At 33.7% G+C, this 144,179-nt stretch overlaps 1 long non-coding RNA gene across 1 annotated transcript; it reads left to right on the top strand.

Annotated features, from left to right (window-relative positions):
- The first annotated feature begins 60,767 nt into the window (after positions 1-60,767).
- On the top strand, positions 60,768-129,689 carry LOC129532114 (uncharacterized). The gene is made up of 4 exons (XR_008677735.1): positions 60,768-61,124; positions 64,962-65,028; positions 94,724-94,783; positions 129,632-129,689. It is a non-coding gene; the product is annotated as an uncharacterized lncRNA (long non-coding RNA).
- The last annotated feature ends 14,490 nt before the right edge of the window (positions 129,690-144,179 follow it).

The following is a 144,179-nucleotide window of genomic DNA, read 5'->3' as shown; positions in this document are numbered from 1 at the left end:
TGGGTTCTCTGAGAAATCACCGAACTGCTTTCCACAATGGCTGAACTATTTTATGACATCCCCGCCAGCAGTGTATAAGCATTTTCTTTCCTCCACAACCTCACCAACATCTGTTATATTTTGACTTTTTAATGATAGCCATTCTGACTGGTGTGAGATGGTAGCTCACTGTGGTTTTGATTTGCATTTCTCTAACGATTAGTGATGTTGAGCATTTGTTTTCATATGATTTTTGGCTGCATGTATGTCTTCTTTTAAAAGGTGTATGTTTATGTCCTTTCCCTACTTTTTAATGGGGTTATTTGTTTTGTTTTGTATGTTTTTTTGTGTGTGTGTGCTTGTTGATTTGTTTAAGTTCCTTATGGATTCTGGATGTTAGACTTTTGTCAGATGCATAATTTACAAATATTTTCTCCCATTCTGCATGTTGTCTGTTTACTCTGTTGATTGTTTCTTTTGCATCCAGAAGCTCTTTAGTTTAATTACATTTCCATTTGTCAAGCTTTGGTTTTGTTGCAATTGCTTTTGGTGCCTTCATCATGAAATATTTGACATGTACTATGTCTAGAATGGTATTTCTTATTCAATAAATGATGCAAGGAAACTGGATAGCCATATGGAGAAGATTGATACTGGGTCCATTCCTTATACTATATACACAAATTAGTTCAAGATCATTTAAGTACTTAAATGTAAAACCAAAAATCTTCTAATTCTTTTAAATTTTCAAGACTATATGAATGGACATTCGTAAATGCATATAAAATGTATCCATCTGCAAACATTTTATCCTAAAAATCCCCCAAATTCTTCACCTTAAAGATGAATAAAATGAGATCCAGAGAGTTTAAGTAATTTACAGTTGTAAATGTAAAACGTATTTCCTAATAGCCCATGTAGAATAAGGAAGATGTCTTATTCACCTTACATAAAAGATGTGAATGTATTACTATTTTTAAAAAATTTCTGCTGATTTCATAACAAGCTACCATTAGAGGCTTAAGCAACACAAATATACTATCTTGGAGTTCTATAAGTTGGAATTCTGACACGGGTCTCAGTGAGTTTAAAGTATGAAGTCAGCATGGCTGCATCCCTCACTGAGGAATCTGGAGAAATCCCGCTTCCAGGCTCACTCAGGTTGCTGAGAGGATTCACTTCTATGGGGCTGTGGGAATGAGGTCTCGGTTTCCTACGCCCATTGATGGGGGATTGCCCTCAGTTTCTATAGGCCTCCCACATTTTTTGCTCCATGGTACCCTTCCTCCAAATTTAATACCAGCAGTGGTGATTGGAATCTCTTTCCTACCCCCAATCTCTCTGCTCTCCCTCTCTACCCCATCTCTCCTCTCCTTTCCTCCTTTGCTGCATCTCTCCAACTGTGGCATTTATTTTAATGTCTAAAGAAGATATTTTGAGAGAGATGCACATTTTATTACAACTATTCTCTTTTTATTAGAATTATCTCAAAGTATAAGGCAATTTATGATTTAATTCCACCAAATATTTTGGTTTTAAATTTTTCCTTCATTTTGTTGTCCTAAACTAAGTAACACTAAAGTCAATCAAGTAGAATATCTACAAGAACACAGGCTTTTAAACATTGTGTTTCAATTTTCAAGTGTATGAATTCTTGATTTTGTTGTCAAATGCCTCCTAGCATGTACTGTTATTCAAGTATATGGTTTGAAGATTGGTGCTACTTAACATATGTGTATGGAGAAAAGCTTTGTCTTGGCTTGTTGTGGTGATTTTGGAAAACATAAAAGTTACCTGTTGTAGTGGCTCACATCTGAATACCAGCAACTTGGAAGGCCGAGGCAGGAGGATCGCTTAAGCTCAGGAGTTCAAGACTAGCCTGGGCAACATAGGGAGGCCTTGTCTCTACAAAAAATTTAAAAAATTACCTTGCCGTGCTAGCACACGCCTGTAGTCCCAGTTACTTGGGTGGCAGAGGTGGGAGGATCGCCTGAGCCCAGGAGGTCTAGGCTACAGTGAGCTGTGCTCATGCCACCGCACTCTAGCCTGGGTGACAGAAAAACCCTGTCTCAAAAAGAAAAAATGAAAAAAAGAAAACAAAAGAGAAAATTTGATTAAAGTAAAGGCATTACAATATTGATGTTGTTTATAATACTGTCTTTTTACTCTACACAAAATCCCTAGCAGTCTCATATGTATCCATGACTTCAATGATAGCATATAGGCCTTAGACATACAAAAATCATAGATTTCTATTTTGTATTCAAAATTCAGCAATAAGCTTTCTAATAGACAATGTCACCTGGGTGCTTCACAGGCACATCATACATCACCCTCTTGCATCCAACTTTATTAAGAGCTCTGTCATCTGTCTGGTTGCCTAATCCAGGAATTCAGAATTCTTCCTAGAAGTTTGCTTCAAATATCTTTTATTTTTCTGTTTATCATGTACATTTCCACACTTAAATTTGACTCTGGAAGGGCTATGAATAAACAGATCCTGTCTTGCCATCATGAGAAGAGTTTGTGGTTAGACCAGGAGTGGGAAAATGTCTCTACTTAATAGAGATATCATAGGATAGAGAATCATAACTTTTACTCTAGAATCACTAGCTGTAAAGTTGGCATAAATGCTTGATAATAAAACCTAGATTTTAAAAATTGAGCTGAGGAATCTAGAAAGAGAGTCCTACTGATGTGAATTTCACCCTGGCATAAAGTCAAATCCAGCTTTTGGAATTCCCAGTTAGAAGAGTCCGTTAATATATGTTATTTATTAAGCTGGTAGGAATTGGGTTAATGGAACTTGCAACTAAATAATATTTAAATATAGACCTTGTCCAATTAATTATGAATTCTAAATCTTAAATAGCTCTCAAATCCTGGATCTCTTCTCTGATGGTTTAGCCTCCTTAACCTGCTTATTCCTGTGCCATCCTGTCCTTCCACAGGTACCTCTGCGCACTATCCTCTACATTGCACATGTCTCTATTGTCTGTAGTGTAAAATCTAAACACTGATGCATGAGACTTACTGTTCTCATAACATTGCCTGCCCATTTGTCAAGACTTTTCCTTTTACTCAGTCTTCATGTTAAATCATAGTGAAACTAAACTCTTTTCCTTGGCTTTCCATTCATTCATGCTTTTGGAAAAGTGTTTATGCTCTGTTTGTGATGTCTTATGCTCCTGCACATTCATCTAGTGAACAGCTCCCCATCACGTAAAAGTCCTCTGGAGAAGATTCTCCTTAATGCCCAGGCAGTCTTACATGCTGTGCAGCTCTGCATGCTCCCACCATACTTTGCATATCTTTCCTTTATAGTAATTGTTTCTATGCCTGTATGATGATTACAAACATGGATTGGGTATGTTTACCCTTTGTATCCTCTGGATCTAATGCCTGTTTTAAAATAAGCTGAATAAATTAATCAACTATATAAAGATCTAACTCTCTAATAAAATAACTAGATTCTGAATGAATCATGAAATTAAATTTGAATGCTTATTCGGATAAAGGGGATTTCTGCAAGATTAGGATAGGAGGCAGATTTGGCCTTACAATATTTAATAAAAAAACAGCCTGTGATAACAGATGAAATCCCTGGATTCAAAAGAAAAAAAAGTGGATTCAAGGTTGAGATTCCCACATTACTCCCTGCTCGACCTTAGGCAATCTTTTAATCTCTCTGAGTATTAATTTTCTAAATGGCAAAAGGAAAAGATTTTTTCCTACTTACAGTAGGACTATTGTGATGAAAAGAGATAAATGTGGTGAAGTCACTGAGCACTCTGAAGAGAATTATACAAATATAAGATACTGATCAATTATGAAGATGGAAATTTAACATATCATGAATATATCATACAAAGAAATAGCCTGATGACTTGGATTCCTTAAGAAAAAAAATGTGAAAAATATACTTCAAATGCATGAAGACAGGAAAGGATAGATGTATTCTAACTCCATAGTAATAAAATGGATTTTCCTCAGCATTACATTGGGAAATACAATTAATGTTTTATAAGTCATTTTCTGGAATTCTTACTTGTTAGAAAATTTTTATTTATTATTTCTGCATACATAAGCTATTTGAAATACTAGAAAGACCTCTTCCAATGTTCAGCATTCATCATCTGGTGGGAAACACAAATCTCTAATATAATAATAATACCCATTGGTTAAAAGTCATTTGGATTCTTAGAAACGTCAAGTGTCTTCAATACATAATAGTATTGCCAAGGAACAATGAAGCCTCCATAAATATTTATTTGTAAGACTTAATCATTATACATTTTATATAAACATTTAATAGGCACTTTCATTGCAATGGAGTTGAAATAATTTAGGATGACATAGTAACTACAGAAAAGCTAAAGGAATCGGCTACATAATAGGATATCCACATATGTAAATAAGCATGATACTAAACCTTAGCTAGCAGACATCAAAACTTTATTTTTACTTATTATTTGTCTCTAGAATCTGATATTTTACAATATTTTTTTGTTTTAAGTCAGAGAACATAAATTAATTGTTAAAGAATATGATCTGATTTTAATAATAATGTGAATCAGTACTGGTGATACTTATTGCACTAGCACCTTATTAACATGAAGTCTAGCTGGCAACAAGTATAACATGCTTTTATAAACATGGTAATAAATGGATTTAAAAATCATTTCAGTATTTCTGCACTTCCATTTTGGAGCCAAAGTAAAAATATCATGTTTACTTCTGGTAGGGTTAAGGGGATGAAATCAAGTTCAATTTAAGTAACAAATCCCCATTAAAAATTCCACATAACAATAAACTCTTAAAAAATTGTATGAGCTAAATGATTACTGCCACTCTGATATCTAGCAAGTTTTACATATATTTAGAAGATGTGGGCTTCAGTTTCTGCTGAGTCAATATTAATTTTGATTTGGTGTATAAATCTTGATATTTCTGACCAGAAATTCCTTATCTAACAGAGAAGTAAAATATATACCTTAAAAGGGTTATACTAAAAAAGGTAATCCACACACATACAATGAAGTTTGAAAGTATTTTGATAATGAAAAATGGTTTCCTTTTCATCAATTTTAAGGGCTTTTTTCTCTGTTTCTGGGTGACGTTTTTAACAGTTGTGTCCTGAAAAAATAAAAATACCCTGGGCACAATAGGAATCATCTGAAAAACTAGACAGAATTACCTTAGCAGCCATTTTCTTAACTGTTTATGCATTATCAGCTCTTATTTATATATCCACATATAGCATCCCCCACTACTTTTTGTTCAATAAACCATTAATTAGGATGTACTGTGTGCCAGGAAATGTCCTAGGTCCAAGGGGACTTTAAGAAAGTAGACAGAAAAACAAAAACAGGAATAAAGCTCAACATCCAGGCACCCATTAATTTAAGTATCATACAAATTAATGTTAAATTGCAACTAGAGTCAGTATATGAAAATAATTATTAAGTAAAATCTTATTTCTAATAAAATCTTACCTGGTTAAGAAGATTAGGAAAGAATTCCTAAGGCTGGAATATTAGAGCAGAGATGTAAAGGATGTATAGCAATTACCAAGGTGAAAAGGTGTGGGTGGTAAAGGGAAGAAAAGTGTTCCAAATAGAAGGAACAGTATGTGCAGGATTCCTGAGCCAGAGAAAGCTGTATTACATTTGATAAACTGAAGATCATTCTGACTGGATCATGGCAAACAAAAACGAAAGAACAGTACAAAAGGAGAATGTTTCAATCTATTATCAGTATTTTATGTTATTCCAACTCAGCAATACCTCTAAGTCCAGACCATCAATTTCTGCCAGTTGTTCACTTTGCATCAGTAGCTTGACTTAATTTCTTGCACATAATGGTCAAATTATATTCTATACACGTTGTATTCCTGTGACAGCCCAATATTAGTCCCCAGTATCTTCCATAACTTTTGGGTCAAGAAAGAAAACAAAGGCCTATCCAGAGTTTCTTCTCCCCTTCTTCACTCCAATGCCAGTGCACATTCTCAATTTAGGATGTTTTGGCCCTACGTTGTGCTAGTAAAGACCATTTTGTCAGACAAAATTTTTTTCTTACATGTAATAAAGATTTCTCTTCTGGTGTCCCCAAAAAGTAAATGGCAAAGACGGCAAACTTTCCACTCTAATAAAATAATGCAAACTTTTGCTTATACTTGAGGCAGGTGTTCAGCCTAAGCTTCGTTTTCATGTAAGGACAGTCTACACAACTACAAGAAATCCTCCTATGTTGTATACACTGCCAGTTTTAGTAAATTTAATTAGATCCTTGAAACCAACTAGTTCTGAGTGAAGGCCTATAGGTCCTGTTATCCATAGAGGCAGTTTTCTTTTTCTTATTATAGGGATGAAGTGAAAGTTGGATAATCCTACACTTCCATACTTCTATATTTAGCTTCACCATCTGTAGAAATATGCCAATGTTTCTAAGTTCTAGTAGGTTTTTTAGATCTTGCTAACTGGAAAACAGCCAACTACATCATCTTTGATGACTTCCCATTGAAGTTCATTCTCTGCCTTGTTGGTTATGACTCTGCATACTTTTAAGTTTACATCTTAGTTTATTTCAAAACATACCAGGAATAACATTCCCAGTTATATCTGTACCCAATTCAAAGTTAATTTTGGACAAAATTGTGAACTATGCAAAATTATTCTTTGTGACTGTATAAACCAAGATTTGCAAAATTCAGATCCTTGATGATACTCTCTTCTTTTCTCTAAAGCCCTAATGCTGATGCTGCTCCTTAATAAAATTCATTTCATACAGTGATTTTTGAATCTCATCATTCTTTGTATATTTATTGATTTAACATCTTCTGTAAGAAAAAGCTTTCTCTTAATTAATTCCCTTCTGAATAGGTCATTGATTCTAATTTTATTCAATGAATTATAACTTTTACTAGCATTCCCTATTTTCATGGTCATATTGTTCTAGATCTGGCCAGTAGAGCACTTTTAAGTGGGCTCTGTGTTCTCTAACACAGCTTCATTAATCTTTGAGTCCTACCTTACTGTCAGGCACTACAAATAATATTTCTGGCATAACTTTTATTTTTCCAGTCTCTGGTCTGGAAACAACTGGTTCTCATGATAATAACTGATTTAGGGAAAAGCCATAAATGAATATTGAAACTGAGTTTAGAAGTTTGAGAAGTAAGGAGATATTGGCATAGTCTCCAAGCTCTACTTCAAGTATCTTCCCACAAGATGTTTATTGTTTGCAATGGGAAAATTGTAACTTTAAAATGAAGTTACAATTATTACACTACCTTAATAAAGTGATCAAAGTTGGTCCATCACCAGTAATGGACAAATCAAAATCATGTGCCTTCTGATATAAAGCATCATGAAAGTGGTGCTTTTCAAAAACATGTAGAAGCACAATCTAATCATTAGGAAACATCACATAAACCATGCCCAAAGGATAATCTACAAAATAACTGCTTACTCTGAAAATGCCAATCTCATGGTACACAAAAGAAACAGAGAAGATGTTGTAGATTAAGTAGACTAAAATGACACAATATAATTCATAATCTGGACATTTCTTTTGCTATCAAGAACATTATTTGAACAATTGTTAAATCTGATTAAATGCTGATGATTATATATTATTTCATCATTGTTATTTTTCTGATTATGATAAGTGGACTAAAATTATGTTCAAAAGCATCTTGATTTTTAAAAGCAGGCAATAAAGTTTTAGAGTTAAATAGGTACCTTATCTACAATTTTCCTTCTGATGATTAAAAAAATTATCTATTTTGAGAGTATGGTAAAATATTAAAATTTGGTAAATTTAGGTAAAGAACAAATGGAAATTCTTTGTATTACTTGTAACTTTTTGTAAGTCTAAAATTGAATATTACACAGTTATAATTAAAGATAAAATACAAAGGAAAATATTTAAAGTCAGTACCTTTTATTAAAAAATATAATTGCTACTCAGAATGACATATGCAATGAAGCTGAACGTCACAGAAATGCTGCGGGGTTTTTTTATGTAACTTTAAATAATTAATAATCCCCACAGGCAGCTAATCATTAATTCATTTAATTTTTTTTGTAATTCTATTGATCACAAGAAATTCTTCTCAATTTTATGTGGTTGGCTTTAATTGGAACTATATTGGAATTTCTGAGGGATTAAAAAAAGTTTTGGGAACTCAGAAAATAAGGTAATTGGACCAGGTGATGAATTAAAATATGAAGGAAACAGAGAAGAAATCAGTGCCTACTAACCAATTTTAGCATCTTACTGACATTAGCATAAGGGAGCTCAGAGGAAGTTTTGCTATTAATTACTTACAGTCCAAGGTGGCAAAACTAAAAAAAAAGAAAGAGCTTAAAACCAACTTAAATCAGGTTATATTTCTTATTAGACTTTCTTCTCCCACAAATGATGGCACATATTTTTCTTCCTACTTATCTTCTATCTACATTTGTAGGGCCCTAATGGGCATTGATGTTTCTCTCCAGAGCAATCTGTTAAAAACAACTATTGCTAAACTTTAGCAAATGATTTAGGGTTTTTAAAAATACATGCAGTAAGATATTTATTTTTTCTTTACAGATATGAATGTTTTCTCTAAGCATTGCTAAACATGAAATAAAGATGGCAAATCATATATCCTGGTAGTTTGCAACTTGGTAAATAATTGCAGGAGTTTTGTAGCTACCATTTGGTATAGCAAAATACGTGAGAGAAAGTTTATTTTTGAAGGAATGCTTAGGAAACTTAAGCATTTTTTTGAGAAAAGAAAATCAGCCAAAATGATACCAAAATTCGTTACAATAGTACACGTATTACTAAAGGTAAATTATATGTATATGTATAATTTATATAATTTTATGTATATATATTATCTATATAGCTCAAATTATATTTTGAAGGATTTTTCCTTTGGTTGCTATGTGTGTAACAAATATGCTGTGTTTACTGTAACTGGTAATTTGTCCTTGCCTATTTTCCCCATGTACAAACTAAATATCTATTAATTAATCACTATTTCCTTAAAATACAATTGATGAGTATGTTTTGCTCTAAAATTATATTAACATGACTTTTTTAAAGATTTATGAATTACTGCACATTCTATGATGTAAAAAATGATTTATGTAAACTGAAAACACTTTCTAGAACTTTGGCTCTATTTGTTTAGTTTTATATTATTTTGTTTCATTTAAATCTTTAAACATATGTCAGTTATTGAGATAATTAAAAACACACTGCATCCTTATGGAATTTAGTGTTCAAATTCAAATATGTTTATTTATATGCATTTTATATGCTACTCTATAAATTAAGTAAATACAATTTTTTCTCAGGTGTTTTTCTTAAGTCATTTGTTAGTTCCCTTCTTATTTAATTAGATTGGGCCAAACCATTTCATAATACACCCAGTGAGGGTATAATAGCCTGTTTTTTCCTAGTGTTCTTTGTCTTCACCATATTGACAGAATTTCATCTCCCTTCATCTTCACAGTCATGCTTTGTTTAGGCTTTAGTTCCTGGAGAATTCCACAGTCATCTGAGAGTAGTTTTCATAGGTCAATCAGGCCAATGTTGACTTATAATTCAGAAATACACTGATGAGGCTACTGACCTCCTACTCGGGATAAATTAGTGCTTCTGATAATACTGCTCTGGAAATAGCAACAAATAATGGACCATGAAGCTTAAGGTGGACAAAGTACAATATAAAGTATAATGGACAGAGATAAAATTACAAACCAGTGGAATCAATGCTTTGGCTGTTTCCAAAAGGTCTGTATATTGTTTAAGATAATTAATAACGTGATTGACAAGAAAAGAGGCTGGAGAACAAGGTCAGAAAAGTGAAATTTCATAATTGTTGCATCAATTTTAGTAGCAGTAAATTTCTGGGTGTGGCAATAGGAGAGGTAACTGAGAGTAGTGGACAAGTTATAAGGAAACAAATGAGGTAGTCATAGATAACAAGTTAAAGATGTCATATGGGGAATGGAAATCCAATGTCCTTGTATAGTAAGAGAAAAGTGACACTGAAACAATAACTGTGAGTCAAGAATAGGATGGCCAACTCATAATTTCACAACTGAAAATCCCTTTTCCTGAAAACCCCTGCAGTTTTGGGCAAACCGGAACAATTAGCCACTGTATTAGATCATTTTCATGCTGCTGATAAAGACATACCCAAGACTGAGCAATTTACAAAAGAAAGAGGTTTATTAGACTTACAAGTCCACATGGCTAGGGAGGCCTCACAATCATGGCGAAAGGCAAGGAGGAGCAAGTCACATCTTATGTGGATGGAAGCGGGCAAAGAGAGGGCTTGTGCAAAGAAACTCCCGTTTTTAAAACCATCAGATCTTGTGAGACCCATTCACTATCAAAAGAACAGCACTAGAAAGACCCACCCTCATGATTCAGTCATCTCCCACTGGGTCCCTCCCATAACACATGGGAATCATGGGAACTGCAAGATGAGATTTGGGTGGGGACACAGAGCCAAACTGTATCCGTTACCTTAAGTGAAGTATCACCTTAAGTGAGGTATGAGACCAGCAGTGAAGAAGTTAGCAGCTTCGTAAGGAGCAAATATTTTGTAGGAAAAAGGTGTGATTGTCAAGAAATGGCAATGAAAGTGAAAAGGAAAACTTCTCTCTCCTTATATGTTTGACTTGGGATAGAAAAAACACAAACCTACCTTGAAAAGGCCAGTGAAGCAATTTTTGCAGAGTGTAATGAGGGTTAGTTAAGTCAAGGCTATATAGGAGTGCTCTGACAGTGTTAAGGAAAAAGCAAATGTGCTGGGAAAACAAAAAGCAGAAGTCAATGAGTGCATAGAGTTCAAGGGTTTTGGAGAGAGAAGAAAGGATGGAGAAAAAGAAGAGAGAATCAACGGATTTATGAAAAGTGATAAAGTTTAATTGCAGGTGACATATAATAAACAAAATGACAAATGTTGACTTTGATGGTGACTGGGATAAACATGGAGCAGCCCTAGAATAAATTGTGAAGTCTCTTTATAACAATAGAGCCATAAAACTATGGTCTGGAATGTTTTTATTTGATAGTATGTTGGCTTCTGAGTCTCTACTCTTTGGGCTGTACAAGGTCTTTTTTCAGCGATATTGACAGAGTTCCCTCCAACTTCCTGAGGTTGGTGTGAGCAGAATCAGAGGGGCTGCTTCCTGAGGCTACAGCTCTAGGGAGGGTAGAAGTGGCTGTTGCCTTGGTTTTGCTGCAGGAGTTCTCCCTTGCTCTGACCTATGTCTATTACGTGGGCTAAAGTTTACCTATTAACCTATTAAAAGGTAGACAGCTTACCTGGAATTCATCAGTGTGCTAATAGTGAATACCTGGTGCTAAATTCTGCATGTTTTTTTTGGTCTCTGGGGTCTATTCCACAGGAAGTTGCTGTTTACAGACACTTTTATTTTTCTTTACCTTTCTGGTTGATGTTGTACACAAAAACAAAAACAAGCAACCCATATTATGACATGCTCTTTAAAATAACAATTTTACATTGTAAAGATCTCAAACAATTTTAATTTGCATGAAAAAAATGAGAAAGTCTTGACCTTCACACACTTAAAGTGACTTTTGCATGTGCATTTCTACAATTCATCTAGATGTCATAAGGAAAACTGTTGTTATTTTATGATTTGCTTAGAATTTTACAGTTTTGGAATTTTGTTTGGAAAACGAATGCTAGGGAAATCATATTTGTTAGCTACCGAATATTTAAAGATGTTGCTTTTCATCATGCTGACATAATAGGTAAAACATTGCTTGTTGATTAAGGGGCTTCTGGATCATTATTATAAGTTATTTTTCACAGTTTCTTGAATACTTGATATCCACACTTAAAATAGCTTGGAAATTTATATGCCATCTTCTTATTATTAGATCTTTCAGATGTGGTCAGAAACTATAACATTATTTACTAAAAAGAAAATAAGTAGATAGATTTTTCTACTAGCCATAGATAAGTTTAAAGCACAAGTGTTCAATAACAGAAAATAAAACTTACCTGAGCCACCATCATTTTATTTTTATTTTCCCCAAACAAACAACTCCTTGGTAGACACTAGATTGAGAGAGAGCTTAATATAATTATGTACCTGTGAAATTATTACCAGCTTTGACAGAAATGCCTCTGAGAAATTTAACATCTTAATTAACATCAAGGAATCTTATTTGCCTTTATAAGGAGAAAAAAAAAGTCCAGAAGGGAAAATCTGTGCACATTAATATTTTTACATTTCAAACTTCCCAACATATTGATTTTTCTCTGGAAGCCATTATAAAATACATGTTCTATATGTCTGATAGAACAGACATATAGGCAGAATATGAATAAAGCACAGATTTTTAAAGAACTAGTTGTGAAAATTTAAGGGAAATAATCAGTTAAGACACAGTTAAATCAAAGAACAATTGACTATCTTCCAAAATATTGACATGTATTTTCTGGGTGAATTTTGTGTTGCCTAGAGTTTGGATGTTAGCATTAAAGATTCAGAAGTATAACAATTTCAGCTTTTCTGAAGTTGACGTAGATTTCAAAAATGGATTCCACTTAATCAATGCAAAATAGTAGTGTGGATTACTAGAATAACATTTTAAAAACAACACAAAATACAGACACTAATACTTGTATCAACATGGCCAAAATATTTTCTGCTTAGGGAACCTGTGTGGGAACATAGATTATAATACAAATAACAATTTGTGTGAATAATAAAAGTAACTGTTACCAGAACCCGGATACCTGTGCATGCATGATGAATATATTTTCTTCCTATGGCAAGCAATCCTCCATGGGAAGTGAATTGGTAATCTGAAAGTAAAGTGAGGGCAAGGAAATCAGAACAGTGGAAGTCTGTTAGATAAACTGAATGTTTCCAGAATAACAGAGTCTTTGGATTCCTTTCTAGAGGGGTGACCTTACCAGTAGCAGATAAGTCTGTGCTTAAGGTCGGCTCCCTTCTGGACCTTGTTTGTAGTCATTGCTGATGTTGGTTTTTGAAGAATTACTGTTTTCATGGGCCTGGGAGTCACCACCCTTTTTTCTGAGGGACACAGTTTCTTTTCTGATAGACATTCAATCTGGCTGAAGTCTAATCTTACAAACTTTGATGTCATTGTAACTCCTTACATTGAATTTCCATATATTAAGTTCCAATGTATTTCCAACGTGGCACTACTGACAATTGAGGCTGGATAATTCTTTGTTATGAGTGCCTGTTTTGTGCAAGGTAGGATGTTTAGCACTTCCCTGGGCTCTCCTCTACTAAATGGCAGTAGCAACTGCCAAACCCCTTCAGTTGTAACAACCAAAACTGTCTTCAGACATTGCCAAATGAGGCCTGGGGAGAGTGGCAAATATATCCCTAATTGAAGACCTTGATTTAGTCTGATGAATTATATATTTGCTTCTTAGATTAGAAAGCAAAAGGACACCAAACTTCCATATATGTTTTTGACTTCTTATAATTCTGTAGTTGCCATATACTAACAGCATGTGCTAATGGCCTTTTCTTTTTTTTATTTATTTTTATTTATTTATTTATTTATTTATTTATTTATTTATTTATTTATTGGAGACAGAGTCTCACTCTGTCGCCCAGGCTGGAGTGCAGTGTCATGACTTCAGCTAACTATGACCTCCACCTCCCCAGTTGAAGGCATTCTCCTGCCTCAGCATCCTGAGTAGCTGGGATTATAGGTGCACACCACCGCACCCTGCTAATGTTTGTATTTTTAGTAGAGATGGGGTTTCACCATGTTGGCTGGGCTGGTCTCAAACTCCTGACCTCAAGTGATCCACCCGCCTCAGCCTCTCACCTCCCAAAGTGCTAGGATTGCAGTCATGAGCCACCATGCCTGGTGGCTAATGGCCTTTTCTAAACCTTGTGGCTTTTAGTACTGAATTTGGTTTATACTTCTATAAAAGATAGATTTTTGCCTGGAGCATTGGCTCATGGAAAGCCACAATGGGAGAACTGCTTGACCCAAGAAGGAGTCTGAGAGTTCGAGGACAGCCTAGACAACATGTCTCTTAAAAAAAAAAAAATTAATTGGCCAAGATGTCTTCTTTAAAATAACCAGTTCCATGTTGAATACCAAAAAGAGACCAAAGGGAATAAAGCACAAGCTACATTTTCTTTTGGAATTAGCAAGGAAAAAATACTAAAGATATCGGTTAACACTATAGGCAATTTGGGAGGAAAAATCTTCAGAATGTAGATGGAAATTTCAAGAAGAGAGCAACTCAGGTTATATCCTCTCACAAGCCAGAAGCAAGGGAGATAAGGAAATGTACAGAGGCAGGCAGTTGTAGTAATAAAAAGTTTGTACAAGTCCTCGCTTTCTCTTACAAAGTAAAAACACAGTGCTGGAGTTCATATATGAAGACCTGTTCCTGAGCCACAAACAACAGGGTCACTTTTTCTTTTTTCTTCTTATTCTTTACAGACTTTTTTTGAGTCATTTATTTTCTTTTGCCTATTTCTTTTAATAAAATGTTTAAGATCTTTAGTTATTCTAAATTAGGCCAGCAATATGTGAGTAGAAAAACTGGGAAGATTTAACATTTCCCTAAATCTACTAAAGTAAAACTTAATATTTTCTTAGCCTGAATGTATATATAGAATTTGAAATATTCACTTAATAATATTAACTCTATTCCTTAGAACTTAATTAATATACATTTGCTACATTCTCTTCCCTTTCCTCTCTCCCTTCCTTTTTTCCTCTGCCTTCCTTTTCCCCTTATTCCTTACTTTCTAAATGTTTTTTCAGAATTATACTTTGAAGTAAGTCTTCAATTTTATTGCAATTTGCCTTAACTAGTGTATGTTCTTAATGACTTTTTCCATCCATCTTCTGCGTCAATACTACTACTCAGCTGTGATAGTATGTCTCCTAATGATTAGAATCCTTATTTCTTCTTTCCTATTCCAAGATCCCATTTCGATTTTCTCAGCATATTGTGTTTTGATTAAGTCAGTATTACACTTTGTTACCTATTAGTGATAAATCAACAAATATTTACTGCATTTGAACTTTATGTTAGATTCTCAGCTAGATGGAATTGGACAGCCTTCATGGGTTACCTGTTAAGAAGAGAAACATTATTACCCAAATAATTGCATACACAATTCACTGTGATTGAATTAAATGAAACTATTTAATAGAAGGAGCTGTCATGTGAGGTATAGTAGATTCTGTTAACTACTGTTACCAATTTTTCTCTTTTCCTATGCTCATAGCTTTTGTCACGAGAGTTGTTTTGGCCAAAGTAATATGAAAGTGTGTCAGTTCCAAGTCAATGCAAAGTATGATTCTCCTCATTAGTTTCCCCAGCTTCTACCAGAATAAGGACTTTGTTCCAGGTAGCCCCCTGGTCAAGAGTAATAAGAAATTTAATAGGCAGAGGTATCTTATCTGACCCCAGTGTGGGAAACTGAGATTGAATCACCTGAAGAGAACCAGTCTTGTAAGCATGATAACAAATGCTTATTGTTTTAAGCTTCAAAGAATTTATGTAATGTATTTTTTGAAAAAAAAAAAAAGGAGAGGGATTATAAATTTAGTTTTTTAGAAAAAATGGGGAAAATGTAGGAGATTATTATACAAGTGTTGCCACATGAAAATGTACTTTAATATAACTGAATGTAAAGATGACAAACATTTCTTTTATTATATCTATAGTAATTGTTTATGCTTTTCCATTTAACTATTTTCAAAATTCTACATATCATTATTTCTTCTGTTCCAGTTATAATGCAATGAGAGGAGCAAAAGGATTTGTTAAAGCAAGTCTTTAAGCAGAAGCAGTGTTATGCTGTTTCTTCTTTCAATCAGGGATTTGCAGATGTGAGAGATCACATCATATCAGTTATAAATATTATATTCAACATACTTTTTTAAAGAGATACGTAAAAGTAGATATTAGAAAGGGGTTGAATGGTATAGTGGTCTAGGCAGAGTGAGAAACTCAGATTTAAAGGAAATATAATTTAGATTATGTTTATGGCTCTTCTTACTGCCCAGAAATTATACAATGTTTTATCAATCAACTTTTTTTCTATCATTATTCTAGTTGCCATTTTATATATTCTCCTCTTTCTTTTAAACTCCAAAACATCTTCATACTCAGCTTATCACTTGCTTCCTATTTCAGTGAGAAAATAGAAGCGATTTAAAGAGAACTCCTCAAACTTTCACTTCCACACATGCCTCCTACTTGTGTCTGTGTCCACTGTCTGCATTGTCTCCAGTTTTATGGACAAATTGTCCACACTCTCAGTTAGAGTCAGACCCACTATCAGGTTTTTCCCTCCAATAAAACCCAGATTCTGAAACGATGCTTCACTTTCTGGCAGTCTATTTGAGAAGTGATCTTAGGAAAGAAAGTAAAGGAATGGGGAAAGTGGGAGAAGAAAAGGAGTAAAGTCAATGAAAAGATTTTAAGGAGCTGGTTACCACACTGAGTATGTGGGATCAATCTGCTGGGGATCCTTTGAATGATGCCTGGGAATTGTCTCACTAGAACATTGGGAAACTGGAGCATTGACCATGAGATCCACTCTCCTAAGTTGCCGGGAGTGTTATCCCTATACTTTCCCCTCCTCCCACAACTACCTGCATACCTCCAGGTTGTGTCTAGTTTTAGCAGAAGATCTTCTGCAGTGCCAGAAAATAGTTTGAGGAAGGAAGCTATCTACTGCAGCTGTGGATGAACCCAGCAGTTGAAAGGATATATGGCGGGTAGTCAGTATCTCTGCTCCAGCATCCACTCTTCAATTGTTCCTGCTCGTCTACTCAAAAACACTGCTCCACAAACTCCCTTCCTCTCTTTTTCCATCAATTTTTCCTTCTTCACTGAATCCATTTTTAATCAATTTAAAATAAGCTATTAAATCTCTCTCTTTTTTTTTTTTCTTGTTCTCATTTGTCTTTCTAGCTACTGGCCTATTCCTTTCCAGCCTGTTGAGAGAAATTCCCTGAAGCAGTTTACACATTTGCTGTCTCCAATTTTTTTTTATTCTCATTTTTTCTAACCAGAATTTTGCTTCCACTGTTTCATTAAAAATGTTCTAAATAATCAATCATTAATCGCCATCAATATCAGTCCTCTGTGCTCACCTTATTTAACTACACAGTTTTCTTAGTTATCTCACTTTTATTAGCATGGTATCAAAATTAAAAGGACTCCCTAACATAAATATTCAACCTGGCCTCTCTTCTAACCCCCAGACTTAGTTCTTTAAATGCTTACTTGATCACTTTAACTGGATATCTTAAAAGTATCACAAACTATACCTAGCCAAAATTAAATTTCTGAAGAATTCCCACTTCCCAACCCTCCTCTTTCTCTCACTGTTCAAATCAATAAACAAAAACTCAAGGTGTCCATTTGCTCAGGAAAAAAGAAAGAGCCAAATTTGATTCTTCTCTTCCTTTTCATCCCTCACATCTGAGATTTTAGCAGAATGAGTGAGATTTAAATTCAGTATATATTAAGATATCACTACTTATCAAAATATTCACTGCCATCAATTTGCCACAGTCCACCGTAACCTCTTTTTGATTACTGAAATAGCCTCTGAACTGGTTTCCCTGCTTTTTAGTTTCTAGTCCTATGTAGTCTAGTTTCAACACAGAAACTATACCTATCCTGCTAAGTAAAGATCATGGGATATTGCTTATTTATTTTTCCAAAATTATCCCAGGACCTATAAGACCCAAATGACCTTACTCTCTGGCCTAAGCTCCTATAGCACTCACTCTTCCCCAGTTTTCTCTGGTGAGGACATTGACTTCCTTGATTTTACTCAAACATATTAGACATACTTCTGCCCAAGGCTTTTGGCATTTTACGGTTCTCTCTGCCTTAAATACACTTTCGTTGATAAAGTAATATATTTACAGGGCCCATTTCTTCTTTACTTGAGGCCATTACTTAAATGTAACCTTTTGAATAAGTCCTTCCAGGCCACTTTATCTGAAATTTTCATAGCCTCTTACCCACTCATCAACACATTTGTTCCCTTCCCTGCTTTATTTTACTTATTTGAACTTATCACTACCTATCATGCAGAATAATATACTTATTCCTTGTATTTATTGACTATTTCCCTCACTACAACATAAAATCCAGGAGGCCAGGATTTTTTTTGTCTATTTTGTTTTGTCTGTTTCATTTACTGCTGCCAACCTTTTCACACAATAGGTCACATATATACATATGTGTGTATATGTATTATATGTGTGTGTATATATACACACGTGTGTGTATGTGTGTAAATTTACATATATACACACTTATGTGTGTATGCGTGTATATATGTGTGTATACGCACATACACACATATACACACATATGTGTACATACATACACATATATGTACATACACACATATACACATATGTGTACATATATACATACACATATATACACATATGTATATCTTAAATAAATGCATATATAAATGAATTAAGAATGTACCAAGAATATTAATAGATTATGAATAATTCATAATTAATTATTAACCATATAATTATTATATACTATATATTATACATTTATATATTCTTATATTTATTAATTATATGAATATGTAAAATTATAATAATGAATACATAATAGCAATTAATAATTGATATTATATTGATATTATTAATATATTCATTGATTCATCACCGTTAAATGATTAAATTATATTAAATAATTAATATCTCAATTAATATATTAATATTAAAAACTCAATTAATACTTGAGTACATTAATTTTCAAATTGTTTGTTATAAAATTGTTTCTATCCTTATATTTAATTCCCTTAGTGTTGGTAGGTAGTCTTTTGTGTTACAAATCTTGTCAATGCTATTTTTTTTTTTTTTTACCCTAAGCTAGAATTGTCAAATATGGGTTTATTATATTGGTCCTTTCAAATTTTGTTTGTTTGTTTGTTTATTGCCTCACATGACTGAAAAAGTGTTATTTGTGTTAGTTGGAATTCTCTGAGAAGATGACTCCAAAACAGGATTAGCAGTGGGAGAGTTTTATTAGGAGCAATGCCTGTTAGGGGAAATGAGGGGAAGTGTAGAGTCTGGCCGAGATATCAGACCACGCTGTAGTTTTAATTTCAACAGAAAGGGTTTTAGTTTCAACTGAAAAGAAGGTTAGATGGAAGTGTATTTGACTCTAGTGCAATTCCAAGGAAGGTTTGGCAAGACTATCAGGGAATTCTTGAACTAATGGCACCCCTCAGGGGAATGCCACCTCTCACAGAAAGAGACCTGGCTTAGTATCCCAGCTGCATTCAGCCACTGGTTAGGAGCAAGCCATGCAAGGTGTGGCTTCAGCAGGAATGCAGTTATGGACTTTAAAGAGCAACCATTGGGGACATCAGCAATTACACTCCTGGCAGGGCAGTCAGAGATCACTGAGGCACATTTTTATGACCACATCATATTTGTTTTCTATTATATGATATTTTCTTTTAAAAACCAGTAAGTTCCTTCAAATTCCCATAATTTAATTTTATTTCTTTTTTCGAATCTAGTTAACAATTTGAATAGAAGATGAAAACTTGCCACATCACATTATTTGAGGTCCCTGAAATGCTCCTATTTTGAATAAAAAAAGCTATGAAAATTTGCCGTACCACCCAACACACCGAACAACCAAACACCTCTCCACTGCCTTCCTGCTCTTTGGCCTCTCCTCTGTATTTTGTCAAGTGTCGAGTCACCAATTATAACTGCCCGCATCTGCTGTGTGCTGGTTGGGTTTCTAGTCTTGGCAGTGCAACTCCACATTCTGACCACAGGACCCCACTGCCCAGATGGATGGTTCAGTTCCTGTATTGTCCCTTTGCCCAGCCTTCACTGGGAACATTTCATGATGAAAAAGTCATTCTTCCCTTCATCCTCCTCCTTCTTACTGCTTGGAATATGGGTATGATATCTGGATTTGGATTATGCGTACAATGTTTGGATTTGGCAGCACTCATGTTGTGACTATGATGTGATAAGCATGAATACAAAAGCCAGAACTCCAAGAAAGATATGGAAGAAAGAATCCAGGTCTATAGTAACATCTTTGAATAATAATATCAGGCCTAGGTCAACAAACTTGGGACTTTCTATCAAATGAGAAAAATAAACCCTCATTAGTTTAAACATTTTGATTTCCTTTCAAAAAGCTGAAGGTATTTCTAATTTATGTACTAGCGAAAGAATAGATTGTATTATTTAGGTTATAAGAAAATGGCTGTAGCATTTTCATAATTTAGGATTTATATCACAGTATAAATGTAAATATATATTACATATATATATAATTTCCATCTCTAATTGTACAGTAGCATAGAAGGTATAATCTAAATATCTACATATTATGTATTAATAAAACTGAAGTTAAGAAAATTGGGCTGTTTTTTCTTCTAAGTGTGGAAGTTGGGTCAAGTGTCTGGAACTCCATGTTCCTTCTTACCTTTTTTTAAAAAAAATAAATTATATTTATTTTGGAATAAACATATAGCAAATTTAATCTACTTTAAATGCAGAGTTTGGTGAGTTTTGCAAATGTGTAGTCATGTAACAAAGACCACAACAAATAGAATATTCGATCACCCCAAAATTTCTTATGTTCCCATTTGCAAACATTAACCACTGACTGTCTTAATTATGGAATCTCTAGAGTGTTGTATAAAGGAAATCATAGTCTATAGTCTTTTGTATCTGCCTTCTTTCACTAGCATAATTATTTTGAGATTCCTCATGTTCCAGTATGCACTAATTGTCTATTTGTTTTCATCGCCAAGTAGGAGTCCACTGTAGTCCATGTTGTTTTATGTATTTAAGAATATATTCCATGTTGTTCAATGCATTCCCAAGTTAATGCATATCTAGTTGTTTCCAGTTTGGAGCTACTATAGTAACACTACTGTGAACATTTGTACGCAGCTTAAAAAACTAAAAACAAACAAAGAAATGACAAAACACTGATTTCTTTGCCATTACCCAGGCAACTGCTAATCATCAAATTAAACAATTTAATGTGTACACCTAGTGTCATATCTCAAACACTGATATTATTCCCCACAAAAGAAATTAGATATTGAATTTTTACGCTCATGAAATTATGAGGAGAAAGCAACACATGAGTAGTATGAAAAAATTTTCATGTATACTGGCTTAAGAAGTGTATAAATTAAAAGGATTCTAAAAATGTAAAAGTAAAATGGATGATAGAAAAACATAGTTGAAATGCATGTGGATGTTTGCTAGTTTAGAGTAAATATTGCATGTTCATAAATCAAATTCAGGACACTGTGCTCTCACATTTTTGTCAATACCAATCACAAGATACGGCAGGAATAGGAAAGCTGTTTAAATTTTGACACTACAAAATTGAATGTGGCCTTTGAATGCAATATTAAATATTATAGCACTTTCAGAAAATCTTTAAGAAAATATAAATATGAACTCTAAGAACATTAGTTTAAACATTTTGGTTTTCTATAAGAAGGCCGATATGTACATAAGATATAAGCAACAATAAAATGAGAAGATAAATATACACCCTTCTTTTCTTGGCTATTACAATTTTACTTTTTTTAATTGATATATAATAGTTGTGCAAATTTCTGGGGTACTTGTGAATTTTAATACATGTATACAATGTGCAATGATCAAATCAGGGCAAAAAGAGTAGCTGTCATCTCATACATGTGTCTTTTCTTCGTGTAGGAAGTATTCCAATTATTCTCTTTTGGCTATTTTGGAATATACAATCAATTACCATTAACTATAGTCTCCCTACTGTGCTATAGAATACTAGAGCTTATTCCATCTACCTAAGTGTATTTTTGTACCCATTAACCAACTTCTCTTCATCTCTCCCTCCCCATTACCCTTCCTAGCTTCTGGTAGCCACCACTCTACTCTACCTCCATGAGATCCACATTTTTAGCTTCCCCATGTGAGTGAGAGCATGTGATGTTTTTCTTTCTGTGTCTGGCTTATTTCACTTAACATAATGACCTGCAGTTCCATCCATGTTGTTGCAAATGACAGTATTTCATTATTTTTATAGCTGAATAATATTTTATTATGCATACAGACTACATTTTCTTTATCCTTTCATCCACTGATGTTTCTTTAAAGTGTTGCAAACAGAAAAGAGTGCTAACACAGGAGGATGTGTTTGAGTTTTGTACTTTTTAAAAATAATCAAATCTGGCTCCAGTTTCAATTGCTGTGTTTCCAACTGTATAATATGCCAAGGTCTTTTGAAGGTTCAGAAATGAAAAAAGCTGTTAAAGAAAATTTATGATATTGCAGATGAATTGATAACTCCACTTTGTTGAAAGTATTTGTCTAGATTCATTAGCAATACAATATTAACTAACCTTGTATGAAAAGTACATCAGACTTCATATACACAAAAACTGATGATTCGCTCCTTTTTCTGAGATGTGATCATATCCATCCAAAGATGCTAGGATTTCAAGTTCCCATGTTGTTATATGTCTATCTTCTAATAAATGCGGCATTGAAGGCTGCATTTTTCTTCTGTTCACTATTTTGGGCTGTCTCCCAGATATTTAAATATTTGCTACTCTCAGTTTTGCCTTTTCCACACACTTTAACAAATTTTAGTGGAGGAATAATGCCTAAAAGCTTTTACTTGTAATTTTGGTTATTACATAATACTATTGTCAGATAATATGGATATTATTATTCCTGCTTTTTATTTTTTAAATACTTTTTTTCCATGAATGTTCATATCAGCCTTATTAAAAATAGCCTAAACTGTAACCAAGCCAAACGGTCTTCAAAGGCTAAATGGTTAAATAACTATGGTACATCCATACCATATAATACTGTAGTTTGAACTATAGTACAAAGGATGTTCATGCAAAGGATAGCTTGAATAAACTTTAAGGCAATTATGCTGAGTGGAGAAAAAAAGCCAATTTCAAAAAGATACAACCTGCGACCTTCCATTTACATTAGATTCATGAAATGACATAATTATAGAGATGGCAGAAAGGTTAGTAGTTGCCAGTAGTTAAAGATGTAGAGGAAAGAGAGAGTGTGTATATGAAAGGGCAAATGAGGGAGTTCAAGGTGATGATAAAGTCAGTCTCTTAATGGTGGTGGTAATTACACAAAGCTACATGTGCAATAAAATTTCACAGATCTATACACACACACAAATGAGTACAATAAATAACTGGAGAAATCTGAATAAGCTCAATGGATTGCACCAATTTCGAATTACTGATTTTAATATCTTTCTACAGTTACGCAAGATGTTAACATTGGAGTAGGCTGGGTGAAAGTGTACATTTCTTTGTATATCGTGAATCTACATTTGCTTGGAAATTGGAAGTAGAGAAAATACATGCAGCAACAGACTGAAATAGAATGCAGAAACTGATATGAGAATCTAGCAAAACATTAACGTGATCTGCGAAACTTGAAAAAATAAATTAATTACAAAGTATTAGAGGCGGTATTACATGTGGAAATAATTCAAAACTTCAAAATAAAACCCTTACTTTTTTAAATTCAGTGCTCTATCTTGCACTTTTATTTATCCATGATTTTGTGGCATCACAAATTGGTCATTTTGAAAATATTGGTTCATAGAGTTACATGGATCTTACAAACGTTGACACATTTCCTTACACAATAGACAAATATCACATTCATTAACACCACCACAAATCTCATGAGGAAATTAATTCAGTATTGGGAAGCTGTGAAGCTTATAGTATAATCAACAACAGAAACAGCATAAGTCTTTCAAAATTGTAATTTTTGCTTAAAAGTTCACATTTTATCTGACAATTAATACTGCATTAGTTTTCTATTGTTGTATAGTGACTTACAATAAATCCAGCATCTTAAAGCAACACATACTATTTTCATAGTTTCCATGGGTCAGAGTTTCCAGAGTCTCACAAGGCTAGAATGCAGATGTCAACCAGGCTGCATTCTCATCTGAAGCCTTCATTGGAGAAGAATTGCTTCCAAGCTCATTCAGGCTGTTGGCTGAATTCATTTCCTTGCAGCTCAATGACTGAGGGCTCTGTCTTTATGTAGGCTGTCTACTGGAGTCCTCCCTCTAGTTCCAGTAATTTCTGCTTTTTAAAAAGTAATACCGCCGGGCGCGGTGGCTCACCCCTGTAATCCCAGCACTTTGAGAGGCTGAGGTGGGCGGATCACCTGAGGTCGGGAGCTTCAGACCAGCCTGACCAACATGGAGAAACCCTGTCTCTACTAAAAATACAAAATTAGCTGGGCATGGTGGTGCATGCCTGTAATCCCCGGTACTCGGAAGGCTGAGGCAGGAAAATCACTTGAACCTGGGAGGTGGAGGTTGCATGAGCCGAGATTGCACCACTGCACTCCAGCCTGGGAGACAGGAGCAAAACACCGTCTCCAAAATAAATAAATAAATAAATAAATAAATAAATAAATAACACTTGGTTATGGCATATTATACAGGCAATTTATGTATGTATCCCATACATTTTTAGAGACAATATGGTCTCATGTGTTGCCCACTGGGCACACAATTCAAAATACATGTATGTAGTGGATATGAATCTCAAGGCTACAAAAGTGAAGTGTGCAAGAAATGGCACGTTATTTGTTAACAGTGCCAATTGGGCTGTGAATTTAAACCCCTGTTCTGCTAGGCTAGAGGAAACAACGAACTCCTTTTTCATTTTCCCACCTTTAGTTCTTAGGGACCTTAGCCAGTGCCGAGATACTGGTGATTTATAGTGGTAACAAGGGGTCCTCTGTTCATCAGCGGTTCACGTAAATACTGGAGACACCTATCATTGCATTTTAGGACTGAGCTCCCTACCTGTTCCATGTCACTCACAGGAAAGGAGAATATTGTGAGGGTGACTGTGCTCCAGTGTAGCCATTTCTCTGGAAATTTGTTGGCTCAGTCTCCTCTACTTCAGAACCTAGAGATGTGTCTCTTTTCTCCTTCCCTCTTCCCTTCTTTTTCTGGGTAACTTTCTGGATTGTTTGCTTGAAGAAGTTGAGTATCTGCCTGAGCAAGGGATGCAGGGAAGTAGGTACAGATAAAAAAGAAAATATGTAGAGTAACATCTCAGAATATTATACCACATTACCCTTACTAAGTCTTTGCATTCCTGCAAATAATATTGACATGTTTTCCAGATGCTGTTAACCTTCAAATTGTCTTACTCATATTATCAGCTTTCTTGTACTTTCCCTCAAGGAGTAAGAAATAAAATTGACTTGGTATTTACAATCATTATGTGACCCTTGTGTCTTAGCCTTTGATGGTGATTAATTTCTACCCCCTCAAGACTCTCTTTTGTAGCACTGACCCTCTAATAGAACTTTATCCATGATAGAGTGATAAAAATTTCACTGAGGCAGATTGAGCCGAAAATAACTAGTTCCTAAACTGGGAAAGAACTGATGCCTGATTTCAAAACAGCTAGATGTAGTCAATTTTGTAGGAAACATGGTCTGATTATCTTCTCATTGTCCCTGACTCTATATGCCTAGACTTTGGACTTCACAGTTCAGGTGCTGTGCCCGGTTTAGATGATTGATGGGTAGCGTGGTTACTAGACTGCATAGGTGACAGCCCTCACATTCAACCCTGTGATTGGAGCAGACATGTCAGAAGAAATGGATACCTATGGAGCTTTGTGGATCTGGAAGAATTTCATTCCTCATTGCTCTCCAATTCTACAAGGCTCTTCAAACTTGCTCTAATCTGTGCAATACAAACCATAGATTATTTCCCAGTGGAGGCAGTTCATTATGACATATACATTTTTCATAATAACATGTGATTTTCAAAATTTCTACCGGGGAAGAAATATTTCACTCTGATGCTGGGCAATTTACTTTCCAGTGTTGTTTATAAAGTTTGTTTGTTTTCCAAGAAGCAATTTCTATATATGGCCCAAGGAGGGCATATTAGAGACATATTGGGAGAAGTTCTCATGTTTGGCACATTGGCGGAGTTTCTTCATCTTTTTTTAAGGGTTACTTCATTTTAACAGCTGTTTCTTGAAATACTAAAACAAACGGTTGCCATTAGCTTCCCCAATGTCTATAAAGAGTTGATCAGGGCTTTTAATTCTTGAAACAAAGCTCTGTCTGCCTCAGCCAGTGCTGCTAAATACCTCTATCTAGAATGCCTGGCTTCTCTTGTTAAACCTTATGTTTCTTTATTCAGTCAGTAGGACGTTCTGTGTATGTTGCACTTATTTAAGTTAAGCTTGAAGCAGAACTCGCCCAAGTCAGCTCCAAATAGTTCAGATCCACCCATCATGAGTCTGAAGTTCCTCAGACCAGTATCCTTCCTACTCCATACAATAATTCAGTTCTTTTGAAAATCATAGTCAGAGGAAGAGACTTTTCAATCCACCTTCTACACCAATGTCTTTCCAGATATTTTGCCAGGAATAAGAAAAACAAAATATCAGCATACTCTAACAAGTCTGGTTTTCCTCTTCTTTTTATTCTGCAAAATCCTGCTTCCTCTACTAGGTAGTTTTAAAATACTTACCAATACTCAGCCACAGTCATTCTCTTAACAATCCTCTAGAGTCACCAAAAGCAGCAGCAACTTCTGAAATTAAACCTTAGTGTTGGGTGCTATTTTTGTTCATCTTCTCCAATAATCTCTATTTAATTTTTTAAAGAGCTGAATTCACATTTGATGCAACAACTAATAAACTTATTTTATTTTTATTTTTCTCTTTTATGGCTTACTTTTTGCACTTTTTTTTTTCTTTTCCTCCTACTAGCTTGTTTGGTCTACGTTGTATTTATCACCTTCCACCTTCTTTTCAAAAATTTTTTCAAGGTGAGTGTTCTACTGTACCTTTTCATTTCTATCCTGCTAACATCTTAAATAATGAAAGATTTTAAGTACTTTTACTGCATCATTCTTAAGCCATATTTACAATAGCAAAGGAAACTTATTTTCATTTCCTTTCAAGTGTCATTTTTATCTCTTCACTTACACTTTCTAATTCATACTATTGTAATCTATTTAAAGTTAACTAAAACTAGCTATAAACTTTGCATCCTTTTGTTTTTGTCAGTTTAGACAGATTTCTTTCTTATGACCCTTTCTCAGAATACAAGAGAAATATATTCTTAGAATCCTCATATTTACCTAAATAAATAACTTTCTTTTGTCTAGATGGATGGATAATGACTTAGCTGGGTGTGAAATTCTTTCTGATTCTTTTTTTTTTTTTTTTTTTTTGAGACACATAGTCTCACTCTGTTACCCAGGCTGGAGTGTAGTGTGCAGTGGTGCGATCTCTGCTGACTTCAACCTCCGCCTCCTGGGTTCAAGTAACTGTCCCATCTCAGCCTCCCTAGTAGCTGGGACTACAGGCACGTGCCACTATGCCCACCTAAATTTTATATTTTTTGATAGAGACAGCTTTCACCATGTTGGCCAAACTGGCCTCAAACTCCAGACCTCAAGTGATCCATCTGCCTTAGCCTCCCAAAACGTTGGGATTACAGGCTGAGCCACTGCACCTGGCTCAGTCTGATTATTTTTAAGTAACTTGGTATGACGTCTTAAATGATTGTTTAAAAAACATTCTTTTTGTTCTTAGAATTTATGAATTATACCACCATATGCATAGCTCAAGTTCAGGTATAAGCATATATTTTCCCTTTAATTTGGTAAAAATGTGCTCTCTACAAATTCAGATCTTTTTTTTTTTTTTTGAGTACAGGAAAAATTTTTGTAATATGTCTTAGGAATATATTTTATTCTCTAATTGAAAACTTAATTAGTATTACATACTTCAATTTATTTCCTCTTTTTGAAACTATTATCTCAATATTAGTTGTTCTAGATCTGTTTTAAAGACAAGAATTTTTCCCTTACACTGTATTTTGAGTAAAAGTTCACTTCGACTGCTAGTTTGCTAATTTGAGTTAATTATTACCTTCTTTCATACAAGAAATGCTAAATACTAAATGCTAAGTAATATAAAATGCTAAGTACTAAATTTTTATAGATTATAAATTTAAGGTCCAGGAAGTCTTTTGTGTCTGTGATTGCTTTACTTTAGTCTCCTAAATTCCCATGTTATATCTGATAAAGGTATCATTGTCTTTTCTAGTAGTGTATTTCTTATTAACCACCTCTCCCATGTGGTCCACTTGATCCTTCTCTCAGTGGTTGCGGAATCTCATAGATAAGTTTTATTTTCCTAAATGTTTGCTCACTGGAAACCAGATTTCACTGTTATTGTACCTTACTTCTGGGCCGTTTGGCAAACAGTGTCTCTGCCCATGTATGTTAACAGTGCTCCAGGTGGTTAGTTGTCTCTTTCATTTACGCACCTGGAGGAAGGCTCTCTCTCTTTCCCCAACTTCTCCTCTGCAAGTGCTTCACAGGCTATGTATCAAAGTCCACCTAGAGAAATAGAAATCATACTAGCTATTTCAAAATAAGAGATGCAAAACACAGAACGTATTCACTGCTCTTAGAAGGCTGAAAGACCGGAGAGAGAGTGATATAGTTCAGAGTCGGAACTTTGGAAATGTATGGAGCTGCCACAGCTGGGATGGGGGAATAAGGAGACTTTAGCTAGTACTGAATCCTTTGGTGTTTGCTGCTAGCATGGAAACGAATCTGAAATAGGATAAGTGTCGCTCTCTTCTTCAAACTTCTCAGTTCTGATCAGTGCCTGATATTGGCTGAACACAACTGAAAGCAAGCTCGTAAGGAAGTCTATAGTTTAAACATTCTCAGCTTCAATATTTGAAATAGGAATACAAGAGTAGGTCTGGGACCAAGAGCTGAGAAATTGAAATAAAATAATAAGAAAAAGCTACAAAGACTGCAAAGGTTATAAAAGTTGAAAAGTAAGCATACTTCTACTGTGAGGGGCAAAGTGGATATCACAAAGATATTTGCCTCTTGTAACTTCCTAGAGTTCAGAAAGCCTTGCCAGCTATGCACACTAATTTTAGGCTATTGAAGAGACAGAGAATATGGACGTTCATCCACTATATCAAGACAAATATGTATTAGATCCCTAATAGTAGGCAAACTATTTGAAAATATTGACATTTTATAAATGCAAAGAAAGATGGAAATACATTAATGTCCTGAAATAAATTCATAATAATTCTGTTTCTATTTTTGTGTCCTTGTGATGGAAAATGTCTTATTAATCATCTTCATTTGAAATGTAATTTGCCAAATACAATTATCTTGTGTGATCTTTTCTACATTGGTAATCTGCTAATTTCTTAACAGAACAGAAAATGCTTTAAAGTATATCCTAAACACTAAAATGAAAATGATTTTTTATAATTTTTGAACTAAATATTCAGAGAAATAGTTTTGAAATCATTTTTGATTCTTAATCACAATGGCTTATTAAGGTGTTTGATTACTTGGTGTACTCAGTTAAATTATCCTCCTGTGCTTTTCATATTTTTCATTCTTCCTTTCAGATAACCAAGAAAATAAATAGGTTCTTTGTGATTTTTTTCTTAGGAAAAGATAAAGAAAGGTGATAAGTCATTTTGTAATATGCCTATCTGGAACCTCTTTTAATTTGTAAAGAATGGCTCTATTAGAGTTTATGAAAAATTTAAAAATAAACAGTGACTACTCTTTGCATTTGCTAGTTTGCTGATCACTCACATTTCATTTTATTGTTTGTATAGTTCAGCAATAGTTCCAATAATGTATTTTTTCATTGTTTTATACATGAATTGTCAGTGAAAACCAATATCAAGTGCTCCTCGGGGTGAATAAATAAATAGGACATTATAAAACACATATAAAATAAGTGCATTTTGCAGGTAGCTAAAATTCCATTCTTGGGAAATTTAAAGAGTAAAGGGGCATTACAACCTAAAAAGAGTTTCTACATACTTTAATTTGACATCTTTTAAAACTGACTTTAGAATAATTTTGCTTGAAATATTAGTCTAACCTTGAGCAGAAACTGTTGATGAAAAAGGACCACATTGGCCGGGCGCGGCGGCTCACGCCTGTAATCCTAGCACTTGGGAAGCCCAGGCGGGCAGATCACGAGGTCAGGAGATCAAGACCATCCTGGCTAACACAGTGAAACTCCGTCTCTACAAAAAAATACAAAAAATTAGCTGGGCGCGGTGGCGGGCGCCTGTAGTCCCGGCCACTCGCAGGAGAATTGCGTGAACCCGGAAGGCGGAGCTTGCAGTGAGCCGAGATCACGCCGCTGCACTCCAGCCTGGGTGACAGATCGAGACTCCGTCTCAAAAAAAAAAAAAAAATGAACTACATTAATCATTTATACTATGCAAATAATATATATTCATTGGTAGTTTCTATTTTGTGAACATAAAGATAACACCTATTTTCACATAAAATTAATATAGTACAACAACATAAAGGTTTAAAAAATGCTCTACTTCATGACCGTGTGTTAAATATTGCTCTCAATTTGGCAAACATGTATATACATATCTATACGCAAAAATAATATGGAAAATGCATATCTTTATACTATATGTCCATTTACAATAAGTTAACTCATGATGTACCTGTTATTTTAAAGCTTTTTTAAATTCTGTAAATTGTCATGACTTAATTTCCATACCTGATGGGGGTATATGTTATTTTCTAATGTTTACGTAGTACTCTGTTGTATGTACTTATCATCATTTAAATACAGATTCCCATATCAGATAGTTTTCAGTTTTTAGCAGTTTAACATTCAATGTTGGGATGAACAAAGCCACACATGCATTTTTTCAGCTCTTGTTCAATTATATTCTTATAATAATTTCTAGAAGTAGAATTAGCAAATCAAATCATGTACAGTAGTCACCCTTTATTGGTGGGGAATACATTCCAATACCCCAGTGGATGTCTGAAACCATGAACAGTACTAAAGCCTATATATGCTATGTTTTTCCCTGTACAGATGTACCTATGATAAATTATAATATGTAAATTAGGCACAGTAAGAGATTAGCAATAGTTAATAATTTCATAAAACAATTATAAAAATATACTCTAATAAATGTTATGCAAATGTGGCCTTCCTGTTTCTCTCTCTGAAAATATTTCATTCTGCTGTATACCTATTTTCTGACTGCTGTTGACTGCTGTTAACTGCAACTGTGGAGAAGGCAAAAAGGGGATCTACTCTATACAGCCATGTGATGTGTAACAACAGAGATAGGTTCTGAGAAAGGTGTCTTTGGGCCATTTCCTTGTGTGAACATCATAGAGTGTACTTACACGAACCTAGATGGTATAGCCTGCTACACACGTAGGCTATGCGATATAGCCTATTGCTCCTAGGCTACAAATCTGCACAGCGTGTTACTGTTCTGAATACTGTAGGCAACTATAACACTATGATAAGTAGTTTTGTATCTAAACATAGAGAAGAGACAATAAAAATACAACACAAAAAATAAAAAATGGTACACTTGTATAGGGCACTTACTATGACTGCAGCTTGCAGACTGGAAATTGCTCTCCGTGAGTCAGTGAGTGAGTGGTGAGTGAATGCAAAGGCCTAGGACATTACTGTATATTACTGTGGACTTTCTAAATCCTGCACACTATTTTTATATACATTTAGACTACGCTAAATTTATTAAAAAAAAATTTCCTTTAATAACAAACTCATCTTAGTTTACTATAACGTTTTAACTGCATAAACTTATAATTGTTTTTAACTTTTGACTTTTTATAGTAACACTTCACTTAAAACATAACCGCTTTTTACAGTCATACTAAAATATTTTCTTTATATCCTTATTCTATGAGTTCTTTTCTACTTTTAAAATTTTAAATTTTTCAAAACTTTTTAAACTTTTTTTTGTTGAGAACTAAGACACACCATGCATATTAGTGTGGGCCCACACAGGGTCAGAATCAACAATATCACTGTCTTCCACCTTCACATCTTGTCCCACTGGAAGGTCTTCAGAGGCAATTACTGTATAACTGTCATTTCTGGTGATAATAATGTCTTCTTCTGGGATACCTCACGAACGACTTGCCTGAGGCTATTTTACAGTTAACTTTTGTTTTCATATGTAGATAAAAAGTATAGTAAATACATAAACCAGTAATATAGTCATTTATTATTATTATCGAGTATTATGTACAGTGCATAGTTAAATGTGCTATGCTTCTATACAAGTGGCTGCACAGTAAATGTGTTTACCCAGTATCACAACAAACACATGAGAAATGTGTTATGCTGTGTTATAAGGATGCCTATGATTTCACTGGGCACCAGGAATTTTTCAAATCCATTATAATAATATGGGATCACTGTTGTCTACAAAGTCTGTGTTGACAGAAACATTATTATGCCTCATGTGATTGTATTTAAATATTGACAGTGCATCATTAAACTCTATCACTAAACTCTCTTTACAGAAGAGATTTACAATTTTAATAATCAGAAGGGATGCCTGTAGTGCCCATTTCACTCCATCCTAATTGATATTCCTAATAGTTAATTATTAAAATCAGTTTCTCAATCTTGCCACTATTGAGATTTTGGGCCAGATAATTATTTGTTGTAATTTTGATAAAAAATAAACAAATATTTCAATCTGGTCTGTAGTAACTTTAATCAGACTTTTTCTATCTTTTTCTTTTCTATCATTTTCTTTTCTGACATATATATGTAATGTAATAATGATAAATACAGATATAATTAGTATTATGAAATATAGCATATATTTAATATTTTTATTTGTTTAATTAACATTGGCACATTTAGATTTATTTTGTAAGGACAAGATAAGGATCCTGATAGATATAAAGGAACAGCAAATATCTAGGTAATTTTACCAATACCATTTATCAAAGAAGTGAGATTAGACGGAAGCACTATGTTCTTGTTGAAAGACCAGAAACAAGAATATCTTCTAGACAATGAGAAAAGGATCAGGATCGCCTAGAAAAGGAAGAAAATAAAAGAAACCTGGCTTAAATGCCATTTTGTAGACAGGGGTTCAGGATTTATACAGTTATTGAACAGCTTGATGAATGAGGAAGATAGAAGCATGGAAATTCAATTATCACAAATGAAGAATGTGGGAAATGGCGATGATATAGATGCAAAACAATAAATTCAGATTTTGATATACCTAGTACTCTGTCATCAGGCATTTGTTAGATTTGGAATTGTATATATGTATTGTGTAGCATCACTGATTTAATTAGTGAGAATAGATGCCCTATTTATATGGGATAATGTTTATAATTACTTTTAAGATTTCTAAGCAGTCAAATTGGTACATAGCAAACAGCTGATAGCATGAAATTTTTTTCTCAAGTTTTAGAACTAAATACACATCCACATTCTAATTGCCTTGAAATATACAAAAGTAATATCATATTTAAGAAAAACACGTAAAATAGTTATGGTAATTATTTATAATTGTATACGTACAAAACATATAAAATAAATATATTGTTTATAAATAAAAACTTTATTTGATTGACAAGAGCAGCATGTAATTTACTATTCCCACTTATCTAATAAGCATTTATTTTCCAGAACGTGTTTCTTCTTCAGAAAAATACAGACACTGTAAACTATTAACAATAATCTTAAAATTACTTGTTCTACATGAGACTCCTTATGGGTTTTTTTGGACAACTATATTACTTTGCATCTTACATTCACAGAAATAAAGAAATGTACCTATATCTGTAACTATGAAGTTTTCATACAGATTATAAAAACAGGTTTTTTATAAAGTGAAAAATGTTCCTCAATTTTAAACTTAAGACTGTAGATCTCTTTTTACTTTCATAATTTTTCTCTTTGTCTTCGGTTTCAGCAGTTTAAGTATTATATTCCTAGGATATGTGCATTTGTGTGTGTGTGTGTGTGTGTGTGTGTGTCTGTGTGTTTCAATATTTATCCTGGTTGGTGTTCTCTGAGCTTCCTAAATCTGTGATTTGCTAATCTGTCATTAATTATGAAAAGTCTCCGGTCATTATTACTTCAATTTTTTATTCTGCCACATTCAATCTTTCTTCTCCTGCTGGTATTCCAATTACACATGTTAGCCCTTTGAATATTGTCACACGTTTATTGAATATTGCCTTCTGTTATTTTTCATTCTTTTTAGTCTTTGTGTTTCAGTTTGGGAAGGCTTTATTGATATATCTTCAAGTTTGCTGATTCATTTCTCAGCTGTGTTGAATCCACTGATGAGGGGATCAAAGACATTCTTCCTTTCTGTTACTGTTTTTTTTTCATTTCTAGCATTTCACTTTGATTTTTTCTTAGAGTTTTTACCTCACTGTTTACATTACCCATCTGTTCTTATTTGTTGTCTGCTTTTTCCATTAGACCCTTAAACACACTAATCATAGTTATTTTAAATTATGTGTTGGATAATGCTAGCATTTGTGTGATATTTGAGTTTGGTTCCAGTGATTGCTTTGCCTCTTCAGAATGTGTTTTTTCTTGCCTTTTGAAATGTCTTGTATTTGTTGTTGTTGTTGTTGAAAGCTGGATGCTGTATTGGGTAATAGAAACTGAGTTAAACAGGACTTTGCTGTGGAGAATGATGTTAATCTGGCTGGGAATCAGGCTATGTTTAAGGTTTGTTGTAGCTATAGGTTCCAGAGGTTTCTAATCTTTATTTTTCTCTCCTTTCTTTACTTTGGATTCCCATGTGGATGCCCCCTCAGAGAGATTCTGTGTCTTGAAACTCTGTCATCTATATTCTGTTGCTATTATATGTATGGTGGGAAGGGTAGGGAGATAGAGCATTCTATAATTTTCCAATTAAATCTTTCTTTTAATGGGTCTGTACCTCTGGGTTGTGGCCTTCACGAATATTTCTTTAGTTGTATAGTTTATTTTCTCCTGATCCCTACTCCTTTTCCTGATTACAGAGTTTCTACTATGATTATTCCCTTTAATGTCTGACCTCTGTTGACTGTGCCACACTCACCTTATGTAAGACAGAAAGAAATAAGCGGGTTGAACTAGGATGAATTCCCTTTCCTCAGCTGGGATAAAGATAAAAATGCACCTCTGGAACAGTCCTTTTGTCTGAAGGCAGGCTTATTTATTTATTTATTTATTTATTTATTTATTTATTTTGAGACAGACTCTACCTCTGTCTCCAGGCTGGAGTGCAGTGGCCCAATCTTGGCTCACTGCAACCTCTGCCTCCCGAGTTCAAGCGATTTTCCTGCCCCAACCTCCCAAGTAGCTGGGATTACAGGCACGCGCCGCCACGACCAGCTAATTTTATTTTTAGTAGAGACGGGGTTCACCATATTGGGCAGGATGGTCTTGATCCCCTGACCTCATTATCCGCCCACCTCGGCCTCCCAAAGTGCTGGGATTACAGGCGTGAGCCACCGCGCCCAGCCTGAATGCAGGCCTTTTTTATGAGACGGTTCTGGGCATCAATCATTATAATTTGTGGTCCGCTTCCTATGACAAAACCACAAGGGATTTTGTCTCAGTTCCCCATGGGGTTGATAAGAGGAAAGCCCATGAAAATGTTTGAGGGTCCCACTAAGATCGTAGCTAGCCCCTACGGGGTTTTCGCTAGCAGGGGAATCCACATTCAGCCTCCAGCAACTTATCAAAGTTAACACCTAAGTGTTTCCACCAGTTCGTAACCGCAGCAGCCTCTGCTCCAGGTACGCAGATTATAGCTTTAGCTGGATTTTCTTGTCTCTCTAGATTTCTGGTTGTAGGTAATTTCTCCTACAAAATGTATGAAAACCCATAGTAGAATGGTAGAAAAAGAATAAGAGAGAAGAGACTGATCAGAGAAGTAAAAAAAGTGAATCAGGATGCTGAAAGAGAAGACAGGGTTTATTAATTACTTTGTAACATTTTATGTTACTTTAGAAAATTTAGATCATACTTATTTCTATAAATAGAAAGTTTTAATTTTCTAGTACAAAATGTTTTCTTTGACACAGAAAGACAAGCATTGTATGTCCTTACACATTTAATTATATTCCAAAGAGCTTATCTCAGAAGTTGAGATGAAAACATTTGAAGCATAAATTTTGAATACAGATGCAGAGCTACGGAGTTAGACATGTGTAATTCTAATATAATCTGTAGAAACATACTTTGAATATTTGCATATAAATGTTTGAATGACGAGTCAGCATAGTTATACTATTCACAAATTACTATTTATTTCATACGGTATACAGTATGTATTAGAAAGCTATAGAAAGGGATTTATTAAACATATTTAATGTATGTTGTGATTAAATGGGTTACCTATTTGTACCAAACTGTTTTACTTGTTTAAAGCTTAAGACTAATGTCTATTAGAAAGTCACATATAGCTACTTCATGTGGTTATAAATCTGATTGTTTGTATGTGATCTTAACATAAATCTGAACATTTTGAAAATTATAAAGTGATATATTCTTGTACTTTTAATGATTTAAAACAGAAGCCCAAAAAGTAGGAGTGTACACCAAGGCATCTGTGTCACTTTTGCCTTAAGGCAAATGTTAGAATATCTAAATAAAATATATATAAGATATAAGCTCATAAAAGAAGTCATCTTATGTATGTGTGTCACTGTTAGGATATATTCAGTATTAAAAGCATAATAATAGGTACATATTGAGACAGACAAAATTAAAATGATTGATAAAGCCCAACAATATTTATAATAATATTTATAGAGTGTGGAATAATGACATTATTTATTTATTTTTTTGAGACAGAGTCTTGCTCTGTCGCCCAGTCTGGAGTGTAGTGGTGCAGATGTTGCCTCAATGCAACCTCTGCCTCCAGGGTTGAAGTCATTCTCCAGCCTCCGCCACCGAGTAGCTGGGATTACAGGTGTGTACCACCAGTCCCAGCTAATTTTTGTATCTTTGGTAGAGAAGGGGTTTCGCCATGATGGCCAGGATGATCTTGAACTCCTGGCTTCAAGTGATCTGTCCGCCTTGGCCTCCCAAAGTGCTAGGATTACGGGGATGAGCCACCATACCTGGCCCTAATTACATTATTTATTGAAGTACAAAGAAATATAATCTTTCAGGTTATCAATTATGAATTTTGTATCAAATGTTAAGTATTTATTTCTTTTGACTTTAGTAATTTTATTTTCCTAAATTTACCGTGCATAGGTAAGTCCATATGTTCCAAAATAATAAGGGCTAAAATTGTTTGCTGGAGAAATATTTGTAATAATTAAAAGCTAAAACCAATTTATTTAAACATAGTGTACCCTTCAGTATGTTTTCACAAAAATACTTTTAGTCATTGAAAAAGATTATCTAGAATTAAATTTGTTCAGTGAAAATATGTCTGTCAATACTATTGTACAACATAAAAACTTTCTGAAAACTATGGATAGTAAGAGATAATTTGAGTAAATTAAAACACATATACTCATGGAGACACTTGGTTTGCTATGCATCATATATTGATAATATTTATGTATTGCAGATGAGTTGTAAGCTGTTTTTATTCTATCCTTTGTACTTTAATTACAGCTTTATTAGGATATAATTCACATACTATAAAATTCACCCATTTAAAGTGTACACTGTTTTTTGTATATTCATAGAGTTGTGGAACTATCTAATTTTTCAATATTTTCATCACCTCAAAAAGAAACCTCATCTACATTAGCAGTCACTTCCCACTCCTCCATACCCAATGTGCCTGGAAACCACTAATCTGCTCTCTGCCTTTATGAGAATTCTCTGTACTTTCTGCTAAATGTTTCTATAAACCTAAAGCTGTTTGAAAAATAAAGGATATTGATATGAAAAAATAAAATTGCAAGTATACATATCACATGTTTTTAATAAGGATTGAAATGTTACTTCCATAGTTTATTTAACAGAGTTCATTACAAAGGAAAACATATTGCATGTGATACACCTAGTGATATAATTACATGGCACTTTTAGGTATTGTATGAAGGTTAAAAAAAAGAATGTTAAGATTTAGAGTGATTAATCTCTCTTACTTATACTTACATCCATATAGTAGACTCTAGCAATTCACTGATGTTCTAATTTATTTCCTTTTCTTTAATTGGCTGCCTGCCATCCATTTTTTATTTCCTAGGTTTCTACATGAATAGCAGTAAACTACTAAGTAGCTAATGATGGTTACCTAAGTGCCTGGTTGTTAGTATGATAATATAATTAAAGAAATTGGAATTCTGCCATAATTACACATCAGGAAGACAGGGATAATCTTCTTGGTTACATGTATATCCTAGACTATATTATCCGAGCTTTTACCCATCCATGCATTAGTTAACAGAGCTTTGATAATTAAACAAGAGACTCAACATTAAGGGCTCTTATCAAATTGAATAAAAACAATCCATGCTTTAGAGTCTTTCATTGTAAATATATAATTTATATTACATTATCTGGAAAATATACATGTTTACTCATATTTGGATAACTTGGCCATCCTGACTATATATAACATTTATAAGTAGATGTTATTAACCTATTTTTTTGAGTGAATAGCAGAATTTCTCTTTCCAATAAATGCAGAAAAATATTTAGTTTAGTGGGAAGAGATTGGAGGTAAATAATTAAGTATTTAACTATAAATCCTTGAGAACACCACATCCACTATATTAATATTTGTTAATATTGAGACCTGATCAGCAACGAGTGCCAAGTAACAAGTGCTTGTGATGCTTTAAGGCATTTGTGCACAAGTGATTATAGCATCATTATTCACAACAGACAAAAAGAGGAAACAACCCAAATTTTTGAGGAACTGCCACACTGTTCCCAAAGTGACTTTCTCATTTACATACAATGTATGAGGGTTTCAGTCTTTCCACATTCTTGCCAACTCTTGTTACTTTCTGTCTTTTTGATTACAGTCATCTTGGTATCTCATGTGGTATAACATGGTATATTTTGTTTCACAAATTTTGTATTCATTCAGAAAAAGTTGAAAAGTGAGTAAATTCTGTGTAATTATAGTTATTAAATGACTTGTAAACTGTATTTCCTGTTCACATTTTTCTACATTTAATCTTCTAGATTTTTAGATCTCATTGGAGGCTGGAGGTAGCAATAATGCTAAGGTAGCTAACTTTTCAACATTCTTGGGTGAGGTGATCTTTTGGTGAAAACGATTCCTGCATTTCTCAAACAACTGGGGCTGAGGCAGAAATAAGTTTCAATGAGCAAGTGTCCAACTGGGCTGTTTAACAAACTCTAATCATTTGAAGCAAAGGAAAGAAACAAATAGACAAATGTGCTCCAGCTTGTGGGAGAATAACCCAAAAGAAACTCACAACCTGCCACATTGGTGAAGATTTTAAGCTCCAGTGGTCTGTGACATGCTAGAAAAAGACCCATAAGGTAGGCAGCAACTAATTGCACCTTTTGCATCCTAGAAAATAAAAAAAAGAAGCATGACAGTCTAAGTATTAATGGCTGTATATTCTGCTCTTGGGAATAATGCTGTGATATATTTATTTGGAGAGAGGTAGCTTCTAAGGCAAGTACTGGAGTAGGTATAGGTTGGGACACAAGAAACTCTCAGGTTTATTGTATATGACTCAACAGATTCTAAGTTACTAGAGGTGTTTGGGGGAGAAGAAGAGGCTGTGTGGAATTTTTGGCAAGTGCCAATAGGAAAGTCGCAGTGCAGACCCATGAAGTTAGGTAGCAAAGCCATGATCCCCACGACAAAGAAGTTTACATCATTCACAAAACAGCTCTTAGCATATAAAGGTTCTCAGTACATACTGAGTTTCTAATCAAGGAACATCATGACCTGGGTACTGCCAGACCAACCCAATCATAAGATAAAGTGGGTCTAAATGCAATCCATCCTAAAATGTATATGTCGCTTTCACAATTAGGTTCAAGCATAGGAAGATGTACTAAACATTGACACAAAGTACATGTCACTATCATTGTTACGTTGATGTATTTACATTGTCAGACAAAAGTCCTCATGGGTGATTTTCTATGACTAGCTAACAGAGAATGAAACACGTCATGAACGTGCCAGCCTTGTATGTAAGCGTAAGCTGAAAATGATTGATTGCTGCATTAGAGACACAGTCAGTGGTGACCCTAAAAGACAGTGGGGGAAGGAAATACTCCTCCACTGATTATAGCTGCAGGAAATGCACTTAGTTATCTACTTTCTGTGGAGAGAAGATAACTCGAAGTAAGGATATACATGAATTCAGAGGCAGTAACAAAAGGATCTGCTCGTTGGCCAGCAGATGGAAAGGACTAAGCTTGGAAGATTCAGAAAAGTAGACCTCAGAGAGGAGCATGTGGATGATCAGCAGCGATAGATATTTCTTCCTGACATATTAAACATACAATAAAGAAACTGCTGAAATGCAATTAGAAGACATTGATGTTCATTTCTATGATATAGATTAAACTATTAAAATAGAAGATAACTTTATTAACATGGTAAAGAAAATGAAGTGAAAATAGGTCTGTAATTTTTTGATATTTCTTCTTCAAAAGGTGTGAATACTTTCTCTTCCCTTGAATGTGGGTCAGGCTTAATGACCCACTATTTATGAATAGAACATTGCAGAAGTGATGCTATGTCCCTTTTGAAGCTAAGTTGCAAGTAGGGTATAACTTCCGCCTGGCTTTCCAAATGAGTATATGATATATTCATGCAGAAAGTACATACAGTTTTTAATGTTTAAGAAAAAATTAAATGCTATCACTATTTGATAATGCAACAATAATATGACATGATGGATATAGAGAGGTTGAAAGAATAGAAAAATGCAGATAAGGACAAAGGCACACATATCCTTATCTTATAAAGTGGGCAATCACAACCATCAATACCTAAAAGTATAAGCATATTGCTTTAACTGCAAGTAAAAACAAAAAGGACCTAAAATTATTTTTGGGGAGAGATCAATTTTTACTGGGGATGGTCTGAGTAAGAAAATAAAGAGGTCTTATGTGAAGCTGATAAACTTAAAAACAGCTATAAAACATTGTTTATAATATGCGATTAATTACAAGAGATACTACAAGCAGAAAAAGAGTAAAAGTGGTTTCTCTAAGGTGTAATACAAGAAATAAGGAAGGGAAAGGACAGAAGACTCTTGCTTTATGTAATAAGCCTTTCTGTACAATTTTATCATTATACTATGCTTAAGAATGCATTGATTAAAAACTAAAAAAAAAAAAATCTCCTAAAAAGTAGCCAGAGTGCTGCAGAAATACAGAAAAGAAGCGCAGAAAATGGTTAATTCTATATGTCAACAGCCAGTGAGCCCACAGATTTGTGATTTTTTTAAATGAGATTAACATTTTAAATCAGCAGACTGTTGGCTCCATTTTCCTAGGAGCCCCAACTAATGCAAGACCTAAACTAAATTGTGTATCGGCTTCAGTGTAATGTTTACCAGATAGTGACTCTATAGCTGTGTCTAGAAAAATAGGAATGAATGATATGGACGAGGTCAGACTGAACATTTCAAACAGAGTATAAACCATGTCCAAACATCCAGAAAAAAAGATTTTGAATGTTCAACAAGTTGGACATTTTACAGGATGTGTCTGGAATAAAGATGTGTTTAGAGAACAGGATAAAAGATTCAGAAGCAGGTAAGAAAAGACCTAATAAGCTTGAACTTACTCAGGGACTCCAGGCAGAGAAAGAGTAGTATGATCAAGTTAAAATGTTTGACAATCACGTTTGTATAATTAGGATGGATAGGAAGGAGCATAAAATTGCAGACCAAAGGACAGTTTAGGATTCTATGGAACTAAGAGAAAAATTATGGCCTAAATTTTAGCTACCGGTGCTGGTTAGAGAACAAGAGGTACTTAAGATATAAAAACGACAGAAAATATACCACACTGGATATAGCTAGAAAGGTGAAAATAATTATTGATGTGGACTTCCCAGTTTCTAACTTGAGAGACAGGGTGAACTGTTAAGTCATTCACTGAGGAAGGATGTAGAAGAATAAACAGGTAGAGCAGATGGTGACTGGGGCTGAGCCTCACGATAGCAAATGGATGAGAAGATAAGCAGCAGGATAAAAGTCACTGATGCAATTTTGAAAATTTAATCTTGTTAAATTTTGAGCCACTACTGCTATTTTGAAATAGCTATAGGTTGTTACAAAAGTAATTGCTATCTTTACTATTAAAAGTAAGAGCAAAGATCGCAATTACTTTTACACCAACCTAACATGTCCAATATTTCATTGTATATAGGAGACCTGAAGCTATAGATTTGAGTATCATTAGCATATAGATTGTAAATTAAGCCAGAAAATCTTTAAGTGTGAAGGAAAAATAAATGAGAGTAAAGTTATGGAAAACCTATTGTTTGATATATAAAATAGAATGTACCATGATGGTAATCTTTAGTCTCTCAGAGAAGTAGGAAGAATCAGGATGGAATGGTTTTACAAATTTTGAGAGAGCTTCAAAAAGTAGTCAAGAGCATCAAGATAACCAGCAGTCTATTGAAATAAAAACTGTAAATTAAATCTTGCAGTTCGACAGAAACACCATGAAGAGAGCTATTTGTATGTCATTATAGGACGATTGGACAGTTACAACACAGACACAGCCTTTTTCAGTGCTGATGTATCCATACGTACATATGTGCATGTGCACACACTGCAAATAAAGAAGATATTGCTACAAATATTAGACTATTGTCAACAGAGTGGGAAAACCATGTCACAATATGTAAAAATGTGAATTTTATCAAACTTGAAAATCACTGTGAATAATTTGGGGAAGTTTAAGGAGTACCTGGGAATGGAAAGGGAGCTGAAAGACCAAAAATGGACAAAGGGAGAATAAAACTAGAAAGGAAAATAAATTATCAAATTATATTGGCATAACTTGGTCAGCTTTGAAAAAAATATCATATTAAGAAACCTTCTATATTCATATCCCATATCAAAATTTATAGTAAGTGACCTTAATATTTTTAAACTACTTAAAAAGAAGTTAGGGAAAAATAGGAGTGAATGCTTATCAAATTTCTGGGTAGAAAGGACTTACTATGTTTGCATATTTCTATTAGTTTTGTAGGAGTATCAGGGATGAAGGGGCCAGCAGGAAAGCAAAATACCTCTTTTTCTTTCTAGGTTTCTCAACCTTAAAAAGCCACATCCAACCTTACCCAGGCAACCTCACAGGTATCAATGGCTATAAGCAGGATACAGTTAGTGAATGAGACTTTTAATTGTCCCCCTTGAGGAAGGGTATATGGATGTGTGGGCACACAATGTGTTAGCTACTATGCATCAAATTTGAAACATTGTTATATGTCAATATTCAGTGTTAAAACAGACATATTTTATCTAGTACTGCCATACCTTATGGGTAGCATTACAAATAAAAAGAGTCTTTAGAAAACAGTTTTATAATATATCAAAATATCTGTATCATTTGCCTTAATATTCTCACTTGGAGATTCTATATTAGATAACTAATTACATATAAAGATATATAGGTGTGGTGGTGTACGCCTGTAATCCCAGCATTTTGGGAGGCTGAGTGGATCACATGACCCCAAGAGTTTGAAACCAGTCGGGCAACATAGTTAAATCTCATCTCTAAATAAATATATAAATATATTTTTGTATATATAAAAAATATATATATACACACATATGTATATACCAGGCGTGTGGGTATACACACACACACACACACACACACACATACACACATATATATATGCCAGGCATGGTGGCTCATGCCTGCAGTCCTAGAACTTTGGGAGGCCAAGGCAGGCGGATCACTTGAGTGAGGTCAGGAGTTCGAGACCAGCCTGGCCAACATAGTGAAACTCCATCTCTACTGAAAACAGAAAAATTAGCTGCACGTGGTGGCATGCCTGTAATCCCAGTTACTTGGGGGGCTAAGGCGAGAGATCACTTGGACCCAGGAGGCGGAGGTTGTAGTGAGCCGAGACCATGCACCTGTCCTCCAGTCCGGGTGACAGAGCAAGACCCTGTCTCAAAAAAAAAAAATTATAATTATTTACTTCATTTTTGGCATAATATACATATAAAATTATATTATGCATATATTATATATGTATACATAATTATTCAAGAAAGTTAATTATAATATAAAGCAGAAATAATCCATAAATTCCAAATAATAATTTCGCTAAATAAATTTTTGCATATCCATTGGACAGTATACAAATAACTAAAATGTTTTTTATAAAAATGAATCAATTTGGAAAGTAATCACAATAAATATTAGATAAATGTATACACTACATGTATATATTTATAAATTATATATAATTTTTTATTTTATTAAAATTGATGATCTATAGAAATGACAAACAAAGCCTGAAATGTACAAGGACCAATGTAGAACCAAGAATATCCAAAAACCTTAATTATTTAAACAGTTGGTACTAATACATATATACATACACACATCAATATTACAAAATGAAGTTAGGAACAGATACATAAATTTAATATGGGACATTATGGGTTAGTAGGGGAAAATGGCCCATTCAAAATGTGCTGCTGGTATATTTACTATTGTTACTGAAAGATAAATTCTAGATGTTTACTTCATGTTATGTATGTAAATATAATACATATAAATTGAATATTTAAAATTAAAAAAACTAACTTTGAGAAGGATTTATTTATTTATTTATTTATTATTGTTTTTTTTTACTTTAAGTTCTAGAGTGCATGTGCACAACATGCAGGTTGGTTACATATGTATACATGTGTCATGTTGGTCATAAGCGAGTTATCTATGATATCAAGGTAGGAAAGATTACATACTCAAGTCTCAAAATGTCATACCATGAAGGACTAGATTGATACACTTAATTAAATGAAAATTTGATGAAAAACTTCTTTATGTAAAAATATATACAAAGTGAAAAGAAAAGCCGCAGTGGGAGACAAATTACATGCAACTCTTAACAAGATATGTAAGGTATTTTGAGTATTAAATAACTTCTATGAAGCAAAAATGAAAAATAAGTATTTGTTAGAAGACCAAGCAAATTATGTGAACAGAAAATATATGGGAAAAGATATTTGAAGGCTAGTAAACATGAAAATGTACTCAAAATCCCTAGCAATCAGAGAAATAGAATTAAAACAAAATGAGACATGGCTGGTCACCAAAATAGATTAGCAAAAATAATGTTTATAAAATTGTATAACACGAGGGGTAGAGGATTTGAGAAAAATTGATTCATACGTTTCTGTTGGGAGTATAACATGGTACAAACATTTGGAGAAAATTTGGTCGTAACTAATTTGAAAATGTGTATATTCTGTGACACAGAGTTCACCAAATATACATATTTCTAGAATTCCTGTACATGTAGGCAAGAAAACATATAGAAAATATTTCTTGTGGTATTGTTTGCAATTTAAAAGGAAATAATCAAATTAATGATCGATTTGCAGGAAATAACTAAACTGTGGTTTATTTATACACTGGAATAGTAATACAAAGCACTTAGAATTACCAAAATAAAGCTACGTGTAAAGACAGCAATTTTCACCTAATATCAAAATATTTAGGTGAAAATTGAGCTGCAAAAAGACATGTTTATTATTATGTTATCTGTGAAATAGTGAATTATGCAATGATATTTATATACACCTGTGACTACATATGCATGTTGGAAAGCTTCAAAAATTAACAGAATAATTAACAGTTACTTCAAGTGTAAACTTAATCTGGAAATAAAAGTTTAGAGAAAAAAATTGAAGGATTATAGTTACAGCTGTATGTTTTAGCTCCTAAAAATATATCTGAAACATATATAGTAAGATGTTAATATACGTTAATCATAGAAACAGTATGAATTTTTTGCTTTGAATTAATTTTTCTTTTTGGTATATTTTATAATTAAACTTTATAAATAAGTAATATAACAGCATTGCAGTACATTTAAAAATGTAATAAATATAGAGCAACTAGTATTTTAACTATGTCGTGTTTCTTTGTGGTCTATACAGCATGTTATGTAATATTTACTGTGGATATTTTTTATTTCTTATTTTCCTCTCTTTGATATAAAACTACTCTCAACATCTCCACAAATGTAGGATGTAAATAGACAATGAATCAGATTTCACAGTTTTTTTCCCTTGCATTTAAAGACTTGTGAACACGTTTAATTCTTTTATATTGAGTAGATACATGAATAGGAATTGAGTGTGGCAAAACTAAGAAACCCCATGGCAGCTGGCCTGCACTCCTAGTAGTATTTGCTATACTCAGAACAGTAGTTAGGCATACAATAGCAGCTTATTTATATAAATTAATATTTTCACATCATCCCAGAGCTGGTACAAATCATAGTGAGAGATCTTCATTGCCAAAAAGCATCTACCATTGTTCTTTACACAAAAAATTTAGGGAACTAACAGTCAAAAATAGTTCATGCAATTTATTAGTGTATAAAGGGGCAACTGTAGATTAATGGTGGAGAGAAAGAAACTGTGTAGCTATCTATTATCTGGTTTACAACCTCTGATGATATAGAATAGTGTATAAGCCAAGGAAAGAGAAATAGCTGGATAAATAGAAAATTGAAGTAGTTGTAACTACTTCATAGAAATAGGCTATGTTTCATGTTTCATTTTTCTTCAACGTTTAGTTTCATATGGTGTCCCATTTCATGGGGAAAAATAATAGAGTAGGTTTATTTCCCGAATTTAGGTGCAGGTACATAAATTCCATGTAACCCACCTTGACTGTATGTGGACGCCATCAGATGCCTGATACATTTGCAGCACTTGATGTCTATATGAGTCACCATATAAATAGTTTTAACCTTTACTTATTAAAAGGAATGGTTATTTTGGGTTGCATATATTACCTCTTCATCTTTTTTGGGACGCAGTAACATAGAAAAGAAGACAGTGACTTATTATCTGCTGTAAAAATAAGGGCACAAAAAATGGAGAGGGAGACTGAATCAGAACATTCTGAGAATGAACTACAGTTGAATATTTTTAAACTAGAGCATAACCTCAGGTTAACTTTCATGACCATCTCTGGCATTCACATCTTTTAAAAAAGAGTATATTACTAATGATTGTGGCATGTTTATTTATATTTTATTTTACTTTTTGCTATTAATAATTTATTGGAAAAAAACTGCAAAGCACATTTCACCTTTTACATTATTAAAGTAGAAAATTAATTAAAAGGCCTTCAATCTAATGCCCTGATACTATTTTTCAAATGTATATTTAGGTGCAACTGGAAAGAGAGAGAGTAGGTGTGTGTGTGGGGTGGGGGTTGGGTACAGCTGGGGAAGGGAGAAATACGCTTTTGACAAGCAAGAAACAGCAGCTACATCTGCTAAGTTTCTGTTTCTATAAAAAGAATACCTGCTAGCCTGCTGACATGAGGCAGACTAAACTGAAATATTGAAAGATTAAGGCCAGCTGGTGTTTTTCCAGTTGATTTGCATTTTTGAAGCTCAAGATGATCCCCTTTATTTTTAACGATGTTGATGACTCAAAAAGTTGGCATCTTATGAGGATAGTAAAGTTACCTCTTTTAAAGACATAAAAAATCAAGTTTGAAAAACACAAATAGAAATGATTAACATCAAACTGGTTAATTTGCAATAATTGCTGTGTGAATGTTTACCTTGTTGATTAAATCTAACTATTTATAAAGGGCCTAAGAATAATCTATATCCTGAAGATGTGTGGGAAGGGAGCAAGAATGTAAAGAAAGAAATTATATCCCTATGTTGGAAGGAAGAAAACTTTCCAAGTAAATAAAAAAGAAATTCATAATAAAAATTAGATTGAATTCAAGAAAAACTAGCTCTGCCAGCCTATTAGACAAAACATTACTTATCTTACTTCCATATTTTGTGTATAGTAAAGGCAACTATTGCCCACTCCCTTCATATTTATCCTTGCTCCTAGCACACACACACATACACAAACACACACACACAAAACACAACCATCACCACTTGTAGACCTTACCTCCTCTCTTATTACTGCCAGATCTAATTTAACTTCACAATTCCATGTTAATGTATTCTGAGAAATGGGTATGATTTCTCAATGCTGCAAATATTATTGAGGCTATTGGTTGTATGGTTGACTTGCACTTACCATATTTGCTTATTGTAAATTGTTACTATTTACTGACTTATGTAATTAGTTTATTAACATTTTTTCAATTTTACATACATTTATTTTATACAAAAGTGAGTACTACATCTCATTCACATAAATTCTATAAAATATCAAAATCATTTAAATCTTAAGGTATGGTTTGAAAAACTAAAATCAGATCAAAATTAACAATTTACACCCAAAAACTGAAATTGCTGCTTAAAAGTATTTTTAAAGAAGAATAATTCCTGCAGTGAGTGAAAACTATCCCATATTAAACATCAAAACTACAGACTTAGGGTCATATTTTACAAAATTGATTCATATTTAATTTGTTGAGGTTATGTACACTTTTTAAGGATATAGCTACCATATATTATACTTAATGTTCTGTTATCACTATGTAAACAATTATTACTCTGAGCATATTTAATTTAGTAACTGAAGAGTGGAAAAATGCATTAGAGGCTATTTTACCATAGAAACAAGTAGACAAAGACATCACAAATATTGTATTTCTTCCCACTGTACTTTACATAATTTGGTCCTAACATGTGATGGTCTTTGCCTAACATTTTAAGTACTTACAATAAAGTGGATCTTATAAAATTTAGTCTTGAGCCACCACATATTGGTGGATTATCAAGGCAGATATTGTTTGTGCAGGGAACTATAAACTCTTTTTGTTTGCAGCAAGCAAGTTAACCCATCTTTTTGTCAGTTGTCTTTTCCAGGTATTGAGTGCTTTCAATTCTTAGATGCAAAGTCTTCAGAAGTCATTAAATGTCATAATTCTATCAAATATATGAGATCCTTGCTATTAAAAATAATGCCTGGAAATAAAGACAACTTGTTGAACGTGCTATAGAAGTATTTTACCAGCCACATTTTTAACTTCAAAATTTTTTTGAAATAAAATATGATTTTGGTGAGTGAAATACTTTAAAAACAATTTTTAAATAAATAATAACTCAATAAAACAATTAAGTCTGCTAAACAAATGGGCATGGCTTAAGCCTTTGAAAGTGATGTTTTGAATACAAGAAATGTGATAAATTCAACAAATGATAAGTATTTACCATGTGGTCAGCTCAGTAAACAATAAAAAGTAAAACTAGCATGTCCTTACAATTTTCAGTTGTATATGATTTAAGGTTACTTTCGAATATAGTTGGTTTCGAATATAAACCAACTTTCCAATATTATAACAAACTTTATGTCAGACATTGAAATAATTAATTTGTTTAGTTTTGAGTAAATTTCATATGTTGATAGATTAAACCTATTTACCTGTTTCAAAAAATCAAATAAAACATGAAAACAAAAGTTTATTGATTGTGGTATTTAGTTGGTATAAGAACTTTCCTTGTATGTGTTAAATGGCTATGTCCTAAAAAATTAAAATCTCATCCCAGAAAAACAAGTAGAAATTAATTTAATTTGTAATGAGAGTGAAGACACACACAGCAGATAAATTTACCCAGGACTTGTGGCTTTTGGATTTTGGTTAATGTGAATAATTACATATTTTTGTGGATTCACATTAACTATGTTTGAAACATTAATACAACTTTTGAGGTTTTTTTAAAAGTAGCCTTGTGATATCCTCTTAATAGAATTATTTGAAGATCTGGGGCTATTTACTTTGAAGGAAAGCAATTTTAAACTGCAACACTGAATCTATAGAGTTCTTAAATTATAACTTAAAAGTCATTATGCACTCAATGAAACCATGACTTTCTGCAATATAAAATCTAGCCAAGTAATCATAAGAGTATTTTATGTACTAATGAACTATTTAAAATATAATATATGTAAATGTGTATTTAGATATATATAAGAGTGAAGAAGGTTGCTGTTAAAGGAGATATGGTTATTAAGAAAACATCTTTGTTTATTAGATAGATGTAGATATTAAAAATACTACTAATATGTACTGGCAAAAAGATGAAAAGGGGAATATCGTATAGCACTTCAGTGTAATAAAAACATGGACAATGTTGTCTTACCAAATTAGCTTTGAACAGCAGTTCCTCAAATTATCTAATACATAAGGCTAAAGGAGTTAAGCCTGAGTTACAACTGTATGATCTATAATGTGGAATAATAGCAACTTCTTATAAAGTTGTGGAGATAAAGTTAGAGAAATCAAAAAGTACTTAACGTTAGTGTTAGCAAAATAGCAGATGCCTAATAAATATTAGTCTCTAAACAATGTAACATTAGATAACACTTTAGTTTTGAATGTTGGAAGTTATTAAGGGTAAACTAGATGCATTTTTATGATAGAGTAAAAGCTATAGAGATGGATAAATAGTACCATGTAATTCCTATTTATTTGTCTTGCTATTTCATCATATGTAGGCACAATGTAAAATCAGAAAGAAAACAAATCAATAAATCACTGAGGGTAAAAATGATGATAGAATATCTTTTAATTTAGTATACTTAAGTTATTGGGTTCTGATAATCTAATGGTGGCAAGGAGGATATTGATAATTCAATTGAAACTCTATTGAAATGATAGAGTTTTGACAATGCTACAATATATGTTTCTGGTAATCAAATTTTTACAGAAGAAGATTGTCAACTTGAAATTGGAAATTTGTACTTTTGGTTTCATAACTGAAAAGTGTCACATTGAAATTTATTAATCATTAGATTTATGTTACCACAGATATAGAAGTACACAGAGGTTAAAAATAGTCACTATTCTTTCCAAAATTATGCAGACTATATATTCCCCTTAAGTGGTCTGAGAAAATTCCTGCCCTTGTCTCTTTTAATTAAAAAAAAAATTGGCCAAAATTTGTGAAATAGTAAAATGTACAGATCTTAACTGTAAAATTTGAGAAGTTCAGAAAATATATAGACCCATGTAAAAAACATCCAATTTATAATACAGAACATTTCATCACCCACAAAAATTTCCTCATGGTGCCTTCCGGTAAATTCCCATCCCTTATAGATAATTCTCGAACTAATATTTTTCATAACATATTCAATTGCTCTCATTTGATCTGCATATAAATGGAATCAAAGATAATGCCCTTAATTGACTTAAGTGACATTTATGGTACTCTCCACAAATGTACATTTCTTTCAAGTAAACATGAAGATAAAGTATAACCAAGCCCGTATGGAAAGCTTAAGAAATTTAAAAGAATAGAAACCATACAGAGTATGTTATTGGATCATATAGCAAAGTTAAATCTGAAATTAATAACTAGAGACATAAGAAAAATTCCAAAATATATTTGGATATGATACAATATACATCTAAATAACCCATAGGTCAACAGTAAAGTTTTAAGAAAAACTGAAAGTCGTATTTTAAAATTAATAAAATTTAAAATATACTAAAATTTATAAGCTATAACTAAAGCACAGCTTACAAGGACATTTGCATATAAATTTGATATAAATTTAATATTTATATCAAAAAAGAAATAAGTCTCAATATCATAACTTAAAGTTTTATTATATAAAGAAAAAAATAATGCCAGGCACAGTGACCCATGCCTGTAGTCCCAGCACTTTGGGAGGATGAGATGGGTGTATCATTTGAGCCCAGGAGTTCTAGGCTAGTTGGGCAACATGGGGAAACACGTCTCTACAAAAAAATACAAAAATTAGTCTGGCTTTGTGGTGCATGTCTATAGTCCCAGCTACTTAGGAGGCTGAGATTGGAGTATCACTTGAGCCCTGAGATATTGAGGCTACAGTGAGCTGTGATCACACCACTGCACTCCAGCCTGGGCAACAGAAAGAAAAAAGAAGAAAAAGCAGCAAGGGAGAAACAAAGGATGTAGAAGTAAAGAAATAATAATTAGAGCAGAAATCAATAATATTGAAAAAATAGAGAAAGTTTGTCAAATCAAACTAATTCATTGAGAAAATATTTTTAAGTTAACTCAAAAATTGCCAATACTAGGAATGAAAGAGGAAATATTACTACTGATCCCAGAAACATTCAACGGTAATAAGGGACTATGACACAGGACTCTTGCCCATAAAGTTTACAAGTTACAACAAATAAACAAATGATTCCTTGAAAGATACTATCAAAATGCATTCAAGAAGATATAGATAATAAGGCTAGTCATATATCTATTTAATAAATTAGAGTTCTATGCAAAAGATTCCAAAAAAGAGAACCCTTATATTTTCACTGGAAAATTCTACCAAATATCCTGCAACAGCTCTTAGGAAAGTATTATTAAAGAACATCCAATACATATAAAAATGAGGACACATTGCAACCAAGTGGAGTTCATTTCAGGAATGGAGGAATTTTGCAACTTTCAAAAACCGAACAATGTAATTCACCATATTAACAGACTAGAAAATAGAAGCTTTATGACCATCTCAATAGGTGATTTTAAAAAAACTTTGACAAAATTTAACATCCATTCATGATAATTAGGAAAAGGGAAAAGAAAATAATCCATCAGCAATCTAGGTATATAAATGCCTTAACTTGACAAAGAACATCTAAATAGAACAAAATGAACACCATCTATAGCTAACATTGTGTTTAATGTTTACTGACTGAATATCTTTTCCTTAAGGTTCAGAATAATACAATGAAATGATGTCCACTCTTACCTCTGTTATTGTACATTTTACTGGAAATCTAACCAGTACAATAATATAAGAAAAAGGAATAAAAGACATACAGATTGGAGCAGAAGTTATGCAACTCTTTATCTCTCTAGATGACATGATTTCCTACTTAGAAAACTAATAATCTATATAAAATCTAGAACTGTTAGCTTTTTTATTATATAACATTAATATGCAAGTCAATCATATGCCTATATACCAACATTAAACAATTGAGATGTGAAATTTTAAAAAACAATATTATTCATAATGGCACCAAAACTGAGATTCTTAGGTATAATTCTAACTCAATATACATGGAAAAATACAAAGCAATGATGAAATAAATTCAAAAGTTCTAAATAAATGGAATCATGTAATATAGCCATTAATTGGAAGAATAAAATGGCAACTCTCCTCAATCTTATCTATAAATTTAATGTATTCCTAGTTAAAATGCCAGTAACTTTTCTGTAGCTATCAACAAGCAGATTTTAAATTTTATTGGAATGGCAAAGTGATCTAAATAGCCAAAACAATTTTTATAAAAACAAACACATTTAGAGGATTACCAATACTCAATTTCAAGACTACAGTTCTCAAAATAGTGTGGCTTCAGTGAAAAAGTGTTCACATAAATCAATGTAACAGAGAACAGAGTTCAGAAATAGAACCTCACATATATTGAAACTGATTTTAATAAGATGCAAAGGCAGTTCAATTAATACAAGGTGATGCTTTCAACATGTATTGTGTAAAAAAAGGAGTATCCATATAAAAAAGTGAATCTCAATCACAACTCACAATTAGTACAAAAATTTACCCAAAATTGGTGATACATCTAAATGTACAAGTCTTAGCAAACTTTTGGAACAATTTGGTTTCTCATACACTGCTGTGAGGAATGTAAAATATTACAACCACTTTGGAAAATGGTTTGGCTATAACTGTTAAACATGCATACACCATTTGATAGAACCAATTTTCTTCCAGGAATTTACCCAAGAGAAAAGAAATCACATTCCATATCAATACTTACAGATCAGTTTTCAAGAAACTTTATATTTAATAACCAATAACTGGAAACTACATTGACAAATTTATGTTAAGGTGTGAACACATTGTGGCATATCCATATGATGAAATACTACTCAACAATAAAAAGTAATGAACTATTGATACATGTAACAACATGTATGAATCTCAAAATAATTTTACTGAAAAAACAAGACAAAACAAAGTACATAGGATATGATTCCATTTATATAAAATTCCAGAAAATGCACATTAATTTATAATAACAGAAAATAGATTGGTAGTTACTATAGATGGAGATTATGCGGAAGAAGTAAGGGCGGGTGGAATGACAAAGGTTCACAAGGAAACATTTGTGAGTGGTGAATATATTTAGGACCTACTTTATGGTTATGTGTTCATGGCTGTATATACATGTTAAGGCTTAACTTATTTTGAACTTTAAATATGTACAGTATTATAAATAAATTACACCCCAATAAACTTTGAAACTATAAACCTTATAAACTATTAAATGACCTGCTAGAAACAATAGAAATATCAGTCAAGGAGATTGACATACTGTTCTGAGTAAACGCAAACAACAAAACAAATGACTTCGAAGCATATAAAAAAAATTTCTCTCACTAAATTAATGGAATTCATTATATGATTTGCATGTTAATAAACATTTTGAAGTATAGCATATATTAAAAAGTAATCAAATTTCAAGTGGTGACTTTGATGCATCATCAAGGAAACAACTCCATTTAAACTTCACCCTAATCAAGAGATGGGACATACCTTTCTCATGAAACTGCCTATCCTGCCTTCCCCCAAACTAAGTGCTTGAAACCTTCATAAAGTTAATCATTTTGCCATCTTCTGACAGGGTAATAAATTTATCTGCTTTTGAATACTACATAAATGTTCATACCTAGTATCTTTCACTTGTCATTATACTTGTGAGATGATATTGATAGAAAGCAATGTGATAATATTTATAAAATTTCCAAATGCGTAAACCCTTTGTCTCAGCAATTGTACTATGATGAATGTATTCTAAAGACATATATGCCTATGAGCAAAATCACATTTTTTAAAACAAGTTTTTAATCTGCATTGTAATTACAAAATCTGTCAGTAACAACAGCAAAAAACACACAATAGAGAACTGATTCAATATTTAATGGTATCTAGGTAGAGTAGAATATTATGCAGCCATTTCAAAGCATAAACCAGTTCTTTTAAATGGCACATTTAAAATAAACACATTTATATAGGTATAAATTATATCTGGAATAATACAAAAGTTGTCTCTAATTTTAAAAACACAGGTGAGGGATATTTATATTTCTCAATTTATCTTAGTTAGTTTGTATTGTCAGTTAAATGAAATAGTTTAAAATTGTTTTAAAAACTTAGAATTCTTAAATGTAGACACCCTAGGAATATTGTTATAAGTAAAACAATTGATAACGTTACTTGTAATCTTGAAAATACTTGCAAATTAAAATTAGGATCTTTATTGTATATGATTAAAATGTATTTTATTTCACAACAATTTATATAGCTTAACTTAGTTTTAAAAAAATGACTGTCGTAAATCTTTTCACTTTTCTACCTATGACAAAAATATAATAAAAAGTAAAAAAAAATAAGCTACATGTGGCAAATATTTTAAGTTACTTAACAAACACTGGCACTTTTAAAACAAGGGAATATTTAAACACTGTGCACACAGACAATACTAAGCTTCATGTCTGATCCATTTTGTGGTCTATATTGAGCGTGTAGTACATTCTAGTACCAACTTTTATAGGCTTTTGCTTTTTATACTCTGCAGAATTGTATGAAATATCAAGGCAGTATTGTGATAGCTGATATTACAGAAACAAATTGAGGACCACTTTTCCAGATTAGTTCATTCAGTTACTACTTATTTGAGTATGATTTCCCATGGGTTGTATTGAAAACGAGAAGACATTTTCTCAGTCATTTAGAACGTGAAGTAGAGGAGAAAAGTAAATGGATCCAAACTATTTTCCTTTTGAGAAGCACAGGTTGTTCTTTGAAGTACTTATGTTTTATCATTATGGATACTTCTTTACTGACACAAATAATCTCCCTTTTGAATCACAGTGTCCAAGAAGTGCAAGATGAAAAGATCTGATGTATACATTATTCTGTCAAGACCCTTCGTTGACAGAATAACTCTTTTTACTCTCTTTGTGTTGAGTCTTATTTTTTCTGAGAGTATCAGAGCTGTAGGTTTCTTTGATGTGGTTAAATTTCATCCTCCTAAAAAGAAACAATTCAAGCTATTATTGTCATCCATTATCTAATAACTTATATAAAGAGGTATTATTATTTTGCTTTGATTTTCACTTTGCTTTGTAACCAGGGAAGACCATTCATATCCCAGAAAGTTGTTCTCACCAGTAGAATCTGAGCAGAGCTGTTGCAATATTCAATTTTTGGGCCAAGCCTTTTAAGAAGTAAATGTGCCCCTTCCACATTCTCTTTACTCTTCCTGCTGTTAGAATCAAATGGAAAAGTGGACACAAGGGATGGTAAAACTGCAAGCTGGAAGTGGCCCTTGTCCTTAAATACATTACCTTGAATGTCATCTGCCAACCATAAAAACTGTATTGGTCCACTGGCTGAATGAGAAAATGCTTCTTACGCATAGTGACTCAAATTGTGGTGGCAGGATTAACCTACCATTAGTCAATCTCACATGATTGTATTAAAATAGACAAGACTTCTTGGCTGATATCAGCATTAGGAGGAAGTTGTATTGATTATGAAAAGGAAGTCTAAATCGCTTTAACAATTTTAGGATGTGTGATTAAATCAAAATAAAACTATTTACATCTGGTTGTGACCTGAATAGAGTTGTTAATTCATATGCAATCAAATTATGAAAAGAGCAAGCAGTTATAAACAACCTAATGCAGATGTTCAACGAAGAATATAGCCCAGATTTAAGCCTCAATGGTGTCTCAAAATACAACACATATTTTGAATTTTAAAATAACAACCTAATTTTGTAACAATAACTCCAGATTTCCGAGTTATATGATAAAATAAGTACAGTGTTTGTCTCAGTTTCTAAGTCCAGAGTTTTATTAAAATAGCCACCGGAAGAAAATTCTGAACAAATTTGGAATTCTCGGAAAATAGGGAATTGTATTATAAATAATCCTCAAGGAAATAATGGAAAATATATTGTCATTGAACCAGAATGAAGAAGTTAATGGGTCTAATTTATTAACTTCTATTCCTTTCTGAAACACGGGATCAATAAGGACCTTTGGGGAATCCCAGATTTTTTTCAGGAGTGAAGATTGGAGGTGGAAGTAAGGATTAAAGAAACCACATTGATTTTGTTTTATACCACTAATGAGTGGAAGTTCAAAGCAATGGCACTTGTGTATAAGAGGTGTTTTACAACAGCTAAATAAGTAGGTAGTTGTTAGGTGATAAGAGCTTGTCCTTGATAGGAATTAAGTGTAAAAGATCTTGTAGATCTTGACCTTCAGTTTGAAGCAACGAGTGTGGGATTCTTACAATTACCATTGTCAGCAGAAGACTCAAAGAGGCGAATTAAGGATACAGCAACAAAATAGCGAAAAGCGTTAAAAATGATAGAAAACATAGTCAGAAAGCCCTGTCTGACACCCTGTACCTTCAGGCCTTCCACTTAATTTTATCATAGGCGGTTAGCAGCACTTGCATGTGTTAAATTTGTAAAGTATAAATGCTAGTATAAAGGCAATGGCTAAAATAAGAAAAAAAAAATCAAAGTGATCAGCTGTAGCAAGAAGGAGATCAGTACATACTATGACATTGACATGGAAACTGGACCAAACAAAATCATCTCAGAAAGTTGGCCCTTCACAGGCCAACTACACCAGTTATCAGTAAGAAATGGCATAAAGGAACTTTGTATGCTGGGATCACCACAGTTGTGGAATTCTTCATAGGTTAGTAATTGCTGAGCTAGATGTAGAAATGTTTCACAAGCTGATCTTTGGTTTAAGTTCTCAGAAGAGACACATAGAAACAAGAAGTTGGATAGTGAGCAGCAACAAGGTGAATTCACACAATTTTGAGGACGCTATTAGCTAGGACTCAAATATAAGTAACCAAACATACACAAATATAAGCACATCCACATTCACAAAATGTAGCTGTACAAAATTACAATACACAAAATAAGGAAAGTAATACTCGTTGGAGAGAAAAATATGTAATAACTAAAACCAGAATAAGATTATACAATTAATCTATTTTCTATTTTATTAAAATTCAATAAAACTTGATGAAATGTACTTTGAAAAAAATATTAAAAATGAGATTGAAATACCAAGTAGAAATAAAATGAGAAGCTGAATCAAATGTAGGCTGCAAGGCTAAAGTAATTTTTACTTAAAACAAGCAAAAGGAGCAAGGCGCAGTGGTTCAGGCCTGTAATTCCAGCATTTTGGGAGGCCGAGGCCAGGGGATCGCTTGAGCCCAAGAGTCCTAGACCAGCCTGGACAACATAGTGAGACCTCATCTCTACTACAAACATTTTTAAGAAAAGATTACCTGGGCATGGTGGCTAGCACCAGTAATCCAAGCTACTCAGGAGGCCAAGGCAGAAGGATGGCTTGAGGCCAGGAAGTTGAAGGGGCAATGAACTGTGATGCTGCAGCTGCAGTGAGCTGTGATGGTGCTACTGCACTCCAGCCCACGTGAATCCCTTGCGGCAGTATCCAGGGCATCAGCGAGATCCTTTCTTAATTTTAAAAAATCAAAAAGCAAAATGAATACTGCTAAAGGTATAAATAGTAATGTGAAGGAAAATCAAAATAACACAGGAACAGGAAACCAAACACCTTATGCTCTCACTCATAAGTGGGAGTTGAACAATGAGAACACATAGACACACGGAGGGGAACATCACACACTGGGGCCTGTCAGCGGGGGTGGCGCGGGGGAGGTAGGGAGGAGATAGGGGAGGGATAGCATTAGCAGAAATACCTAATGTAGATGATGGGTTGATGGGTGCAGCAAACCACCATGGCATATGTATACCTATGTAACAAACCTGCATGTTCTGCACGTGTATCCCAGAACTTAAAGTATAATAAAATAAATAAATAAATAATTGCACTTAAGATGAAGAAAGGTCAACGATTATGAAATGATTTGTTACACTATTGAACAGGTTGATAGCTATTGAATAAGCTATTCCATATTTTCCAAAAAAGAGTCAAAAAAAAAAGAGCAAACAATGATGGTTTTATAGGCCAATCGTTTCATTTCCTTTCTAATTTAATCCGATATACCTAATTTATATGTTATTAAAGATTTTCTTTCAGCCTACAAAGTAGTATATTAATTTTGGTGACTAAAAAATAGGATGAAATCCAAAACTCTTTGCTTTTACCATTTATCACCATTCCATCCATATAAACCTATGTATCACATATAAATGTGATACAGATATACATAGATATTACACATATTTTCCCATAGCTTACAAATATTAAATCAAACCATACCCATTAGTTAATATACAATTCGTGTTTTGAATAAAATATTACAGATGATTCCAGGTCAAAACATTTTTAGATGTTTACAAACTAAATGTTGTGAACGTTTGGAAATACATATTCTATGTCCAGGCAAGACACAGATAACTTAAATCAGAATCTCTTATTGCAGTATCCAAGGAGTGAATGATTTTAGAGTTTCCACCCCCCTGTACCTGGTGATTCTAATGCACAGACAAGGTTGAGAAAACCATATAGAGCAAAGTCATCAGCTTATAAAGCAGCAAAATAACCCATGTGTGTCTTCACTATGATTTACCTATTGATGGATAGATCACCTCTCTGTTAGGCAGCTGTCTTGACAGCATTCCCTGTCTTCCCCTTCTTCTTTTTGTCACTTTGGCTTCAGGATTGGTAACAGCTTAGGTATTTAAAAAATATCATTTCCCTATACTTTCACTCATATAAAGAAACCCTCCTTAACTGTTTGTATTTTGAATGAGCTCATTTTTTTTCTCTCTAGGGACCCCTAAGCATACACTGTGGATGAACTGCCTTTGTTATTACATAAAGCAAACTTCTACTTGTACATTAGCTCTCATCCCTTAATGCCCTCTTAAGAATATTGATCCAACAATTGTCTCTTCTATTTCTTGTATCGCCATTTTTTCTCCCTTTCTCTTTGATAATTATTGGAGCTATGGAAACATTTATATACAAACAGCAGTGATTGTTTCTTTCTTAAGAAGATCCTTCCTTTGAAGCCACATTTCCCTTCACTATCTCCTCATTCCTCTGCTTCCCTTTAGAACAAACCACACTGCCCCCAAACCACTATTCAGCCATTCTGATTCCTCTTCTACATGCTCTTCAACCTCTACACACATACCACCTCATTTTAAGGGTCTTATTTTCACACTCCATTCAAACGGTTCTTGGGAAAGCCACCCACTCCACTTCTACCTTGCCACATTACATTCTCTATTTGCAGACTTCTTAGTTGAACCATCAAAATATTTGGGAACATTTCAACTATTTCCTCCCTGAAGCACTTTTCTTGGTTGTATTTTGGCATATCTGTGTCTTTTGCTGTTTCTCTCACATCATTCCTTCTCTTTCTTAGTCTCCTTTGGTAGGAACTTCGCCCTCTGACTTCTAAAAGTTGGCGTGCCCCAGACCTCAGACCTCTTTGCTATGCTATACCCTCATTTTCGGGTTATTCAAGTAACTTTATGTCTTTAATGCCAACTGGATGCCAACTGTTCAAAACCCTCCAATGGCTTTTCACCTCACTAAGGTCAACACCAAAGCCTTTCAGTGGTGTGCAAAAGACTACAAGATCTGAGCCCAGCTAGCTCTGTGACATCACCCAGAATTCCACTCTCCATAATCAGTCTCCTCCTCACATTGGACAAACAATCCTGATCATACCTTGGGGCCTTTCCACATCTTATCCCTTCTGCTTTCTGAAGGACACCCATATGTTTCATTCCCTTCCTGTTTCAGTTCTCACATTAATATCACCTTATTATAAATAGGGCTTTCTATGATCCCTCTCTGTAAAATAACAACATTCTCCAACTCTACCTTCTCTATCCCTATCATCCTACTTAATTTTACTTCAAGGCACTTAACATCGAAATCACAATACATTCAATTGTTTATTTATTTATTGTCTGCTTCCCAAACCTTCCCCACTAGACTATAAATATTGTATAAATCTAAGAGCTTCTTTTTTTTTTTTTAATTCAAGTCACTGATCTCACAGCATCTAGAATGGTATCTGTTACAGAGTAAGTATTTGAAAATTTCTGGTTAATTGGATGAATGAATGAGTGTTCATTTTCATTTTCTCTTCTGTGGATTACCTGTGTGTTTTTTAAAGTTATATCTTATGTTTTCTTCATATATAAGAAAATGTAACCTTTTGCCCTTTACTTGCCAAATATTGTGTGCTGGTTTATCATTTGTCTTTTAATTTACTTTATAATGTCAATTGTCATACATAAAAATTTGATATTTAATTTTGATAAAATTGCTCAATTACAAAATGATTATAACAGGCAAGTAAAATGTGTCACAATAAATGGCCTTTTCTTTTCTTTTCTTTTCTTTTTTTTTTGAGACGGAGTTTCATTCTGTTGCCCAGGCTGGAATGCAATGGTGCAATCTGGGCTCACTGCAACCTCTGCTTCCCGGGTTCAAGCGATTTTCCTGCCTCAGCCTCCCAAGTAGCTGGGATTACAGGCATACGCCACCACGCCCAGCTATTTTTTTTTTTTTTTTTTTTTTTTGTATTTAGGATTTAGTATTTAGTAGAGACAGGGTTTCAACATGTTTGTCAGGCTGGTCTTGAACTCCTGACCTCAAACAATCCACCTGCATTGGCCTTCCAAAGTGCTGGGATTACAGGCTTGAGCCACCGTGCCCAGCTCAATGGCTTTTCATTTCACATCTCTCTCTCTCAGACTCACAAAATATTAACACTTTTATAAAATATTCAAAATGAAAAATAATCTTTAAAGAAAGAAGGACGTATCTGTAACTTGGAAGTACAAAATGCTATTTCTTTAAAAATCTACCAAATGTAATCTGGGATAAGACAGCATGCTGATAAGTAACACACACTGCTTCAGCCCTCATATAATAAGTTTTCTCACAGGTTGATGTCACTTTTTCAGCAAAGTTAGGTCAAACGATTACTATATGCAAGAGACAAAGTAAGTGCTAAAGATAATATTGAGAAATACAGTGTGTGACACCCCTTATGATTAAAAAAATGCATTCTTGGTATCCAACAAAAGACTATAAAAGGCAAAAAACAGTAAAATTAATAAACATGTATATACACATAATAAACATGCATTTCTACATGCATATATATATACATACATGAGTATATGTGTGTAGGCAAATATTCAGTGCTCAAACTTTGGTAGTTACCCAGACTTTGCATCTTCCTCCTTTATGCTCCATCATCTTTAAATCCTAACACATTACCATAAAGTGAGGATTATGCTTTTCATCCAGGATAATGTAAAGTAGCATGCTGAGCTAGAATAAAAAATGTTTGCTATCTTAGCATATTAACTTTTCATGGGTAAAATTGTTTACCTAGACTCTTTAGAAAAGGTTAGTCTGGTCTAATCCTTAAGAAATTCTATTCAAATTAATGCTATGACAAATTAAATGTCTTCATTTTTGTATACACTAAAATATCAAATGGAAATTATGATATTTAGTCATCTAATACTAAACGTTCCCTGTAGTACTTAAGGACTTACTAGATTATTGGTAATAAATTCTCTCATAACTTTCTGAGTGAAATTTTATACGTGTGTATGTGTGTGTGTGTTTGTGTGTAAAATATAATTAATATATGTGAAAGTTTTAAGTTTTTTAATTTCAAAAAATTTTGACAAGGATTTTATCTGCATACTCAGTAACATACAGAGATGACTTTTATTACTTGATGTTGAGCCTTTAAAATATAATGTAACCTTAAACATTTTAATTTGTCTTTTAAAAAATTATGGTAAAGATAATATTTTTGCAGGGCAGTTTGTAAGACATACAATTCAGTTTTATTCTAGATTTTATTCATGGCTCTCTTCTAAAAATTGTGTATACTAAAACTTATCTTGATGTCATGTTCCAACTTATATTTATCATTCCTACCAAAATATGCCATTAAATAAGTATTTTAAAATATTTTCTCTGTATCAGAACCCCAGAATTACATCTCTGGAAATCTTTTTAAACACTGAGAAAGAACTAATTTCCTTCATGATTTGTTGTTTCTTCCAAATGGGCAATAAGAATCTAGTGCCTGCTTATATTTTTTTTAATTCCATTTGTAAAAAAGAAGCTCAGATTCAAAAAGGAGCTGCAGATTTACGCAGTTAATGTTAGAATTATGATAGCAATTCTAATTATATATGCTTGAGTTTGATAACTTTCACCATTTATTTGTATATATTTATAATTTCAAATTCATTATTATGGATTTCTTTTTGAAATTGTAATACCACTTTAATATTTAAATATTAAATTTAGTAAAGATATTCCAGGGCTTTTAAATAACTTATAATGATTATGTTTTTATTTTTATTTAAGATTACAATTCGTAATTGTTGTTTCATTAACTATTGTGTGTCTATGCTTTTCTAAGTTTTTGTTAGAGACATACATCTGGTCCTTAGTATTCTTGTAGAATTGCAATGGCACATCAATATCTGTATACCTTATTAGCTTTTCAAAGAAAGGATTCTGAATTTTAAATTAATTTAGGCATAAAAAATCTACACATTTTAAATACCATTAGTACAATTGTACAAGTAAAAAAAGACATTAATTTTGAAAGCACCTTGAAGAAAGTTTTTTATTTGGTGGCAGGTAATAGAAAAAAAAGTATTTCATTTCCTGTGATTTGCTTATAGTTTAACTGGTAAACATGAAAACTCTGCCTGAAGACATTTCTCATTTTGAAAAGCACTGAATTTTAATTTCTTACAACAATCTTCTCAGAGTACTCATTAAAATAAAACCTTCAATTAATTTAATTTTAACTAATTCCTCTTGAAGCCTTGAGTCTCTTAGCTACTGGATCACATGCCAGACTTGTAAAATGACATCTTTTTATTTCTTTCTAAATTATAAATTTTCTGTATCCCTGGAAATATTTTGATAGTATATCATATTTATCAGTCTGGAAAATTGTAAACTTACATAAAACTCATACAGATAAAGAAATAAAGAATACACATTACTTACTAAAATCTGTAACAGCCCTTCCAAAATGATTTCTTAAAATTATTATTTGTTATAGATAATGCTAATTTAAAGACATACATTGCTCCAGAAAACCACTATATGATGTCATCTATTAATGCATTAGAAATATACATGTAGAAGTGAATTTATTAATGCTACTAAGAGTGCTCATAACTGTAGCTAATTAATTGCTTGCGACCACACTGGCATGATTTCATAACAAGGATAATAGGCTGAACTTGGTAAATGTTGAATCAGTGGAAACTGGTAGATTCATTGATTGATTGAGGTCAAACTTCCCTATGTAAATCAAAATATGCAATACAAAAATTAAAACTATTGACATATGTTTCTTAGCATCTTCTATCTAAAACATTAAGCCTACTGGTAGAATTATTCTTTTTTTTTTTTTTTTTGAGACAGAGTCTTGCTCTGTTGCCCAGGCTGGAGTGCAGTGGCACGATCTCAGCTCACTGTAAGCTCCACCTCCCGGGTTCACGCCATTCTCCTGCCTCAACCTCCCGAGTAGCTGGACTACAGGCGCCCACCACCATGCTCAGTTAATTTTTTTGTATTTTTAGTAGAGACGAGGTTTCACCATGTTAGTCAGGATGGTCTCGATCTCCTGACCTCATGATCCGCCCGCCTTGGTCTCCCAAAGTGCTGGTATTACAGGCGTGAGCCACTGCGCTGGGCCCTGGTAGAATAATTCTACCTTATTTTACTATTAAATAACTTGGGTATCATTTAAAATAAATTATCAAAATTAACACTGATTTTTAAGTGGACTGGATCTCTTTAATATTTGTTTCTATTATTATTATTATTAAGAGATGAAAACTTGCTATGTTTCTTAGGCTAGATTCAAACTCCTGAGCTCAAGGGATCCTCCTACATCAGCCTCTCTAGTAGCTGAAACTACAGGTATGTAATATTTAACTTTTAAACATGGTATGTTCTAGACTTTAGAAGCAGAATATTTGAATTTTCTGAAAATATTGAGCAGATGGGCAAGTCTGGGACCCTGAGAGAACATGATAAAATTATTTAGAAGTAAAATTAGAAAGGGGCCGTTTTTCATAGTCATTCTTTGAATGAAGTATGAGTAACAGTAAGTTATTCCAAAGGCCTGGGAAGATCAGTATATCTTTGGAACTCTTTGGTTTTTCCAAGGTCTTAATCTTGGCAAGATTTTGAACTTTGCTGTCACAAATATCCAACAGTCAAATTAGGCTGTGTTAGAGGCAGAATGTTTTATTTTTTCTTAACCAATTTAGCTCTAGTAGAACTTTGAAAGATTTATTGCAAGATATAACCTTTACTGGTTAAGTCAGCGAAATCAAATCAATTCTAAATATCAAAAAGAAGGAAGAATTGAATACAAAAACTGATACTCTTCATCATTGGCATTTTAAAATAAGAAATCTATCTAATTTTGTTTTGAGAGGATAGTAGTAAACTGCTTTTTCTTAGCAAAATATAAGTTAACTTCTATTATAATTGCACAATAAAATACATGTTGACTTGCAACGTCACATTCTGTTCTCATAAATACAGTTAGTATCTATTCATAGCCATGGTTGTCATGTAATAGTCGGGGAAGAGGGTCTCTGGTAATACTGGAAACATTTGAAATACTAGTGTCTAGGCACTGACTCACTCAATGCTAAGAAAATATGACAAGGAAAAGAACTATTAATATATTATGTACTTCCTGACTAGAAATAAAATAAGGATGTTACAAGAAAGACTGCCATAATTAAACTGGTATTTGTATAACCTAAGCTAACTATGGTGCATGTACCAACCCAAAAGGTTTAGAAAAACACTGGAATCATATTCCACTTCAGAGAAGAGAGATTAGAAAAAGACACTGACTCTTAAAACTGGTAGTGTTGGTGACCTAAGCAGTAAGAATGACTGAAATAACCAAATAAATTATCTTAACTCTATGTAGTTTGCTGACTTCTGGAAATTACAGGGAGAACAAAGTTTATGAGTAAGGCTATGAAAGAACCCTGAAAAGAAATTCAAATTGCTCAAACTGATACTTACCTGGCAGGGGAGATACCACGATCACAAATTGCTCAAACTGTTCATTTTCTTACATCGTGGAAAGGTAGAATTTTCTTTTGGAAAGAGCAGAAATTTGCATGAAGAATTTCTTAATAACATAACAATCAGTTAAACAGACTAGTGCTTGCTAAATATTTTCAAGGCTTAAGTGTCTTAAACTTACCGCCTGAGCGGGGTTAAGATGGTACTAGTATCTATAAAGCTGCATCGGTATGACTCTAGGGAAACTGGAAGCACCTTGGTTAGGGGATTATTTTAATCTAGCTAATGTTTTTCAATAATTGGGTTTATAATAAAAACAAATTAGTTTATTCTAAAGATTTAGTGTTCAGATGAACATGTAGGGCATAGGTCCTCTGAGCTCGCTGAACCAAGACATTACCTAAGACACAGACATTGCTCAACCTCCCTTGGGTTACCCTGTCAAAGCAATGGCATGACACGCTGACATAATGTTACCCTGGGGAATGAGTACTGGGCTCTTAGTCTTGTAGAATTGCTTTATCCACATGACATGTTGGCTTGTCATAATTCTAACCTCCAGTTTTCTCTTAAATATTTTTGTTGCTTTTCTTGCACTTGTGTTTTGGGGCCTGAAATTAACATAAGAAGAAAAGAGAGCTTGACTTTTGGTTTTGGTGTGATATTGTTGAGATGATGTCTCCAATAGAAAACTGAGACAACTTCATAGATTTTTAATTTTTAAAAGAATTTTACTTATCTTATTTTAATTTCTTATTAGGGTTTCGATAACAGGAAAATTTTTATAATGATCAAATATGTGGCATAATCGTTTTGACATTGTATTATTAAGATTGATTTTATAAGATCATTTGAATCATTATATAATCTTCAGTGAGTTATAATTAACCCTGTTCCTGGGAAAAATAATTAAGATGAAAACATAAAAATGTGTAATTTGGAGCTAGGGAACTGTATGGCCTTGGGTTTCTGTAACTAGTGTATCTGTCTAAACCATTTCAGGTCTTTCTGGGGTCAAAAACATAAGCAACTAAACATTGCTATGAGAAGGATACATGTTGCATTAGAAAATGAGAGTAAAATAACTATGCTAAACAGATATTCCCCTTCCCTAAAGAACATGGGAATAGCTTAAAGAATAGCTAAAGAATGCTGGAGAGCCATTCACTTACTGTTATGCCCAGTGGTTAACAAAACAAAATGGAGGGGATTGCATGGAGTCAACAATTCTGTCTTGTTTCCTATGTTCCTGAATATAAAACAAGATCCTCTTCTAATATGGCTATGCACCTGGAAAAATTACCAAGTGTGTCTCTTTACTTGTTTCACCCCAAAGGAGTGAGGACGGACTTATCTAAATAATGCAGACATTTTGTGATCTCCACGAAGAAACAGGATAGACCCATCCCCCAAAGTTTTGCTTGGAATGTCAAGACTGATGATGCCACATACACACTAAGAGGTTAAGGAAACAGTTTATTACTCTCATAATGAGACTTTCTCAGGAGAGCAGGGCAAGCAGCAAGCAGGTCCAAAAATGGTTTGAGAGAGTATGGAAAGTTGCCTGGCTTGGGTTTTTTGTGATTAGGGAAAGGTTGAGGCGAAGGCTCTCACACGTGGGCTAGGGCTTAATTGCTTTGAACTTCTGGCTTCCAAAGAAGGAGTACCTGTGCTTTCTTTTCGGCTTGCTCAAATATGGGGCAGAAGAGGCAGAGGGAGTGGTGGGAATTGAAAGAAGCCAGCAGTAAAACATAAAAAATGAAGTCAGAATCTTTATTATAAATTAGAAGTAAATTCTATTGGAGAAAAATTTCCTTAGAAAGAGACAAAGGATGAGACTACATCACAGCAAGAAAACTATGTGTCTAGGAGATTGGAAGTGAAATTTATAGCCTATTTAAGCAATACTGTTTCGAGAGATACAATGGAAATTCTCTTTCAAAAAGGTAGAGTGAAATCAAATTTGAGTACCTAACACATGATATTGGAGGGAAGAGGAATTTAAACTCTCTAAATTAAATAGGTATATAAAGAGATTATGTAGAAGAAAATATGATAAAATATATTTTTTGTTTTTCTTTTATTTTTCCTTTTCTCTCCTTCCATCTTTTACCATTTTAATGCAATTTTCTCAATACATTGGCTTGTTTTAATTCTCCTCTCTATTTTCTTTTTTAATTTCCTTTTAGACAAACGTTGATATGTGAACAAAAGCAAATATTGGAAGCATATAGTTTACTATATTACTTATATATATAAGCATATAGTTTATAGTCTGGTTTTTAAAGTCCTAATTTAATTTAATAAAAATCCCATAGCCTTTCTCTTAACCATACCAAATGATTATCTTTAGTTTTTGTTTATTCTTCTACCTTACTTTCATTAAGAAAAAGCTGTAGCTTTTCTCTAAAATTTCTCTGAGACATGGAGTTTGGCAAAATAACGCCACCATTCAAAACATCCCTGGAGATTTCCCAATTTAGAGCTGTAGATTGGATTTTATATTCACAAGATTTGGTGCAAGAAAATAATTATTTTTGAAATATTGTTACTTCTACAAATAAAAATGTCTTATAATGGTGTTACTGAAAATTAAAAGCTTGTTTTTATTAAAATCCAAAGAGGAAATAAGATAATGAATACTTCTTAAAATATAATTAGCCTAGCTTTTTATGGACTTGGGGATTCATATTTCAAATCATAAATTTGTATTAGGAAATGAAGTAAATGTGCTAGTTAGGTACATTATTTTTCTTTTTATCTTCTTTAATGGATGCATCTAAAAACACACCTATGTTACATAAATTGAAAATATTCTTAGAAAGCCTATAGTCCAACTCACTTAGCACATCTGTAAACTAAAATGCTTTTAGAGACCCTGGCTTGCCAATGGTAACAAGTCTGATAGGAACAGCCTTCCTGAGCTGAAGTGTGATTAACTAAAAAGATAAATAGATAACTTTAAAACTGCAGCACTGAGGATGTAGAATGACCATGTAATATTAATATCATGGAAAAATGTGATCAACTTTTTAGATATAGCTACTTATTTATTAGGCTGTTGTAATACATATACTGTGAGAAGAAAAATGTAAAGTTGACCTCATAATTCCCCATGGAGAGGAAGAAAACCAACTGACAAAATATTTTTATGGATCATTTTAACTGTGGAAAGATTTTTCTTAGGTTAGAATTCAAACAAATCAAAGAATAACTTTATCTGAAAAAAAATAAAAATTTAAAGGCTGGGTATGTACAAACGGGAAGAGAGGAGTTTAAAGGAGGTGGAAGGTACTCAACAATATAACAAGATGCTTGAGTCAGGGTAGAAGATGTGACAAATGAAATTTCTCTGACAAGGAATCAAAGACGGATGAAATAATAGAAACAAGATACAAATATGTTTAAATTTAATTTTGCATTCTATGCTAGGATTGGATGAATTACAGTTGTTATCTTGATGCCTAGGGTAACTAAGTAAAATGGGACTATATTTCTCTCACATTTGTGTTGCAAATAAGGAAATTACTATAGGAAGCAAGAAATGAGAACGTTCTTAAAGGTAGGAGAAGCTGCAAATGTACCTCAGAAGTGACCAGGTATAACAAAAGTCCGCTAAAATCTCTGGCAGGCATTTTAAAGGGTGCACAGTTCCCAACCATACATGGAATAGGATTTGAGCCAATTTTCTTTCAATACCAAAATAAAAATTATCCAGAGCTGACACCTAGTTATGTAAGTTAAAATTCCAATGAACTCTTACAATAAATGCAGTTTCCCAATCAGTATACATAGTTTCAAAAAGAACATTCGGAAGAAATATTGATAAATTTTATGCTTTACATAAAACCATTAGTTTTTAGCAATAGATATTTTAAATTTTATTATTAAGATTGTTTTTGATTGACAAGTCATAATTGATCACTTATGAAGTACAATGTGATGTTTTGATATTTCAGAATAACTAAGAGAGTAAATTTCAAACGTCTTACTTTTTTTTTGGGGGGTGGGGAGGGGATGGAGTCTCGCTCTACCGCCCAGGCTGGAGTTCAGTGACACGATCTAGGCTCACTGCAACCCCCACCTTCTGGGTTTAAGCAATCCTCCAGCCTCAGCCTCCTGAGTAGCTGGGACTACCGGCGCGTGCCACCACGCCTGGCTAATTTTTTGTATTTTTAGTAGAGACAGGGTTTCACCGTGTTAGCCAGGATTATCTCAGTCTCCTGACCTCGTGATCCGCCCTCCTCGGACTCCCAAAGTGCTGGGATTATAGGCGTGAGCCACCACGTCCGGCCTATTAAAGACTTATATTGCATTAACAGTGTTACTACTTGTGAAAGAAAATTATAAAATACAATTAAAAATAGCAGAAAATAAAATCAACTACATAAAATTTTACCACTTAATAAGCATGATTATTACTAAATAATCTAGTTATAAAGTTTTATGAAAATATTATTAAATGAGATAATATAGAAGCATTTTAATATTTTATAAATGTCTTTACATTTTAGTAATCTTTTTTCAAAAAACATTTTCTTTACATAAAGTAGTATCATAATTTACATATTATCTTCCATTTAATGCTAGATCATAAAAACGTTTTTATATCAGTACATGTAGCTCCTACTTATTTTGTATACAGATGAGCATCTGTAATCCAAAAATCTAAAGTATGAAATGCTCCAAATTCCAAAACTTTTTGAGTTCTAAAATGATGCACAGGTGGAAAATTCCACACCTGACCTCGTGTGACAGGGACAGTCAAAATGTAGCCACACAACTCAGTTTTTTAGAGTCCCCAAGAGAAAAAGACCCTCCCAGTCCACTTAAGCTGTGATATCTTTTTCCATTGCATGCCGGGATTCCCCCAGACAAGCATACACACTAAAGGTTTTTTGTTTTGTTTTGTTTTGCTTTTTTTAAAAAAAAAAAAAAAAAAGAAAGAAAAAGAAAAGAAAAGCATGTGGTCAGGGCCAAATGCACCAGTGGCAGGATCCCCACAATGCCCTACATGGAACCGAAAGCTATGTGAATTACTCATTGAGATTGTTTGCATAATCTCTGCTGTATGGTATAAAGATATTGTTGAAAATGTCAAAAAAGCCTGCAGATACCCCTATCAGTAACAGTGGTACCAAAAATAATAAGCATTTATGTTTATCTATAGCATAGAAAATCAAGCTGTTGGAGAAAGAGAGCAGTGTAAGTGTGAAATGTCTTACAGAAGAGTATGGTGTTGGAATTACTGCTATATATGGCCTGAAGAAACAGGATAAACTGTTGAGTTCTATGCTGAAAGTGATAAAAGAATGTTAATGAAAAATAAGAAAACATTGCATAAAGCTAAAAATAAAGATGTGGATTATATTTTGGAAGAGTGGATCTGCAAGTGTTGCAGTGATTACTATTACATGTCAGTAATAGTAATCATAAAATAAGCAAAGATCCATCACGATGAACTGTAAATTGAAGGGAACTATGAATATTCAACACACCACTTGCAAATATTTAAGAAAAGACATGGCATTAAATTTGTAATGATTTCTGCTGATAAAGCATCTGCTGATCACAAAGTAGCAGATAAATTCATTGAGGAGTTAACAAAGATCATTGCAGATGAGAATTTACAACAGAACGAGTCTTTAATGCTCATAAAACATCATTGTTCTGATGTTATTGCTCCATAAAGACACTGACCACAGCTGACGAGACAGCTTCTACAGGAATGAAGGATGCTAAGGATAGAGTAACTATGCTGGGATGTGCTAATGCAGTAGGCAAGCTTAAGTGTAAAGTTGCTGAAATAGGCAAAATTTTGCATTTTTGCTGTTTTAAATGAGAAAATTTCTTATCAGCCCATTATTATGATAACAAAAGGCATGGATCACCAGAAACATCTTTTTGATTGATTTCACAAAGCTCTTCTACAGGTGATTCATGCTCACTGCAGGGAAGCTGCACTGGGTGACAACAGCCCTCAAGTGAGAAAAAAAAGTGGCTGACTTTCCTACATATGCAAAAAAATATACCTTCAGAATTCATCAGTAAGCTTGAAGAAGTAGATATCAAAGAAGTTTTATACATTTATATTGAGGCTACAGTTGTTCATTCATTGACTGATGGTAAAATAGCCAAAATGGTTGTGAATTAAGGCAATCTTGATAATAGTAAGAATAGAGATCATGTAGTTGACATTGAGGAAAAAGTGCCTATATATGACATGGTGAAAAAGTGTGATGGGCTTATTTAAAAACTAGAGCAGGGCACATTCATAACAGAAAAGATATTATGTCAGTATAGAAAATCAAAGAGAGACTTCTAAGACAAAACGTATGTTTAATGAGTCAGAAGACCAGAGGAAACATCTTTAAAAGACGTCTAGTAGAATTCCTCCTTATCCCTAGAGGACCAACTTCCTAGTCTCCCCACTGCTTCTGATGCTTCTCCTCACCTAAAAGAAAAATACAGCATACAGCAACTTTTAAATCAATACACAACGTTGTAGGTGGTGACTGAAAGCCTGCTCTTCTTTGGTTTTGCAGTTGTTTAACAGCAGACACAAGTATTCTGGTGATGCTACTACTTTAGTTACCCTGAACACGTTTTCACTGTATTAATTGTATTTTTTTTTACTGTTAAGTACTTTTGTATGAATAAATGTAAAAAAATGATTGCCTATTGGTAGCATATAAATTAAGAGCCAAGAATGATGGTGATGGCAAACAACCAGATTGTCCCCATGGGTGGCTAAAATAGTGACAAACTTTCTTTTAAAAAAAAATTGCTTAATTCCAGTAGTTTTTGGGGTACAAGTGGTTTTGGCTACATGGATGAATTGCATAGTGGTGAAGTCTGAGATTTTAGTGCACTTGCCACCCGAGTAGTGTACATTGTACTCAATATGTAGCGTTTTTTTTTATTCATTGGCCCCCTTCTGAGTCTCCATTTCATTATATCATTATATCACTCTGAATGTCTTTGCATACACATAGCTTAGCTCCCACAGATAAGTGAGAATATATGGTATTTGGTTTTCTCTTCCTGAGTTACTTCACTTAGGATAATACCCTCCAGCTCCATCCAACTTGCTGCAAAAGACTCCACTTTGTTCTTTTATATGGCTGAGTAGTATCCCATGACACCTTTATTTTATGATGGTTCAATGTACATGAAGTTTGTTTCATCCAAAAAATTCTTTAAGGTATATATAAAATTACCTTCAGACTATACGTTTAAGTTGTATATGAGCAATAAATGAATTTTATGTTTAGACTTGGTTGGGTCCCTTCCCCAAGATATCCCATAATGTGTATGTAAACATTCCAAAATCCAGATACACACCCACACACACACAGACACACACATGCAATTTATAAACTTGATTTAAAATATACTAAAAATGCTATACTGGAAATGCTGAAAAATTTGTATAGTTAAAAAAATGTAATTTCTGTCTCCTACTCCATTCAAACTTACCCCATTATTACTAAGTCAAATACATTACTTACTATGTGACTGTGGATAAATGGATTTACCTCTCTAAGTCTTAGTCTCCTTGTCTGTAAAAAGAGCTATAGTCCCAAGGAAATACAGTTGTTTGTTTTGAGAATTAAGAGAGACAATATGTTTAATGGTCTTCCTGGTGTCTGGCACACATTTGTTACTCAGTCTGTGTTAGCCATTACTTACAGATATGAATCATATTGTTTTTTTCCTAGCAATGCAAACATTTATTGGATACTTACTAACCTAGTCAGCTAATAGTGATTTCCAAATTGGGTAATTCCATATTTATGAATTGACATGTTTCTTTTGGTCTTGGTTTAATTCTCCCGTGAGAGAGAGAGGGAGACTATCCTTGATAGTGTTATTACTGAATATTGAGGCAGATATATATAATTTTCTAATAAAAGGGTTTTCAAATAGATACTTTTATTTAGAACAAACTATTAAAATTTACTTAACTGATAAAAAATTTTAAAAGGGTAACTCTAAGAAATATATTGAGCCAAATTACTCACAAAGCCAAAATTGTCCTAAATATACATACTATAGTATTTTATAGAATTTTATTGTATAGTATTTTATATATAGTATAGTTATATATTATATATAGTGTAGCATTTTATAGAATTTAGCTAATTTGCACAAAAAAATATGCTGAATGCAAGCAGGCAGTCAGCAAGTAGCTTAAAAAGTGTAGGGAATTTCTAGTATATAGGAAAGATATACATTAAAAAAGCTATACAAGTTTTCATACATCATCCTAGTTTTAGTAAATAAAAAGCAGATATTAAATTTGTGTCAAGTTGTTACATTAAGCTTACTCTGATATCCTGTTTTTCACAATTTTACATCAAGTTTAGTCTCATGTTCTGTTCATCATAAATCTTTATAAGCACCTCAGTAGCTCCCACAGTGTAATTAGCACATCGGGTTAGTCACATCCTTCAACCTGCTTCAGTAAAGTTAGATTAAGTTCAGTTTCCCTTGTATATATGTCTACATATATATATACACACACACATATATATACACATATATATACACATATATATACACATATATACACATATATACACATATATATATACACACACATATATATATATGCACACACACATATGCACACACACACACACACAAATACATGCCTGTACATACATACATAGCTCCCATTCAGGGTATTAACTAATCATTTTCATTTTTATTTATTCAAAAAAGCAACCCTTTGCCTTACAAATAAATTATATACTTTAAAATAAATGCCTTATTATTTTCTTTGTCTTTTTCTTTTTTCTAAAATTTTTCATTTATTTTTATTTCTTAAAAAATTAAATAAATGCTCCCAATGTTATGGATTTGGTTTTGATTTCTACTTTGGCTGCATCCCACACCTTTTGATAGGGAATGTTCTCAACACTATTATTTTCCAGGCATTAAGTCAGTACAGTTTTACTTGTTCTCTGATACGATAATTAATTATTAATTTTTTCCAGATTATATTAATCAACTAATTAATTAGCTAATAACCAAGTAACGTGTTTGTATTTATTTATAGTTTTATTAAAATGCCTGTAATATTGACATTTATATTGTCAGTGATATTTTTTCCTTCATTTTTGCTCTTTGCATTTATTTACATTTTTTGAGATTTACTATACAGTCATTTTTCTATGTTTCCTAGACACTTTAGAAAATTAGACACTTTATCTAACATATCAAAGTGGAGGATTTTTTACCAGCTTAAAGGATTTACAGTTGACTAAGTAGACTTGTGAAGAGGCCAAGAACACGAATAAACCCAGCAGGGAAATAGGAGTTTTTCTCTTTCTGAGAAAACGGTTTTGTCAAAACATCGTGCCAGACTTGGTTTGGTTGGCTGCCATTTCTGACACCGAAATGGCTTTTACTTTTCATCCAATGTCACCAGACTGCCAACCACAGTGTAAGAACGAATATACCCTAGATGCCTTGTGGCAATCAGTGGCCCATTCTTGATTGAACAAATTTGGCCTAATTGAGCCTGGCAGAAATGTGCTGCCTCAGGAATCTTTTTTTCTCAAGCAGAAGTAGCAAGCTGATGGTCTAAGAGAAGGGTGATCATAAAATTAATTAATTGTCTAAACTGGACATATTCAACAATGAAAGGGATTCTATTAATGCTTATTCTGAGACAATTGTAGAAAATCCTGAATTATAATCTCCCTAACTGTGATCTAAATGAGCCTACAATGTGTTGATGGGAAAAAGATTTAAATTAGCTGGCAATAGTTAAAAAATCAGAAGAGTTTACATAAGAATTCACATTGCCATTTTCTCTTGAAAATCATTATGAGATTTTAACAACGAATGTTCCGTACTTGGTTCTCAGAGAACTCTGGGAAGCTGACTCTGAGATTGAGCTAAATGGGCAGAATGTTAATTAGGGAGTGCCCTTAGGATCAATACCTGTGGAACAGCGGGGTCTAGGCAAGTTGGTCAGAGGGAGGCAACACCAATGACAGCTTGAGCTGACCCCAGGAGACACTCTAGAGTTAAAATGGCCCAACACAGTGTCCACATTTATATTCTGCCTCAAACTAGCATTGGTTCTATGGTGGCTGGATCAGATTACACTGGAGGAGGCCGCTGTTTAAAGTGGAAGCAATCCTGGCCAGGTGCAGTGGCTCATACCTGTAATCCTAGCACTTTGGGAGGTGTAGGAGGGCGGATCGCCTGTGGTCAGGAGTTCAAGATCAACCTGGCCAACATGGTGAAATTCCATCTCTATTAAAAATGCAAAAAATTAGCCCAGCGTGATGGAGGCTGAGGTGGGAGAATTGCTTAACTTGGAAGGTGGAGGCTGCAGTGAGCCAAAACTGTGCCACTGCACTCCAGCCTGGGTGACAGAGTGAGACCCCATCTCAAAACAATGAAAAATAAATATTTTTTTAAAGTGGATGGAATTATTGAAGAAGCTAATTGCTAAAGTACATCTACAGAGATAGGCACTAGTTCCTTGAAATGGTATCTTGGTGGCATGTGCTCACTAAAATAAAATTATTACACTTCAGATCAGCAATCAACTAGAGATGAGGAACTTCCTCCATGTTACAATGCAGCATTTCGAATGTTTTCTACTTGCCCAAGTCACATCTTGCTATTTTGCTCTTGGCCTCTATGTTGATTTGAGCCAGTGACCGTTGATCTACAGCATTATATGTTGCTGGCACTACCAAGTAATCATTCTGTTCTTAGCCTCCTGTGGGGTCCTAGGAGCTTGTAGGGTCCTAGTGTTGACTTATGACTTTAAATTCCTCAGAACAGTGAGGAGAACAGTGGCTTGCAACCCAGTCAGACCCATTGCCCCATTTTTAATTGAATATTTTATTCATTCCCTTATCTAACCTGAAATGAAATTCAGAATTATGGCTACATACATTTAAAAAATATAATGCCCTAAGTATAATATAAATGTATAATAAAATGGAGAATAGATTATAATAAAAATATTTTATACACAAAAACTTGGAGATGACGATACAAGTGGAAATACTGAAAGAGCAAAATGCTTGTGCCTAAATGTAGAAAATCATAGAAAATGTCATGAGTACAACTGTAGACAGAAATGATTTTGTGAGATGACCTATTCAAAAAATACAAGAAAACAATTTCCCAAAATGAGGAATGACTCATTCTATGCCTTGTAAAAAAAAAAAAAAAAAAAAAAAAAAATTATGGTCTTGTTTTAAATCTACATACATAGTAATTACCTTACTGTAAAATTCATTGAGTATTAAATATGTACAGAAATATTTTGTATTTATGTGAAAAATAAAGGTTCTCAACACAGTTATTAATAAACTCACTTTTACCTACATGAGTAATCAATATATCATTCAAATTATGAGGGATGCAAGATATGGAGCAGATCTTGTTATGCAGAACTGTTGAGAGCATGGCCAGATTTCAAGCATTTCTGGCACAAATCCAGTAATTGTCAATAGCACCTTTCAATCAATAATGCCTTCACACTGGAACATCCATGTTAAAAACCACTGGACCAAAGGAACTTTAATCAAATTACCAATCCACTTGACAGTCCTTGCCCCATTTTACCTAATCCCCAGTGGTTCATCATCTCCATTGCTTTTCCATTAAGCCATACTGTTACAGGAAGAAAATTTATCAATCTGTCTAGAGCCTCATCTACCCCATATATATCAAACATTCTTCATAGTTTCTGGCATTTACAAAATGATTTACCCTAGCTTCCAGATGATACAGCTTCCATATTTCTTCATTTCTTAGGCTATTTCTTATAAACTAGAAAGGAGATATTCAAATGTGAACTCATGCCAACACATTTCTGGGAAGCTCTAAATATTTAATTCTGCAAATGGAAACATTCATTTTAAAGAGATCTTGTTATCCTAATCTTATATTGAGTATTTCCTTCAGGAGAAAGCATTCTCTGAGAATATATGAAAGATAATTTTGACTGTCATTTTTCCAATATGATTACAGAAATTTCATTAAAAATGACTGGGGACTTTGGTATTATATTTAGAGAACAAACTTAATGTCTACAATATATACACAGGATTTAATAGATTCAGTAGGCTGAGGGTAGCAGCATGGTAATAAAACACCATCAAAAACTTGCATTTCAGTCCCACTTTTGTCAGTAACTAGTTATATGAATCTAGGTAAAGCATTTAACTTCCTTTGGCTCCATTTTCCATCTGTGAAATTATTGAGTTGGAAAACATGATCTCTAGTGGCTCTTTCAGTTCAAAAATCCACGGACTTTTCTATATTTTTCAGATGTTAAATTGGCAAGAATTAGGGTTTGAGAATTTTTTTGGAAAGCTTTTGACTATATTTTTCAAATACAGATGTTTGGTTACATATACAATTTCCCTGATGCCTAATGATATATGACCTCAATTGCCTTCAAGCAGATTATCCATCTGCTATCTTATGTTGACTGAAAATATAATTCTAAAATGTCTTCAGGAGAGTAGTTCCATGGAATATGACATACTGGAGACACAACAAGGCATGACCCATTTCAGCATAGGTGGAGGGGAACTGGAACCTAATCTACTTAGTAGTAGGGGGCAAACACCAAGGTGGCTGACCCATCTCCAGCTATTTTCTTGGGGAAAATCTATACTGGCAGACATAACTTAATAACTCAAATATACAATACATGATAGGTAATAATTGCAGACATGTCATTGGTTTCCAAGAACAGTATAAAATAATAGATCACATAAATCAATCTTGACTGACTTTAATATCAACATATATTCTTTATTCATTGACTAACTACCGATTGAAGGCCTGCCATGTGTCTCTTAATAAAAAAGAGTTTGTATGTTGATATTTAATATTATGTAAATCATTCAGTGTAGGAGACAATATTAAACAACACTTAGACTTAAGTAGGAAACAGTAAGCAAAAACAGAAAAAAGAGGGAGAGCAATCTTCATGAAATTGGAATATTACCCAGACCATTAAGCGGACTCAAGTTAGAAACAATAAAGATGCAGTTAGACAAACTATAATTCAGTGCAAGATTTTATATCAGGAACAATGTAAAAGTCTAGTCTTCATTAAGGCACCAACTAAAGACTATTAGTTGCCAGAGCTCATAACTTGTACTTCCTAAATGTTTTCTTTGAACTTTGTTTTCCAAAAGTCTTCTGAATGTTCTCAGGCAAGCTTAGGCTTACAGTCACAAGGTTTCTTTAAGATCTCCAAAGACACAGGCATTTAAAGACAGCACTCAGTAGCATAAACAAATTAAATACAAGCATAGTGCACATTAAATTTTATTTTAAAAAATGAAATTATCTTATTTTGTGTGTTTTATATATTATATATATATATATATATATATATATATTTTTTTTTTTTTTTTTTTTTTTTTGAGACCGAGTCTCCCTCTGTCTGCAGTGGGGTGATCTGGGCTCATGCAACCTCCGCCTCCTGGTTTCAAGTGATTCTCCTGCCTCAGCCTCCAGAGTAGCTGGGATTACAGGCATGTGCCCCCACGCTCAGCTAATTTTTGTATTTTTATAGAGACGGAGTTTCACCAAGTTGGCCAGGCTGGTCTCCAACTCCTGACCTCAGGTGATCTGCCTACCTTGGCCTCCCAAAGTGCTGGGAATACAGGCATGAGCCACCATACTGGCCTTTTATAATTTTTAATGAGCTATGATTTTTCTGCAAACATCCTTCATACAGAATGTTTTTGTGTTTTTACAATTTAAAGAAAATTTTATTTTTGTGTCTCACTGTGACTTTAAAATATATCCATTGGAAAAAATTCTTCCCTTACTCCTGGGAGATATTTTTGACGATTTTCAGGTAATACAATTTTCATGATCATTTAATTTTACTAAAACAGTATCAATTTAGAAATTAAAATACTCAGTTCTATGTTATAATCCAGACTATGAATTCGATATAAATTTTTACATGACTCTTTCTGCCCCCCAGCTGGGGCTTTCTATAGGTAAAAGGAGGGGAAGAAAATGAGAATTTCACCCATTTAATACCTTATTGTTTATGGACACTTCAAGGTTTAAGGAGACTAGGAAGCAAAGAGAGTTGAATGATTAGAGATTAAGATCAGAAAATTTCTCCCTTAACTAGTATTGAGGTAACTTAATAATTATATCATGTAGTAATTCCATTTTTAACTTTTTGTGGAACCACTAGGCTGTTTTCCAAGGTGGATGCAACATTTTATATTCTCACCAATAATATATAAGGATTCTAATTTCTCTACATCCTCACTAACATTTGTCATTTTCTGACTGTTTTATTATAGCCATCCTAATGGGTGTGAAAGGATATCTCATTATAGTTTTGATTTTCATTTCCCTGATGGCAAATGCTGTTGAGTATATTTTCGTGTCCTTATTAGCCATGTATATCTCTTTGTAGATAAGTTTTGAAAAGTTAAATGAGGTATTTAGTAGGTCATAAAGTCATCTAATGATGTTAATAAATTTAGTATGTTTAAAAAAATATTTACTATTTTTCATACATGCTCTAAAAATGTTAAATTGTTGAGTAGCTACTTCACATTAGATTTCCTTAATTTTTCAAAACTTGTTAATAAAATAGCTATGCGAGCTATAATAATCCTTAAAGATGATAAAACTAAGACTGAGGGAGGCTGAACAGCTTGCCCAAGCTTATACAAACATCACTGGAGCAGCCAGGGTTTCTTGAATGTAAGCTTTTTACGTTGAATGTGGCTGTTGAGAAGTCAGTTAACACCTGAGAAAGATTTTAGAATAGTTGAGAAAAGACAAATTCAGAGAGAAGCATAGTAATAATACAAGGTAATAAAGTGGGGAAGATACATAGTTGAATGCTTTGAGAAGTTTAGTTGCAAAGTGAATTTTTTTAAGATGAAGGAAATAAGGGTATATTTATATGATTAAATCACTTAAGTGGCGAAGGAGAAAGAATAAAATAAATGGTGCTATACTATACCCAGTAGAGTTCAGCAGCTCAGTCATGGGATGACAAAGGATGAAAGCCAAGAAGTGAAGGCATTAACCTTGACTAGTAGTTGTGGAAAGAGAGTTTAAGGTTAAGTCTTTTTCTGAGTCTTGGGAAAAAGAAGTAAGACAGGATTTAAATGATAACCTTTGTTTTTAAGGGAAAAGGAGCAGATGGTTTCCAAAGCTTTTTGGTGGGGATATTGTGTGTTTGCTTTGCTTCTAAATCTAAATTTTGCCGATTTTTTTCTTCCTAAAGTTACTGTGTTTCCAAAATTACAGTTAACAAGTATCTGATAAGGTGGCTTCTAGCTAATCAGGCTTTTATCTATGTTGTCTTCTTACTGACAGATTAATTGCCTGAATTGCCTTTTTATTTTTAAGTATTCCTGAGAAGGAAATTTAGCAATTAAAATGATTTAGACTTTGCTGTTTATATAGCAGTTTAAATGACATTTGAAAGATAGTGGAGGAAATTAATAAATGATTATACAAAATAATATGTAGCAGAAATATGTTTGTTGCTATAATTAAAAGTGTGTAGCTTAGTAATCCAGGTCAGTTTTTACAAAGAATCAATGAGTAGTGCTTTTCAAATGGCTTTAAAAATTGATTGCTTTTAATCAGTCATATTTCAAGTTCAGGCATGGATTTGAATATTTAATTAACTGATTTTTGAAGTAATATGTTATGCACTTCATTTTTATGTGGTTGGTAAGTACTTTGTTGTAGTGATATAGTGAATATTCATAAAAGTTTAATTAACTAGAAACTTCAAATCAGTATATTAAGAACAGATTTTTATGTTTTTAATTATTAAAGAAAATGTGCCAATACTGATTTTTATTTTCCCACTTCATTTTAAGTGTTGCTGTATATATTCACTATAGAAAAATAAGCAATACAGGAAATACATATTTTAAAATATTTAATTATCAGAAATTATAGCTCCAAATAATAATATTGCCAAAAATTAGAAGCATATATTTTAGACTTGCCCCCATAAAGCTACAGATCTATAAATTGTACGCAAATATGTGCATATGTTATTTCACAAATTAGAATCATTACAATTCATATAAGTGTATTTCTTTTGATACGTGTTGAATATGTTTCCATGCCAATAAAATCTATTTTTATAAATATAAATTTGGCCATATAGAGTCTCATTGCACAATGATACCAAAACTTATGTTACCACTTCTAAATTTCAGATATTAGAAATGACATTTGATTATGTATATATGTATGTGTATAAATACACTAATTATATATGTGATATATATATTTATACACATATATTTTAAATATATGACTGATCTTATTGTTGCCTTGAGACAAAAAACTAAAAATAGAATATGAAAAAGCATCAAGTAAAACTTTTGATATTTGACTAATTTGTCTCCAGAAAGAAAAGACATACCAATTTAAACCCCATCAGTTACTTCTGTAACAGTAGCAGTTGGAAATGTACAGCCTATGGGCCATATCTGGCCTACCAATATTTTTGTAAATACAAGTTTTGTAAATACAAACACCCATTTGTTTACATACTGTCTCTAACCACTTTCACAGTAGTTGTGACAGAGACCATGTATTATGTGTATTATGCTTAAAATGGCACAAATTATTAACTATCTTCCTTTATAGGATAAGTTTGCCAACCTCTGTGTTACAGTGTTTCCCCTAAATATCTGGTTTTATATTTACTGATGGAACAACAAATATAAAGTAAAACAGAATAAATTATATCCATTTTAATTTACTTAACAACTGAGAGCCTTTAGGATATCCATCACCCAAATTACATGCATTGTATCCCTTAACTAATTTCATCCACCCCCTCCTACCACCTCACCCTTCAGAGTCTCCATTGTCCATCATTCCACTCTCTCTATCCACATGTACACATTTTTAGCACCCACTTATGAACAAGAATATGTTATATTTGACTTTCTGTGCCTGTCTTGTTTCATTTAAGATAACGGCCTCCAGTTCCATCAATGTTGCTGCAAAAAATATGATTTCACTCTTTTTTTAATAGCTGAATAGTATTTCATTAAATGTGTGTGGATATATATATATGTATACATACATATATACTTATACAGCATATTTCCTTAATCTATTCATCCATTGATGGACACTTAGGTTGATTGATTCCATATCTTTGTTATTGGGACTAGTGCTGTAATAGACATATAATTATAGGGTTGTTTTATTATTATTTCTTTCTTTTCTTTTGGGTAGTACCCAATAGTGGGAATGCTGGATCAAATGGTGGTTCTACTTTTAGTTCTTTGAGAACTCGCCGTAGTGTTTTCCATAGAGGTTGTGCTAATTTACATTTTCACCAGCAGTTTATAGAGTTCTCCCACATCTTCCCCTACATTTGCAGCAATTCCCCTATTATTACCCCAGTTCTTCATAACCAGTAGTTTCAATCTAATTTCTGTTATTAAATATTTGCCTTTTAATGACAGTTTCTGTAAATGAAATCATGTGTGATTGTGTTTGTCCAAACAATGCACCTTTGAATTGTTTCCACTTTTTGGCTATTTTGAAGAAATGCTCCTATAGACATTTATGTACAAATCTTCAGGCAGAGATATGTTTAAAGTTCTCTTCGTAGATACCTAGAGTTAGAATTGCTGGGGCATATAGTACATTTTGTGTAACTCATTAAGAGTTGCCAAATTGTATGTAAAGTGGTGGCACTATTTTACATTTCTATCAGATATATATGAAGTTCGCATCTTCTCAGCATAGTCCCTTATTGTCTATCTTTTTTATTACTGACATTCTAGTAGGCCTGAAGTAGTATCTCATTGTAATTTTTTTTTTTTTTTTTGAGATGGAGTTTTGCTCTTTAGCCTAGGCTGGAGTGAAGTGGTGCAATCTCTGCTCACTGCAACCTCTGCCCTCTGGGTTCAAGTGATTCTCCTGCTTCAGCCTCCCAAGTAGCTGGGATTATTGGCACCTGCCACCACTCCTGGCTAATTTTTGTTATTTTAAGTAGAGATGGGGTTTTGCCATGTTGGCCAAGCTGGTCTGAAACTCCTGACCACAGGTGATTCACACGCCTCAGCCTCCCATAGTGCTAGGATTACAGGTGTGAGCCACCATGCCCAGCCCTCATTGTGATTTTAATTTGAACTTCTCTAATAACTAATAACTTCTTTCCATGTGCGTATTAGACATTTCTATATCTTCTTTGGAAAATATCTATTTAAGGTTTGCTGATTTTCAATTGGTTTGTCTTTTAATTGTTATCTACATATTTTGGATACGAGCCCCTATCTCATATATATATATTTGTGTGTGTGTGTAATAAATATGTAATATATATATTTATTGTGTATTTTTCCTCTTATGTGGGTTATCTTTTCACATTTCTTGATAGTTATCTTTGAACTGCAAAAGTTCTCAATTTTTTTCTTATTGCTTATAATTTTGGTGTATATCCTAAGAATCCATTGCCAAACAACACATGACAATAAAAGATACATGCATTTTCTTTTTTTCTTTTTTTTTTTTTTTTTTTTTTGATACGGAGTCTCACTCTGTTGCCCAGGCTGGATTGCAGTGGTGCCATCTCGGCTCACTGCAAGCTCCGCCTTCCAGTTTCACACCATTCTCCTGCCTCAGCCTGCCTAGTAGTTGGGACTACAGGCACCCACCACCACGCCTGGCTAATTTTTTGCATTTTTAGTAGACATGGGGTATCACTGTGTTAGCCAGGATGGTCTCGATTTCCTGACCTTGTGATCCGCACACCTCAGCCTCCCAAAGTGCTGGGATTAGAGCTGTGAGCCACTGCGCCCGGCCACATGCATGTTTTTCTAAGAATTCTGTAATTCTCAGAAAACAGGTATTTTTATAAAAAGTTTGTAATTAGAGCTTTAATCCATTTAGAGTTAATTTTTGCATATAATGTGATGTGTAATCAAACATAGCAAAGAAAATCTGAGGGTCTAAAGAGAAAACAATTGAACTCCATTGAATATAGTCTGCTTCTGCATCATGAATTTCACTAATCAGGGTTTAATGACCATTTCAAAGAGGAAAAATTTTCTATGTGAAAGATGTGCATACATGTATGTGAAAATACCATAATACCATATGTATATGATAAAAATGAGAGGGTTGTTTCACATTTTAGCATGGAAGAGAGAGCACTCTATGTCTCTGTCATAACCCAAAACAGCTAGATTATTTCTGTAGGCAATTTGGAATCTCTGGAAGAGATAAAATTCACCCAGTGTTTGACGGATTATATAGGCCAGGAACTGAATTACAAATATAACACCCATGGATAAAACTATAGTATTAACCTAGTTTAAGCATATCCCATAAACCCTATGGAGTCCAGATAAATATCTGCATTATTTAATGATGACAGAATTTCTATAAGATTGTATTCTGGAGAGAATTTGCTTCTTTTGTTTGTTTGTTTCTGTTTAGTAAGGCATTATTATACCTAAAAGAAAGTGTTTGCTGTGTTTGTCGGCTCTGCTGGTAAACATCAGGGCCCCTAAATTGTCATAAAATGATCCATGAAGGACTTCTTTGAAATGTGTGACATGACACTTGTTTATGCGCATCAGGAAAGCAAGGGTAGAAATATCCTTTGTAGTTTAGGGACCTACAACCAAGGTAATAAAAAGAAAACAGTGATGGACATAAATACCCTAACATAGCCACTTCTGGTTGAATTCACCAACAGCTTTGTAAATAAATATCAGTGGTTAAAAACAACCCCACACTAGAGTAATTTCTATTATTTATAATTTTTTTATTCTGTACATATATATAAGTGTTTAGATATACAAGTAGCAGTTTGGCAAGATTCAAGATTATATTAAACAGGCTGGGCGTGGTGGCTCACGCCTGTAATCCCAGTACTTGGGGAGGCCGAGGCAGGCGGATCATGAGGTCAGGAGATCAAGACCATCCTGGCTAACACAGTGAAACCCCATCTCTACTAAAAACAAAAAAAAAATACAAACAATTAGCCGGGCATGGTGGCGGGAGACTGTAGTCCCAGCTACTCTGGAGGCTGAGGCAGGAGAATGGCATGAACTCGGGAGGCGGAGTTTGCAGTGAGCTGAGATCATGCCACTGCACTCCAGCCTGGGTGACAGAGCAAGACTCCGTCTCAAAAAAAAAAAAAAAAGATTATGTTAAACAAGAGGTTTCGAAAAACTTAAGAATGACACATTATATAAAAATTTTACAACAAGAATGCCTACTTTTTAAAAATTTATTATAAAAATCAATTTTAGAAGTAAAAATGTATGCAGAATGGGTTAAAAATGTTCTTTCTTCACTAAGACCTTTGAGAAAATTTAATTATTTAAGAGTATGCATGAAAAACATTATATAGATGCTGATACAACTAGAAAAATATTCAAATGATTGTCAAAAATGTTAATTCTATACATTAGAATTAACGAGTTACTGAAAATTTCCTTGGTCTCATTCAGAAAACATTACAATTTTGAATCAATTGCTTAGATGTAACAGAAGTGAAATTAAAAAATTTTTATAAGCATGATACAAGCACTGATTAATCAGTGCAGACACAGGATTTAAAACACAAGCTAAATATGAGCTCAGGAACACATATTTTAGAAAGAACTTTTACTTAAATAATGAGTCATACACAATTATAAGAGAACTAGAAAGCTATTACACAAATCAGCAAAATTGGGATTGTAAATAATGAATCTTCCTTAGTGCTTATAAGCTAGATCCATATACCATATCTGCTACTTAAGGTTCTTCAGCTGTACTCAAAGACACAACTGCAAAGTTAAAAGTTATGGAATGCTTAAAGACTGTTAATAGAAAACAGCAGTAAAAATCTCAAATGACTAAATTTGCTGTGATTTTGAAAATGCAATATGCTTGTAGAAAAACAAATCAAATTTAATAAAAAACAGGATTAGAAGAAAAATAATGTTTGGATCTTAATCGCTATTATCTCCACAATACTCTATCCTGGACCAATTAAATGGAAATGTCTTATTAGACTTATTTGCCTCATTTTAAGGAATGATATTTACAGGCTGTAGTCTATAAAACACAAGATTGGCCTTGTGTTTGAAAGGTCTTGAAGCTGTATGACATGAGAAAACATTAGGAAAAGGTAAGATGTTTCAATTACATAAGGCAAGACTTATGAAATACAAAAGAAATACCTTCAGATAGCTGATGTACTGTCATGGAAAATAGTGGCTAGATTAAATTATGTTGCTGTAGATGACAAAAACAACTTTTATGTGTGACAATTATTCAGAGACAGATTTCAGTTCAGTACAAAGTGGTGTGCCTCTATAACAATTAGAGCTCCTGTTGGACAGCTCCAAGGGAATGAGCTGTCTCTCAGAGTGGTGCATTCCTGTCACAGGAAGAGTTCAGCTGAACCTGGATGAACACTGGTCATGGATACCATGGAATGTTTTTCAATTTTAGAAGGAAGATATAATCAGCTGACCTTTAAGCTTGTTTCTCCCTTCCATATTCTCATTTTATGGTCACTTTGACACATTTCAATGTTATAAATTGTCATTCCAATCTATAATTTGAGGCTGATATTACATGAACCTGTAATCTGAGTGACAGTGTTTCATGATTTACGCCCCATTAAATACTAGTAAACAATATATTTTTATATACAAATTGTTTTCACTTTTATTTTGCTATCAAGGCTTGTGTCTCCTACCCTACCATCTTGGTGATGTCACTCTTTACAATAATTGGATTTCATCAAGAAAACATGCAAATATATTTGTACACAAGTAGATAGTTATACATATGTATTAAATAATTTATAACATTGTCATTGTAATTTATTCTTTTTTTCTCAGTTAGCTATGGTATTTTAAATATTCAATATATTTTACTTTATTTTAAATTATCAAAACATCCTGTTCTCTTGGGCCAGTAAATGAATTAGATTTTTTGACTATTTGTTGGTTGGTTTGTTTATTGGAGGACCCAAACATTTCAAAGAATTTATTGTGTTAGTTTGTTTTGCACTGCTATGAAGAAATACCTGAGACTCTGCAATTTATTTTTTAAAAAGGATTTATTGGCTCATGGTTCTGCAGACTATACAGGAAGCATGGCAACAGCATCTGCTTCTGGTGAAGTCCCAGAAACCATCCAATCATGGTGGAGGGGAAAGGGAGGGTACGTGTCACATGGCAAGAGTGAGAACAAGAAAGACAAGAGGAGATGCCATGACCTTTTAAACGACTTGCTCTCATATGAACTGTTAAAGCAAGAACTCACTCATTACCAAGGGGTTGGCACCAAGCCATTCATAGAGGATCCACCCTCATGACCCAAACACCTCCCACTAGGCCACCCCCAACATTGGAGATCACATTTAAACATCAGATTTGAAGGGGACACACATTCAAACTATATCATTGGTTTTATGCAGTGGCCTGGTTAAACTGTATATGTCATGCCAGCCAAAGACAATATTTGACATGTGCATAGAAGGATTAAAATTACATCTCTCAATCCACATAGGCAATATGTCTGATTCTCCCACCACTCTACCCACTGCACTTTGCTGGGTTTAACCTGTTTTAGTTTTACATAGTTTGCCTTTGAATATTTTGCTTTTTGCATGATGATTTAATTTAATTCTCTTAAGCTTGCTCATGCATTTTATTAATATTATATTTTACTGGGGAATAAGGGTGTCCAAGTGAAACCTCCATGCTTGTAGCACTCTAGTAAATTTTATCTTCTTCATTCAGAAATCTGAAGAATTCTTATACTCTCTCTTAAAAGTGATTGCACTGTTATTCTTTTATTTTCAGTGGGCTTACACTAATATTTTGCCTTTTTTCTTCTTGTCCTAGCATATCCAAAAGGTATGAACTAAATATATACTGAGCATACCACAATCTCTCTTGTTTCCAAGTAGTATTTTTAAATTTTACCAATCTTGAGTACTAAAAAGTAGAAAAAATGAGTAAGACTTACTATTTGACAGCACAATAGGGTGACTATAGTCAGTAATAACTTAATTGTATATTTTAAAATAACTTAAAGAATATAATTCGATTGTTTGTAACTCAAAGGATAGATGCTTGACAGGATGTAAACCCTACCCTCTGCAATGTGCTTAGTTCACATTGCCTGCTTGTTTCAAAACATCTTATGTACCCCATAAATATATACACCTACTGTGTACCCACAAAAACTTTTTAAGACTTTTAAAAAATCACCAACCAACTAATTTATTTGTTTAGTTAATTTACTGGAAGTAAAAGTATTAAAACAATGTTTATTACTTTTATATGAAGACTACAGTGCTATGGAAGAATTCATCAGTAAGTTTCTGCAATTTAATACCCAGTCAACTCTGTCAAACCAGTGTTAACATTATTTCCATCAAACATTAAATGTGGAAAAGAAATTTCTAAATATAATTCTGGAAAATAAATGTGTACATTTGTACACACACATGTAAATATGTTTGTAGACATACATAGAAAATTATTGATACATGTATCATATAATTTCCAATTAAAGTATATGTATGGAGTTGAATATGTGTGTGTGTATGTGTGTGTGTGTGTTTGTGTATGTGTGTGTACCAGCAAAGATACAGCAATGGCAGATAAGCTAATATTACAGAGAAAAAGTATCCATTTCATAAAATTGAATTTTCCATATTTATAACACATGCAAACTTATTATAGTTTAATTTGTATAACATGTTGTCTTTAAAAGTCTAATTCATTTAATAATTACTAATAATATGTGCAAAAATTACAAATAAATATTATGAAATAATATAAGGTGTTATTCAAAAGATCAAACAAGTTACAAGGATGATGTCTACCTTCATATAAATGTCTTGGATAAATTGATGGGGATTTTATTTTACTTTTATTTAACCCTTGATAGTCCCTGGCTAACCCAGGAAGACACTGAAACTATCATTTGTGAGTTTATACTACTTTTAAGTTCATTTAAATTGAAACATTAATTTCATTTAAATTGAACCAAGTTTCAATTTAAATAAATGTCACTTTTCAATGTGTATAACCTAGAAAACATACTCAGAACATACAAATGATTCAGATTGAAAAACAGAGTCATGCATCTTTTTTGTAATCATTTTCATTGATGCTTTGCTTCACATTATGATACCCTGGTCCCTTAAAAAGAGAAAGAAAGAATAAAAAAGAAAAATATGTTGAGTCTCAAATTTCTATACTATAAGCTACAAATTATAAGAATCATGTCTTCCTTCACAATTTTGCACACTGTATTTTATCGTAGGGTCTGGCAACAGTAGGTGGCACTAACTATTCCCTTATATTTTAACAAATATCTAATTCTAAGCAAATAAAGCTGTTTTAGAGATTGAATTGGTAAAAAAAAAATCAACAAAGAAATACTTACTAATCAAACAGCATATTAAAAGGATTATTTAACATGACCAAATGAGATTTATCCTAGGAATTCAAGGGTGGTTAAACATAAGAAAATAAATAAATATAATGCACTATGTTAATAGACTGAAGAAAAACAACACGTAATCAACTTACTTGATGTAGAAAATACAATGGACAAAAATTCAACATCCTTTCATGCTAAAATATTCAAAAATCAAAGAAAAGAAGGGAATTTTCTTAACCTATTAAAGGCTATTTATGTAAAACTCAGAGCTAACGTCATACTTGATGGTGAAACACCAAAATGTTTCTCCTTATGATCAGGAACACAAGGGTGCCTGCTTTCAACCACTCTTATTCAACTTTGTACTGGAAGTGCTAAATGGAACAATAAGACAATTAAAAGAAATTTTAAAAAAATCCAAATTAGCAAGGAAGTTACTTCTGTTTATAAATGACATCATTCTACATAGACAGCATCAAATAATCCACAAGAAATCTTCCAGAGCTAGTAATAAATTCAGGAAAGGTGTAGGATACAATATCAATATGCAACAATCTGCCAAATGAAATTATGAAAGCAAGTCCATTTACAATAACCTCTAGAAGAATGAAATACCAAATAATGAATGTAATGAAGGAGGTGAAATACTTGTACATTGAAAACTGTAAAACACTGGAAGAAATTGAAAAGCCAATCTCTAACTTCATATGAAACTTAAATTGGCCCCCAATAACCAAAACAATTTTGGAAAAGAAGAACAATGTTGGAAGCCTCATACTTCTCAGGTTTGATGCCTACTACAAAGCTACAATAATCAAAAAAGTGTTGTATTGGCATAAGGATAGACATATAGACCAGTGGAACAGAATTGAGAGTCCAGATATAAATCCATACATGAATGAGCAGTCGATTTGTGTCAAGGTGCCAAGTCTACTTAGTTGAAAAAGAATAGCATCTTTGACAAATGGTGGTGAGAAACTGGCTTTACATATGCAAAATAATAAAATTAGACTCACATTATGTAAAAATTAATTGAAATGGAACAACAGCCTAAGGACAAAAGCTGAAACCATAAAACTCTCAGAAGAAAACGTAGGGGTTAATCTTCTTGACCTTGGATATGGCAAGAGAATAATAAAGTGACACCAAAAGCACAAAATACAAAGAAAAAATGTATATTGAACTTCATCAAAATTTAAAAATGTTTGTGGATCAAACAATATTAACAAGAAAGTGAAAACTGGTGGAATGAGAGAAAACATTTGCAAATTATATACTAAAATCAGAATTTAATATCCACATTATATAAAAAACTGTTAAACTCAACAACACACAAACTACCTTATTTTAAAATGGGTAAAGAAATTAAATAAACTTTTCTCCAAATAAGATACACAAATGGCCAAAAGAACATGAAAAGATGTTCATCATCATTAGTTATTAGTGAAATGCAAATAAAAAGTACAACTAGATACCAATTTGTACATCCTAGGCTTGTTATAGTAATAAACAAAAAGGGAAAATAATTTTTTGTGAGTGTGGAGAAATTGAAACCCTCATACATTGCTGGGAAAAATGTAAAATGGTGCAGCTGCTGTGAAAAACAGTTTAGCAGTTCCTCAAGAAGTTAAACAAAATTATCCTATGACCCAGCGATTACATTTCCAGGCTTATACTCAGAAGAATTTAAACAAGGACTCAAACATTTGCACCAATACTTATTGCAGCATTATTCACAATAACCAAAATGGCGGAAAGGTGGAAAGAATCCAAGTGTTGATCAACAGAAGAATGAATAAACAGAATGTGATCTATACATATAATGGAATATTATTTAGCCAAGAATGAACAAAGTTTTGATATATGCTACAACATGAATGAAACTTGAAAACATTGTGATGGGCTCATTAAGTCAGATACAAAGGTCAAATAATTTATTATTTTACTTATATAAAATATTTATAAATTCATAGAGACAGAAACTAGATTAGAGGTTGCAGATACTGGAGGGAGACAGAAATGGAAAGTTGTTGCTTAATGAATACTGCGTAACTATTTGGGATAACGGAAAATTTTTGGAAGTAGATACTGGTCATGGCTGTACAACATTGTGATTGTCATTAATGTCACTGAATGGTACAGTTGAAATCGTTAAATTTTCAAATTTTATGTTAGATGCATTTTATCTCAGTTTAAAAAATCAAAATATAAAGAATTAAATCGTTTTGAAAGCAGCATATCCATATATTTCTACTCTAAAAGATAGAAGCTTATTCTGCTCACACATAATAAACAGTTTTTGTGCATCTAGCACCAGTGTTTGGCTGAATAAATAATCTCTACTTAAGGAGGTAACAGAGGTGAAAATACTTTCCCTTGTTAATTTCTGTTTGTGTCCCACAGCCTGTGATTGTACTTCCAAATGATGTCTACATGACACTAATAATTCAACCAGTTTATTTTATATATAAGTCTTAATATTTGTTCTTATTTCTTCTAAAAAAACCGGATTCATATGCGGAACGTGCAGGTTAGTTACATAGGTCTATGTGTGCCATGGTGGTTTGCTGCACCTATTGACCCATCCTCTAAGTTCCCTCCCCTTGCACCCTACCCCCAACAGTCCATGGTGTGTGTTGTTCCCCTCTCTGTGTCCATGTGTTCCCATTGCTCAACTCCCACTTCTGAGTGAGAACATGCGGTGTTTGGTTTTCTATTCCTGTGTTAGTTTGCTGAGGATGATAGCTTCCAGCTGCAAAGGACATGATCTCATTTCTTTTCATGGCTGCATAGTATTCCATGGTATATATGTACCACATTGCCTTTATCCAGTCTATCATTGATGGGCATTTGGGTTGGTTCCATCTTTGCTATTGTAAATAATTCTGCAATAAACATATATGTGCATGTCTTTATAGTAGAATGATTTATATTCCTTTGGATATATACCCTGTAATGGGATTGCTGGGTCAAATGGTATTCCTGGTTCTAGATCCTTGAGGAATTACCATACTGTCTTCCACAATGGTTGAACTAATTTACATTCCAATCAATAGTGTAAAAGTGTTCCTATTTCTCCACAGCCTTGCCAGCATCTATTGTTTCCTGACTTTTTAATAATTGCCATTCTGACTGGTGTCACACGGTATCTCATTGTGGTTTTGAATTGCATTTCTCTAAACAGAGACCTCAGAAATAACACCACACATCTACAACCAGCTGATCTTCCACAAACCTGACAAAAACAAGCAACAGGGAAAGGATCTCCTATTCAGTAAATGGTGCTGGGAAAACTGGCTAGCCATAGGCAGAAAACTGAAACCAGACCCCTTACTTGCACCTTTTACAAAAATTAACTCAAGATGAATTAAATACTTAAATGTAAAACCCAAAACTATAAAAACCCTAGAAGAAAATCTAGGCAATACCATTGAGAACACAGGCATGGGCAAAGACTTTATGACAAAAACGCCAAAAGCAATTGCAACAAAAGCCACAATGGACAAATGAGATCTCATTAAACTAAAAAGCACAGGGAAAGAAACCATCATCAGAGTGAACAGGAAACCTACGGAATGGGAGAAAATTTTTGCAATCTACCCATCTGACAAAGGTCTAATATATGGAATTTACAAGGAACTTAAACAAATTTACAAGAAAAAAAACAAACAACCCCATCAAAAAGTGGGCAAAGGATATGAACAGACACTTCTCAAAAGAAGACATTTATGTGGCCAACAAACATATGAAAAGAAGCTCAACATCACTGATCATCAGAGAAATTCAACCACTTTATATTACATTCTTCATTAGACTGACTTTTGGATCACAGAATCTGTGAGAATTATTTATTTTAATATTTTAGAGAATTTTTAAATAAAATCTATGGATTGAGCAAATGTGGTCTATTAATTAAAAAATCTGATGTAGTTCAATTGTTTTCCTGAAAGATCACAGTCTGTCACAGTTACATTGAACAAATTGATTGCTATTTGATTTTACTGTTGCTTAATTAAATAAAGTTATTCACTCATATTATTATTAGATATCTTTGGGAATATCCCAAATGTGCCCAAGTTGTCTAGTACCAATAATGAATTTTCCTTTTCCAAAGAATGATATGGCTGTACCAAATAAGAAAATGTGTTTAAGGAAGAAACACCAACGTGTACAGGTAAGCTATACAGTATCTGCCTGAAACAGCATAACTTACCTCTGTAAACCTAAGCCTAAAACTACCTTAATTAAAAATTCTACCTACTTCATAACATTTCTGTGTCAGCAGATAGACTAAGGAAGCACATGTCCCTCTCTGTTCCTAATAAGGCAAAAATAAGTAACAAATAAATTTCAGCAAGAGGTGGTTTGGTTCAGAAATGTTCATATGGGTTAAGATGACCAACTTGCCTGAATAAGGAAATAAACTAAAACTTTGATTTGTTTATATCTCTTTGTTTGCTAAAGTTTCTGTTTCCTATGGTTGAAAAACAATATCAGAGTATAATCTACTCGTATTTTTGATTGACATAACATAAACCCAAATATGGAAATCAGCAAAATAGCTAACATTTTTCTAAACAAATGATTTTCAAGTCCCTGTGTAATAGAATATTTAGTGAAACATTGATGGAATCACAAACATGAGCATACCTGGCAAAGTGCCTGGCTCATTCAGTGAACTAATAAGTTAAATTGGATTTTTTTCATGTATTTTCCTCCTAGTCAGTATCGTTAGTAAATCTAAAACAAGACACACACACAGACACACACACACACACACACACACACACACAACCGGGGAGAGAGAGAGAGAATTAAATTTAGAGTTACAAAGCTAAATTTAATGCTCCCTACATAAAATATGATAGAGAAAATGCTAATACACATTAGGAATGAACACTTAAAGCCTGTGTCCCATTTTTGTCACAATTTATTATAAATAACTTTTATGAACGAGGGTTTAAAAAAAAGAAAAATTCTCAGGGCATCTGGCATTTTCAGATGTTTTCATCAACATATCCCAGAGGTTGAAAATGGCCTAGGACATTTTGACTTTTGAGAGCCCCAATATATTATAAATGATGAAATATCAAAGCAAGTTTATCAAAATGAGGTTAGGCTTTAAATGATTACAGATAGTCAGTTGATAATTTTAACACATTGAAAATACACTGACTTTATGAATAACCTCAGTTGGAGATTAATATCAAAAGTGTCATTGCTATGCCCTTCATGAAAACGAGACCCAGTGCCCTCTATGTGGCCCTTAGTCCTGTTATGCATAATTCCCACATCACGAAGATTACCCTGCAAATGTTAGAACTATTTTTTCCCTTAATTATTATTGATTGTGATAGAAATGTTTAAAATATATTTATTTTCCTTTTAAGAGATTATTTAACTTAATGTCATAAAGCATCAAAAATTAAAACATCAAATATTACTATTCACCATTTCAATGACATTATATTACCATATGTTCATTAAATGTGAATGACATAATTCTGTCCCTTTAGAATGTTATACTATCTATCTAGAGGTAATTCAGACATTCAATATTTATTCAGTGCTTGTCATATGCGAAGCCCTATTATAGGCTCTGAAGAAATATCAAGAAAGAAAACACACACACACACACACACACACACACACACACACACACACACACATACACACACGAACCCTATTCTTAATGTAGCAGTCAAGGCAGAGGTTGAGGGGAACAATAGAAAAAGTAATGATTTTATTTATTGAAGTTTTGAAAATATTATTTAATATTAATAAAAATTATGCTTATTGCAAAATTAGAAGCAACACAGGAGAATATGGTAAATATTAAAAGTCCTCCCTTTCTACTTCTCCACAAAATCCCACTTATGAAGAGGGCTATTGTTAAGTTCTTATATGTATATGTATATTATATATGAATCATACTGTCTCCATAATGAGAGGAAAAAATATTTATATTCAGACATACACACTTATGAATAATTGTTCTACATATTTATAGCCATTTTCTATATATATACACATATGGATCTTTTTCTATGTGTGTAATGTATACATATGATCTTACTGCTAAAAGTTGTATATACTAGAGATGAACAAATTATTTATTTTAGCTCTCTAAATCTAAATATTTCTGATTCCAAGAGTTGATAGAACAAATCACTTCAATCTTTCATTGTAATAATTCTTATTTTTGTGTTTCCATGACTCCAGGAGACATATTGAATATATAGAAAATAGAAAGACCCTGTAATCTTCAGTTCTATATGGTCAGTGTATACCATACTTATCATTATCCGTGTCAGCATGATCCTTTGAGATACAAGGTATTCAGGTTTCAATGTTAAATAATCCATATTAGCCTTTTTCTAGGCTGAGAATTCTGGGCCGTAAGGTTTAGTCTTCTAGGCAGCATTCTTCCTCCTCCCCTCAAGCCTGCCTCTCACTTTGCATCCCCTCCATTCCACACTGAAATTATATCACTTCCCTGGAGTGTTGAAAGCTAGCACAGACCACAGATAGCAACTCTTCATGTAATCTGCAGACTAGCATCAGCATCTGAGGCTCAGGTGCTTGTTTGAGGGCTCGCTCTCTCCCTCTGCTTTTCTCTCATTTCCCTCTTCCTTCTTCAACTTTAAGGGGTTAGAAATTCAAATTTTTGTGGGGGTGGGAGACATAAATTTAATGTGGGAGGTAGCAGAGTATACTACCTTCAGGAGGTATCATTGTTTCTTCTCTTTAACCATGCCTTACTCGGTAGCTCTGTTTGAATTCCTCTGATAACAGTGCTCCCATCACATTACATATAATATTAAATTTTATTTATGAATTTAATGAGTTGTAAGAAAGTTATGCTTTCCTTGAACTACAATATGTCATTGGGTAATGTCTACACATTTATTTTAACACAGATCTACTTGTGGAACTAATAGTATCAGGCCAATTCTTCTAACACACAAAGCTCCAAGACTATTTGAATAAAAGTTCCATAGCCTCTCAAAGGCATCTCTTCTGTTAATTGAACTCTATCCGTTACTTGTTTTTCATGGAATATCTTCTGAGATATTTTCTCCATATTCGCTGTCCTCTGCAAAATTCAACCAAGGCCTTATTTAACATGTTTTAGCATTGTTCTTAAAATGTAAAATTTAATACTAGGTATAGAACTAGAACTCAATTTTATTTACCAGAACTCACTTAAGAAGGACTAAATAATTATTTTCCCTATGTGTTCTATTTTTTCATTACGAAATGAAATTCAACATGAAAACTAAAACATGATACCAACAATTTTTGAAAAATTATGACTATAATAGCTTTATAAATAAGGATATTAATGATTCATATTGAATTACAATGCATGTTTATCTTAAAGACTAGGATATGGAAAACCACTAGCTAAAGATCATAGATGTATTTGTTACTATGTACTGTAAACAAACAAAAACAAACAAAAGACTGCATTAAAGTAAACAGATAAGAGTTACACTGTACTTACTCTGATTTATAATTAAATAGCAAAGGTAGCAGGACTTCAAAATACATTACTTTTGGGGGACCAACAAAAATAATATTGAGGCAACAATGAATGACGGCAAAACTTAAATAAAGGCCCATCTGTGTGAGCATGTGTAGTACAAACTTTACAATTGTGTACAAGCCCGTTTTGCTAGTAGACTTAGTTATCTTACTAACTTTAACTTTATTTTTAATATCAAATTTGAATAATCCTTATTAAATTGCCATTAGTTACACTCCACTTATTAATTCCCTCATTTCTTGCACACATAGTTTTAGCATGTACTGTCTTTTGGGCACTGTTCTAAGTTCTGGAGCTAGTTTGATAAAAAAGAAAATGAAAGTCATTGCCCTTCATGCACCTTATATTATTATTATTTACATTTTTATTTTTTTAATTTTTAATTTTTGTGGGTGCTTACTAGGTGTATATATTTATAGGACACAAGATGTTTTTATACAGGCATGCAATACATAATAATCACATCACAATAAATGAGTTATCCATTCCCTCATTTATCCTTTGTGTTATAAACAATACAGTTATACTGTTTTAGTTATTTTAAAATGTACAATTAAATTGTTAACTATAGTCACCCTGTTGTGCTATCATATAGTAAGTCTTATTCACTCTTTATAACTATGATTTTATTGTACCTTTAACCATCCTCAACCCTCCCCTGCCCTGCACTACACTTCCCAGCCTCTGTCAACCTTCCTTCTACTCTCTATGTTCATGAGCTCCATCGTTTTGATTTTTAGATCCCACAAATAAGTGACAACATATAATATTTGTCTTCCTGTGCCTGACTTACTTCACTTAACATAATGAACTCCAGTTCCATCTGTGTTGTTGCAAATGACAGGATCTCATTCTTTTTATGGTTGAATAATATTCCATTGTGTATATGTACCACATTTTTTTATCCATTCATCTGTTGATGGACACAGGTTGCTTCCAAATCTTGGATCTTGTGAATAATGCCACAGCAACAAACATGGGAATGCAGATATCTCTTCAATATACTAATTTTCTTTCTTCTGGGCATATACCCAGTAGTGGGATTGCTGGATCATATGGCAGCTGAAAGTTTAGTTTTTGCAGAACCTCTGAACTGTTCTCCATACTCGTTGTACTAGTTACATTCCCACCAACAGTGTATGAGGGTTTCTTTTTCTCTACATCCTCACCAGCATTTGTTATTGCCTAATATTTGGATAAAAGCCTCTTTAACTTGAGTGAGATGGATATCTCATTGTAGTTTTGATCTGCATTTCTCTGATGATCAATGATGTTCAGCATCTTTTCATATGCCTATTTGCCATTTGTATATCTTTTCAGAGTAATGTATATTCAAATATTTTGCCCATTTTTAAGTCAGATTATTAGATCTTTTTTCATATAGAGTTGTTTGAGCTCCTTATATATTTCTGGTTATTAATCTCTTTTCAGATGGATAGTTTGCAAATATTTTCTCCCATTCTGTGTGTGGTCTCCTCACTTTGTTGATTGCTTCCTTTGCTGTGCAGAAGCTTTTTAACTTGATGTGATTCCATGTGTCCATGTTTGAATCATGCTTGCATCCCAGGGATAAATCCCACATGGTCATAATAAATAACCTTTTAAATTTATTGTTGAATTTGGTTGGCTAGTATTTTCTTGAGGATTTTTGAATCAATATTCATCATAGATACTGGCCTTCAGTTTTTTTTGTTTGTTTTTTTGATATGTCTTTGGTTTTGGTATCAGGGTAATACTGGTCTCATAGATTTGAGTTTGGAAGTATTCGCTTCTCCTCTATTTTTCAGAATAGTTTGAGTAGGATTGGTATTTGTTCTTTACATATTTGGTAGAATTCAGCTGTGAAGCTATCAAGTCCTGGATTTTTCTTTCCTTGAAGAGTTTTTATTCTAGCTTCAGTTTTACTACTCGTTATTAGTTTGTTCAGGTTTTGCATTTCTTCATGGGTTCAAACCTGGTAGGTTGTGCATCTCCAGGAATTTGTCTGTGTCTTCTAGATTTTTCAATTTACTGGCATATAGTTGGTCTATAATGCAGATTAAGTCCAATAATTTTTTGTTGATATTATTTATGGAAGATCTTTCCAATGCTGAAAATGGAATGTTGAATTCTCCAGCTATTATTGTTTTGGGGCCTATATCTCTCATTAGCTCTAATAATATTTGCTTTATATATATGGGTACTCTAGTGTTGGGTGCATGTATATTTAAAATTGTTATATTCCTTTCCTGAATTGACCCATTTATATAGTGACCTTCTTTGTCTCTTCTTATAGTTTTTGTCTTGAAATCCATTTTGTCTTATATAATTATAGCTACTCCTGCTCTTTCTTAGTTCCCATTGGCATGAGATATCTTTTGTCCTCCCTTTATTTTCAATCTATGTGTGCCTTTATAGGTGAAATGTGTTTTCTGTAGGCAACAGATCAATGGATCTTGTTTCTTTATCCATTCAGCCACTCTATGTCTTTTGAGTGGAGAGTTTAGTCAATTTACATTCAATGATTCAATGTAATTATTGATTAGTAAGGACTTACTCTTACCATTGTGTTATTTGTTTTCTGGCTGTTTTGTGGTCTTACCTTTATTTTAATTGGTATTATCTTTTTTTTTTTTGAGAGAGAGAGTTTCACTCTTGTTGCCCAGGCTGGAGTGCAATGGCATGATCTTGCCTCACCGCAACCTCTGCCTCCCAGGTTCAAATGATTCTCCTGCCTCAGCCTCCTCAGTAGCTAGGATTACAGGCATGTGCCACCATGCCAAGCTAATTTTTGTATTTTTTAGTAGAGATGAGGTTCCACCATGTTGGTCAGGTTGGTCTCAAACTCCCAACCACAGGTGATGAGCCCACCTTGGCCTCCCAAAGTGCTGGGATTACAGATGTGAGCAACCACATCTGGTCAGTATTATCTTTCTTTTTTCTTTCCTTCCTGTTTTCCTTTTAGTGAAGGTAATTTTCTCTGGTGATGTGATTTTGTTTCTTGCTTTTTATTTTTTGTGTATCCATTGTATAATTCTTGGTTTTAGGTTACCATTGGGGTTGTAAATACTATTTTATAGCACATTATTTTAAGTTGATAACAACTTAAAAATGTTTGTGTAAATAAACGAATAAGCAAAAAGAAAACTAATAAAGACTCTATGCCTTAACTTCATCTCTCCACTTTTTGACTTTTTGTTGTTTCTAATTATATCTTATTGTACTGTCTATGTTTTGAAAAGTTGTTGTAATCATTTTAATTGGTTCATCATTTAGTACTTCTTCTTAAGATTAGTTTGCACACCACAGTGTTATAGTGTTACAGTTACATTGTTATAATATTCCGTGTTTTTCTATATACTTACGTCAGTGAGTTTTGTCCTTCAGAAGGTTTCTTATTGCTCATTAACATCCTTTTCTTTCTGGTTGCAATAGTCCCTTTAGCATATCTCATAGGACAGGTCTGAGTTGGTGAAATCACTTGGCTTTTCTTTGTCTGGGAAAGTGCTTATTTCTCCTTCATGTTTGAAGAATATTTTCACCATATACAATAATGTAGGGTAAAAGTTTTTGTTTTGTTTTCTTTCTTCATCACCATCTTCAATATGTCATGCCACTCTCTCCTGGCCTGTAAAGTTTCCACTGAAAAGTCTGCTGCCAGACATATTGGAGCCACATTGTATGCTATTTGGTTTTTTTCTCCTGTTGTTTTTAGGATTCTTTTTTTATCCTTGACCTTTGGGAGTTTGATCATTAAAGGCCTTGAAGCAGTCTTCTTTGGATTAGATTTGCTTGGTGTTCTATAACCTTCCCTTACTTGGATATTGATGTGTTTCTCTAGTTTGGGAAGTTATTCATTATTATCCCTTTGAATAAACTTTCTACTCTTATCTCTTTCTCTATATCCTTTTTAAGGCAAATAACTCTTAGATTTGTCCTTCTGAGGCTGCTTTCTGGATCTCGTAGGCGTGACTTATTGGTTTTTATTCTTTTTTTTTGTCTCCTCTGTATTTTCAAACATCCTGTCTTCAAACTCATTAATCTTTCTTCTGCTTCATCAACTCTGCTATTAAGACTCTGATACTTTCTTTCATGAGCCAATTGCATTTTTCAGCTCCAGAATTTCTGCTTGATTCTTTTTCATTATTTCAATCTCTGCTAAATTTATCTGATGGAATTATACATTCCTTTTCCATGTTATTTTGAATTTCATTGAGTTTCCTCAACATAGCTATTTTAATTTTCTGTCTGAAAGGTCATGTATCTTTGTCTCTCCAGGATTGGTCCTTGGTGTTTTATTTAGTTCATTTGGTGAGGTCATGTTTTGTTGGATTGTCTTGGTACTTTTCAATGTTCATCTGTGTCTGGGCACTGAAGAGTTAGATATTTATTTTAGTTTTAGCAGTCTGGGCTTATCTGTGCACATCCTTCTTGGAAAGGTTTACCAGATATTCAAAAGGAAGTGGGTGTTGTGATCTAAGTTGTATCTGCTTTATGGGGCACCTGAAGCCCAGTAACACTGTGGTTCTCACAGACTCATTGAGGTACCGCCTTGATGGTCTTGGACAATAACCAGAAGAATTCTCTGGATCACCAGGCAGAGACTCTTCTTCTCTTCTTTTACTTTCTCCCAAACAACTGGAGTCTCTCTGTTCTGAGCCACATGGAGCTGGGAGTGGAGTGACAGAAGCTTCCCTGTGTCCACCATCACTGTGACTGTGCTGTGTCAGATCTGAAGCCATCATAGCACTAGGTCTCACCTATGACCTGTTGTAACCACTCCCTGGCTACTGCCTATGTTCACTCAGGGCCCTGCAGCCCTACAATCAACAGGTGGCCAAGGCAGCCAGGCTTGTGTCCTTCCCTACAGGTTGGTGAGATCCTCCAGGCCCGAGGCAGAGCGAGAGGTATGATCTGGGAGCCAGGAACCAGAGTGAAAAACCTTAGAGGTCTACCTGGTGTTCTATTGCACAACAGCTGAACTGGCAGTCAAACCACAAGATGTTGTTCCTACTCTTCCTTCCAATTCCAAAGGCAGAGGAGTCTCACTCTGGGCCATCACCACCACAGGCCCATGGGGAGTAATGTCAGTCTACCACTGTTGTTCCCTTAAGGCCCAAGAACTCTTCAGTTAGCCTGTGGTGAATGCCGCCTGGCCTTGGACTCACCCTTGAGGACAGAGTGTATATTAGTCAGCATTGTCTAGAGGGAAGAACCAATAATATATTTATAAGGGGAGTTTTTTAGGGAATATTAACTCACAAGATCACAAGGCCCCACAATAGGCCATCTGCAAGCTGAGAAGCAAGGAAGCCAAGCCAAGTCCCAAAGCTGAAGAACTTGGAGTCTGATGTTTGAGGGCAGGAAGCATCCAGCACGGAAGAAAGATGTAGGCTAGGAGGCTAAGCCAGTGTAGCCTTTTATTGTTTTCTGCCTGCTTTATATCCTGGACACACTGGCAGCTAATTAGATTGTGCCCACCCAGATTGAGAGTGGGTCTGCCTTTTACATCCCACTGACTCAAATGTTAATCTCCTTTGACACACCCAGGATCAATATTTTGCATCCTTCAATCCAATCAAGTTGACAGTATTAACCATCACAGTGTGCTCCTCTCTGGCCCAGGGCAGGTCCAATAATACTGTCTCTGATCCAAGGCCTGGAATGAAAGACCCCAAGAACCCACTTGGTGCTCTATGACCATGTGGCTGAGTTGTTACCTAAGGTATAAGACAAAGTCTCCTTTACTTTTCCCTTTGCTTTACTCGAGCAGAAGTCTCTCCCTGTAGCCAACACAGCTGGGGATGGGCTGGGTCTTACCTGAAGCCGGCAAGTCTCAGTGTCTCACCCAAGGCCCTTGATGTAGTACCTAGCTATTGCTGATGTTTTTTCAGGACCCAAGGTCTCTTCAGTCATCAGGTGATAAATCCTGCTAGAACTGGTTCCTTCCCTTCAAGACATCAGGTGCCCTTCTGTCCAAGAGTTTGTCTAGAAATGTCATTCGGGAGCTAGGCCCTGGAAAGTGGGCCTCATGACTCTGACCAATACCTTATCCTGCTGTGGCTCAGCTGGTATCCAGGATGCAAAACAAAGTCCTCCCTGCTCTCTCCTTTCCTCTCCTCAAGCAGAAGAAAGGGGTTTGTTTTGGAGCCACAAGCTGTGAAGCCTGGGTTTGGGGTAGGGGTGAGGCCAATACTCCCTTAGCCACCCAGGCTGGTGTCTCAGTCAGTCTTGTGCACTCCTAGTCCTCTGGCTCTAGGGATTTCTGCACTGGGATTCACCTAGGAGTTTCAGTCCTTGTGGCCTAAACTGCCTTTCAAGTTTATTTAAGACCCCAGAGCCTTTCTCCTGTGGTGGTGATGCTTGCAGGAAATTAAGGTCTGACTGCTGGGATTGACAATTCCCCTCTGGCTAGGGCTGATTTAAATGCTCCCTCCATGGAGGAGCATCAGCAGTGTTTGGTCAGCATTTTCCTTCTGCTTTAACACGGCAGCACTGAGTTCAGTTTCTCAAATTTCTCACAATTGCTGAGTTCTTCCTCTCCCTAAGGTACGGAAATGCTCTCAGCACCATGCCGCCATTGCTGGAAAACGGGAGTGGGGTGGCATCTGCGATTCAAGACAGTTTTTTACATCTCTTCAGTGCCTCTTTCAGCTATATGAATTAAAAACCAGGTACTGTGGGTGCTCACCTGAATTCTGGTTCTATGAAGGTGCTTTTATGGTGTAAATAGTTTTTAAATTGGTGTCCTTGTGGAGGGGACAATCGGTAGAGCCTTCTATTCTGCCATCTTGCCCCATCTCCTCACCTTGAAATTTATATTATATGTTAACTATAAAAGCTTTACTTAAAAAGAAAATTCTGCACATCGGTCATACCCATTTATCAAAAATGACTTATTTTTTAAACTGGAAGATCTTACTATTGCAGGTATTTTGATAACAAAGGTTATAATGGGAGTACGTTTTTATTCTAAGTCATAACATTTATCATTTTAACAGATAGTTAAAATATTTAACTCTGCGTAATTACCAGTAAGTCATTTTATATGCTTTCTGGACTTTTATGAAAGATTTATTTCCACTACCTTAAACAATCTTATAGTATGGTGGGCAGAATAATTGCACCCACCAAAGATGCCCACAACCCTATCTCTGGAATTTGTGAATATGTTGTAATTCAGGGCAAAAGGGACTTTGCAGATGTGATAAAGCTAAGAATGTTGGGATGAGGAGATTATCCTGGATTATCCAAGTGGACCAAATATAATCACATGAGGCCCTAAAGTGGATAATTATTACTGATTGTGGTCAGAGATGTGAGAACAGACGGAGAACGGAGGGCCAAAGACCTTCAATATGACCAGTCTCACGTCTTTAGCTTTAAAAGTGGAGGAAGGAGGGAGACCATGAAACAAGGAACGTGGCAGCCTCAAGAAGTTGTTGAGTGGCCCTCACCTGACAGCCGGAAAGAAAATGGGGACCTTGGTTCCATCACTATTCTGTTTTAGAATTGCAACAAGCATCCTTTAAAGCGATGAGAAAAGAAGACAAAAGCGATAAACTTTATTTAGTTTGTGCTTAAGCCCTAAGCATTCTTTATATATGCTTATTCAGAATTGTATCGTTCCCTTCAGCTGTTAGCTGTAGGTATTTGGTGATAAATAAGATAGTTTAAGACTAAATACGTATCTTACAATTGTATTATTGGCAATATGCAGCATAGGGTAATTTTGGTGCATTGTTCTGTTTCTAAAGACCAGTATTTGCACCATCACTATCTAACAAAATAAATAAAATAGGCCAACATAATTTTCAAGTACCTAAAAAATTATAGGAGAATTATATTTTTGAAAAATTGAGCTTCACTTTTTTTGAAATGATTATATTACTTTCTGTATTATATTCCCTTCTTATACTCTATATTTGATATTGTGCATGATATAAACAAGTGTTAAGCTGAAAGTCAATAGTGTTGGAGTCTCATAAAAATACTTTCTTTGAACTATTTGGCAAGCCTCCTAACTTCTCCAGATTTCAATTTTTTAATTTGATAGATTTGTAAAAGGTGATTTATTTACCTGATCATTTTGTAAACATTTATTAGAAGAAATTGCTCATATTTTCTACTTTTGAAATCTGAAATATAGTCTGTGATACTCTACAAACCCATCTTAAAAAATTCTTATTTATCAAATACAGTATTCATACTACTATGCAAATTATTTTGTTGCCTCCTAATACAGGTTTTCATGTCCAAAATATATAAAGAAATTAGCATTACTGCAATAATTTTCTTTAAAACAGTGCATTTGATAAGAGACTAATAAGCTATGAGACACAGCCATTGGAGATAATATTTTTCCTCACTGTTTTTTATTTTTTAAATCCTTTTCACTTACCATTTAATCATTTGAACTATCTATTGTGTATTCATTTGTTTCTGTCATTTCTCTCTCTCTTTTCTTCATTATTCATTTTTAATATGGGGAAATAGATTTCTAGGTTTTATGTAATATCTACCAACATTAATTTTTGTCCTAAATACATTGAATAAACTTCCTGTTCAAAATTTTAATAAATCAACTAATTTTAAATGGTGATTTTTGGCAACTTTTTAAAGGTTTCAATCTGGGTTTCTATATTAATTTTTCAAATAACTATGAGTTGCATATTTTTAGGTATATAACCTGAGTTGCATGATAAGGACATATACTCCATCTACATCATTCTTGTATTGTTTTAAGGGAATATAACAAGTATGAGTTTTTAATTTATTTCATTCTGTGAGAAATCTGATTTTTAGAAAAAAACTACTGTTCTGTTTTTTGGGGGTTTTAGATTATAACTAAAAATGGCAGACCCTTCTCCCACCTATCTTATAAACTGATGGGGCTAGTTAATAATTGGTGCAATTAATTTGCCTTTTTTGGAAGGCAAACTAGTTATATACCTAAAACATTGAAAATATGAGTTTCCCATCAAAATAATTTATGTTATACTAAATAATAATATTAGATTTGAAAATACAAGTTAAAAAACCATAGATTGATACAGTTTCATATATAAAAATATTTTCCCAAACACTTTATATATTAGCAAAAATATAAGAAGAAAACTAAAGGCCTCACGATTTCAGACTGATTAATAACTATAATATATACATAAAATATACTACATAGTAATTCATAGTTATTACCATAGATGTGCATGTATTAATTTGAAGAGACATTTATGATATATTGCTATATAAATTAACTGTTATAAAACTAGAATATAATCCCATTGCATAAATATTCTTGGGAAAAGTCTGCATAGACTTAAAATAATATTCTTAAATGTCTGTTCATCTCTTATTGCTTTACAAACTTACCGTTTACCACTAACTTAGTGGCTTACAACAAAGCAAATTTATTATCTTATATTTCTATGAGTCAGAAATCTAAAAAGAGTATTATGGGGCAAAAATCAAGGTGTCTGCAGGGGTGTGTTCCTTGTGGCAGCAGTAGGAAAGAATCCACTTCTTGCTTATTTCAGCTTTTTAGGCTTCCTGCATTCCTCGGCACATCGCCCCTCTATCTTCAAAGCCAGATGTGCCTTTCTCATGTCGTTGTGACCTCTGCTTCTGTATTCACATCTTCTCTGACCCTCTGACTCTCCTGTCTTCCTCTTTCACATTAAAACGACCTTTGTGATTATGTTAGATGCACACAGATAATAATCTTTCCATCTCATGATCTTCAATTAAATCACAGCTGCCAAATTCCTTTTGCTGTGTAAAGTAATACATTCGCAGAGTCAGGATTTTCATGTAGACATCTTTGGAGAGCTGTTTTTCTGCCTACCACAAAAAGGTATTTATTTTTATTTCTTTTTTATTTCAAATAATTTCTGACCCTTCCTTCCCACTGTCACCCACTAGCAGGTAATCATTATTCACCAAATAGTGTGTATCCTCCCAGATTATTTTTACATATATGTTTACACAGATAGGTAGATACTTATTACATCATGGAATTATACATTCTGTTATTATCCTTAAATTTTCCTTGAAATATATATTCTGAATATTTTACAGAATTTTTGTATAGTCCTCCTGTAGGTTTATGAACACAGTTTTAATTTGATGGCAGCTGCCAAATTCCTCACAAAAATGTCGTAAAATTAGAAACCCACCTCCTGTGTCTGAAGGTAGTTTTTTCTTCACAATTTTTGTAAAGATTGAACATTATTATTCATTATAATATTTGTAAAATTGGAAAAATATCCGCTAAGGTATTTCTATGAATGCTACTGAATGCAATCATCTCTTTGTAAATATTGTGATAAAAAATAATATCTAAAAAGAAAATGTGACAATTGCTGTGTGTTAAAAAGAATTGCCAGAAATTAAAATCTTTTAAAAACAACAAAAATGCTTTGCAGTACAGTGATGTTGGGAAAATCAATAAATAAATTCATGAAATAGATGAGAGTCAAGGAAGAAAATAAGAATGTTAACACTACATTATTTAGCAAAAAATGTCAGGGAAACTGGCTGAAACAAATATAAAATTAAGTAAAGCCTTATTTTATACATTACTTCAAATTTTAATATTAGATAAATGTCAGACTGAAAAAAGTCAAGTAACCAATAACTTATAAAACAGAAAATATATATATTGATTAATGGGTCTTAGATTAAAAAAATTTTTAAGAGTAATAGAAATGTGATAAATCACAAAGTAAAATGGTCAGTGTATTTGACCATGTAAATATTTAAAATGCTTTTGAAAATCTAAAAATAAAAAAGTAAAAGACAACAATAAACCAAAAAATTAGTTTGGAAAATACTTGTCAAACAAAATTCTAATACTTTTAATAATTGAGGCTATTAATAAATGACTGAGGTTATTTAATTCATGGACTACATTCATGAAACACATTTAATTCTGGGAAGTGTAAACGCTATACAAATAAAATAAAGACTCTAGAAAATAATGTATTTAAGTTAAACATTCTAATCAAGTTTAAAAAGCTCTTTTTTAAACCTATCATTTTACCCCATGAGACTATAATAATGCCTGGTACATAGGAAGGCACTTAAATATTTATTAAAGAGAAAAATGAATGATTTTTCATAGCATTATTTATAATATTCAAAATGTGGAAATAACCCATATGTGCAACCCAAATAAAAGAAACAGTTAAATAAAGGATACCTAAATAAAATATATCAAGTAGATAACATAAATAATGTTTTGGAAAATATTTTATGTTGTATGAAAAAATGTTTAAAAGATAATTTTCAACATTAAACCTCAGTTATGACATCAATGAGTTTTCTCTAATTATATAGAGAATGAAATATAGTTAGAGCTGATCTCATTTTTTCTTGGTTCTGCTTACCCAAAGAAGTAGGCTGTGTAAACTCTAAAGGCACCTCAACTTCTCTGAGGCCATGCAAAGCCCCCTTACCTCAGAGCCCTTGCCTTGTTGGTACACGTAGTTATTTCAGCTTTTTAGGCTTCCTGCATTCCTCGGCACTCTTTTCCTGCTGCTAACTCTTTTCATACTACTATGGCCTTACTTTATACCTTTATACCTACTTAAGCCGCAAAGTCATTGAACCCACAATAAATTAGCTTGGAATAATATTCTGAAACATTCAAATAACTTATGGATCAATTCTGCTGCTGTCTTGAGTTCATTCTTACACTTACCCCTTATCAATCCCTGTCTGTTGCTTTGAAACTATGTTTTCTGGAGCACAATCCTCACTCTGTCAGTTACAGGTCCATCCTTCCTCTGGTAACTCAAATTACTCCTGGCCATGTGTACGCCTCTTCTTTTTACCTCAGCACATTTGATATCAGAAAGATATAATGTAAAACTAGATTATCCATGACCCCAATATTATAAATACTACATAAGCAAAACAGTGAGTTTTGGCAGGATAAACTGAGCTTTATTTCTCTACATCATCTGTCCCATGCTACCACCCCATCATTCACACCATCTTCCTCTCTTACAGGTGGGTTGGTCATGGGAATTCATTGTAAATATAAAATGCTTTGTAATATTCTTCTAAGGAGGGGGAATACTATTCTGAGAGGAGGGGGAAATAGTGATTGGAATAAAACCAGAGCCCAAATTATTTGCTTGCAAAAAATTAATCCAAGTTAGGTTTATGGCACCACAAGGATTTAGGAAAAAATTTATTTGGGATTCTCTAGAGCAGTGTGGCCGCAAACAGGTTTTCTAATTTTTCTCTAAATCGCATTTGAAAATTGTGTACCTCCTCACATTTACTAAGTTAAAATAAAATTTGTTTCATTATAGGTTTATGAAGTTCCAAGTAATGCAATTTTTCAAGTTTTTGTAAACTTAAACATTAAGTTGTTTTTGCTTTTAAAGCTGATGAATAAAATCTAAATATCATACGGCTTTCAGCATTCATTTAAAATAGTCGAGTAAGCTTTTTTAATGTTAATTAAAGTAATTTACACTTAAAAATTAACTTTTATTTCCATTCCACTTCCCTCATGAAATTTTTCACTGCATAAGTTATTTATTCTATGTCATATTCTTTTATTGATCTCTCCTTAATATTTCTCTAAAAAAATGCATATAAGTTAATTTTTTAAAAATTTCTAATCAAAATTGTAGTGCGTGTGGCAGGGTGTGGTTATTGAACACTTCCTTACTTTTTGAAAACAAAAGGTGTTCTAGGCCCTCGTCCTAGAATTAGTCATTTCTTCAAGGAGCTCTGGCCCCTTTTCTTGAAGAATGGAACCAAATTCTGAGTGCTAGGGACACTGTTATTGGAGTGTCCTTGATTCTTGACCCTCTTAGTTTAGAGCAAAAGAAAATACAGGTGTATGTGATAATTGATTTACATGCATGTACTTATAAATATTTTCATATGTAATTCTCTCACTCGCTCTCACTCTATTAAGCAGGTGTGAAAGTAACTGCAGTTTTTGCCATTATAATGGCAAAAACCGCAACTTAATGGCAAAAACTGCACTTACTTTTGCATCAATTTAATATCTATCTATATTATGGTAAACATGAGTTCATACTGATGTTGCCAGATCCGATACATTACCACATAAATTATTCTAGCATCTTCCCCTTGAATCTCTGTAACCTCCTATTCCAAGAATAAGAAATCTGTTTTTTGCCACCTGCCATCAACACACTTAATTTTTTATTTATGGTATACATGCATAATTCCAGAATTGTTATTTTATACACCAGCGAAAGCAACTTTATCAACTAGATTATGGGACTTGTGTATAGTTGCATGCTTTTTAAAATGTTTTAAATTAACAGACTTTTAGAGCAGTTTTATGTTTACAGAAAACTAAAAGAACAGAGTTTACATATTCCCTCTCTCCCTCCACACTTAGTTTCTTCCATTGTTAATGACTTGCATTAGTACAATACAGCTGTTATACTTGATGAACCAGCATTGAATACATTATTATTAACTAAAATCCATAGTTTACATTATCGTTTACTCTTGGTGCTGAACATTCTATGAGTTTTGACAAATTGATGACATCAATGTACCATGACAATAATATACAGAATAATTTCACTGTCTAAAAATCCCTTGTGCTCCTATTATTTCTTTCCTCTGTGCTTTAAACATCTTGAATCCACAACCACAGAGTTTTTTCTGTCTCCACAGTCTGCTTTTTACAGATTATCAAATAGTTGAATAATACAGTATGTACCCTTTTTAGACTGGCATCTTCCAATTAACAATATGCATTCCAAGTTCCTGCATGTCTTCATTGCTTGATAGATCTTTTATTTTCATGGCTGAATAATATTCCACTGTATGAATGTATCATGGTTTGTTCATCCACTTATCCACTGAAGGACATCTGGCTGTTTCCAAGTTTTGGAAATTATGAATAAAGCTACTATAAACATATGTGTGCAGGTTTTTGTGTGGATATGAGTTTTAAACTCATTTCGATAAATACCAAGGAGTGTGATTGCTGGATTTGTATGGTAAAACTATGTTTAGTGTTATAAAAATGGCCAAACTCTCTTCCAAAGTAGCTGTACCATTTTGCAGTTCCAGCAGAAATGAGAGTTCTTGTTGCTCCATATTCCCACCAGCATTTGTCATCATCACTGTATCAAATTTTATCTATTCTAACAGGTGTACAGTGGTATCTCACAGTTGTTTGAATTCTCAATCCCCTAATAACATATAATGCTGAGCATCTTTTTATATGCTTATTTGCCATCTGCTATTGTTTGTTTGTCCCTCATGAATCTCATGTTGAAATTTAATCTCCAATGTGGAGGTGTTGGGAGGTAGGGTGTAACTGTAGGTGTTTGGTTCTTGGGGATGGATCTCTTATGAATAGATTAATTCCCTCCCTCAGGGGTGAGTGAGTTCTTACTTTAATAATTCCTAACAGAGCTTGCTGTTGAAAAGAGGCTAGCACTTCTCCCTTCTCACTCTTGGTTTCTTTCTTGCCATGTGATCCCTGCACACAGTGGCTTCCCTTCATCTTCAACCATAATTGGAAGCAGCCTAAGGCCTTCACCAGATGCAGATGTTCAATCTAAAATCAGAATCATGACCCAAATAAATCTTTTTTTAAAAAAAATGAATCACCCAGATTCAGGTATTTCTTTACAATAAGACTAAACAAAGACATCATCTGTATATCTTTTTTTGTGAGCCATCTGTCTAAAATCTTTTACCCATTTTTTCATCAGAATTCTTGTTGAGTTTTAAGATTTCTTCCTGTGTTTTGGATGTGAAGCATTTTTCAGATATGTGTTTTGCAAATATTTTATCCCAGTCTGCAGCTTTTAAAAAATTCTCTTTACAGTGTCTTTTGCACAGCACAAGCTATTAATATTAAGTAAAACCTACCAATTTATTTTTCTTTTCATAGATCTTGCTTTTGGTGCTGTATCTAAAAAGGCATTGTGAAACACAACATCACTTAGACTTTCTCTTATGTTGTCTTCTAGGAGTTTTATTGTTTTGAATTGTACATGTAGGTCTGTGTTGTATATCAAGTTAATTTTGTGAAAGGTGACAGGTATATTGTGTGGGCCCTTTATTGTTCCATATATCTTTTAACAATAACACAGTCTTGATTAACATAGTTTAATAGTAATTTTTGAATTACTGTATCTAAGTCTTCCAACTTTGTTTTCCTTCCTCTCCATATGAATTTTGTAATACATTTTAGGTATCCACTAAATAACATGCTAAACTTTTCATTGGATTTTCATTGAATCAATACATCTAATTGAGAAGTATGAACAATCTTAACCATATTGACTTTTTCTAGTCATGAATATGGAATTTAACTCCAGTTGTTTAGATCTTAGATTTCTTTCGTCAGAGTTTTGTTTTTTTCACATAGATATTCTGCATATTTGTTTTTCTATACCACACTAAGTATTTTATTTCAGGGTGCTATTGTAATTCTTGTGTATTTAATTTCAAATTCTAGTTGTTCATTGCTGGTGTATAGGAAAGCAATTGACTTATGTATGTACCCATACCTCAGAGATATTGCAGTTCTGGTTCTTCACCAAGGCAATAAAGGGAAATGCAATAAAGAAAGTCACAAATTGTTTGTTTCTCGGTGTGTATAAAACTTATATTTATACTATACTGTGGTTTAAGTGTGCAATACTATTATATCTCAAAATAATGTGCAGGCCTTATTTAAAATATACTTTATTGCTAAAAATGTGTAACAATCATTTGAGCCTTCAGTGCGTCGTATTCTTTTTTTAGTGGAGGGTCTTGCCTCAAAGTTGATGGCTGCTGACTGATTAGAGTTGTGCCTGCTAAAGTTTGCAGTGGCTGTGCCAATTTCTTAAAGTCAGACAACACTGAAGTTTCCCATATCAATTGACTCTTCCTTTCATGAAAGGCTTCTCTGTAACATATGATGCTGTTTGATAGCATTTAATTAACAGTAGAACTTCTTTGATAATTTAAGTCAATACTCCAAAACCTTGCTGCTACTTTATCAATTAAGTTGATATACTTTTCTAAACCCTTTGTTGAGATTTCAAACGTATTCACACAGCATTTTCACCAGGAATATATTCCATTGCAAGAAACAACCTTTTCTTGACATCTATAAGTAACAACTCCTCATTGATTCCAATTTTCTCATAAGATTTCAGCAATTCAATCTTCTAATTGCCACTTCTACTTCTAGTTCTCTTGCTATTTCTACTATATCTACAATTATTTCTTCCACCAAAGTCATAAACACCTCAAAGTCATCCATGAGGCTTGAAATCAACTCATTTCAAACAATCGTTAATATTAATGTTGATATTTTGACCCCTTCTAATGATTCATGGATATTCTTAATGGCATCTGTAATGGCAAATTGTTTCTAGAAAGTTTTCAATTTACTTTGCCCAGATGCAATAGAGAAATTACTATTTATGGAAAAACAGCTCTATAAAATTTTCTTAAATAATAAGGCTTGAAAGTCAAAATTACTCTGTGATTCATGCACTGCACAATGGATTTTATGTTGGCAGGCATGAAAACACTATGAGCCTTGTACATCTCCATCAAACCCCTTCACTGACTAGGTTTATTGTCAATGAGTAGTAATATTTTAAAAGCAATCTTTTCCTCTGAGTAGTAGGTCTCAACACTGGGCTAGAAATATTCAGTAAATCATGGTGTAAACAGATGTGCTGTCATCCAGGCTTTGTTATTTAATTTATGGAGCACAGGCAGAGTAGATTTAGCATCATTGATAAGGACCCTAGGATTTTTAAAATGATAAATGTGTATTGGCTTCAACTTAATGTCACCAGCTGCATTAGCCCCTAACAATTGAGTCAGCCTGTCCTTTGAAGCTTTGAAGCCAGTCATTGACTTCTCCTCTCTAGCTGTGAAAGTCTTAGATGGAATCTTCTTTCAGTATAAGACTGTTTCATCTACACTGAAAATCTGTTGTTTAGTGTAGCACCCTTTATCAACTATCTTAGCTCGATCTTCTGGATAACTTGCTGAAGCTTCTATGTCAACACTTGCTGCTTCACATTGCACTTTTATTTTATGGAGATGGCTTCTTTTCTTAAACCTTATGAAACAACATCTATTAGTTTCAAACTTTTGTGCGTCTATTACCCCTTTCAGCCTTCATAGAACTGAAGGGGCCTTATTCTAGATTAGTCTTTGGCCTATAAAAAAGTTGTGCTTGGTTTGATCCTTTATCCAGGCCACTACAACTTGCTCCGTATCAGCAATAAGGCTATTTTGCTTTCTTATCATTCAAGTGTTCACTGGAGAAGTGCTTTTAATTTTATTGAAGAACATTTCTTTTGCATTTACAGCTTGGCTAACTGATGCAAGAGGCCTAGCTTTAGGCTTATCTCAGCTTTTGACATGCCTTCCTCACTAAGATTAATAATTTCTAGCTTTTAGAATAAAGTGAGAGATGTGTGATTCTTCCTGTCACTTGAATATGTAGAGGTCATTGTAGTGTTAATTTACCTAATTTTGATATTGCTATAGCTTAGGGAACAGGGACGCCCAAGGAGAGGGACAGAGATGGGGGACCAGTCATTGGTGAACCAGTTGGAACACACATAGCATTTTTTATTAAGTTCTCCATCTTATATGAGGATGATTCATGGAGACCCAAAACAACTACAATAGTAGCATCAAAAATCACTAATTGCAGATAAGCTTAAAAGATATAATCATAATGAAAAAGTTTGAAATATTGTGAGAATTTCTAAAATGTGATACAGAGACATGAAGTGAGCACATGCTGTTGGAAAAATGACAATGATAGACTTGCTCAATGCAGGGTTGCTACTAATCTTTAATTTGTAACAAATACAATATCCATGAATCATAATGAAGCAAAGTGAAATAAAACAAGGTATACATGTATTAGCCTTATAGCCTACAAACTTACTATAATTGCCTATTAGTTCTAGGAGTTTGTCATTGTTGTTGAATCTTTGTGATTTTCCACAAAGACAATTATGTAATCTGCAAAAAAATACATTTTCATTTCTTCTTTTCCCATCTGTATGCAATTTTAATTACTTTTATTGGCTTGTTGCATTAACTAAGACTTCTGGTAAGATGTTGATAGAAATGGTAAGAGGCAACATCTTTGTTTTGTTCCTGATCTTGGAAAAGCATCTAGCCTCTCACCATTAAGTATGATGTTAGCTGTAGTTATCTTTTGGAGACAGTCTGTATTACATTAATAAAGTTCCCCCTATTCCTAGTTTGCTGAGTTTTTTTTATAATGAATGAATGTTGGGTTGTATCGAACATGTTTTCTGTACTTATTGATATGATAAAACATTTTTTTTCTTTTTTAGCTTGTTGATGTAATGGATTACATTGACTTATTTTTGAATGTTGATTCAGTTTTCCCTACATGGAATGAATCCTACTAAGACATGGTATATAAATATTTTTATATATTGTTAGATTTTATTTGGTAATATTTTGTTGAGGTTTTTCACATTTAGGTTCATGATGGATATTGGTCTATGGTTTTCTTTATTGTAATATTTCTCTCATTTAGTATTAGGCTTATGCTAACCCAATACAATGAATCAGGAAGTATTCCTTCTGCTTCTATTATCTGGAAGACATTGTAAAGCAATGCCCTGATTTCCTCCTTAAATGTTTTGTGGAATATACTGGTGAGTCCATCTGGGCCTAGTACTTTCTGATTTGAAAAGTTATTGACTCAATTTATTTAAGAAGTACAGATATATTCATTTTATATATTTCTTCTTTTGTGAAATCTGAAAATTGTGAGATTGTTTCTTTTAAAAAATTGGTCCATTTCATCTAAATTATCAAATTTGTAGGCATAAAGTTGCTCATAATATCCCTTTTAATATCCACAGATTCAGGAGTGATGGTTCCTCTTTTATTTCTCATGTGATTAATATTTGACCTCTTTTTTTTCTTATATAATTCTTAACTTGAAATGGATTGTAGGTGTAAATTTAAAATCCAAAACTAGAAACTTCTAAGAAAAAAATAAACATAAGTAAAAATTGGTGTGATGATTTAGGCGTGTTTACTGTTTTCTATAGCTGTAAGTTTCAGAGGCTAAAATTTATTCTGTTGTCATTATTTTTGTTTCTTTTCTTTTCTTTGTGTTTCTTTAGATCCTCCTTCTTAAATAACGCTTTAAGTTTTCAGTTCTCTCCATTGTAATTGCCTATTATTATGCAGGAGTCCTATTGATGTGGTGGTAAGGTATGGGGGGAGAGAAAGTTTTCTATTGTCCTATGATTAGATTGCGATCTTTTAGTGAGCCTGTGACCCAGGGCTGTGAGCTTCACAAATTCTTGCTAGTGCTTTTCCCCTCAGGAAGGAACTGGAATTAAGTATTCCCATTCCCCCATGTCAGGCTCCTGTAAAACCCACAGCGGTTAGGTTCTGGTAAATAGTGTGACTTGAGGGAGGGCTTTTGTTAAGGAGAACAGAATCCTCTGGTTATATTTTTAAATGGTTACTTTTCTTCTTCCCCTGCCAGGGAATTTCCTCAGATCTTTGCCCTGAGAATTTGCTGGGACTTCTGGGGGTGAAACTTATGAAAATGTGGGTCCCCGCACAAGGCGGCTCTCCCTCTAGTTCTTAAGTCTCAAAGTTGTGCACATTGAGCTGCCAGCGATTCAATGATTACTGTTTACGTTTCCCTATCCCAGAGCTAGCTGTAGCAATAGGTTCCTGCTCCTGGGCTTCTTTTCCAAAAAGCTGTGATTCTCTGTAGTTGCCTATGTCTCTAATTTGAAGGACAGCAGCTTGCCTTTGATGGATTTAAGAAAAGTTGAAGACATTAAAGTTTTAGCTCTTTTTTCTTGTGAAGATGAGAGTGATGACTTCTAACTTTCTTAAGTGTCTGACCTGAGACACTTAACATTTTGGATCTCTGATTGGTTTCATTTATATTGATTCATTTATTTGCCTTTAGTCTTATAGACTCTATTCATTTCCAAAATTATGCAGGCCAGTATCTTATTCCCCATCATTCTCAGTAGATTGTTTCAAGCATTTGTAGTACAATGAATGTCTTTCATCATATTCTACATTCCATCCTATGATCCCCTGACCTCCTAAGTAATCTGACATTCATCTGTATACATTAAAGTTCACTCATTATCCTAGAAAGCTCTATGAGTTTGGACTAATGCACAGTGATATATATCCACCATTACAATGTCACAAACACCAGGTTCACTACCCTTAGTGATACCCTCTGCTTCACTCATCCAACCCTTCCCCATCTGAACCCATGACAACCACTAATATGTTTACAGTAACTATAGTTTTGCCTTTTTCATAATGCCATATAATTGAAGTCATATAGTATGCAGCCTGTTTAGATAGGCATATTGCATTTAAAATTCATCCACGTCTTTTGGTGGCTTGAGTACTCATTTTTAAAGCACTTAATAATATTTCATGTATTACAGTTTTCTTAGTTCAGCTAGGTCTAAGTTCCTGTCCCATTACTGAGAAGAGGCATGTAGACACTGGAGAGTGAGTAAGGCAGAGTAGGATTTCTTAAGCGAAAGGAAAGCTCTCAGCAAAGACAGGGACCTGAAGTGGGTCACTGGAAATGGGCCTGAGTTCTGTTTTTTTTTTCTCATGTAGCAAGAACAAGGAAGTCTTCTGTGGGTTCTTCCCAAATGGGAAAGGTAAAGTTCCCTCCTGGGGTGTTGCATCTGTGCATGCCTGGGGTTGGCCATAGTGTCTACATCTTGGTTATTATCCATGAGTGCATAAGTGAAACCTACAGGGGCGCTAAAGCCACAATGCTGATGTCATGTTAATGATATTATAATGAGCTGGGTCCAGTTAAAGATATTTAGGTTGATTTATTTCACCTGCACCTAAGTTGGGACAATCCCTTCTGAGCAAACATCCTGGCATAAGAGGAAGTTCTTAATCAAATTTCTTCCCATTATCTACATGGGCAATGCAGGTGTGGTCCCAACGTGTTTTTCCACTCCCAAGACCCTCCCTCTCTATCTACATAACTGGCCTCTAACTGCCTCCTCTGTCACATGGATGGATATGCCATAGTTTATGAATTCACCTATAAAGAACATCTAGGTTACTTCTAGTTTGTGGAAATTATGGCTAAACTATATGTTATAAACATTTGCAAGCAAAGTTTTGTTTGGAGATAAGTTTTTAAATCAGTTGAGTAATTACCTAGGAGCATGAATGCTACATTTTATAGTGAGACTATGTTTAGCTTTGTGAGAATCTGCCAAACTTCCTTCCAAAGTGGCTGTACAATTATGCGTCCCCAAGGGCAACAAATGAGCAGTATTCCTATTGCTTTACATCCTCACCAGCATTGTCAGTTTTTTGGATTTTAACCATTATAGTAGGTGTGTAGTAAAACCTAATTTTATTCAAATTTGCAGTATCTTAATGATATACGATGGTGATTATTTCTACCTGTGTTTCTTCTCTAGTGATGTGTCTGTTCAGAGCTTTTGCCCAGTTTTTTCTTAGGTGCTTTGTTTTGTTATTGTTAAGTTTTAGGACTTCTTTATTTTTTATACATGTCCTTATGAGTTTCCCAAATATATTCTCTGATATTGGGCCTCATCTATTGATACTCTTCACAATGTCATTCCCAGATAAGTTTTAAAATTGATAAACTATCAGTTATTTTTTTCTTTCATGAATTTTGTTTTTGATGTTGAATCCAGCAACTAATTGCCAAACTCATTATCACACCAATTTTTACTTATTTTTATTTTTTTCTTAGAATTTTCTAGTTTTGGATTTTAAATTTAAGCCTACAGTCTATTTCAAGTTAATTTTTGTGTAATTTATAAGATCAGGCTAGATTCTTTTTTTTTCCACACAGAAGTCTAATTGCTTTAGCATCCTTTATTGAAAAAAACTATCCTTCCTTCATTGAATTGCTTCTGTGACTTTGTTAAAAACTACTTGACTATATTTGTGCAGCTTCATGTCTGGGGTCTCTATTACATCTCTATTCCATTGATTTATGTGTCTACTTTTCTACTAATATTCTGCAGCTTCTAATTCTGTAGCTTTATAGTAAGTCTTGAAATTGGATAGTATGAGTCCTTAAATTTTGTTCTTCTCAAGCTTTTTTTTTTTTTTTTTTTTTTTTTTTTAGCTATTCCAGTTCTTTTGTTTTTGGGGGAGAATTTTTTAAATTTATTTTTAAATTTTAATTTTATGGGTATGTAGTAGGTGTATATATTTGTGGTGTGTTAGGAGTATAAGGTATAATAACATTGTGAACATGTTTTGACAAAGGTCAAGACATGGTAAAAAAAGATAAAAGTGTAAGCATGTGTTGATCAAATAGTCAGGACATGTAAAACAAGATAAAATAGAAAGATGTTGACACAGATGTTGCCAAACGTATCTGGGACTTTGGATTTTGATAAACAAGTTTGGTAAGCAGTCGTGGACATTGCAAAATGTTTTGATTTTGGACTTTGGCAAACAAATGGATCAAAACAACAAGGGATTACCACGGGCATAACCAATCAGGAAGAAGGACTCAGGACTACACTTAAGGATGAAGCACAGAAAAGAAGGACTTCACGACCAGTTGTCTGTGGCAAATCCCTGATCAATCTCTATGCCCCTTGCTGCATGCTTAGCAGCAAGAGCTAGCTGTGTGGAGGCCCTCTGCTCATTCACTCTGACATCCAACAAGACCAGGATGGACAGACTGGAGGTTGTTTGATCCTCCAAGGGTACACCTGAATGTTGAATGGAACTTGGATTGAATGATTTTAACTGCCGTGATGAGGCTGGCCCTTAATAACCCCCTTTGATTGTGTTTTTGCCTGTGCTGAGAAATGGCAGTTGGTTATAGTAATTAATAAATCATGTGATTCAAGCATCTAACTCAAGTCGCCAGTTGTTGTCATTTCCTGTGCCATAAAACCCTGGAGAAAGTACAAGTTATGTCCTCATGACACAGTGCATGTGAGATGTTTTGACACAGGCATATAATGTGTAATAATCACATCAGGGTAAATGGGGTATTCTTCCCCTCAAACATTCTTCACTTCTTTACATTATAAACATTCTAATTATACGTTTTTCTTATTTTAAAATGTACAGTAAAGTATTGTTTACTGTAATCATCCTATTGTGCTATCAAATACTGGATCTTACTCATTCTATCTATGTTTTTGTATACATTAGCCATCTCCACTCTATCCCTCACTACTCTTCCCAGCCTCTGGTAACCATCATTCTACTCTTTATTTCAATGGGTTCAATTGTTTTAATTTTTAGCTCCCACAAATGAGTGAGAATGTTCAGTTTGTCTTTCTGTGCCTGTCTTATTTCACTTAACATAATGTCTTCTAGTTCCATCCATTTTGTTTAAAATGACAACATCTCACTCTTCATGGCTAAATAGTACTCCATTGTGTATATGTACTACATTTTATTTGTTTTCTTTTTTTCATATAAACTTTAGAATTATTGTCAACATCTACAGAGTAGCTTGCTGGAATCTGGATTGGGATTGTGGTGAAACTATTCTGCAAATTGAGAAGAACTGACATTTAAATAATATTGATTCTTTCAATTCACAAACACCAAGTATCTTCCTCACTTATTTTATCCTCCTATGATATTTCTCATCAGTGTTTGGCTGTTTTCTACAAATAGATGCAATATGTATTTTGGTAGATTCATATAGAAGTATTGTATTTCTTCTACTGCTTTTTCACAAAGGTCAAAAGTAATTAAATGAAGGAAGAATAACCGTTTCAACAAAGGGTGCTAGAGCAATTGGTTATTCATAGACCAACAACTGAACCTCAATCTAAACATCTAAACCTTATACCTCATACAAAAATTAACTCAAACGTATTACAGACTTAAATGTACAATGTAAAACTACAAAGCTTTTAGAGACCACAAGGGATATTATCTTCAGGATCTCTAGCTGAGCAGGGAATTCTTATACTTGATGAGAGTAAACATGACACAGAAAAAAAGAGTTAACAAATTGGATACATCAAAATTAAAACTTTTTTCTCTAAAAAATACCTTATTTAAAAGGTGGAAAGACAAGCTGTGGACCAGGAGAAAATATTTGCAAATCACATATAAAATAAAGGACTGAAATATAGACTATACAACAGACTGAAATTCAACATTAAAAAAGTAAACAATCCAATTAGAAAATGGGCAGAAGACATGGACAGAAATTTTACTGAAGAGGACATATCAATGGAAAATAAGTACATAAAAAGGTATTCAATAATGTTAGCCATTAGGGAAACACAAATTAAATCAACCATGAGATATCACTAAATACACATACGAGTGATAAAAATTAAATTAAAAAACGTTGACAGCAGCAAATAATGATCAGGATGCAGAGAAAGCAGATTACTCCTATATTGCTGATAGAAATATAAAATGGTACAGCCAGTCTGGAAAACAGGATGGTAGTTTTTTACATGACTAAACATGCCACTGCCATATGACCCATAATTGCATTCCTGAGTATCCCGGAGAGATGAACACATACATTTACACAAATACTTGTACGCTAATGTTTACAGAAGCTTTATTTAAAACAAATAAAAGTTGAAAATGACCTATGTCCTTCCATGGATTACTTGTTATATAAACTATTATGCATAGACACCATGAAACACTGCTTAGTAGTAAATACATGGAATTATTGACGTGTGATAACCTGAACAAACTGTGAGAAAATTATTCCAAGTGAAAAAAGACAATGCCCAAATCTTATGTACTGTATAATTTTATTTAACATTCTTTTTAAATTTGGGTTTTGTTTTGTTTATTTTTTTGGCAGAGTATTGCTTTGCTGCCCAGGCTAGAGTGCAGTGGCACATTCAGGGCCCACTGCAACCTCTGCCTTTCTGGCTCAAGTGATCCTCCCACATCAGCCTCTGGAGTAGCTTGGACTACAAGCCCATGCCACTATGTCCAGCTAATTTTTGTATTTTTAGGAGAGATGAGATCTAGCTATGTCACCCAGGCTGGTCTAGAACTCTGGGCTCAGGCGACCCTCCTGCCTCGGCCTCCCAAAGTGCTGGGATTACAGGCATGAGCCACCATGCCTGGCCTATTTAACATTCTTGAAATGACAAAATTATGGACATTTCCAGTTAGGTAATCTTAACCACACAAGAGATGCTATCTGGAGATGGGGCCTTGAGAGCTAATTAGGTTTAGATGAGGTCATGAAAGCAGAGCCCTCATGATAGGATTGGTGTACTTGTGCAAAAAAAAAGACACCAGAGAGTTTGCTGTCTCCTGTTTCTCTCACTGCTGTACGAGGATACAGCGAGAAGGCAGTCATCTACAAGCTATAGCCTGACCATACTGGCACCTTATTCTTGGACTTCTAGCCTCCAGAATTGTGAAGAAACAAATTTGTGTTGTTTAAACCGCTCAGTGTATGATAGTTTTGATGGAAACGCAGGTGGACTAAGACATACAGTTTTTATTCTTTTTCTCCTTAAGCCAAGGAAGTTGCATTGTTTAAAGTTTTGTAATGTGTTTAAGAACTTGCTGATATCACTTACAAGCTATGTTATAGCTTTTAGAGTACATAAATACTAATTTCAGAAGCTATAAGAAGATATATTTTAAAAGAAGAAAACATTCCTAAAGTGCCCCATTTGCTGTTAGTTCATTCCACCATTAACTTTTTGAGTTAACTTGGGTTTTATTTTTCTTTTTATTTCCCTCCTTTTTAAAATTAGAACACTTTTTGCTTATTAAGAATCACCTCACAGATGAAAGAAAAATGCTCCAATTATCTTTTGGGAATGAGTTTTCATACTACATGCACATCAATTCTTCTCAAGAGGAGACATACCTATTTCAAGACTTCTTTTAAAATTACAATTTAAGCAGCTCTTATTTGTGTCAAAATTATTTAGTCTGTTTGAATTGCCCCAAGAAAAAAATATTCTAAGAGGCTTTATAAAAGGAAAACTTCTTGTTATTCAACTCATATGTTCCTCCTGAGAATTTTTTAAAATACATCTATTTTAAGAACCTGTGGGAAAATTTACATTTTACCCAGAGTTGTTGTAAACAACAAATATAAAAAGATTCAAATAGAGTTGGTGAAGCAGGAGTGTGTTGAATTACTCTAGTAATTCTTTAGCATCTATTTATATATGTTTCTAATAGTTCCCTCAGAAATATTCACACAAAAAAAGAAATAGGATGTTAGAAGCAACAACGTAATGGTCCACTCATACAATATGTTCCAACAGATAAGTTATTGTAACACAAATACAAGTAGAAATACATCTAGGCATTATAGATCTGAGCCTGTTTTTATAAGACATGCTTAAATAATGTATCGATGATCAAATCACTTATGTGATATAACAACTATGTCCTGGCCTATAGTGGGTACTAATACATATTAGTAATTAAAGGAATGAAGGTACTTAGTTGTTATAAAATAATGGAATATAAGCACGACCTAAATACATTCTATATATAAGCGTGTGTATATATAGATGCAACATGTATATACTATATATCTAGATCTATATACATACTTTCAAGCACATATGTAAACTTGTGATTTATACTCTGATTTTTTTATAGAAGCACTGAATTCTCCTTACTGCCTTCATATAAGAAAACAGAGGCATTCATTTTTCTCTCTCTTTTATAAGCTTGCATGATGAATCTGATTCCTCTACCTTGGCACAGTTGAACATCATGCATTGAGATGGTGTGGTGGCATCTCAAGATCAAGGAAACTTGGATCTCTAAGTATCTGGATGTAGAAAAATTCTAACCAACCCAAATCAGCAGATTTGAAGGCTGGGAGGTGTTTGGTAATACCATATAATCCTTGACTAATATACTCAGTGTTATTGTTCCTTAAATGATCCATGACTTATTCTGTTTACTTTGTTAATATAAATCAAATTTTATATAAACATATGCCTTTGTTTAGACAGAAGATGCCATTTTTTAATAATAGTTCTTTATGTAGACACAGCTTAACACTGGTTTTCATTTCAAATGATATTATGAAATGATGCTGGTCCTGAATATCTGTGTGCTCTGAGCTAGAGTAAAATTAAATCTCATTTGATTTTAGCCATATGTACCTTGAGAAGATACTACTAGATAATCATATGCTATATTATGTATTATGGTTTTCCTATACCAGTTAGCTGCCATACTACTGAGGAAAAAGACATCATTCTAATGTACTGTAATAAATTCTGATCATGAAATCAGCCTATTAGGAAGCAACTCTTGGAGATCATGGATAACATGCTAGGAAAATGCATCCTTTTTTAGTGGTGAGTGCATGAAGTCCTGTAAGTAACATTCATGTATACTATTAACAATTTGATCCAAATTATATTGTTTTTACTTTCCCTCATAGGGAAAGAAAAATAGGCACTGAGTCAATAATATCAACAAAATTGTTGTCTCTTAGAGTTAAAAAGAAATATAAAGATTCTTTACATCAAAGCATCAATTGAAAAGAAATAGAAGGTCTAAAAACTAATATTCAAATTAAAACTACCTGGAGATATCCATTCATTTGTAATATGTGGCTCTACCAGTTCTCTCAAAGTTATTTTCAGTGCCTCCCTGCTTTCATTAAGTTTAAGGCATCTATTTAATCAGAGAAAATGTAAAACTTTACTGAAAGATTACACAGAGGAAAAAAACTATATTCTGCTTTTGAGATTCTAAGCAATATTTCAAATTCATAATAGAGACAATGGTTTGAAAACCACAGCTTTTGTTTAGAACAGGTGCGCATTTTGTGGGAAAAAATAGATTTTAAGATTAAAAGGGCTGAAATTGAGAGGAAGGAAGACAGAATTTATTTAGACAAAAATAAAGGGGTAAGAGATTGGGGAAAGACTCAGATGATCCGGACCAGGTAGTCTCCACTGGGGTTTCTAGCGCTGTCAGTGAGAAACGGGCTTACTTCAGGAGGGCTGAGCAGTGCTCATCTCACAGGATGTGCACATAAAGGTGTGCAAAGTTGACCTCCAGCAGTTGGTCAGTCTCTGCCAGAGCAAAAACTATTTTTAATATCCTGATGAGACTGCATGAGAGGCCCTCATGTCCACAGTGCACATAGTCTACAGAACGGAGAGAAAATTGCACTCCCTCTCCTTGTCATATGTGGAGAGCTTCACCTTACCCAGGACCTTACATGCCTCCATGCTTATTTAATAGAATTGATACACTTGTTGAGCTCTGCCTTATTATACCAAATCGATAAACCCTTCTTTGCAATGCCCCAGATGCTCATATCTCATTGAGTGCTCCTCAAGCCTTATTGTGCATGCATTACGGGAAGATATTGTAGAAATGCAAATTCTTATTTCATAGGCCTGGAGTGCAGTCTGAGATTCAGTGTTTCTAACAAGCTGCCACGTGATGGCAGTGCATCTGTCCAAAGGCTATAATTGCCCTGGACGGTCACATATGTCTCAACCCTGGATGCACATCAGACACACATGGTAATAAGATAAAAACACCAATACTCAGACCTCAACACCCCTTTGCTAGAAGGACTTTGTTGTAATGGGTCGGGAGTGGGGACAAGACATCAGTATATCTTAAAAGCCTCCTTATGATTTCTAATATGCAAATTGGGTAAGAACACTGGAATAGGGAGTTAAGAAGTGAAATACTCCAGCACCTACTTTTGGGTGAGATTGGAAATAAACTAATGGAGATAAGACTATTCCGCCAATTCAAAAGTAGTGAATGTAAAACCCAGTCCTGTTATATGAAGATAAACACACATACACACACACACACACACACACAGAGACACATTTTGATTCACAGGAAAGAATCAGATTTGCTATTTTTATTTTTATAAGATGCTTATTAATTTTACTTGCTGATAAAATATCCATAATCAATGTTTAGACTTAAAATGTCTTAGTAGATGCCAAAGTCTTTTTGAAACTAAATTGCCCTGGGATTGACATATAGAGTTTCCTAAATCTTTCAGAATCACAAAACAAAATAAAAAATGATCAAATGACAAGCAATGCTTTATAAAGTAGTAAATATATTTGTGAGTGTGTTTCATTTTGTTTTGCTTAATGCTGACATATAAGTGATAATATTACTCTAAAGCAAAGCTTTTTAATAGACATTTCAATTATGACATATCTTAATTTTATGGACCATTGAGAAAACATTTGACAAAAAGTAACATTTTTAATAACATGGATTATAAATGACAATCTGGGGGATTCTTACCTTTACTTATATCAAAGAGCTTAGATAAAGCATCAAATTCTTTTGTTATGAATTATTTCAGAATTGATTCTTTTAAAACACGTACTACAAAAATAATCATATATTTTGGGAGAATCTTTGAGTATAGAACTTTAAGACTTTTAAGAGGTTCTTTGTTCTATATCTCTATGCTACATCAAACTACTCCTGCCAGGTGACAATTTAGTCTACTTTAGCACCAGAGAAATCAATTCATAATCTTCCCACAACATAATCAATTGCACTTATTAATTCTCCAGAACTATGTCTTTCTGTGTAATCTAAATATGTTTCATTTAACCCAATTTGGCCTTATCATAAGAGAAGAAATATATATGTTTTTTCTGAGTACTAAAACTAATTACATACATTAATAATGCCGTGAAGTCATCTTTTAAGAATTTGTTCCACTGTAGAATGATTTTAATTCTCAAATGAAATGTGCACTTTTTTTTTTTCATTTGGTTGCTCGGTGTCTGTCTCCAATTCTGAATAACATCAATTTCCTTTTAGGATGTACCATTTCTCCCTGACTGAGTATAGTCTAGGTGAAACTCACTAGGCAGCACTGCCCTCCTCTAGCTTGGAATTTTTATTTTTAATTGCACAATTTATTTGGTTATTTTCAGGCCGAATTGCTGTGCTAAATATCTTCTATTATTGTAAATTCCATTTTTCAAAGTGCCAGAACAATGGGACCTCCTTAAAGAGGTCACTCTTTATACAAAAGTCTGTTCACAAAACAGCTTATGCTCCTGAGCTTTTATTTCTCATTGAAAGTGAATCCATCATTCAGCCCCTTTCTTGGTAGATGACAGATAGATGGATGGATGGAAAGATAGATAGATAGATAGATAGATAGATAGATAGATAGATAGATAGATAGATAGATAGATAGATGATAGTCATAAAGAGATATTCATTTAATTAGATATACAGTTTTATTCACACAAGCATATGTTAATTGAAATTTATTGTAATTGTACTAACTACAAAGGAATTCATTTTCAGGATTTTTATAATCAAGGATCAGTGAATATGCTAAAATCTCAAGTGTATGGATGCATCATTGTACTTATGTTCTTCCTTTCCAATTAAAATAGCCTAAAATTTGTCAACCCTGTAACAGTTATCATATACCTGAGAAACAGTCAGATTAAGGCTGCCATAGGAATCGACTAAAATGATCAGATTTTCGTATGTTATTTTAAAATACATAATTTTACATTTTAGTTTAGATTCAGGGGGTATAAGCCCAGGTTTTTCATCTGGGTATATTGCATAATGCCAAGATTTGAGTATGATTGATCCCATCACCCGGATGCTGAGTATAGTACCAAATTCTTAGTTTTTCAATCTTATTTGCCTCCCTCCATCCCCCTTTAGAAGTCCCCAGTGTCTATTGTTGCCACCTCTTTGTCCATGAATAGCCATTCTTCAGCTCCCACTTATTGTGTTTTTAAATAAAGCATTTTTTTCCTTTGTAAAAGCAAGTAGTATCCTAACTTAATAATATGCTGTGTCCTTGCAAATATCAAACCCTATTTTTATCATTTGAACTGGAGATGCTCCTTGATCTTTCTTCCTATAAAATTAAAATAATTTCTGTCTTTAGTGGTGATGCTATTTTTCTTTTAAATGCTTTAATATTTAAGAGGAAAATAAATTACCATAATGATTTTCCAAATCGATGTTATTCTAGTAGTAATGTGAGAAAAAAAATTAAAGATTTTCTTCTTAAATTTAGGCAAGGCTGATTTAAGCAAGTATGTTGATCCTTCCCAATCAAAATGCTGATCCCCAGAATCTTGGGCATGCTTAAAATTATTCCCAGGAATACACAGAAAATAGCTGGCAGAGTAACCAAAGAAACATATGGCCCAGGTCTCCACTTTCTTGCCCAATCCGTTGCCAGCTGAAATGTCACTTCTTCGTCAATGCTCCCATCACAAAATGCTAATTTTCTTCAGTTATTTTCCACTATGTTTTCTTTTCTTAATAGCATTTACCACAATTTAAAAGTATTTATTCACTTTTTATGTCCTTCCTTCCTTCAATAGAACAAAAACCTTATCTATCATACACTTATTTCTACCTATATATCTTGCTGTCACCAACTTCTCTCTTCTCATAATCTTCTTAATCAACTCTAATTGAGCTTTATCTTATTTTCTCTCCTAAAACAAGGCTTATCAAAAATAGTGATGACGTGCATCTTGCCAAACCTATTGCAACCTCCCCTTAGGTAAGTTCAGTCTCATTTCTTAATATATTTTTGTTTAGTGACTCCGTGTCTACATTTTTACTGCCTTACTCCTGCATTTCACTTATATCTAGTCAGTTTAACATTTACACATACATTTCTGAAAAAAAAAAACCTTGATTTTCCCTTTTGTCTCATACTCTTCATCCAGTCTATTAGTAAATCATGTCTATACATTTTTCAAAATACAACATAAATCTAATTTTTAAATAATAATAATATCCTAATACCCAAGTGAAAGATACTATCACTCACTCCTGTGATACTACAAGTCTCCTCATTAGTTGCCTTGCTCCTAGTCTTGCTCCTTTCCCTAATAGATCATTTTTCACAGAGCAGCCATTATCAGGTCAAAGTGTAGATCACATTCTCACTTCACTATTTATATAACATTAAATTTAAATTTAACTCAGGCATGTTAGATACATCAAGCAAATAGTTATTAGTAATTTATTAAGAAACATTTTCAGATGAGTCAAATAAATGGGTTGGTTTAAGGAGGTAATGAGAAGTGAGAAAATATACACCCATGCCATATGCTTTATTAGTGAAGAAATGGAAGAAAACAGTGATGTTTTGAAGAAAAAATGAGGGTTAGAAGTAGTTTGTATTACACATTTTCATAAGTGGCCGATAAAGAAGTGAGAGATTGAAGATGAAAGAGAAAGAGAGTGACTGGTTGTGCAAGGTCCCAGATGAGACATGAGATTGTGGCTTCCATTATGTCTGTCTGTGTCTCTCTATCACTTTATAGAGGCAGTTGAGAAGCAATTCACAGAAAGAAAAAGTGTTTAGTAATTTTTGTCATTGAGGCATGCAGATATAGAGATAGAATAAGAATTTCCTAGTGCCTGTCTCTTCAATTTAACTCAATTTTAAAATCCAATTATGTGTTCAAAAATGCATATGAAATATAATGCCTAAGAATGGATTACAAATGTTACTTTGACCTATGAAATGAGCTTAATATAAGATATTGGTATCAATTAAAAGGTTATTCTGTGGAGGACAAAAATCCTGTGGATTAACAAAAGGCCCAGAACAAAGGGACAACAGCAACATCACCAACAAATACTAGCAAAAGCTTTAACCAGGAAAAGACTGAGCACAGGCTCTCTTAGGTATAGCATTAAAACAAGCATTTCTTCCCCTGAAATTCAAGATTAACACAATAAGCATAAAATATTGTATATTGAAAATGTTCTACTTTTGCAAGGAGAATATGCAAATTGGTTGGTTAGAATACTCTACCATTTTTTCTCTCCTCTAAAATCATCATGGTTTGTATGGCTAAAAGGAAAGAGGTTACTATCGTTGCATGGATATTAACCAGTCTCTGCTATCATCTGAATATAACTTCAAAGTAAACCTTGAAGTGACTGATACCATGGGTGAGACGAGCAAAGTATAGTACTTGCCAAACATATTGAAACCATACTTGCTTGAAAAGAGGGGAATGTAATTGTACTTTACAGTTCTGTACTATTTTTTATATGTTGACAAACATTTTTGTCAAGTTCAAGAGCCTTTCTTTACTAACTTCAAAAAGGAATGTCATTTTAATAATCCCAGTATGCTCTGAAATTCACACCTGCAGCATAATGTATGCATTCAAATCTAACTACATTTTTCATAATTACTCTGTCAGTCATTTGATGTTTTTAAGTCTTTTTTTAAATGTGTGTATTACAGTTCCCAAAATAAGAATTCTTTCTAATAATAAGCCTTACATTAAATTTTCCTCTAATTATTACTTTTGGAATTGAAATATTATTAGTTTAGTGGCTCCACTATAATTATATTTGCCTCATTATCCAGTTGACCTTTATTAAAAGTTTAATAGAAAGGATATTTTAATAGGAGGGGTATTTTTCAACACAATTTGGTTCCAATTTTGCATATTTTTTGTGGGGATAGGTCCTATTGTATTAATCTGAGAAGAGAGATATTGTATTATAACTATGATATTTAATATAAAAATGTTCTGTATATGATAAAAGTAAAATGTATACACCATTTATTTTATTTTATATAAAAACAAATATTGTAAATTATCTCATTCAAGTAGGTGTCTTGTTGCAATAACATTATCATTTATACCTTCTATATCTCATGAAAATAACTGATTCTAGATACCATTATTCATGTTCCAAAATAAATAGCCTTTATTTGGATTTTGAAGAAAAATCCAAATAAAAATTTGTTTGTGCATCATCATGCCGTTAGAAATATATTTTAAATTGTGCTAAAAATACCACAATGTTGGACGAAATATTCTCTAAAATCAGTACTCATGCTTAAAGCCTGATTTTTTTCAAAATAGAAAACTTAAAATAATTAATTAAAATAACTTAAAAGCTTAAAAGAGGCTGGGCACACAGAACCCAGGAGACAGAGGCTGCAGTGAGCTGAGATCGCACCACTGCACTCCAGCCTGGACGACAGAGCGAGACTCTGTCAGAAAAAAAAAAAAAAACACTTAAAAGAATGAATGTTAAGATTAAGCAACATATGACTGCTTGCAACTAGCTGTTCTCATGCTATTTTCTAATCTTAACCTTCAGCGTTTGACACAGTTCACTTGCTCCTCCTTCACATACTTTTGCCACCTCTCTCTCCCAAACCACAGAATCATACTGACTATTCTGTCACCTCACACTTCCAATCTATCAAAAAATCCTGTTACCTTGCCTTCAAAATATATCAGCTTTCTGACCACATCTTATTCCCTCCATTGGTCTTAGATACCAACATCTCTCAACTGGATTAATGCAAGCATATTCAAATGAGTCTCTCTTGTCCACTCTACCCCAACCCCGCACCCCACTCTATACCCAGTCTAGTCTCAACAGAGCAGCTGGATTAATCCTGTTAAATCTAAATGTATCTTGCCACCCTTCTATTCACAATCCTGAAGTGACTCCCCATTTATTTTATACTTAAATGTAAATGTCCTTAAAATGCCTTGTAAGACCCTACATAATCTGGTTTACCTTTAATTTGCTATCACATCTGTATTAAGCTTTGTGCTCCCTGCTCTGGCACACCAGCCTCCTTGCTCTATCTCAAATGAACCCAGCACACTTCCTCATTTAGACGTTTGCCGTATCTGTTCTCTCTTCCTGCAGTGCTGTTCCCTTAGATATTTGTTTGGCTAACTTGTCCATATCCTTCTGTATTTTCTCAAATGCACCCTTTTGATGTGATTGACTCTGACCACACATTAAATATTTCAATGAATTTCCCCTGCACTCATAGTTCTTCTTACCTTGATCTGCTTTGGCTTTTCTCCGTCTAAGTTAGCACCTGCTAATATACTTTTCAATTGTATTATTTGTCCTGTCTGCCTTGCTCCAGAAGAATGTAGGCTACATGGGGGCACACAATTTTGGTCTTATTTGTTTGTTGATATATCCCCAGCACTTAGACAAGTGAATGGCACTAGTGAGAAATTGAAAATTTGAGAGTCCGAATGATTGAATAAAATATATGTTTCAATTTTAATTAATGCATTTGACTTGTTTAGGCACAAAAATGGTAACTTTTTTCTGTCATGTAAAATTTGAAACTCAGATCTACTTTGTACATTTAACACGATGGTGATTAGGGTGTTTTGTTTTAATTAATTAACTTACTTATTTGGTAAGAAACTCTGCATGGTGTTTTAAAAAAATTCTGGTTACAGAGTAATTTTGTAAGGATGGAAGAGAGGTAGAATAATCATTTGGTAAAAAATAATAATTCAGGATTGACATATTTACTTAAAATCACTCATCTATAATATTTAGGAAAAGTATATAAGATTGGGTCTCTCTACATATACATGTAGCTGATTGATAGACAACCTTTTGCCATTTCTAAGCTCTTGAAATTCTGTACTTAGTGTTCAATTTCCTGTTTTTTACATGAATAAAAATTTTTATTTTGTAACAAAGCAGTATTTCAATATACAATATTTGATCACAAATATTGACATGCAATATCTGGTATCAATTATTTATTGTAGCTAAACATAAAAAATAGGATATTTCCTCTCCCATGTCAATAATATCTCCATTTGTAAAAAATAACTTCAATAATATCTGCTTTAGGGGAATAAGGTAAGAACAACATGAGCTCTTGCAAGTTAAATATTTGCTAGTGTTCTTGACATTTAAAAAATGTTTAAAATGTTGGCTATTATTTTTTATTATTATTACCAATCCAGTCCCAAAAGAATTAAAGTTCATAGAAATGCTTCATTCTATATCTTTATTTTCCATAAATATTACATAACAACTTTTTGGCTACTATTATACCTAGGAAGATAGTAAAGTTTAAATTATATAAATTGATTATTTTATTTAGAAATATGCATTTTTGTAATTGAATGTACACTATAATTATCATGCTTCACTTGAAATTATTATCTAATAAAGCATGTTTGGATTTACAAAGTCCCACGTTTTCTTTAGAGATTCATATGATATCACTGATTGTCATCACTAATCACATTTGGAAACTAGGAATTAAATGAAGGAATGCGTTTGTTTGGATATAGTGTTACATATACAGATCTCTTGCATTGTGAATTAGTCTAAAGTTGTTAGAGGAATAAATTGAATATGTGTGTGTGTGTGTGTGTGTGCACATATATGCATGTGTGTATATAGTTATATATTGGAGGTTACCTGAAGTTTACACAAAATTTTAGTTTTTGGAAAGATTCTAAAATAAATTATTAATAATGGCAAAATATAAAGATGCAATATGTTAGCACTTAATAAATCTGTTCAATAGTATCTTTCTGTTAGAACCATAAGGAGCAAAGACAGAGAAGACTGATAGAGGTGCCTTATAAATTTTGTAGTTTATGGGATCCATACTAAATTGCATAATAGTCCATTAGTAAGATTATTATGAGAGAGACATTTAAATGCTTTTAAGACAATTAAGGTTTTAGTTTTTTTCCTGTAAGAAAGATAATTACCTATATCTTTGTTATGTATGAGTAAATAATATACTTTAAAGTTCCCCAAGATTTAGTTTTTTTAAAAAAAAACTTCACTAAAGTAGAAATTGTAATAGTTTTATAGACAAGTTAGATAACAAATGTCATAAAGATACGCAGGAATTGATGTTCTTGAATAATAATCTCAGTATACTTAATGAAAAGTAGAATATATTTTTCTCTTCTGACTTTGATTTTGAAGTAATTATAAAACACAGAGAATTTCAAAAATAGTACGGAGATGTACCCGTCATTCAATTTTTCCTCACTGGTTATGTCTTAAATATAGTACAATATTAAACTAGAAATTTTCCATTGGTATAACTTCTGTGTATTTACTTGTCTTTTAGATGTTAATATTATTGCTGGAAGTTGGACTTTTCATAGAACATGTGAGAGATTAGGTGAGGTTCTCATCATATTAAAAAAAAACACAGATTTCTGCTAATTGTTACAAATTACTTTGAGCATGATCCTGTGTTATCTTCTGTAAAACTTTTCTTTCGAGAATGCTAAAGGATTTGAATTCAAGTTTCATGTGACATCTTCTACTCTCTTAGGCTTTACATCTTACACCATTTATTAGGCTATAGTGGTGCGTCAGAGGTCTATTAAGGTTCAAATTACTCAAAAGATAGCAAAAGACAAGATGATATCACCTATCTTGTTAAACTTGGTCTTTCCTCTTTAAAAGGAAGTTGTAAATGACATACTCAATCTGATTTTAGAAAAATGGTACAATATACATGTATTGCACAGTACAATAATTAAAATATATTTGTGAAATATTTGCTTTTAAAGCCTTAATCAGGTTTTTCTAGAAATTCTTTTTTAGTAAACCTATTATCTCTAGATGCTCATCAATACAATCTTAAAATAGTATTAAGGTTAATTTTCTTTTACCTTTTATTCCCACCACTATCAAGGAAAGATATTATGTATCCTCTTGAGGGAGGTCCAAATAGTCATTAAGGAAGTTGAGTAGTTTGTCTTGAGAGTTATTATTTATCATTTATACAGAGCCATATATATATATAGTGCAAAAGAGAATAAAGAAATGCATTAAACTAAGAGATTTGCTTCCAACATAATCCAGTAAGGAAAAATAAAAATCCAACATTGATAGTTTTGTAATACAGGAAGATTTTATAACAATGAAAGCCTTTGAAATATCAAGAAATATTAATATAAGAGAGAATAAGATCTTAAAAACAATTGATATTGTGACATTTAAGAAACATAAAAGTAGCAGAGGAAGAATATAAAGACATCACTCCATAGAAAGGTCAAAACAGAGCTATCTAGGAATGTGAATTTAGAAAAATGTAGCCCAGTAAAGAGTATTGCATTTCAGGGAAGTCTAAGAATATGTCTCTGTGTCTCTCTAAATATGGAGAGAGGGACACAATTATAAATGTGTGTATTTGCAACTACATGAAAGTTTATATATTAGTAGATTAAAAAGAGAAATAAATACAAATCCCCAATGTAGATTTGAATTAGGTGAGAAAAAACTTAAGATCCATTGTTTAGAATGAATTATTATGTCTCTACAAAATAAGAAAAGGTAGTTTCTTTTAATACTAACATTTATAAGAAATGTACAACTCATCCCCAAAGCAATCAACATATTTAAAGATGCAGTAGGATAATATCTACTACATTCAATGACTTGAAATAATGTTCGTTATCACTACTAATACATATAATTAATCTGAGAATTTCATCTGGCTCTTTCTTACCTCCCAAATTTAACCCAATATACCTCTTTTCTTTTCAAATTATGTTCCTGGAACACAGGATTTTTTTTTTTCTTTCTTTTTTTTTTTTTATTATACTTTAAGTTTTAGGGTACATGTGCACATTGTGCAGGTTAGTTACATATGTATACATGTGCCATGCTGGTGCGCTGCACCCACTAACTCGTCATCTAGCATTAGGTATATCTCCCAATGCTATCCCTCCCCCCGCCCCCCACCCCACCACAGTCCCCAGAGTGTGATATTCCCCTTCCTGTGTCCATGTGATCTCATTGTTCAATTCCCACCTATGAGTGAGAATATGCGGTGTTTGGTTTTTTGTTCTTGGGATAGTTTACTGAGAATGATGGTTTCCAATTTCATCCATGTCCCTACAAAGGACATGAACTCATCATTTTTTATGGCTGCATAGTATTCCATGGTGTATATGTGCCACATTTTCTTAATCCAGTCTATCATTGTTGGACATTTGGGTTGGTTCCAACTCTTTGCTATTGTGAATAATGCCGCAATAAACATACGTGTGCATGTGTCTTTATAGCAGCATGATTTATAGTCCTTTGGGTATATACCCAGTAATGGGATGGCTGGGTCAAATGGTATTTCTAGTTTTAGATCCCTGAGGAATTGCCACACTGACTTCCACAATGGTTGAACTAGTTTACAGTCCCACCAACAGTGTAAAAGTGTTCCTATTTCTCCACATCCTCTCCAGCACCTGTTGTTTCCTGACTTTTTAATGATTGCCATTCTAACGGGTGTGAGATGATATCTCATAGTGGTTTTGATTTGCATTTCTCTGACGGCCAGTGATGATGAGCATTTTTTCATGTGTTTTTTGGCTGCATAAATGTCTTCTTTTGAGAAGTGTCTGTTCATGTCCTTCGCCCACTTTTTGATGGGGTTGTTTGTTTTTTTCTTGTAAATTTGTTTGAGTTCATTGTAGATTCTGGATATTAGCCCTTTGTCAGATGACTAGGTTGCGAAAATTTTCTCCCATTTTGTAGGTTGCCTGTTCACTCTGATGGTAGTTTCTTTTGCTGTGCAGAAGCTCTTTAGTTTAATTAGATCCCATTGGTCAATTTTGTCTTTTGTTGCCATTGCTTTTGGTGTTTTGGACATGAAGTCCTTGCCCATGCCTATGTCCTGAATGGTAATGCCTAGGTTTTCTTCTAGGGTTTTTATGGTTTTAGGTCTAACGTTTAAGTCTTTAATCCATCTTGAATTGATTTTTGTATAAGGTGTAAGGAAGGGATCCAGTTTCAGCTTTCTACATATGGCTAGCCAGTTTTCCCAGCACCATTTATTAAATAGGGAATCCTTTCCCCATTGCTTGTTTTTCTCAGGTTTGTCAAATATCAGATAGGTGTAGGTATGCGGCATTATTTCTGAGGGCTCTGTTCTGTTCCATTGATCTATATCTCTGTTTTGGTACGAGTACCATGCTGTTTTGGTTACTGTAGCCTTGTAGTATAGTTTGAAGTCAGGTAGTGTGATGCCTCCAGCTTTGTTCTTTTGGCTTAGGATTGACTTGGCGATGCAGGCTCTTTTTTGGTTCCATATGAACTTTAAAGTAGTTTTTTCCAATTGTGTGAAGAAAGTCATTGGTAGCTTGATGGGGATGGCATTGAATCTGTAAATGACCTTGGGCAGTATGGCCATTTTCACGATATTGATTCTTCCTACCCATGAGCATGGAATGTTCTTCCATTTGTTTGCATCCTCTTTTATTTCCTTGAGCAGTGGTTTGTAGTTCTCCTTGAAGAGGTCCTTCACATCCCTTGTAAGTTGGATTCCTAGGTATTTTATTCTCTTTGAAGCAATTGTGAATGGGAGTTCACTCATGATTTGGCTCTCTGTTTGTCTGTTGTTGGTGTATAAGAATGCTTGTGATTTTTGTACATTGATTTTGTATCCTGAGACTTTGCTGTAGTTGCTTATCAGCTTAAGGAGATTTTGGGCTGAGACGATGGGGTTTTCTAGATAAACAATCATGTCATCTGCAAACAGGGACAATTTGACTTCCTCTTTTCCTAATTGAATACCCTCTATTTCCTTCTCCTGCCTGATTGCCCTGGCCAGAACTTCCAACACTATGTTGAATAGGAGCGGTGAGAGAGGGCATCCCTGTCTTGTGCCAGTTTTCAAAGGGAATGCTTCCAGTTTTTGCCCATTCAGTATGATATTGGCTGTGGGTTTGTCATAGATAGCTCTTATTATTTTGAAATACGTCCCATCAATACCTAATTTATTGAGAGTTTTTAGCATGAAGGGTTGTTGAATTTTGTCAAAGGCTTTTTCTGCATCTATTGAGATAATCATGTGGTTTTTGTCTTTGGCTCTGTTTATATGCTGGATTACATTTATTGATTTGTGTGTATTGAACCAGCCTTGCATCCCAGGGATGAAGCCCACTTGATTATGGTGGATAAGCTTTTTGATGTGCTGCTGGATTCGGTTTGCCAGTATTTTATTGAGGATTTTTGCATCAATGTTCATCAAGGATATTGGTCTAAAATTCTCTTTTTTTGTTGTGTCTCTGCCCGGCTTTGGTATCAGAATGATGCTGGCCTCATAAAATGAGTTAGGAGGATTCCCTCTTTTTCTATTGATTGGAATAATTTCAGAAGGAATGGTACCAGTTCCTCCTTGTACCTCTGGTAGAATTCGGCTGTGAATCCATCTGGTCCTGGACTCTTTTTCATTGGTAAACTATTAATTATTGCAACAATTTCAGCTCCTGTTATTGGTCTATTCAGAGATTCAACTTCTTCCTGGTTTAGTCTTGGGAGAGTGTATGTGTCGAGGAATGTATCCATTTCTTCTAGATTTTCTAGTTTATTTGCGTAGAGGTGTTTGTAGTATTCTCTGATGGTAGTTTGTATTTCTGTGGGATCGGTGGTGATATCCCCTTTATCATTTTTTATTGCGTCTATTTGATTCTTCTCTCTTTTTTTCTTTATTAGTCTTGCTAGCGGTCTATCGATTTTGTTGATCCTTTCAAAAAACCAGCTCCTGGATTCATTGATTTTTTGAAGGGTTTTTTGTGTCTCTATTTCCTTCAGTTCTGCTCTGATCATAGTTATTTCTTGCCTTCTGCTAGCTTTTGAATGTGTTTGCTCTTGCTTTTCTAGTTCTTTTAATTGTGATGTTAGGGTGTCAATTTTGGATCTTTCCTGCTTTCTCTTGTGGGCATTTAGTGCTATAAATTTCCCTCTACACACTGCTTTGAATGCGTCCCAGAGATTCTGGTATGTTGTGTCTTTGTTCTCGTTGGTTTCAAAGAACATCTTTATTTCTGCCTTCATTTCGTTATGTACCCAGTAGTCATTCAGGAGCAGGTTGTTCAGTTTCCATGTATTTGAGCGGCTTTGAGTGAGATTTTTAATCCTGAGTTCTAGTTTGATTGCACTGTGGTCTGAGAGATAGTTTGTTATAATTTCTGTTCTTTTACATTTGCTGAGGAGAGCTTTACTTCCAACTATGTGGTCAATTTTGGAATAGGTGTGGTGTGGTGCTGAAAAAAATGTATATTCTGTTGATTTGGGGTGGAGAGTTCTGTATATGTCTATTAGGTCCGCTTGGTGCAGAGCTGAGTTCAATTCCTGGGTATCCTTGTTGACTTTCTGTCTCGTTGATCTGTCTAATGTTGACAGTGGGGTGTTAAAGTCTCCCATTATTAATGTGTGGGAGTCTAAGTCTCTTTGTAGGTCACTCAGGACTTGCTTTATGAATCTGGGTGCTCCTGTATTGGGTGCATATATATTTAGGATAGTTAGCTCCTCTTGTTGAATTGATCCCTTTACCATTATGTAATGGCCTTCTTTGTCTCTTTTGATCTTTGTTGGTTTAAAGTCTGTTTTATCAGAGACTAGGATTGCAACCCCTGCCTTTTTTTGTTTTCCATTTGCTTGGTAGATCTTCCTCCATCCTTTTATTTTGAGCCTATGTGTGTCTCTGCACGTGAGATGGGTTTCCTGAATACAGCACACTGATGGGTCGTGACTCTTTATCCAATTTGCCAGTCTGTGTCTTTTAATTGGAGAATTTAGTCCATTTACATTTAAAGTTAATATTGTTATGTGTGAATTTGATCCTGTCATTATGATGTTAGCTGGTGATTTTGCTCATTAGTTGATGCAGTTTCTTCCTAGTCTCGATGGTCTTTACATTTTGGCATGATTTTGCAGTGGCTGGTACCGGTTGTTCCTTTCCATGTTTAGCGCTTCCTTCAGGAGCTCTTTTAGGGCAGGCCTGGTGGTGACAAAATCTCTCAGCATTTGCTTGTCTGTAAAGTATTTTATTTCTCCTTCACTTATGAAGCTTAGTTTGGCTGGATATGAAATTCTGGGTTGAGAATTCTTCTCTTTAAGAATGTTGAATATTGGCCCCCACTCTCTTCTGGCTTGTAGGGTTTCTGCTGAGAGATCCGCTGTTAGTCTGATGGGCTTCCCTTTGAGGGTAACCCGACCTTTCTCTCTGGCTGCACTTAACATTTTTTCCTTCATTTCAACTTTGGTGAATCTGACAATTATGTGTCTTGGAGTTGCACTTCTCGAGGAGTATCTTTGTGGCATTCTCTGTATTTCCTGAATCTGAACGTTGGCCTGCCTTGCTAGATTGGGGAAGTTCTCCTGGATAATATCCTGCAGAGTGTTTTCCAACTTGGTTCCATTCTCCGCATCACTTTCAGGTACACCAATCAGACGTAGATTTGGTCTTTTCACATAGTCCCATATTTCTTGGAGGCTTTGCTCATTTCTTTTTATTCTTTTTTCTCTAAACTTCCCTTCTCACTTCATTTCATTCATTTCATCTTCCATTGCTGATACCCTTTCTTCCAGTTGATCGCATTGGCTCCTGAGGCTTCTGCATTCTTCACGTAGTTCTCGAGCCTTGGTTTTCAGCTCCATCAGCTCCTTTATGCACTTCTCTGTATTGGTTATTCTAGTTATACATTCTTCTAATTTTTTTCAAAGTTTTCAACTTCTTTGCCTTTGCTTTGAATGTCCTCCCGTAGCTCAGAGTAATTTGATCGGCTGAAGCCTTCTTCTCTCAGCTCGTCAAAATCATTCTCCATCCAGCTTTGTTCCGTTGCTGGTGAGGAACTGCGTTCCTTTGGAGGAGGAGAGGTGCTCTGCATTTTAGAGTTTCCAGTTTTTCTGTTCTGTTTTTTCTCCATCTTTGTGGTTTTATCTACTTTTGGTCTTTGATGATGGTGATGTACAGATGGGTTTTCGGTGTGGATGTCCTTTCTGTTTGTTAGTTTTCCTTCTAACAGACAGGACCCTCAGCTGCAGGTCTGTTGGAATACCCTGCCGTGTGAGGTGTCAGTGTGCCCCTGTTGGGGGGTGCCTCCCAGTTAGGCTGCTCGGGGGTCAGGGGTCAGGGACCCACTTGAGGAGGCGGTCTGACCGTTCTCAGATCTCCAGCTGTGTGCTGGGAGAACCACTGCTCTCTTCAAAGCTGTCAGACAGGGACATTTAAGTCTGCAGAGGTTACTGCTGTCTTTTTGTTTGTCTGTGCCTTGCCCCCAGAGGTGGAGCCTACAGAGGCAGGCAGGCCTCCTTGAGCTGTGGTGGGCTCCACCCAGTTCGAGCTTCCTGGCTGCTTGGAACACAGGATTTTTAAATGCTCAGATAACAAGTTCTGTTCTGTATCACATTCTACTTCTTCCTTTTCAACTTTCAGGTTTCTGACAGTCTACCTAAAGTATTCCTGTCTGCTTGTTATTAACTATCACATCACTCTGTTAATTTCTCCCATAACACAAGCATTACTTACATTTTATTATTTATTAATACTCAAATTTATTTTGTGCATTTTAATCATTCCCAGATTAAAACATATGCATTTTGAAGAAATTATTTACATTTCTTTCCTACATATTTTCTCCCTCCATCAAATATTCTTCCATTTTTATTTTACCTTTGCTTATGTAAGGGTCAGGTGCACCTGGGATGTGCAAATTAGAAGGATTCTAGCATGATTCTCTACCAGTTTTGTACGTAAGGTGTCACATTCTTTATCTCAATCATTCATCATTAAAAAGTTGCTTACATGTGTGCATTGAGGTCCCAGGTAGAATAATTATTTTAGAAGCTTAATAAATATAAAATTAATAACAAATAGCATGCCTTGTGATTATCCCTTTTTCTGCATTCCCTGGGCTTAGAACTTTACTTGAAGAATACAGTCATTTATTAAATATTTTAAATGAATAAATTAATACATTTTTTGAAAATAAGATTATAAACATTCTTAATTGGTCTAAGGTTTCACAGCAATACCTGTAAAAACCTCAGCTTTTTATTTTACATACAGACAATCTTACCCTAAACTTATATGAAAAAGGAAAGGAAATAGAATAGCTAAAACAGTATGGAAAAGAACACAATGGGAGGAATTACATTCCCCAATTTTATTTAATTATATAGCTATTGTATTCAAGACTAAGGGTTAATGGCAAAGGAATTCACATTGATTGATGAAACAGAACAGATAGCCAAGTAAAAGACTGAGAAAACTACACCTCCAGCCAACTGATTTTTAACAAAAGTACTAGTGCAATTCAATGAAGGAAGGTAGCCTTTTCAACAGATGGTCCTGAAGCAACTGGATACACACAGCCAAGAAAATGCATCAACATAAACCCAATACTTTATACAAAAATTAATACCAAATTAATAAGAGATTTAAATGTAAAACGACTGTAAATCTTTTAGAAAAAAATAGAAAAATTCTTGGGATATAGGGCTTGGTAAAGAGTTTTTAGACATTCAACCAAAAGCTTAATCCTTGAAAAAAATTGATAAATGGGACTTCATAAAAACCAGAAATTTTAACTCTATGTAAAACTTTGTTAAGATGATACAAAGATGAGTTATAGACCTAGAAGATATATTTTCAAGCCACATCTGACAAAAGACTTGTATGTAGACATTATAACGTACTCTCAAAACTGAACAGTATGCCGATTTTGCTGAGGGTTTTAATCACAAAGGGATGCTGGATTTTGTCAAATGCTTTTTCTGCATCTATTGAGATGATCATGTAATTTTCATGTGGTGTATCACAATTATTGACTTGTGTATGTTAAATCATCCCTGCATCCCTGGTTTGAAACCCACTTGATCCTGGTAGCTTATCTTTTTGATATGTTGTTGGATTTCGTTAGCTAGCATTTTGTTAAGAATTTCAGCATCTATGTTCATCAGGGATATTGGTCTGTAGTTTTCTTTTTGGTTATGTCCTTTCTTGGTTTTGATATTAGGGTGATACTGGATTCATAGAATAATTTGAGGAGGGTTCCTTCTTTGTATGTCTTGTGGAATAGTGTCAGTAGGATTGGTACAAATTATTTGAATGTCTGGTAGAATTCTGCTGTGAATCCATCTGGTCCTGGACTTTTTTTGTTGTTGGTAATTTTTTTATTTCCATTTCAAACTCACTGCTTGTTAATGGTCTGTTCAGAGTATCTAGTTCTTCCTGATTTAAGCTAAGAAAAATGTATCTTTTCAGGAATTTATCCATCTCCTCTAGGTTTTCTAGTTTATGTGCATAAAGGTGTTCATAGTAGCCTTGTTTCTTTTGTATTTCTATGGTGTCAGTTGTAATATCTTCCGTCTTGTTTCTAATTGAGCTTATTTGGATTTTCGGTCTTCTTTTCTTGGTTAATCTTACCAGTGGTCTATCAATTTTATTTATCTTTTCAAAGAAGCA

The sequence above is a fragment of the Gorilla gorilla genome, chromosome 11, assembly GCF_029281585.2.
Source record: "Gorilla gorilla gorilla isolate KB3781 chromosome 11, NHGRI_mGorGor1-v2.1_pri, whole genome shotgun sequence".
Taxonomy (NCBI): Eukaryota; Metazoa; Chordata; class Mammalia; order Primates; family Hominidae; genus Gorilla; species Gorilla gorilla.
Note: the sequence above shows the minus strand (reverse complement) of the source record. Positions and strands in the feature narration are given on the sequence as shown.